The sequence below is a fragment of the Macrotis lagotis genome, chromosome 2 (genome assembly GCF_037893015.1).
Source record: "Macrotis lagotis isolate mMagLag1 chromosome 2, bilby.v1.9.chrom.fasta, whole genome shotgun sequence".
Taxonomy (NCBI): domain Eukaryota; kingdom Metazoa; phylum Chordata; class Mammalia; order Peramelemorphia; family Peramelidae; genus Macrotis; species Macrotis lagotis.
Window position 1 is genome coordinate 46,841,089 of NC_133659.1, and position 144,179 is coordinate 46,985,267.

General features: G+C 34.5%; 1 long non-coding RNA gene across 3 annotated transcripts; it reads right to left on the bottom strand.

The window, feature by feature from the left end:
- Nucleotides 1–19,955: 19,955 nt before the first annotated feature.
- Nucleotides 19,956–90,492, bottom strand: LOC141512688 (uncharacterized). Of its 3 annotated transcripts, none has more exons than XR_012475574.1 (6): nucleotides 90,386–90,492; nucleotides 74,534–74,646; nucleotides 66,771–66,895; nucleotides 38,195–38,378; nucleotides 24,928–25,017; nucleotides 19,956–21,549 (listed from the first exon to the last, which is right to left on the bottom strand). It is a non-coding gene; the product is annotated as an uncharacterized LOC141512688 (long non-coding RNA). The 3 variants fall into 3 exon arrangements; XR_012475573.1 differs by having other exon boundaries at nucleotides 66,771–66,929; XR_012475575.1 differs by lacking the exon at nucleotides 38,195–38,378 and having other exon boundaries at nucleotides 66,771–66,929.
- Between the last annotated feature and the right edge of the window lie 53,687 nt (nucleotides 90,493–144,179).

Genomic DNA, 144,179 nt, shown 5'->3' on the forward strand with positions numbered 1-144,179 from the left:
CAATCTGAAGCAGGAAATAAACAAAACTTCTATTAATTATTATTAACTGAAGGTATTGCAATACCAATTATGTATAGTCCCCTTGCCCCATCTTTGTTTGGTCAACTAATTAAACAGGGACAAAATATAACAGAGCGCAACCATCTAATTTAATATATAGAAGAAAAGAGAAGATCCATTCAGTGAGATATAAATAATATGTTATGCATTAAATGGTGACAAACATGAAAGACAACATTAAAGTAATAAGTACAGGTCATATTAATTTCAATTTCCTGTGCTCCTTTACTTTAGCTCAGTTACCAATGTTATGCTGCATGAAAGAGCTGGGCATTATTTTTAAAATAGTCTCAGGATTTCAAGAGCTCAGAAAGAATGGAGACTGGTGGGCAAAGTTAACAGTAGCAAAAACATGTTAACATGCATACATGTGCATGTACATGTGTTTGTATGTTTTGTCCTTGGAAAAAGAGGAAGACAAAAGGAGGAACATAAATACAACTTGGAATAGGTGGAACAATGATATTTTTTAAAAAAAACTATAGAAGGCAATTTCTCAATTATAATTTTTGCTACTTCTTTATGTGCTAATAAGTTTTGGACTAAGAAGAAGATGATGACTAATGAGTTGATATTCAAAGTAGATAAAGAAAGGGTCAGTTAGGCAGCATAGGTAGGTTAAAGTGCTGGGCCTTATCTTCCTGACTTCAGACATGTAATAGCTGTGTGACCTTGGACAAGTCACTTAACCCAGTTGGTCTCAGCTTTCTCATCTGTAAAATGATCTAGAGAAATAAATGCCAATTCCTTCCAAGATCATCTCCAAGAAAACCCTGATGGGATGCCAAAGAGTGGGATATGACTTAAATGAATGAACAACAATAAAATAAGGAATAAAATAATAGTGTTTGAGGAATTCAAATTTCCTGCTTCAGAAAAACAATATCCATTGATACTGGGGGAAAAAAAACAACCCAAAACCTTGTAATTCATGACTGCTGATATCTTTTCATGAAATGGGAAAGATCGTGGTAAATTGGAAAGCCACTGTAGAATTGGAGAAGGGAGAATCAATTGATTTTTAAATGAAAAATATAATATTTGCAAACTATAGACCAGTGAGCTTGCCTTTAATTCCTGATTAAATTCTAGAACTTATTATTAAAGATATTAGTAAACATTTAGAAAAGGATGCAGTGTTCTCTCTCTCTCTCCACACACACACAAAACACCCCCACACACCCACAAAACACCCACACACACCCACACACAAACACAATTCAGCATGATTTAATCAGAAGCTAATTATAATAAATTAATTTTATTTCCATCGCATGTTATTCATATGGAAAAGTTGTGAGATATGCCTTCTCCATGGAAATGATAAAAACAGTTTTTTAAATTTAGAACTCAATAAATGCTTATTAATTGAATAATTAATTGGATATAATTTAATTATTATTAATGGTTCCATGTCATGTTGCAAGTGAACATTGGAGGCATTTATCTGTGATCCTGTGCTGACACTTGTCAGCAATTTGAACAAAGAGAAATCCTTATGAAACATGTAGGTGTTACAAAGCAATCAGGATAATCAAATTCCGAAAAATTTCTCATCAAGTTAGAAAATAGGAATGGATCTAACAAATGTAAAGTGGAAAAACGTAAAGTTATACTTCGGTTCAATGAATATTCTTTCTAAGAACAAATGGGGGGGTTGCTAGACAAAAATTTGCTTATTAAAAAGGATTTTTAATGGATTACAAGTTCAACATGAGTCCATAGTGCAAAATAACCCATAAATCTGATGTCATCTTGGACTGCATGAAGAAAGCATGGCTTTCAGTAATATATTGATAGTCTTGTGTCCAGCTATTAATATAATAGTTTGGAAAAGGCAGGGATATGTTAAGAGACCTCTAGTGGATTCAATGAGTGACCTGGTATCAGAAAGGTCTGTGTTCAGTCTCAGTCTCAGACACTTAATAGCCATGTGAACTGGAGCAAATCACTTAACTTTTGTTTACCTCAGTTTCATCTATTATAAATGGGCAGGTAGTGCTCATCTTTCCAGGCTGTTGTGAGAATCAGTTGTGAAAACATTTATGAAAGGCTCAGAACAGTGCCTAGCCCTAGAAGATGATATATAAAGTTGTCTCATTGTATTTATTGTTGTTGCCGTTGTTGTTATGGTTGCTACTGCAGTTATTAGGTCCAAAGGAAGCAAATCATATGAAAAATTATTGAAGAAACTGAGGTTGTTTTAATCAATTCAAACAAAAATAATCACTGCGTGCAAATCATCAAGAAGATCTAAGTCAAAAAGGTTGGGTTCAAATCCTGCCTCTAACCCATACAAGTTTAACATCCTGGGTAAAACACTTAACTTCTCAGTTTCCTGGAAAATATTTAATTCTTGAAGAATAATACATATTTTGAAAAACAGCTGGCCGTCTTCAATGATAGGAAAAATTTCCTTATTAGGAGTATTATATACTGTGAAATCACATACCCACACTTCTTCCCTCCCACTTCCCCCTCAAAAACAGTGCCAGAGAATACTTCGTTGTTGTTGTGCCATTGGGATTTCATGAATAGGAGAAATTCTTGATTAAAATGAAAGATTCTCCTGTTCTTGATTCTCATTAGAAATTATTTTGGAATTTATAATTTTGAGAGTTTCCTTGGACAGAAACTAAATGACTTCCTCATATTTGTTATTTTTCAGTCATTTCAACTGTGCCCCACTTTAAATAACCACATTCGGAGTTTTCTTTTCTCGACTACTGGAGTAGGTTGCCATTTCCTTTTCCAGTTCATTTTGTAGATGAAGAAACTGAGACAAACAAAGTTAAGTGACTTACCCCGAGTTAGCTAATAAGTTTGGGAGGCCGGATCTAAACTTAGGGTCTTCTTGACTGCAGACTTGGCCCTCTAGCCATGCTGCCAACTGACTACTCCTTTCCCTAATACAGTCACGATGTTTCTAAAGGAGGAGGATCTGTCTGACTCTGAGGATAGCTCTCTAGTCATTACCCTGACTCTGAATCATATAACTCATATATCTCTTTATACATAGCTGTTTTCATGTTGTCTCCCTTCTTTCAGTGCCAAATATTTTATGACAAAGATCTTGTCTTAATTTTTTCTTAAAATTTAATACAATGTCTGGAAGATGGCAAATAATTGCTTGTTGATTGAATGATTAACCTTAGGAAAATTCTTTTACCTCCCTAAGTCTCAATGTCCTCATCTATAAAACAAACAAACTGTATTATTTGACTTTTAAGACCCCTGCCTACCTAGGCATTTAGGTGGCAGAGTTACAGAAATTTGAGTTCAAATCCATTATCAAAGACTTATCTACTGTGTGACCAGGGGTAAGATATTTGATCTCTCTGTCTCAATTTTATGATGAGGATAATAATAACCCTTGCAGGGTTATTGGAAAGATTAAATGGGATGATATCTATAAAAATTTTAACACAGATCCTGGTACATAATAGGTGCTTAAAAATGTGAGTTTCCTTTCAACTCTAAATCTATGATCCTATCTTATGCTGCCCCTCATATAATGAATATTTATAATTTATCTGTCAGTAGGACTTTGAATTCTCTTATCAAAAAAGTAACAATGACAAAATATTTAAAGTACCTACTGTGAACTGTTCTAAGTACTGAAGTAGACTGAAAGCTTCTTCTGTCCAGGGACCAGTTCATATTCATTTCTTCAGCACCTCATACAATATGTTATACACAGAATAAACTTGAGAACATGTTTACTGACTGAATACAATGTTTGGGTGAGTAAAATTGGGAGTCCATCTTTGATAAAAACATTTCTGGGACTTAGGAATAGCTTTGAAACCATATTTTGATTTGATAAGGAGTCGAATCAGGACAACTGAAACCTCATGCAAATGAATAAATAAGCATAAGAAAGGCTTAATACCAAGACCAGGTACTGAAAAGGCAGAAGAAAAACAAAGTTAAGAGAATTTCACTTTTATAATGTCCCTTTAATGTTTTTCAAAGTACTTTCCACAGAACAAAAATTTGAGGTAGGTAGCACTAGCATTATTTTTCTATAATTTACAGTAGCAGAAACAAGAGCAAAAGGTTAAGAGACTTGCTCAGCACGTCATGGCTAGTGAGTGGGCACTTTGACTTCAGGTTCAAAACCCTTGAAGGAGGAGGAAATGGAAGGGCAGAAAAAGGGATGAGGTCCCTATTATTGTTTTAGTAATTTTCAGTTGTATTTGACTCTTCATGATCCCATTTAGGGTTTTCTTGGCAAACATACTGGAGAAGTTTGTCATTTCCTTCTCCAGCTAATGAGGAAACTAAAGCAAACAGGTTTAAGTCACTTGCCAAGTCACACAGCTAGTTGGATTTGCACTCAGGTCTTCCTAACTCCAGGTCCAGAATTCTATCTCCTGTGTCACATAGCTACAACTAGGTCCTAGGTATATACAGATGAATTTGAGTCTATTCAAGAATTCTACAACTATTTGGAATATTCCACAAAATTAAAGGACAATGTATGGAAGATGGAAGTATGGCGCTATAATCAAGGCAGGATGTCCAGGGTTTCCTAACAGGTTGAAGAATTTTAAAGGATGCTGACATTTACATTTCAGGAAAATAGAAACAGTGGAACTTAGCAAGAATAATAAGTTAATATAAAAAGATGCTAAAGGACACATTTCCTCCCCAACAATCAAGACATATCGGTGTATCAGATACTCTTTTTTAATATTGGGGATATAAATGCATAATTTCAATAATACCTTTCCCTGAAGAGTTTACATTCTCAAGAGGAGAGAGAAGGAAGCAGACAATTCACAGGGAGGCTACCCTGAGTTGGGAAACTTTCACAGGTGTGACAATTCTAGTTATGGCTCTGTGTAAACAAAGAGGCAGATAACTCCAAAAGGACAAAAAAAAAAGGATCTGGACACTAAGACTTTTTGCTAGTTCAGATGAAGCTTCTGTTATTCCTCTTTACCCCAAATCAAGATTAACTTAAGTTGATAATAACTAAAATTAACTCAATAATCATGAGATAGTGAGGTCACTTGTTTGAGGGTTTGATTTGTCAATTCTATATACACTTTCAAAATTTAGATACAGAAGTCCTACCCTCATGAGACCTAAAATCTGGTAATGTAATGTGATAGTACAGATAATTATAATGCAAAATAAGGGTATTAAATATATAGGTCAACAAGTATTGCAGAAGGTTTGAGAGGGGAAAGTGTCAATATTGACCTGCCAATGAGTTGGACATTAGAAGCAGTGAGGTGGCTGAGTGGCTGGAGAGCTAGATTTAGAATTAGGAAGACCTGAGTTTTAATCTGATCTTAGACACTTACTAGTTATGTGACCCTAAGTAGGTCATTTAAACTGCCTTAGTTTCCTCAACTGCAAAATGGGTATGATGATGATGATGATGATGATGATGATGATGATGATGAATAATAATATCTACCACCCAGGTGTGTTGTGAGGATAAAATAAGATTATATTTGTAGAGCCCTTTTTTTACTTTGGTGTGCTAGATATCATCATCATCATCTAACTGAAAAAACCTATTGTGAGGATCAAATGAAATAGAAAATAAGAGTGTGAAGCTCAGGGTCTAGAAAATAATGTTTGTCCTTCATTCTTGAAGAAGACCACAACATCAGGGTCGGCATGACAAGCATTGTGAATTGGATTTGAGTAAGGGGTTGCTGTGCTGAGTGACCAGCCTCACTGTCTCCTCAAGAACCAATGGGATCCAATAGCCAGATATGAATCAGGATGACCGGAGATAACCCTGAATGAAAGGCAAACAGCATTAAGTGACTTGCCCAAGGTCACACAGGTAGTAAATATCTGAGGTTGGATTCAAACTCCTGTCTTCTTCCCTCCAAGGTCAGGGTTCTGTCCACAAAGCCATCTAGCTACCCCTAGGGCCGAGAAAATAGTAGGTAGTTAATAAATGTTTATTTCCTCCCCCCTTCCATTTCAAGGTTGCTGTGAGAATAAAATGAGATATTTGTAAAGTGCTTTGTAAATTTTAAAGAGCTGTAAAAATGCCAGTTTTGAAATTAAGTGATGAAGAGGAGGAGAAGGAAGAGGAAGAAGAGTAGGAAGATGGCTCTGGAAATGTGACAGAGGTAGTAGAGTGGAAAGTCATTCTGGATATAGGGGAAATCACAAGATAGAGCGGAAAAGAGGAAACAAATGCTCCACCAGGGCAGGGATGAAGAACAATTGATAAATGCAGTATGAGATAAAACCAAAAAAGCCAGACAGGCAGCATGTGACTATGGTGGGATTTGAATGCTAAGAAAACAACTAGGAACATTATTTGATGTCACCGAGAGTCAGGAAAGATTTTTGAAAAGAGAAATGGAAAGGTCAGAGTCACAAATCAGGAAGGTGAATTTGTAAATTTTGATTTGGAAGGGGAAGGCTGTGAAGGCAAGACGACCTAACAGAGAACTAGGTACATATTTTCTTAACAAATGCTTGTTCAATTGACTTTCAAAGAATTGATTTTTAAGAGGTTATTGAAATAATACAGACATACAGTAATGATGTCCTGGTCAAGCGTGTTGGCAGAGGGAATAATTTCTAGAGGTCAACATTTTCAAAGCAAATAACAGTTAAAATCTGCATGATATTGGACAAGTTCCCTAACCTGCAGTGCCTCAGTCTTCTCATCTGCAACACAAAGGGCTTGGCCTATATATTGTCTATGTGTCCTTTCAGTTCTACATTTATCACAATAATGATCTGATTATCTTAACATGTTCTTACGACTCCTCACTGACCTCTGTGGGTTTTCCTCAAAAACTGGTTACACTATGAACCTCAGATCTTTCCATTTAATGCAAATGTCACAGGAAGGGAAACAAAAACTAATCAGACTCTCCACATGCCTTTTTAATCTTGTCCTCACATTCACTCCATTTTTTTTATGCTGTTCATTTTCATATGTAAGTGGAGCTTACTGGACAAAGTCTGGAATGTATAACCCCCATTTGGAAACTATTGACTGACCTGTGAAATTCAGTGATTTAGGAAGTCTGAGACATTTCTGATTCTACCCATTTCTAGAAACCTAGAACCAAAAGTCAATTTAGAGTTTAATCCAATCATGGTGTTCTTGAATTTCAGGAAAAATAAACTAAACCAAAATCAAACCCCCAAAATAATAAATACATTCATTTTATCTCAAGATTATTGGGACTCAGGACTTCAGGAGATTTTGTAATGAGACCCAGAAAGGAGAGTAAGAGACTGCAGTATGTCAGGGAAAGGCCAAAGGATGCAAAGCGACAACGCAATAAAATGTGATGTGGTTCAGCAATGACTTGTCAAGGCTACCCAATTCAAAGAACTTAGGTTCCCCTAAAACCTTGGCTCCAGCCTGGTTTCAGTTAGTGGTATATATGGGACCTTCAGCATTTCAAAAACATTTATTAACAAAATGCTTACACTCAAGGAAATTTTCTTTTTTTTTCCTGTTTCTTTTATACAATACAAATATTTCAAAGGGAAAGGAGCCATTGGCATTGGAGAGCTTTTCAGTTCTCAAATATTAATTATGTTCCAATTAAGATGATGTTGAAAAGAGGAAGAATAGCAAGAGTATGAGACCGAAGGGGGAGAAGGAGAATAGGTTGATGTTCTCTTTATTTAAATAGCCTCTCTTGAAAAGAGATCTATGTGTTGCCAATGCTTTGAAAAATGTTCAAGGAGGCAGAGATAAAAAACAAAAAGGTTTTACATACTTTTTATCATAAACTGAATATATTTTATATGCTTAATTTATTATAAACATATATATTATAGTAAAAATTATTATAAACAATATCAAGGCAATAACATAAATGGCTTTGTAGCTCCTTGCATTACATTCCATTGCGGCTACAGTCCAAGATTCGTAAGTGAAAGGGAACTCACTGAGGCTCAGAGAGACAATATGTCTCACTCTCCTTAAGTCACTGATATGGAATCAATATTGAAATACCCAGCTCCTGATTCAGAGTTCTCTCAACTCAACGGCCATCATCTTCTCTGTCTTCTCTAGGTTTTACTGACCGTGTTTTCTCTCAGTATTCTTCCTACCTTTCTGATTTCTCCTCAGTCTCTTTTGAGCATTCATCATCGATGCCACACTCATCGACTATGCATGTTCTGCAAGTCTCTGTCCTTAAGCAATAATTAATTTTTAAAATTATGAAATAGGGTAGACATGTCCAGTTCTTTGAGTACTATCTAGAGAAGACCATGATTGGCAGCAGAAAATGGAATGACAATCATATTTTAATAACCAAAGAGGGTATGAGGACAATCAGCATAGCAAATACAGACAAGTCAAAAACTGGGAAGGGATGTAGAGGCAGATGGTGTGGGGGCAAAGGTTAGGATAGTGAAGGAATGACAGAAGAATGGGGAAGGGGTTAGGGAGGGGTAGAGGCAGAGAATATCATTCACATGACCAGGGTCTAGAGTTAGGAGCACTTTATTGCATGAACTGATGTAGCTGGCAGAGGGCCCTCAGGTCATCAACCTGAATTCTTGTTTCTATAGTTTTTTGTGGGAAACTTCTATTTGTGCTACTTGGAAATAGTTATAAGATCCAAATCTTCCCAAATCTATGAATAAACCAGTCATCAGTCCTTTTTTATATTTTGCTGATCTAGAAAAGTGGAGGTTTGAAATTTGTTTGGGATTTACCTGTCATAAAACCAAGAGCCTTGGTAGCAGTACAAATGATCACAGGATTTCTAAATATGTATAGCTGCCCTTAGCCATTCTCCTGAGTTTCAGTCCTACACTATGAAATGAACTGAATGACATATAGCATTTCAAATTCAATATGCCTAAAACAGAACTCATTTTCCCCTCCCAAATGTACACTTTTTTCTGAACTTCTTTATTTCTACAGAAGACACTATTTCTCTTTTAATCATCTGGGTTTATCAAATATATTCAACACTGAGACTTGTATCTCTCTCTGCAGAAAATCTTGGGTATGTGTCCCCTTCACCACTCACATAGCCACCATCATTGTCTTGGTCTTTATCACCTTTCTCTTAGACTGTTTTGAAGCTCCCTTACTAGATCCCCTGACCTCTAGCCTTAGGGGAGTTAGGTGGTATAACAGATAGAGAATTGGTTTGGAATCAGGAATATTCATCTTTCTGAGATTAAATCTGGACTCAGGCACTTATTAGTTGTGTGGCACTGAGTAAACCACTTAACCCTGTATGCCTCAATTCTACTGTAAAACTGGGGCAAGAAGAAAATGGCAAACCTCTCCTTTATTTTTTACTTTGAAAATATCAAAATAGGGTCACAAAGAGTTAGACCTGAATGAAATGACCAAAAAACAATAACTTCAAATCTCCCCATTCCAATCCCTCAATCATAAGGCCACCAAAGTGATTTTCCTAAAGCATAGGCCTAATCATGTTCCCAAACACACTTTGCTTAATAAACTTCTATGGCTCCTTTCCACATCTTGGATCAGACATAAACTCTTCTATTCACCATTTAAAACTCTATATAATCTGTTCTTTCCATTATTCTTACGTATGACCCTCTCCACACAATCTGTTCCAAATCTACAACCACACAACCTAAATTCATTGTTTGCACAGAATAACTATTCTGTCTGATGCATACATAGAGATAATACATACAAACATATATATAAAACACATGCACGCATTTGTTTGCAGTTGCATGCATACATATGAATGCACACACATGAACATGAACATGACCACATATGTGTTCATGTGTGTGTTTATCACAAGGCAAGGGAGAGAGCCTGTTCAGAGGCACTTAAATATTAGAGTGAATATTTGGAAAAGAGATATGACAGATAATGTGCACATATGTATGTATAAGGAATTACTTCAAAAATATTCAAAATCCCCAGTTAGAATATAAACTTCTTGATGGCAGGTAATGGTTCAATTTTGCCTTTGTATATCTAATGCTGGTTTATAGTATAGGCTCAATAAATGTTTATTGGTTGAATCATTATAATTATTTTTGCTTTCATTCCTCTTTACTTTTCCTTTTAAACGGTCATGCTTATTGTGTAGCCTTTAGTTATGCTTTTGTTTTGCATTATTTCACAAAGTTCATTCCGTATTTCATTATATTCTTCATGCTTATGGATCTTAATTAGATTATAATATTCCACTGAATTAATGTACTGCAGTTTATTTAACTGTTTATTCTATTGCTGGACATTTAGTTTATAACTAGTTCATCCTTTCCCCAATGCCATTAAAGATAATGCTTCTAAAATATTATTGACTAGATTATTCTTTTTGTAGTTTTGATAAATGATTTTGGGTTTTGTTTGCCACAGTGAAATTATTAGGTAAGCAGCAGAGTAGGTTTATCTTTGTACTTTTTATTACAGCTCTCCAGATTGCTATGCATAAAGATTCTACCAGTCCATAATTCCTTCTGCAATGCATGAGAATACATTTCTTTCCTCGACCATGGTGGTACTAGGATTTATTGATTTTAATTATTTACCAATATTTTGATTCCCATTAATTTCATTTATTTGTTTGTTTTTGTATCTGTCTTCCTATTTCACTAGCCCAAAAGTGGGGCAGCCATTCATAAGATCCCACTGCTGATTATCACAGAAGCTTCAACCTTTGATTTGGTTTCCGACTCAGATTGTGTCCTCTCTAGCTGGATAGTTATATGATATTCTGCTGCTCCACAAAGGCCACCATATTGGTCCTGGATTCAGTGTGGTTCAGATCAGCTTTATTCTTGCTAGAGGAATACTCTTAAATTCAAGCAGTCTATTGAAGCATGCTTCAACCTTCCCCAGTAACATGGATTATCGCCACGAGCCACCATAGCAGAACTCAGTATCGTTTCCATTTTCTGGTAGTCGAATTGGATAAATTGTTTATTCTCTTTTAAAGAAATATATTATTTTCTATCTCAAACATTTTTTTCACCTTTAATTGTTGTCATGACAATTATTCTCTTGAATACTACTTGTGTAATTGCTTTAGGATGGCATACCAGGTTTTCTAAAGAATGGTGAATTGATGAATGTTTTGGCTCTTTTCCATGCAATATTCACTGCTCTGTCACCATGATATTCCTTGTTCCATGATGTTTTCAAAATTGCCAAGTTGAACCCCTTGAGGTTAATGACTTGTTAATATCTGGCTGTAGAAATAAATTACTGAGGATGGATTTTATTCTGTGGGCTCTGGTGACTACAATAACTCATTAGCTGCAAGATCTTTTTCATATTAGAATTGCTTGTGTTTGAGTTTTTGTGAGCATTGTTTCCTTTTTTGATTTGCTTTAATGTGGTCCCAAAATCTGTGTTAAAGGACCACAAGAAACATGTTTCTTTGAGAAAGATGTTCTCGGCTATGAAATGTTTTGCAGATGTTGTCATAGTAAATCCTTATGATAACATTCTTTGAAAATGGCCAGAACTCAAGACTGAGCTCGTTTTAGACCTACCCCAGACAGACTTAAGTTAAGGACCAGAATTGTTCAAAATATATCTTTTCTCTTTGTCTTTATTTCCCCTACTCTTTCTAGAATAAATGTAATGATTTTATTTTGTTTTGTTTCATTTTTGCATTTACAATGATAGTATTTGAATTCTTCTGATAACCAAATTTTCTTTTGGCCAACAGCTGCCAGCAGTGTACCCAAAGCAGAATCAATTGGATTGTAAGGCTGAATTTATTTCTCTTTGTTTGTGATCCCAAAGTTTCATCTTAGTCCCCTGGAAAATCTCATGTTAGTGCTCTGGAAGTTGTTACTGGAAGAGATGGTCCTTTTTCTTTAAATGATCACTCATCAGATATCGATCTTGAAGGAAAATATGGGCAAATACTAATGAAATGCAGAGTCGTATTTAATTCATGGCAGACTTTTCTTCAGTCCATAAGAGTATTGGGTAAAAAAAAAAAGAATCACTGGATGAGAAAGTTGCTGAGATCCTATATTTCTGAATCTTTTATAACTCAAATGGAATCGCCAAACTTGGATTTGTGTTTCAAAGAGAGCACCTACTTCTTTGGTCATGTGGAAAGGGTATTAAAAAATCATGATGGCTTATTGCTTAATAAATTGATACTTTATGCCAGCTTAAAATTCAAATCCAGAGTTATCAGGCCCAAAGGCTCCCTGAAGTCCTTAAATGCAAATATGATTAGACCCTGAAGAATAAAATTGGAAGGTGAGTTTGTGCACAGGTTGTAGATAAAGCTTTGCAGAAACCGAGATTCAGAAAACTCGACCTTGTACTACTGAATCAGCAATAGGCAGGCTGTATTCTTAGGAGCAATCCTCAGTTTTGTCTTTTTTTTTCAGCTGGTAAAATAGGATATATAACAGTTGTATATTTATTTCACAGACTCATGATCAGAATCACTGAAGTGTTTGTTCCCATAACTAGAGTGAAGTGGCTGGGGCTCTCTAGAAGGTGGCAGAGAGCATTACTCCATCAGCAGGTAGCAAAAACAGATCCTGGCCTGTAGCTCATAAGAATAATTAGTCTAGTAACCCCAACTCATATCATATGATTTTCTTTTCAATTCTATATCTATGACTGTATGTGTATCTTCTCCACTGGACCTGTCCTGTTCTTATTCCTACTAATGTCAGTCAAACTTAGGGTCGTTTCCTTGGGAATCTCTCTTCCCTCAAGTCTTTATCTTCTCATGTCCTATGCTTTGCACTCTTAATTCCTTCCCTCCTTGGGAATACCTTTTCTTGGATTTCCTCATTGCTTTAATCCTCAGCCCAGATTCCACCTTCTGTAGGATGATTATTCTGCCCTTTCCCTGTCACACACTCAGGACTCCCCTGTGCCTCCCAGTTCCCCAGTCATTCAAAATGTAGACATCAATTTCATGTGATTTTGATCATTATCAAAATATATCTTGAATATAATTTTCTATGTAACTTTATGCATACACATACATATATGTGCATCTATCTATCTATAGCTATAATTTAATTGTTAACATTATTAAACCACTTATTAGATGCCAAGAATATAAGGGCCTTTTAAGGATTACCTCATTTGATTGTCAAAATAATTCTGTGAGTCATGTGTTATTATTATCCCCATTTTATAGCTGAGAAATCTGAAGGAAAGTTAAGAAAATTGTCCAGCCAAAATGTATCTGAAACTGGATTTGAAGTTGCCTTCCTGATTCTAGCTCTGACTCTCTATCTATTGTGTCACCTAACATACACACACACACACACACACACACACACACACACACTTTTCTCTATCAAAATGTCTGCTTTGTCCAGTGCTGACATGTAGAAGATCCTTCATAAATCTTGACTAATTGAGCTATTAATTAGTTCCTTTCACAAAACCAATTCTACCCTTCACACATAAACATATACATTTCATAATACATCTATCTGTATTTACATATAAACATGTATATATATTATATACATATACCCATGTAAATACACAAAATATTACATGTATGTGTGTTTCTGTACACATGCATCTTTGCAGTCTTACTCAGGTGCAAAGCTCATTAAATACTATACTTGAATGACTATGAAAAAAACACAATATGCTCTATCTATAGTATCCTCAGCTATTCATGACCATATTAACAAATTTTGTGATTCAAGATTCTGAATGCGTAGCTAAATCTTGTTTTAAAAAATGCCTTTTCAGACTTCTGAAAATCAAGAAAACTTGAAATTCTTAAATGTGTCATCATCAAATTTATATTCCTTCTTTCCTTAGTGGTAATTCTAGTTCCTTCCAGGCATTGGTCTCACTGTATATATTAGTGTTCTTATTGCCTAACACAGTGCAGGGAACTCAGTACCATCTTTTCCAACCCATAGGTAAAAGTAAATGTACCAACTAGCAAACAGCCAACAAAGTATATGGCGGGAGGGCAAGGGGACAGGGAGAGGAAGTCAGAGACAGAGACAAAGACAGAGACAGAGATACAGAAAGATAGAGAGACAGAGAGACAGAGAGAGACAAAAAGAGAGAGGGAGAGAGAGAATCTGTTACTTTTCAAGGCACCCTATCACGACACTCTGGGACAGCTCTCATTGTCTCTTTGCTCCTTCAGCTCCTAGTACTTAGTTCAGCTTCCTGGGGTAAAACAAAAGGTATCTAACTTTGCATCTATATGATGTCCTTCTACACAGTTGAAAACTGTTATCTTGCCTAACTCCACCATTATTTAAATACCCTCTCACTTCTTCTACCACTTATCATATGATATGGGCCCTAGGGATTTCTAAATTCTGGTTGCTTGCTAGCATCATTCCAGAATGTCACTGTCAATGCCAATATAGATTAAGAGCAGCCTAGAACTAAACAGAAATACAGAATGAAATGAGCAACAAAGAATATAGAGACTTCCTCAATGCATTTTTGGAATCATTCCACTCCTATTTCAACCCAAGAATGTGATTTTAACTTGTCACATTTCATATACAAAACTCCTATTGCTCTTCAGTCTGTTCAGGTCTTAAGATTTTTTTTTTAGACAAACTAGCATTGAGGCACATCTTTTTCTATTTTTATCTTATTCTTAGGAAATTAGTTTTTTGGACCTAAGTGTGCAACTTTACATTTATGCCTAATGGTTTTGATTTAACCCAGATTTCTTGACTGGCCATGTTAATTTTGGAATACTGGCTATAACATCCTAGGTAGCAGCAGTCTTTCTAACTTTTATTAAACTTCAAATTTGATAAGTAGATATTTCAATATTTTAACCAAATGATTGATTAAATATTAATGAGCAGCTATAGAAGCATATGTTCCAGTGGGAAAAGTACTGTAGTTGAAGTCAGAACATCTAGTGTTCTTGCTTTTGTCTCCTGATGAACTTGGGCAAGACATTCAAGCTCTCTGCAGTCTGTTTCTTCATCTGTCAAATGAAAACTTCAGACTAGATGAGAACTTTAAGTATCCTTCCCAATTCTAAATTTTTGTTCTTTTGACATTTTTGTTGAAATAGTCATCTGAAACCTCTAACATTTGTTGCCAATTGTTTTTCCTAGTAGAGTGTAAGCTACTTGAGGGTAATGATATATTTGTTTAGTAAACTTTGTATTCAGATGACCTAACCTGGTGTCTCATGGCAAAGGATATAGGGTCTGGAGTCAGAAAGATAAATTCAAATCTGACCACACTGGCTTTATGAGTGGGGAAGCCAGTTAAGCCTCTGCTTATTTCACTTTCCCCAACAGTAAAATGTAAATAATAATAGTACTTCTAGGGGATGTAAGGATCAAATGGAAAATGCTAGTCAAAAATACTTAGAACAGTGTTCGGTACTTGGTAGGTACAACATAAATGTTAGATATTATTGTTTCTTCTTTCTTTATATGTTTCCTAATGGTTTACATGTGTTGCATCACCAATTGTAATATGTACATCTTAATCACCAAAAACAACTCCCTGGAAAAATGTCCTTAGTCATGGAGTTTATTCCCAGAGCAGTAGCTTAGTTGGGCCTTTGAGAAATTCTCAAATACAAAACATTTGTTTACATGAGCAACAGTCTCCAAGATTCCAGTCCCAGCCCTGTCCCTCACATGTTCAATCACCTGTGAAAAGGGCCCTAATCTGTGATGGTTTGGAACAAAAATTTATCAGGGCTGGTTTGTGTCCTTCACCCTCAGATCATGGGGCCATCAGTCTCTCGCTTTCTGGCGCCCAGGCCCGCCTTGAAAAGCAGATGAAATATTTCCATTTGCATGAATGCGGAAGTCTTCCCAAGGCTTCCCTCTGGGAATGTGCATGATGATGGCAGAGCAAACACTGGCTCAAAGTCTCAGCCACTGACAGTCGCTCAGCTGCCTGGGGGAGACCGACTGAGGAGGATGCTTGCTAACCAATTCCACTGTCGACTCTCCTTCCCCTCAGTCTTTGGCATGACAAGTGGCACACGGGGGAATACAAAGTCAGCAGCCACTCTCTGTTGAGATGGTGCCTGGATCTTCGCTCCACAAGGGGTCAAAGTATGCTCCATGATTGGCCATGCATGCAGCTTGGCCGCTCAGCAGCTCCAACTAGGGGCTAGCAAGAGAAGCTTTTTTCCCCTTCCTTCTTCATTTCTCTCTCTCTCTCTCTCTCTCTCTCTCTCTCTCTCTCTCTCTCTCTTCCTCTCTATCTCTCCCTTTCTTTCTTTCTTTCTTTCTTTCTTTCTTTCTTTCTTTCTTTCTTTCTTTCTTTCTTTCTTCCTCTCTTTCCCTTTCTCTCTCTCTCTTCCTCTCTTTATATCTCTCCCTTTCTTTCTTTCTTCCTTCCTTCCTTCCTTTCTTTCTTTCTTTCTTTCTTTCTTTCTTTCTTTCTTTCTTTCTTTCTTTCTTTCTTTCTTTCTTTCTTTCTTTCTTCCTCTCTTTCCCTTTCTCTCTCTCTCTCTCTCTCTCTCTCTCTCTCTCTCTCTCTCTCTCTCTCTCTCTCCCTCTCTCTCTCTCTCTCTTTCTTCACAGGCTTAAAATAAAACTGACAAATTTAGAAAATTCCAACAGACATATAAACAAAGCAGATACTCTAAGAAGAAATCTCAACTATCATAGGAAAGATAGTATTTTTAAAATAAAGTATCGGGGCTGCAAAATGATTAGAGCTCTGGGCTTGCAATCAGAAAGATCTGCATTTCAGTACCTTAGTCACTCTCTTGTTATGTGACCCCAGGCAAGGCTTGCCTCAATTTTCTCATCTGTCAAGTAGGAATTATAATAGAATCTATGTTCCTGGATTGTTGTGAGGTTTAATAAGATATTCTTTGTAAAGATTTTTGTAAACTTTCAAGTATTATAAAATTACTAGTTGTTATTTTAAAAATTAAACATATTTACAAAACAAAATACTGAATGAAGTACTGAATATATTTGCACGTGAGCTCATATACATGCATGTCTATATCCATATATATTGGCATATGCACACGTATATCATGTATAACAAAAGAAACTGCTTTATATACATATATAAGCATATAAACATATATATATATTCATACATAAATATATGCATACACAAATGTGGATGTAGGTATATATGCATATACAAATATAAATAAATTAACTTCAGAGGCCATTCAATCCAAATTCTTCACTTTTACAGATAAGTATACTGAGGATTGGAGGAGTTAAATGACTTGTCCAAGGTCACACTGGTAGTAAATTAATAATTGCAGATAAAGAGAGATATATAGAAAGAGAGACAGAGACAGAGAGTGAGAGACAGAACAGAAATAAAGAGACAGATTCAGGAACAGAGACAGAGACAGAGACTGAGGTTGCCAAAGAGCTGAAAACCAAGGAGATGCCCATTGATTATGATCTGTGAATGGAATGAAATGTGGAACTCTAGATAGGAGAAAGGGAAGAGATGTGTTTGGAAGGAAAATGATCTAAAAACAAATGATATCATTTGTTAAAATTTAATAAGTAACTGGGATCTCACTTGTAAGTGCCCTGAAATGTTTATGCAAGAAGATCACAGACAGTAGCTCCAGTGAATTTCCCTTGTCCATCCAACACAACTGTGGGCCCTAGGTCACACGTCACTATTAACTTAGAGCACAGATAGTATTAGTTGTCTTTGAAAAAGTTCTCAAAATTTGAAAGTCAAAATAAACAATTAATGTTGGAAACTATCTTTATATGCAATTAGAAAAAAAATAAAATATTCTTTACCAAAAAACAAAACAATAACTTAAAAAGAAAGTTTTCATTTGCTGTCCTGATTACAAATATTTATGATGATTTTATACTTTATTTGATTCATCTGAGATTAGAATTTGTGAGTTCTTTTTTCCTTTTGACATATTGGTCCTTTTTCATAAATATGTTTAAAATGCATAAAAATAATTTATATAGGGTGACAAAGAAAATGCATTATATTAAAATGGAGGCTATTCAAATCTCTCTATATATTTTTTAAGTTGATGGATACCAAGTTAACAATCACTGACTAAAATCAGAAGGCAATATTCAGCAGACCTTCTTAATTAGCTTCAGAATCCTGTTGCTCAGACACCCAAGGCAGCTGGCACCTTCTTTATGATTCCTTACCACCAAAATTTTGTCTCAGATGTCAGACAAACAAGTCATGGTAAGAAAAGTCTTGTTGACATAAAGCCAAAACCTAATACCATGTCCTTTCTGATCTGCCCTCAGTTTTTAGATTTTGGGCATTGCCCTGATAAAGCCCTTTCCCTTTAATAAGAATCATCCATTTCACAGAGCTTATGTTGTACAAATTTCCCTGAGGGGGGAAAATTAGGAGGGTGTGTGGTAACTTATTCCACTTCCCCAAGAGTATCTGGAAATGCATCAGATTTAGAAACCAAGGAAATCCATGCCACATGTTTAAAAAATGAACAAAAACATAGATGTTTCTCATATGGGAAGATAATTTTCCTTTAGTCTCCACACGGAAATACCCCCTCTGAAGATGAGTTGATTTTCTTGCATTTTGTATCCATACCGTCTATCTTTAGAAACTGGTGTCCTTAAACTTGTCTGGAGTGGTGGCAGGTATTTCCTTTCAATCAAATATATTTGGTCTGGAAAACTGTTGAAAGGGTTTTAACTCTAGGTAGAACAGATGAAGAACATTGCAGATGGACTCAACCTTGTATATGTTACTCATCAGTGTAATTCATATATATATATATGATTTCCAAAGAACAGGTGCAATGTTTAAATTGAGAGTGAGATAGAGTGGGGAGAAGATTATGAAACAATAGGAAGTACAAAAAGCACTGGGTTTGAAACTCAACTCTATGATTTGTATTTTGGGCATCTTAAGGATCTTCTCTGAAGAGATTGAATCTCTTAGCTCTCCTCTGGCTTCAAATTTAGAGCAGTAACATGATTTTTAGCAGATAAATGGTAAAGGAGGAGTCAGGAAGACCTCTGTTAAAATCATAACTTTGATTCAGTCACCTTCCTAGGGGCCTCGGTTTCCTCATCTGTAAAATAGATTAAAGTAGATGATCTCTAAAGTTTCTTGTAGCTCTTAATGTATGACTATATGCTCCTATGCAAATACTATATGTAAACCCATATATAGACATGCAAATATACAACTGCATTTTATCACTATATGTGCACATATACATGTGCATATTTGCATGCACGTATGCATACATACATACATACATACATGTGGAACAAGGGGTAGAACGCTAGATTTGAAATCCAGAAGATATGAGTTCAAATGCATCTCAGATGCTCACCAGGCATGAGACCCTGGCTAAATCACTAAAACTTTTGTCTACCTCAATTTCTTCCTTTGTAAAAATGAATATAATATATTAGGATATAATTCTTAGGGTTTTCATCAGAAACATAAAATCTTAAAAGGACTAATATAAATGCTAGGAATATATGTATGTATGTATGTAAAAATGAATATGCATATAAATGCCCATTTATGTGTTCATTTCTCTGCTTATATGTGCACAAATGGCACCTAGAAAGGTATCTAGGAAGCATAATAGATAGCAGGCATAAAGTTAGTAGGATCAGGTTCAAATCTGGTGTCAGAGATTTATAATTTGTATGACCTTAGACATGTCACTGAATTTGTTTGCCTCATTTTCCTCATCTATAAAATGAATTAGAGAAGTAATTGGCAAACCAGTATTTTTGCTGAGAAAACTATAAATGGAACAAGAAGAGTCAGATAGGACTGAACTATCTGAGAAACACAGTTTCATGCAGAATCATATAGTATCAAATGGATATATAAATATCTACACATATTTACATAACTGTGTATATATTTTCACCAATTTATGTGATACTGATATATATATATATATATATACATATATTTATATTTATGGTATCAATATCATATGTGTGTGTACATATATATGATAATGAACTCTTGATTTCCTTACCACTTATCTGGACTTGAGATAGTTAAATTACTAAACTTTTCTGGACAAGAAAAAGAGAGGCAATAGACTTAGTGACTGCCATAATCTCTTCCAATACTAAATGTAATATTCAAAGATGACTTGCAATTCTAAACCCAAGATCCTTTAAACTCAGTTCAGTTCAGCACTGAGCACAGAATCAGGCACAATTTAATCATTTAATAAATGTTTGTTGAATGAATGATTGAAGCTTCATTACTTTGGAATGTTCTTCCTTTTTGGATTGGTGTTTCCTTCATCCAACACCATAAAGGAGACACTGAGCACCTTGAAGGAAAATTCCAGTATGTGATTCAAGCTATTTATGGAATTTTCTGCTTCAGAGGGCTGGCTTTTGTAGAAAACAGGACACAAAATCTGCCTGTTTGGAGTAGGTGCCTCATAGTTCCCAGAGCATTGGAATTTTAGCTACCTTTATTAAAAAAGCAAAAACAAACATAAAGTTTTATTAAACAATTCAAATCCCAGTATCTCAAAAATACTTTCCATATACAAACCTTCCCTTGTTCCTAGTATCTGTCTGCAGGAGAATTGCTGGGAAGCCCCAATGTAGGCTGTCTACTTCTCACTAATGGTTAAATTTGCTACCTCTTCTGATGCTCCCCTAAGACATTAGCTGGCTTCATTAGCTTGGGCTCACCTATTTTATCAGAGGAGTTGAGCTTTAGTAATTCAGACAATAATTAGATGTAGTGCAAAATAGCTCCCGGCAATCGAGATGTATATTTAAAAGCACTTTAGACCAAATGTGCCAGTTTGCAGGATTTTTTTCCCCTTTCTATCTTCCACTTTAGAGCAGTTTCTGGACTCAAACAATCTTATAAATGAAAGAAAATTTAATCCTGCTTTAAACATATCATCACTTGGCAACATGGATGATAAAACTACATTCTCTCTTCTTTATGGAGAAAAGAAGGTGAAGGTTTTTATTTTTATGTATTTATTTATAATTTTACATTAATGCTTTGAGTTTTCATGCAAGGTGGATGAGAAATGAAGAAATCTGTTTTCCCCCTTCCTCCTGAATCAGTATCACTTTAATATTTTGTATTTAGTTGCCTCCATTAAAATGTTCTGAGTCTGTTTGTTTCAGGAATGCTAGGAAGGAATGCTCCCAAACTTATTATGGTTATGAAGCTTCCTACCTAGCAACCACCTTTATCCACAAGGTAATGGAGACATAAGGCTGTGTACTGGGACTCTTGCCTCTTGGTTACCTCAGCCAGGACTTCTATATTCTTTGGATAATGCCTAGCACACCACCACGTGCAATTAGATACTTTAAAAAAGCATTTAGATGATGACTTCATTTAAGATACAATGCTACTATAACTGAATTACCTCTTCTAACTCAAATAAGGGATAATTGCTTGAGATTTGGACCAGAAAGCTTTCCTATTTCATCTGATGCTTTTAAGCTCATAAAATATTGGCCCAGGATGTGTCCATTTAAAGCAGGGTTTCTTAACCTTTGTTGTGTCTTGGAACTCTTTGGCAGTCTCTCTGGTGAAGCTCATGGACCCCTTCTCAGAATCGTGTTTTAAATTCATTAACAAAATGCCTAGAATTTCAAAAAGGAAACCAAATATTAGTGAAATAAAGATACATACCCTCTGATCTAGCAATGCCACTACCAGGTTTATATCCCCCCCCCTTAAAAGGATAAATCAAAATAAAGGAAAAGGACCTTTTTGTTCAAAAATATTTATGGCAGCTCTTTTCTGGCTGCAGGGAGTTAGGAATTGAAGGAATTCCCATCAAATGGGGAATGATTGAAAAAAATTGTTGCTTATGATTGCATTGGAATATTATTCTGCTAAGGGAAATGATGATCTAGATGCCCTCAGAAAAACATGGAAAGACATACATTAGCTGATACAAAGTGAAATGTAGTGTGTACAAAGTAACTATTATTGTAAGATGATTAGTTGTGATCGACAGTTATTCTCGGGAGTACAATGATCCAAGACAACTCTGAAGGACATAGGATGAAAAATGCTATCCAACCTCAGAGAAAGAACTGAGAGTGTTTGAATATAGACTGAAGCAGGCTTTTCTTCTTTATTTTTCTTGAGGTTTTTATTTCTATCTATATTTTCCTTTCATAGTATGACTATCATGGAAATGTTTTTCTTGATTACACACGTGTAATCTATATTAAATTACTCGTCTTCTTGGGGAGTGGGGAGGGAGGAAGAGAGAATTTGGAACTCAAGGTTTTAAAGATGAATGTTAAAAACTGTTTTTATATTTAACTAGGGAAATGAAAAATACTAGACAAATGAATACAAAAAAGAAAGAAAGATGGTAGAAAGGAAAGAAGGAAGGAAGCATGGAAGGAAGGAACGAAGGAACGAAGGAAGGAAGGAAGGAAGGAAGGAACAAAGGAACAAAGGAAGGGAGGGGGAGGAAGAAAGGAAGAAGGATGTCAAATTAATCAAACTATCAAGAAAACTATTTTACAGAACTAGGAAAAATAGTAACAAAATCTGGAACATCAAAAGATAAATATTAAGGGAACTGATAAAAAAATTGCAAAGGGTGGCCTGAATACCTCATGTAAAACTATATTATAAAATGGCAGTCCTCAAACTTTCCTAGTACTGATTAAGAAATGGAATAATGGATCAGTGGATTGGAATAGGTAAAAAAGAACCAGTAGTAAATGACTATAATAATCTATTATATGACAAACACAAACATATTATATTCTGTAATAGGAATTCATTATTTGATTAAAAAAACCTCCTGGGAAAACTGGAAAATAGTATGGCAATAATTAGGCATAAACCTACATTTCGCACCCTATACTAAAATAAGGTCAAAATGGGTATAAAATTTAAACATAAAGGGTGATAGCATAGACCAATTAAAAGAACAAAAATTATATCATCTTTCGAATCTATGGTGAGGGGAGTATATGACCAAACAAGAAACAGGAAATATTACAAATTTCAAAATGGATGATGTTGACTATGTTAAATTAAAAAGGGTTTGCACAAATAAAACCAAGGCAACCAAGGTTAGAAGGGATGCAGTGGGAATAGATAGGTGGTGCAATGAATAGAGCATTGGCCCTGGAGTCAGGAGTACCTGAGTTCAAATCCGGTCTCAGACACTTAACAATTACCTAGCTGTGTGACCTTGTACAAGTCACTTAATCTTACTGCCTTACAAAAAAAAAAACAAAAAAAGAAGGAATGCAGAAAACTGGAAAATAATTTTCACAACTAGTGCTTCTGGTAAAGATTTCATTTCTAAAATATATAGAAAACTGAATCAAATTCATTAGATTACAATTCCTTGTCCAATCAATAAATTATCAAAGTATATGAGCAAGAAGTCCTGAAATGAAGAAATTGAAACTATTTATTATCATATGAAAAAATGTTACAAATAATTCTTGATAAGAGTTATGAAAATTAAAGCATCTCTGACATACCATCTCATACCTATCAGATTAAGTAAGATGACAAAAAAAAGGAAAATGATCAATATTGGAGAGAATGTGAGAAAATTAGAATAGTAGTGAACTTTTGGTAGAGTTGTGAACTGATCCACCCATTAGGAAGAGCAATTTGGAACTATGCCCAAAGGGCAATAAAATTGTGCATATCGTTTGATCCAGCAATACCACTACTAGGTCTGTATCTCAAAAACAAATTGGAAAAGTCTCATATGTCCAAAAATATTTATGTCAGTTCTTTTTATAGTGACAAAGAATTGGAATTTGAGGAAATGTTCATCAATTGGGAAATGACTGAAAATACTATGGCATATGAAAGTTATGGAGTGTTATTGTTCTGTAAGAAATCATGAACAGGGGCAGCTAGGTGGTGTAGTGGATAAAGCACTGGCCTTGGAGTCAGGAGTACCTGGGTTCAAATCCGGTCTCAGACACTTAATAATTACCTAGCTGTGTGTCTTGGGCAAGCCACTTAACCCCCATTTGCCTTGCAAAAAACTTAAAAAAAAAAAGAAATCATGAACAACCAAACTTTAGAGAATCACAGAAAGATTTACATGAGTTCATGTGACTGAAGTGAGCAGAACATCATCCACATTAGCTTCAATAATGTGAGGTGATTGACTATGATGGATGCTGTTCCTCTCAACATTTCAGTGATCAAGGATAATCCTGAGAGACCTGTTAAGGAAAATTCCATTCACGAGTAGAATACAAACTGAATCTGAATGCAGAGCAAGCTGCTATATTCACTTTAAAAAAAACAAAACAAAACAAAAACCTGCATTTTATTTTTTATGGACTTTACCCCCTAATCTTATTTCCTCTTTCACAACATGACTAATATGGAATTATGTTAAACACAATTGTACATATACAACTTTTAACAGTTTGCTGCCATAGGGATGGGAAAGGGCAGAGAGAGTGGTAGAAAAAATGTGGAACTCCTAAACATACAAATGGATGAATGTTGAAAACTATCCTTGTATGTAATAGGAAAAATTAAATAAAATTTCAATAAAGGTTAAAAAAGGAGGAAAAGAAAAAATAAAGAGAAAAAATAGTTTTCTACTGATGCATTTGAGAAAGAACTAAATTATTTATTAACAACATGTTTAAATAGTTAATAAAATCTTAGAACAATATTTGATTCCAAAAGAAATAAAAACAAAATAAAGATGCATTTTTCTCCATCTGATTTTATGGAAACTCTGAACTCTATCCCTAGGACATAATCCCTAGATGTAGACTAAAGTCAATTTAAAAAAAAAACAGATAGGGATTCTGAGATAAATAAACACACATTTATTCAAAGTCTGCTCTTTTTCAAACACAATGCAAATAGTCATTAAGGACACAAAGGCAAAAATGAATCAGTGCCTTCCCTCAATGAACATATATTCTTAATTATATGGCTTCAAAATATCCATGGCGCATGAGAGTTAGTAACGATTATACAATCATAGATTATACCTGTGATGGTAGAGGTCATGTACTCAAAATCCATCCTTTAAAATCTCTTATTTTGGGCTTTTCCTGATTTCCATAGTTGTTGGATATTCCCTTTAAAATCCAAAATTGGAAAGCACTTTTGAGGCCATTAAGTTCAAAATACTCATTTTACAGATGAAGAAACAAAATTGCACAGATTCAAACCGGTAGTAAGTATTTGAAGCATAATTTGAATCCAGTTCTCCTGACTATGCAAAACCCCATGCTGGATGGAGGACAATCAAAATTTTCTAAAATCTGTTTATCTATCTATCTATCTATCATCTATCTACTATCCATGCTAGAAAGACCCAGTAATGATGAGCTGGAATCAGGAAATACTTCATTTGAAATTCCACATCTGAATTTACTAAGTCTGTGTCCCTAGATAAACTTGCTTAATGTCTCTCACCCTTGGTTTCCTAATCTGGAAAATGGGACTGGTGATTTTATGGGGCCCTTTTGTATCTATTCAATAAAATAAATATGAAAATTAAGAGAGGGAAGGTACATAATATTTTACACAAATATTTACGTAAAAGTCAAGGTACTTAAGGTACTTTGTGAAAGTCATCATCATCATCATCATTGTTGCTGTTGTTGTTCATCCAATTCTTCATGACCCCAATCAGGGTTTTCGTGACAAAGATACTCAAATGGTTTACGATTACCTCCTCCAACTCATTTTACAAAAGGGAAAACTTAGACAAATGGGTTAAAGTAACTTGCCCTGAGTCACACAACTAGTCAGTGTTTGAGGCAAGATTTAATTTCAGCAAGTTGAATCGTCCTGACTCTTGGCCCAATACTCTAACTACAATGCTATCCTTTTCATCATTCTTATCATTTCTTCTTATTGTACTTCTTAATGATGAAAGAAAAGGATAGAATATGCCCCTCAAGTCGACCAATTGAAATTGAATATGTTTAAAGCAAAACATCTTATTGTCATTCAGTCCAATTTTTTTTATGTCATGGGCAAAATATTCATAATGCTAAGTCTCAACCAATATAATATATATTTTTTAAAAATTGTGATGATATTAAGTATGGGAGGGTAGGTGTGGTAAAAACCTAAATGACATTTAGAGATCATAGAATAATCAACTTAGATTTAAAAGGAACTTTAGGAAACTGAGGCCTATAGAAATCAACTGACATAGTCCTAATTTCTCTGACTCCAAGTCAAATATTACCCTCATCACAACTTTAAAATTGTCAATACTCTTCCATTTGAACTAAACATAAAGGTGAATAACCTAGCAAAGTAGGTGGAGTGATGCACTTGTGGTTAGATAAGTGTTTGATTCTCATAAGAGACTCTTACTGGCTATCTGAAAATTGGAAAGTACTTAATGTCTCTGACCTTTGTGCTCAGACTCTCAAGACTCAATACTTATCTCAAGACTATCCTAAATTTTATATGGGTGTGGATTTGCCTTGAGAAAAAGGAACATTTGAAGCATCTAGGTAACACAGTGGATAGAGCACTGGTCCTGGAATCAGGAGAACCTGAATTAAAATCTGGCCTCAAACACTTATTACCTAGCTGTGTAACTTTGGACTAGTCACTTAACCCCATTGCCTTGCAAAACGCAAAAAAAGGAACATTCATAGACTTTGCCATAGTAGTTGGGTTAAACTACTGAAATTCTCTAAGGTGGCTAGATAATCCACAGAGTTGCAATGGAGGCAAGATGTCCCAAGATAAAATCTGACCTCTAATACATATATGTTCCTGTTTAAAGGACTTCATCTCTGTTTGACTGACTTCACTTATAAAATGGGGATGATAGTATCAAAATAAAAAACCTACATTTCAGAATTGTTGTGAAGATCAAATGAGATTTTTAAAGAAATTTACAAACTAAAGAATTATGTAAATTCTAGTCATTGTTATCACATGTCAGAAAATGGTGTAAGGTGTCTTACATACAAAACTAAGTGGATATAGCATAAGACTTGGAGTCTAGAAAACAAACATATGTTTAAATCTTACTTCAGAAACTTAACAGTCAAGTCATCTAGGCAAGCAAGTGACTTATTTTCTCAGTTTTCTTATCTGTAAAAATGGGAATAATAACAGCAGCCCCTCTGGCAATGAATTAATCAATTTAGTCAATTTATCTCACAGGGTTGCCGTGAGAAACAAACTCAAACATTATGAAATTGTCATATTTTTATTATTATCATTATTGTTATTATTATTAATCTCCCACTGATCATTACAGGACTAACATTAAGAGTTAGATTCACGGAAGACAGAACATGCAGCCATTTGACTAGAATTTTCCTGCTTACTTCTTGCCTGGAGCAGAACACATTCCTTACTGTTTAACAAAAGATTCCTCTCTATGCATTAGACTCAAGGCAGGACATCAAGCTTAGGATCATAAATTTAGAGCTTGAAGGGACTTTAGTTGTGTGTCATTGCAACTCCTTTGTTTTATTGATGAGGAAACTGAGGTCAGGAGAGTATCTTCCCTGGCATCTATATAGCTTCTCACAGCATTTCTGAGACTTAATGGAAGGCTATATTCTAATTCATTAACTGAAAAGGATGTTCTAAGCCATCATAATACATTATCATGGATAGAGGAGAGAGTTCTCTTTATTAGACATACTAAGAAATGCTTCTGCTCTCACCTTGAGCAAACTTTTTTTTTTTTCTCATGATCATGTCTGAACCCATGGACATGTTTCCCTCCTGAAATGACTCCATACCCTTTCCTGGTGAACAGAATTCGAGTTGTATTGAACTGGCACTTCTCATTTTAATTTATGCATGAGTATGTACATTGTTTTTCTCCTGCAGTTCTCAAAGAATTTTATGGGCCATTACTGAGTGACTAAAATGGGTGCAGATTTTGCAAGCCTCTGCCAGAAGATGTTTATTACCATCATCATTCTTAGGAAAATCATGTTCCAGCAGGTTCAGGCGGTGTGCAAATCGTGGCACATGTGTGAATTGGCCATTTCACATCGCTCCTACAATATTGTCAGGAATAATAAAACCAGAGGAAAGACCTTAGGGAAGGGGATCAGCCACACATTAATTTGGTCCTGAAGCTTTGATGTGTGATCTTTGTTAAGCCCAGGGATGCAAAGTGCATATTGTTTTATAAACTTCCTGCCAATGACTGACACATTTTTGTCATTATTGTCGTTGTTGTTGCTATATTGCTGGCCATTTTTTAGAAGGTTACTATTACTTGGTGACTAGTGATGGCCTAGACGCATGATGTTAGCCAATTGTCCATGCACAACATCTGCTATTAGGTAATATCTAACTCTATGCCTTTTTTTAAAAAAAAAACATGATAGGGTGTTTTGCCAATGATGCTCCTTGACATTGCATAGACATGGATGGGAACCCTTTTCAGCCTTTTTTGTATTTCACTAAATACCACTGGTTTCTTTAGTATCAGCAGCAAACTGTTCATGTCTCCCTTTACTTATCTACAAATTTTCTCTTCAGGTCAAACTAGTAAAGTAAGTAGCTTCTAGATCATGCTTTACAAGGATCAATTTATAAATGAGAGAAGAATAAGAAAAGACATGATTGATGTCTTTAAATATTTGAATGGGATTTTTTCCCAAAAGAGTGATTATGACTTATTCCATTTTGATTATTATTTGATTATTATTCCAGAGAGAATAACTGGAAGTGATAGAAGGAAGCTCTATGAAACAGTGGAAGCACATTACCATTGGAGTCTCCAGAGAATCTTGGTTCATTTATGACATGAAAGGTTTGCACTAAAGAACCTTTGAAGCCTTCAGGTGCTAGATTCTAAATTAGAAAAAAAAATTAGGCTTGAAATAAGGGAAAAAAAATTATAACTTGATTCACTCAAAAATGAGATAACTCCAGGAGTGTGGATAAAATTTTAACAGCTGGTTCTACAATACAAACAAACCAAAATGTAAGCACGATACATTTTTAGGTTTCATCTCCACTGTTAGCATTTTGTCATTACTTAAATCTAGTCATTTAACAAAATAATAAATCAAGTCCTTATGTGTAGCATTTACTGATTTGCAAAAATCAGATGTTCAGTATGAGCATCTTGCAAGTCTATACAAACGGGTTCCTGAACATTTCTGTGTATCTTCTCACTTCAGCTATTCAATCAAATATGGTTTCTGTCTGTATTTGTAGGGATTTTTATTCAGGTCCATATAGAATTATATGGCTTTTGAGGTTCTTGGTATGTTGAAGAGTGAATGATCATAAGATTCAATTCCTTCTGCTCTGTAAAATACTTCCAGATTTTCATGTTTTCCAGTGAGCTCTTTTGATGAACATAGACAAAGTTCTTGTTGTCTGTACCAAAGCCACAACTGGCTATCTCTGTACATAGAAGAAGGGCAACTATGGTGAGAGTGAAAGATGAGTCTGACCTGGGTGAGGCTGCTAAGTGGAGCAAGCCACATTTTGCATGCTAAAGACCATTATGAAGTGAAGAGAAGGAAAGGGCCCTGAAAGGACATCTTGTTCACTATTGCCATCCTGGAAGGATGATCAAGAGAAGTGTCTCATCCCTGGGAGAGGTGCTAGAAGTATTCTGGAAACTTTCCACCATGAGCCCCACTTATCATACCTTTCCAGGATCAAATTTATAAAATTCACTATGTACTTTATCACTGCCTTAGGATACATTTTTTTTTTAATTCTTTGAACATCTTTTAATCTTTAATTCTTTTGTAAGGATGCAGATTCCTTGAGAGCAAGGAACATCTTGTATTCCTTGAAGATACTCCTACCCCACTCCCAGGAGCAGTCATTGTCTTTTGCAAGTAATAGTTGTTCAATACATATTTTTCTTGGATTTTAGAAAGTGGAGGGAAAAAAGCAGATTTCTGCACACTATACATTGGCTTCTAAGATTATAACTGGTAATCTCAAATAAGCAAACCAATTACAGAATAATACATTTTGACTTAGGTAGGTTCTAGTGAAATTGCTTAATTTTAAGAGATTGAAGCCCATCTAATGTCTAACACTAGATACAGAGTGATGGTTAAAACATAGAACTTCAAATTCAGCATTCTTTTCCACTGAACCACATGAACTAAATAATCATTCTCAAAGAGAATTTTCATCTCTGTATTTCTCAAATATACTTGCTGTTTCTTCTAGCCTGCAAAGGCACATGGGAGTTTAGAAACCGAGAACAATTTTCTAGTGGGGTGGCGGTGGAGCTAATCCCTGCAATAGAGACTGCATATAAGGAAGGAAGGAAACCAGAAGCATATAGTATTATATCTATATCTATATCTATATCTATATCTATATCTATATCTATATCCATATCCATATCCATATCCATATCTATATCTATATATTATCTATCTCTATCTCTATCTCTATCTATCTCTATCTATCTATATCATCTATATCCTCTCTCTCTCTCTCTCTCTCTCTCTCTATCTATCTATCTTTTTTCTAGTCTATATTGCAACAATGTTTTAAACAATGGGAGTGTTGAAGTATTTTTTACCTGCTTATTTCCATGTATTTAATACACTCCTACCAGAATGAAAACACCATTAGGTTAGGACCATATTTTACCCAACTACTCTATGTACTTTACCAGGAAGGGAAGCTTAGAAAACTTCAACATTCAAAACAATAACATGGTAATAATGAATCTTGTCCCTAGATTCAACAAATCAACTCTACAAGAGCAATATAAATGAAACTTGTCTTGAAAACACTTCATATGATGAAATCAAGATCTTTTTCATAAATAGAAATACATTTGAATTGATAGAACTATGTAGTTAACAAAAACTTATTATCTTATGTTGCAATAATGGATGAATATGGATTAAACCCAAGGGCTTATTTTCTCAAAATTCCTAAATCTTTATTATATGGTCCATGAATTAATAGACTTCACTGATAACATTGAATGATGGAAAAGGCAAGTTATCTTTGATAATTTCCCAAAATGAACATTATAGCTAGTTATCCAGTCCTTGGTTGCACAAGTGATGGAAAGTTCAGAAAGATATAAAAGTGTATGGTAGCTTTCATTCATTAAATTCTTTTTTTAGGTTTTTACAAGGCAAACAGGGTTAAGTGGCTTGCCCAAGGCCACACAGCTAGGTAATTATTAAGTGTCTGAGACCAGATTTGAACCCAGGTACTCCTGACTCCAGAGCCGGTGCTTTATCTACTTTGCCACCTAGTCGCCCCTCATTCATTAATTTCAAATGAGGTTTTGATTCAGTGGATCAAAATACAGTTTCTAAGGGGCATCCACTAATAAAGAATCTCCCTTGTAAATTATAAAATCAAAAAGTTAGTCAAAAGAGCTAAGTTAAACACTCACCACATATATTTACTAGCTATGTGACCTCAGGTAAGTTACTTAAGTGCTTTCAGCCTCAGTTTCTTCGTCTTTCTGATGGGGTTACTTCACAGGTTGTTATAAAGATCAAATGAGATGACATATATATATACGTATATAAAGTTTTTTAAATGTTTTACAAATCTTAATGTGGTATATATTAGTTATTATTGATGTTATATATCATATATATAATATATAAATAATATAAATATATATGTAATATAAATAAAAATTATAAAATATTTAAGTTATTAAAACAGTTATTGACCTTTTAAAAGATTAATTAATGATGGAAAATAGTTTTTCTTTGATATTAAATGAGACACAAATATTTATATATATATATATATGTATGTATATTCACTAAATCCATGAGGTATGCTCTTCTTAGAATGTAAATAGAAGAAAGATTCTCATGCTTATGATGGTTTCCCCAGATGTTTCTTGGGGAAACTCTTTGATTAAATAATAAAAAATGCAAGAAATTGCTCTCATTATAAATTCTTATTAAAAATAGGTAAAACTATTGATCTCCCTTGTTATAACATGCAATCAAATGGATAATTCATTGTGTTAGTCCATCTGAGGAACAAACTCTCTCTATCCCTCTTTTTCTCTCTCTGAAGAAGAGAATAAGCTGTTCTACATTTGAAATTAATTAGTATTTTCAATTGTACTAAGTGACTCACTGCCACCAAAGATCATTGAATAACAATATTTCTTCAGTAATATTATGTGTTAATGACTTATGGAAACCCATGACCTCAGAAAAATCAAAACTACAGGTTACCTAATTGACAATGAAAATATGTAAGGCAGATGTCACTAGATTGCAACATATTATCAATGGTGAAAATTCTTACGTATTCAAAGATGGTTTAGTCCAGAGTTTGCAAGGCTCACTCAAATTCAGTATTGAAAACGTCATTTAATCCATATATGTAAATATGTGAGACTATTCCTACCATACTCACTTTAGATACATTTCCTGATACCGATGCCCTTATGGTTAACAAGATTACAGTCTAGCTACTTGTTAATTGATTTCCCCAAAGGTCCCCCTCTACTTGGTTCTTATGATTCTGCTCAGCAACATTGATCAGACATAAAATTGGAGACTTTTTGAGTTCTAGGCTCTCAGTTATAGTACCTATTTCACCATCTGCCCACACTACTGATATCTATACTTTGCCATGTACTTAAAGGGCTTAGGACCCACATGCTTCCATGTTTGTGAATAATAAACTGCCAGTATTAGGGTCCTTGGGAAGGGGTGTTTCTTCTTCTTGGTATTTTACTCATAAATATGACTATTGTTAGAAAGTAATTAATGATCAATTACAAAATGATCTCAAAAACCAGTTAAAAACAAATAAATATTTTATATAAGAAATGTGTGACTGGGAGTGATCTAATAGAATGAGAAAGAAGGGTAACAATCTCAGAGTCATATTGGACCTCTGAAATAGAAGAAATAAAACTGCTCTATAAACTGGAATATACTCTTTGGGCAATTTAAATAAATATATTATAAATCACCCAGGGTAAGAAGACATTAAAATTATATTCCTACAGGTGGAGGTACAGTTATACTAATCAACTTAGGTTAAATAAAGTTCCAAAAACTATACTTTGTTCCAACAACCCCATATTTCAGGCTATGTTCATCTTGGGGAGCCATATTTTAAGAATTACATTATTGAAATAAAGCATAGCTAAACAAAGATGATCAAAAAGGGTAAGGTACTTTAAACCATGGTTTTTTGGTGCCACCTGGAGATGATTAGTCTGGGAAAAAGATGTGTGGAGACTTATTGAGAGTATTTTCCAAGTATCTGGAAGACTATATTTGTGAGAAAGATCCAACTATGTTTATGTAAGCTTGTCAAAAAGACATGCATCAATCAAAAATAAAAAGGAGAACTATTGTAGGTAAGTTCCACAGTAAGGGAATTTCAGTTCAGTACGGGGAAGTACATTTTAACAGAGATATTGAGATATCCAAAGATTGATCGGTTTGTTTCTTATGATCATATGTAAGGGATCATAGACATTCTTCAGGCTAGACCTTTTTAGCCCAAAATGTCAAACAAGTTGTAAATAGCAGCTCCTCTGATTCCATATTTGCTATTACTGTTCCTGAACCATATTGCCTCTTAAGGTAATGAGCTCTTTGATCTTGGAAAAATTAAAGAAAAGATCAAATGACTGTGTTGGGAATGTTATAAATATTGTTCCAATTGAAGGCAGGATTGAATTAGTAGTGTATCCCATGATCTTTGTACATAAATCAGTGCATATGCTAGCACATATGTAGTATGAGGGGATTTTGACCTAGAAGCTTTGGGTTCTAATCTTTGTTCTTCCACTTACGAGCTCTGTGAACCTGGAATATACACTTGGTCTAGCTGTACCTCAATTTCCTCTTTTATGATTAAAGGAACTATATTCAATGACCTTTTAGGTCATACCTAGCCTTAAATATCTTAACATTTTTGTAAATGTGCATATACACAAATTTATACACAGAAAATGCATGCACCTAACAAATATATTATAATTTATAATATTATATATATATATGGTTGTACAAATGAATGTGATGATGAAGATATAGATATATTACTATACACATATTATATCTGTCATCTTTATGTAGATAACAAGTCTCAGATCTGATTTTACAATTCTAAACTTTTTCCTCATCTCCATCCTTGCATCTTGATTACTTAATGAACATTTCAAACTGGATGTCTTCAAGAAACCTTTTACTTTATGTACACAAAATCAAGATCATTTTACCCCCTTCCCCCCAAAAAATCACCTCATTTCAACTTGTCTTGAAAGTATCACTGTTCTCCTAGTTATTCAGGCCCACAATGTGTGTATGTATCACTTTTGATCCCTCTTTCTTTCTCAATACCCAAAAACCAATCCCTTGCCAAGATCTGTAATTTTTTTCCCCTTTCTTATCATGTCTCATCTACTTTCTCCTTTTTCTTTTGATACAACCACCATCCAGGTTCTGACCCCTAATACCACATGCATGAACTCTCATGTTAACCTTCTGATGGATCCATGTTATGTTCATTCTTTCCCAAATTCAGTCCATCATAAATTTAGAAGCAATATTAATATTTGTAAAATGTTCCTCTATTTGTCTTTTAAAACTTTTAAAAACTGGCTCCTCCTACCTTTCTAGTCATCTGTTAAACTTACTTTGTGATCCAGTGACACTAGCCTTTTTGAATTTCTGTGTATACAACACTCCTCACACCCAGTCTTTTTGATGGCTGTCCCCTAGGACAAACTTTTTTTTTAATTTATCCTCTTGGTTTCCTGATCTTCCCCTATTTTTCATGTAAAGTCCCAACTTCTAGAACTAGGCTTTTTCATTCCTTCATCTTTGTGTCCTCTCTCTGAGATGATTTCTAGTATGGGTTTTATATGTATGTGTATGCATGCATACATAAATAAATGATAGCATGTTGTTTCTTTCAGTAGACTTTGAACTCCTTGGGAATAGAGACTGTTTTTTTTTTTTAACTTTTCTTTGTAACTAATGCCTGACACAGTAGTAATGTAGCAACCAATGAATGCTTATTAGTTTGACTTAACTCTCTAAAGAAGCTCATCTGTGCATACTCATCAAATAAAACTAGGTATTTATCCTCAATTTTTTAATCTCCATTTTTAATTTTGATTATTATTTTGGGGGGAGAGATGATAACTTTGATAGGATTCTATTATTGCAGGAGATGGTGGGTAAGCATGAACTAGGTTTTACTGTTGACACAGGCTTGTCTTCTCTCTTTCCAATATTTTTCACTTATTCCCAAGCTTTTTAGGACTGTAGGAATCGCAACTATATTGATCTAAGATTCTTTAGTTATCTTACTCACACATCATCATTTACTCACCTGATGTCATTGAATGAGTCATTAGCACAATTAAAAATAGAAAATGAAGTCCCTGACTTCAACCTGTTCCCCCCCCTTTTATTCAAACTAATTTGGGAGGCAACATAAAATAATAGGAAAGGCCATGGAAAAATCTCTTCTAGAGAAATGAACCTACTCATCCATCAGGAGGACATGATCTGACAGTTTTGGTGACAGATTTACTCAACTCTATCTCACCTGATTTCCTTCAGGATCAATGTCATCCATATTACAACGAGGTGGCTGGTGATGCTACTGCTGTAATCTCAAGACTTGCAAAAAAAGGTAGAAACTTAATAAACATTGATTGAGTTGCGTTCAAGCATAGAAACATGAGGAAATGTTAACTAACCCGTTTAAAGATGACACTCCTGGTCTTGACCTCTTTAGTACTCTAAGCTAATATATAGGTCCAGGAGCATTACTGGAGTCAAGGTTAATTGTTGAATTTTCAGTTTGAGCATTTATATATTGGGAATTTGCAATCACTTCATAATTGAGTTCTTCAGAAGAACACAATCACACAGAATACCCACTTAAATTTAATGTAGACAACAATTCTCAGATCTTATTTTACAGTTCTAAACTTTTTTTTTTTCCACTTAAATTTAAATTAAGACATTCCTCAGTATTAGCTAGATGATGCAGTGGTCAGAGTGTTAGAGTTAGATTTAGGAAAATTCATCTTCCTGAGTTCAAATCTGGCCTAAGATGCTTATAGGTTTTGTGACCATGGACAAGTCACTTAACCCTTTCATCTCAGTTTCCTCATCTGTAAATTATTTTGGAAAAGGAAATCACAAACCACTACACTATCTCTGACAAGCAAGAAAAGTGTAAGTTGTGACTGTGAACTTAGTAACAACAACATAGGTGGAACAATGTCAATTATTTTTGCTTGTCTAAACTTGGGAAAGTCTTAACAATGCAGATAAAATTTAAATGTGTGTACTGATTGTCATTTTTTTTCTCTTCCTAGACCCTGGTTGTTAAATGTTTGCCAGCACATCAGCAAGCAGAGCTCAACATTTAGGGGCTTTCCTCTTACTAAATCCATAACAAAGAATGAGTATTTCTTAGTGGAATAGGAGAGCAACCTTTGGCTAAAGGAAAGGTGAGACATATGTGAAATTTTCCTTCTTAATTTATTAGCCTCTGAAACCTTTTGTTCAGATATTAAAGCAAGTAAGTGTTCATATAATGAGGAGTTTCCAAAAGAACCTGTGTTTTCCTCTCAGATGATGTTGGAGATATATCTGTCTTAATCCTTTTGGCATGTTAAGGATGGGCTTGGCGTCTTTCTGAATTCGAATGTGAATCATAATGTTCAATTTTGTCTTTAAAATCCTTTGTGATTTGAACCCTAATTACTTTAGCAATCATATAACCTCCTTGGGAATTTTGTAGTGGTAGGTGATCAGAAAACAAGTATGAATCATACAATTTGAGAGCTCAAAGAGATCACTGACTCCAACACTCTCATTTCACAGATGAAAACACTAGCAATCAGAGAGAACTTCCCAGAGGTCACACAACTAGAAAATGTCAGAGTCAGGATTAGAATATAAATTCACTGACATATCTATTATGGAATTACATGCATGTACAAAATGAAAGAGAATCTTGTGACCTTGGACAAGTCATTGAACCTTGTGATGATTCTGTTTTTTCATCTGTCAAATGAAGCAATAGAACCAGAAGGCCTCTTAGCTCCCTGTCAGCTCAAAATATTTATGATTCCAAGATTAAAAGAAAATTATCTCAAAGATGGAGCTGTCTTGCAGACTTTTAAAAGGTTTTACAATTATAATAATATTCAAATACTATATTGGAATAAAAATTAGCCTGGAATAGGAAACTTGTAGATAAAAATATTCCTTCCATAAATGATGGTGGGCACCTTCTCTGGAATTGAAATTGCTTAGGACATTGAGAGACTATGTCTTTTCCAGGAACCTTTAAGAGGTGGAGGTAAGACTTTATTCAAAGCAGACCTGGAATAGCACAGGCTCTTGGTTTCTTCTCTCAATTTTCACTTCTGCTAGCATATTGACTTTTTCAAAGAGTCGCTATTACTTATTTATTACATCATTTAGGCTTCAAAGCTGCTATGTGAGGCAGTGGATAGAATACTAGATTTGGAGTTAGGAAAATCTGAGTTCAAATCCAGCCTCAGACATTTACTATCTATATGACCCTGGAAAAATCACTTAACCCCTCGCTATCTCAGTTTCCTCAGATGTCAAATAGGAATAAAACACCAACTTTCCAGAGTAGTTGTGCATTAAATAAGATATTTGTAAAAGGCTAAGCATGTGTTTATGCATAAGGCAAATGTTCCTTCCCTTCTCTTCCCCTTTAATGGTTATCTCTGAGCGTTGGTCACATCTATTATCCTTCAAAATGCCCTATCTGGTGTGTTTTCTCCAATATAAATTGATGAATTAATATCTACCAAATCACAATGAAAATAAATTAGCTTTTTAAAAAGAAGGATCATTTCTGATAAGGTAATAAAATAATCTCTTCTTCCTTTCTCTTCCTCCCTCCCCCCACTTGAAATACAATCTCTTTCCTTCATATCTGTTTGTCCCTTGGAATGATTGAATTAAAAGTAATTGCTATGGGAAATTAGGTGTCAAGTGGCTATAGTGCCAGGTCTGGAGTCAGGAACATTTATCTCCCTGTGACCTTAGATACTTACAAGTGGTGTGACCTTGGGCAAGTCATTCAACAGGAATGGCAAACCACACCAGGATCTTTGCTAAGAAAACTCCCAAATGGGATTGTGGGAAGTTGGAAATAACTGAACAACAAATGAAATATAGCCTTCAGCTCTGAGGAGTATTTCCTGTCTCTGTGAGTCCTTTCATATACTCTTGAAGTACTCATCAATTTAATTTCTATATGTGATATATTTAATTGATGAATTTCTCCCTTGCTTACCTAGGTTTGGCAAAGAAGGTTACTCCTCAGGGCTCGCTCTACAGCAGACTTGGGTGCCATTGTCCCAAACACTAAGACTTCAGTTGATGAAAAGATTCTGGCTCCCATTTATGCTTCTCCATGCCATACTGTTTATCAGATCTCTCACAGGTCCTTTTGAACTCCATATCTCAGGTCCTGTGATCTTGAATAATTTATGAATCATTATATAATAAAGCAGAGCAAAAGTATTTGAGAGAGTTATAACAACATACTATAAATGACCTTTGAGAAAAGAATGGTGAAGACGATATCCGAGAATTTACTACAGAAAATAGAACTTAAAAATAAATCTTTAAAACTAATAGGATCTGAAAGGGTAGATACAAGGAAAGGAAAGTTCTGGCATCCTTGGTGTAGGGAATAGAATGAAATAAGTAGACTCCTCTCTCAAACTCCATATTATAGGACATAAATAATTTAATTTTGTTATAGAAATTGATTCCTTTACAATATTACCAAATTGTTGGTCCCTTTAATTACCAAATTGAAGAAAAAAGAGAACATATGTTCATGGTGGGGGTGAAAGTCAACACTAAGCTCAGATTGTGAGCAGAAAGTACTGGACATTGGGGGCTAGGATTACATCATAGTCCTTTGAAACCCTGGAGGAATACTGTATCTTCTTCAGTCTTATCTTCCTTTGTTTAAGACATCTAAACTTGAAGTGTATTTTTGTTTCCTGCCACTGAGATAGTTATTTGCCCTTTTCAAGTGATGTTTAGAAAAATCACAGCAGATACATAATGTGTCCAAGACCTGAAAAAAGTCAAATGACTTGATTTTTTTAAGCAAAGTGAATAATATGGAACCTGTGAAATAGAAGCTAGTGTCTTGACTTCAGTGCTTAGAAAAAATTCCAAGATAGTTTTTTTTTTAAAGGTGGTTAATGATTTTAGGCTGTATTAAGAGAGCTTGAATTTCCAGAACTATGTAAATAAGAGTTACATGGTAAATGTAAAAATCAGACCACTTATGATGTAATATGTTTCATCTGGGCATCACAGTTTAGAAAGGGCATCCTTAAGCTGTGGAGCATCCATAAAAGGTCAAATCCAGAATGAATAAAGGCCTTCTATTTATCTTATTATCTACCTATTCAATTGAGCCATATTTTTTTCTCCACTGATTTCTGTTTGGAACCTATGAAAGTAGATTGAAGTACCTAGGATTGTTTCCTGAAGAGAAGACTTGGGGATGACAAAGCAAGCTCGAGGTAAATAGAGACAAACTCTATGAAGTTGTCTTTGTGGGGATAACTAAGTACAGGAAGGTATAACCTTTTTTTTTCTTATTCTCAGAGGAAAGAATTAAAACTGGTAGAAACTAGTTTAAGAGGCAGATCTTGATTTAAGAAAACTTCATAATGCACACACCTATCCCATGGAAAGGTCTTCTGGAGATAATGAAGTGCTCTTCATTTTTCTAAAGTTCTTTGAGCAAAAGGTGGATCATTGTTATGCATGTTGTAACTTGCATTGTTATGTAGATAAGATAGCCACTGAAGCACATTCTGATCCTGAGATACTATGATCCTTATTATACTCAAAGATATAATTCCTGAATGATTTATAGAAGCCTTTGAATGAATCTATTTAGTCAACAAATAAAAACCTGCTCTTGAGTAAGATTGTTATTGTCTTTGAAAAAATATCTTGCCCCTGTTTTTTCTCCCTTTCTTGTTTCTCTTTATTTATTTATTCATTTACTTTTACTCTTTTGAAATTGACAAATTAAAAAAAATGAGAATTTTCATATGTGCAGAACAGAAAAAAATGATTGTACAGGATGCTAAGTTTCTCGCATAGAGCATGCACTTTTCAAAGTACAATAAATTCAACAGAGTAGTTTTAAAGTTGTCCTATTCTGGATCTCCTTCTGAAATTTCATTTATTTTTCTATAATTTTATAAATTGATAAAAAACTTTTTTTTCTTTTTAGCATCATTAACACTAATCCTCTCTCCCTTCTGCTTAAAAATGCTATCCCATAGCCCCCATCATAAAAATAAGCATAATCAAGCAAAACAAATCCATGCATTCATTATGGAGCTTGAGTTTCTCATTCCTCTGTGGAGAGTTGGGTAGTGTATTTCATTGCTCATCCCCTGTCATCATACTCATTAGATCAATGAAGTTAAGTCTTTCAAGCCTTACATTTTTCTAATAATTATATAGATTCTTTCCCTGGTTCTGGTCGCTTCACTCTACATTAACTTTTCAAAAAAGTTACAGTCTCTCTCAACTGATATTTATTCTGAATCCTTGGAGAGGCTAAGGGAGATGTGGTTGCCATCTTATTAAGTACTTTGAGATTTGAGTACTTTTACCCAAAGATCTTACAAAATATATTTAAATTCAAATTAAAGCAATATGTTTTCTTGTAGGTTGGAACTAGATTTATAAAAAAAAATCTCACATGAGCAAAAAGCTTTAAATTAAACTTCAGTGACATAGCAAACCAGGTCAGAAAAATGTGGATACCTCTAAATTCAACTACCACCCACAGGCAACAGAAACATTTCACAACCTATGTACCAGCTAGCCACTGCCAATGGGGTAGTTTAAACAACTCCTCTAGGGCCAATTTGAAAGGGTAAACATGAGAGAAGCTTTTATTAATGCTTCCCTTCATCACAAAAGCAATTTCCCACTGTCATCTGAGCTTTTTACGATGGCCCATACCAGCGGAAACCATTCCAGTTTGTGTCTGACTGTGAACCAAGTGGTATTGAGTGGAAAAGAAAACAAATCAAATGATTAAAATGGTATCTCCCCAAAATGTACATTTCAATACAGATTTAAAAACATGTGAAACATCCTCAGTTTGCTAAGAAGTCAAAGCAAAGAAACTGATTTTTCTCCCTTTTCTCAATGAACCATTAGGTATTAGGCTCAGTTTCCAGCATGTGTGTGTTCTCTCTCTCTCTCTCTCTCTCTCTCTCTCTCTCTCTCTCTCTCTCTCTCTCTCTCTCTCTCTCTCTCTCTCCCCACTAGTTTTTATCTATCCATTTCTAAGCACTCTCCTGATACCACACCAAATTGGTATATTTTCTTACTGTTTTAAAGCTAAATGATCATAGCATGGTAGTTAACTTGAGCCAGTATTATTAGTCCATTGATTGACTTTTTCTGTTTTGAATGCCACCATTTGGCAAACAATAGGGTTAATTTTTTTTCTTCCTAAGTCACTAACTACCACACCTGTCAACCATCAAGGCAGAGACTGCCAGAAACCAATGAGGATGGGCTCAGCTGGAGCAAATTAGTCTATCCTGAGGAGGTCCACTATATGAGAAGTGAGCTCTTGACTATGTTTCTATGGGGTTTTGGCAAATCCAAGAGCTCAATTGCTATAGGCAAAAGGGGGTTGTTGATACTCCAAGGACTTCAAAACCCTCTTTCCCTGAGCTATATGTGTGTCTTCATAGATAAACCCATGTAAGTGCATGGATCCTGGCCTTTGATGACAGCAAAGAAGTCTAATTTGGCCCATGTTTATGAGAAATATGAAATTATATATAAAAAATGAGAAACAATTCTGGTACCATGGAGAGCAATGATGAAAGGAGCATTTTAGCTAAGTCATTCTTAAGGTAACAGAATCATATAATTCTTGACCAAAAACATTTAATGATTTTCATCAAAGCATCTTTTTTTTTCAAAGGAGTCCCAATTTCTGACAATTTGACAATCATATGGATGGATGGTTGAGTAAGAGGATCCAACAATGAATAATTGGAGGTTGGCAGTGAATTGGACAATGGCCTTGAACATTTGCTACAATACTGCCATCTATTTCTTTAAAATAAAATTTATTTAAAATTAAATTATAAGAATTTTGACCATGATATACTTCTATCTACATCCATGTCTATAAAAGATTTCCTTGTATTTCCTTTCTATATAAGGGAAAGAGTGATGGAGTTAGGTAATAACTGTAACCCTAACCCTAACCCTCTCTTTGTATCTCCCATTCTTTTGGTATTTTTTCAACTTTTAGTTCTTTATGTAAACTGAAATTTGGAGGCAAAGAAAAGTTAGATTTTATTCTTAGAAAAATTTTTAAAAGTTGAAAGAGAAGAAGTAGAGTTATTTCAATATTAGTTTTACTTTTGGGTCTTGGTCAGTTTCCAAAATGATGCCTAGGATGACTGCTTCTGGCAAAACCAGAAGTGAAACATTTCAATGAGTACTGTTTTTTCCTTTCTTTGTACTGAGCAGAGATCCCTTATTTTAAATATCATTTGCAACTTGCCACAGTGATTCTACAGGCCAGCACGAATTCTCATTACTGAAGAAGAAAGGTAAATATACTTAATTGGTGGGAAAAGTTAGGTATGTTGACAATGGCTTAATTACAGTCTACCACCAAATGCTACATTAGTATAGAAGGGGAAAAAAAGCACATCTTCAAATGGTAAAATGAAATGACATTTTGGCTTTTCAAAAGTTCCATAGCTCTGCTGGGTCATGACTTAATGTCTCACACACACTATAAGCCTCATTAATAGTAAGGATATAATGAAATCAATTTTGGAAGCATCTTTTCTTTTCCTAGGGCTCTCTATTTAGTTATTGAGTTTCTTTGAAGGGTAAGAGGGCAATTGAAGGGATAAGCTTCGGATCTGGCCCAGCACAGTCATACAAAGCAAATAAAAAAGGCCATCTAAATTGCTATTTGAAAATCTCAGTAACTTACATCCTTAATTGATTTGGAGACTTCATCTTACATCAAGATACCCCAAGCATCTTTGCCAAGAAGTGGTTTTAATTACTGCGACTATTATCGGACATTGCAGAAGCCATTTCTCCAGGCCTGCAGAGTCTGCAAGTTCCTGCTGCGCTGGTCACTGCATTGCAATGGAGATTCCTAGCAGGGACTGTAACCGACTCAGCAAGACCGGAGTGACCGGTAGAAAAGAAATCACACATGCTGAGTCTCCCCCAATTCCAATGACCTTGCTCCATCATTGCACCCCAATAATGCCCTCCTAGAGATTCATAGGACCAGAGAATTCTAGATATGGAAGATAGTTTAGGAGTATTGAAGCATAGACATATGTTACAATATACTTGACAGATAGCCATCTAACCACTGCTAGATCTCCAATAAAAGGTAATATTACTAGCTGAGAACCTAACTCATTCACCTTTTGGAGTACTCTAATCGTTAGGAAGTTTTTCATTATTCTAAGCCTAAATAAGTCTGTGTACTATACTCCAATTTCTTTTCTCTGGAGCCAAGCAGAATGAATTTAATATTGCTTTCATATGAGCCCACTTAGATTAGTGAAGATCTTCATCATGACTGCCTTAAGTCTTCTGTATGAAGACTTGGGAAAGATGGAGCTCATTTCTTCTCAAAGGAAAGTCATTCTACTTTTTTTATCATTCTAAATGCAGATAGTCTTTCTTATCCCATTCTAAAATCAGTCTCACTGAACCTTCCATGCATTGGCACTACATTTTTTTTTTTATGTACAGCTCAGTGGCCCAGTGGACAGAAGTGCTAATCCAGCCTCAGACACTTGATACTTACTAGCTGTGTGACCTTGAGCTAGTCACTTCTCCCTGATTGCCTCACATCCAGGCTCATCTCCAGTTGTCTTGATCTATATCTGGCCACTGGACTCATATAGCTCCAGAGGAAAAAAGTGATGCTGGTGACTTAGCACTGCCTTTCCTCACTCAAATACAATTCACGCGCTTATCATGGCATCACCTCCCTGATGTCATGGTCTTCTTCAAGAAGGAAAGATAAACTTCATCATCACTATTTTTTTAATGGGCTAAAGAATAAAAGGTTAATAGCTGTTTTCATAAATGACAATTCTTCAAATGTTCAATAATGGCAGATAAACAGATCCAGGCTCTTTAAACAATCATTATATTCCATGACTTCAAGTATTATCATCATCCAAAACATCTTCCTCTACATATGTTGTAGTTTATGAGATTACTATATCAAATATGTCAGCCATGGATGTGACTGAGATCCCAAGAAAGAACGTTCTTCTTCTCAGCTGTGGCTATTGTAAGCTCCTTGGAAGATAACATAAATGAGATGAAGTCTAGTATGATGCTTTGTCCCTTTGCCAAGACTAAAGAATGTAGACTATGTACATGTGATAAATTTATATCTATTCACAATGGAAATTGTAGCTATCACATCTGCTAACCAATATCCATTGGTTAATCATTATTTTGCTTTCCTAGAAGAGATATATTAGCAACTCAGGGGAGAATTACAGATTGTTCACAGTAATTCAACTGATGTGTCTTATGCTCTTCTGTGATTATAAGATTTTTACCCTGCATATATATAAGTATGCCTAAACCTATTATTTGAATCATATTTATCTCCAAAAGGGAGAAGTAGGAATAACAGATAGAAATTATAAGGAGATAAAGTTAGGTATAAAATCCGAATAAAATTCCTAAGAACTGGAGGTATGTAAAGCTAGACTGAACCTCCCCAAAAGTAGTGATTTTCCCTTTTCCTGGAGATCTTTGAGAAGAGACTGATGACTATGTGTCTAATATGCTAGGGTGGTGATTTCTTTTTATATTTGGGTTAGAAAAGATGGTGTTTCATGTCCCTTCCTACTTATAAATGCTATGATTCTGAGGAAGGGCTGATTTAAGGATCTGGTTCTTCATTATAAGACAGGCAGAGTCATGGAAAAAAATATAACCAAGGAGTTTTAGGAAATAAAAGATTTTCAAATAAATTAAATAATTTGTGTTAAATTAATAAAATATACTATTTGATTATCTATCTGTGGTCCTAACTTGATGATCAAAGCATATTTAAGTTCTAAGTTCATTTTGTGTTACAAGAAAGAGAAGTCTACCAATACTATCTCATTGGTTATATACTATCTCCATGGAAATACAAAAGTCAGTTCTCTTCTCCCATCTTCCAGTTACTATGAAACAAAGGTGGAGACAGAATTAGAGACATAGTCTCTTTGGTTCCTAATCTGTGATTCTAAGATCTTACCAGTTAGTAAACTGGTGTATATCTGGGTGTTAGTGTACTATTGACAGTAAAACCTTGGGACTAAGTACTTTTCTCTTCAGATTATTTAAGCAAATGATCATTTTTATTTGGTTATTTCCATCATATTAAAAATAAAATTGGTTCCTTTAGAGACAAGTCATTGTATCCTAAGTGAAAGAATATTTCACAATATGATCATGCTGCAATGACACCGATTCATCTGTGGATAATAGAGAAATCTTTTTAAACCACATTGTCTTTGGTGAATTTACTTGCTTATATCTTAGTCATTTTTGATTAAAATGGGTCCACAATAACTCCTCAAATTTATGAAGTGGAGGTGACCTCATGCTCTCTAAGTCTCATAGAGTGAAGTGAATCTCTGTTCTCATACCCTATACCAGTGGCGTATGAGCCTTATTATTTCTTATCACTTGGAAATGTTTCAATTGAAATTTCAGAAAGGGGTATTCTTTCTGTGGTCTGCTTACCTGCTTATTTGCTTAGGTATGTTCAGAGATATTCCTTCCTATATTATTCTCATGGTGAGGAACTATGGGGCCCCAGTAACTCCCAAAGAATATCTACTAAACTTTAGGTACCTTTTACTTCAGTAGAAATGTTCATGATGACAAAATTCTGGATTCTTGAAGTATTGAAGGATAAGTATAATCAAATTCTAGCATTAATTATTTATATAAGGACATAATTTTAGGAGAAAATTATTTCATGGTTATTTAGATTCAGAATAAAACTTTCAAAATCCATAAAAATCACATTGGGTTGACTGGTTCTCTGAGTTTGCAAGTAGTTAACAGTCCTTCTTTTCATATGTTCAGAATAGAGGAATCAGGGACACTTATGTAAGCAGGGTAAAAATCTTAGAAGCACAGATGAGTGGTAAGAGCAATGGTACATTAAATGCATAATAAATAAGAATTTTAATTCAACTCATCATGAAAACAATAAGAGATGAGAAATGAGAGGACCGAGGCCTTGGATGCCCAGAATTATAGACTTAACTCGGATCAACACTGTCTGTCAGACTTAATGAATGTTGTTTATAAACATATTTTTTGCATATTTTAGAGTGAGATGTGTGAACAATCTATTCTATTGTTCTGCTGTTCCAGTTGTTCACGTAATATATAAGGATATTCCTCTCTGTCATACACAAGAGAACTGTGTAACGAGGGAAATGGTAGAATACACACCTTCCACAAGCCTCAGTAGAATCCCATACCTAAGAAGAAAGGATTAAGTGTGAGAGATAGAATAATTATACTTGATTCCATATGATAAAAATTCACAATGCATCTTCTCTATTTTATGAACTCCTAAACATAACAGTAGGGAAATTTAATAGTTAAAACTCATCCTCTCTGCTTCTTTTCCACCCAAGTCCATTATTTCCAGCAATGAAAAGATAAGGAAAAAGAATGGAGGCTTTGAGCAAGGAAAAATACATTATATATCTATATCTATATCTATATCTATATCTATATCTATCTATCTATCTATCTATCTATCTATCTATCTATCTATCTATCTATCTATATATGTCCCCCAAAGCCTCAGGCAGAGTGGAACAACTCCTGATGGAAATAGGAATAGAAAACCAACTGAGACCTGTCTTTTCTTAGAATTTACAAATAAAAGAGAATTGACCAATGGATCCCAATATTTCTCAGTGGGTGAATATAAGATGAATGAATAAATTAAAAGGAAACAAAAGAAAAAAAACAAAAAAACTGCAAAAAATACACAATGAAAGCAGAAAAATCACTGTTCTGACTTTTCTGGGGGTAGTGAATGTGGTTTTGAAAAACTTTATGCCAAAATTATAGCTTCTTAGAATCTGAACGCTAAGAGAGTTCTCAGTCATCAGATCCAAATCCTACCTGACTGAAGAATCCTCTAGAAATCTGAAAAATCTATGTTTCTGGAAATAGAATACCTCACCTGAATCAGGACTCCCTTTGTCTTCCAAGCAATCTTCTATTATTTCAATAACAAATTCAGGTTCTTTTTTTTGCATTGGGATCAATTTTGACCTTCCTGGAATTTCTAACCTTTCATCATCTAAGCAAAACAGGTCTCTTCTCCTTTTTACATGATAAACTCCATATATTTACAAATATCCACCCCATTCTCTTAAAATATTCAAGTTCTTTCTAATGATCCTTGCATCACATCATCTCCCAACCTTTCACCAAGCTGATTGTTCTCTAAATGATCTCCAATTTTTTCACATATTATATTATAATAAGAATTTAACAATCATATGTGGATGGAACAGAGCAAAGCTCAGTGAGAGTAGTTCATTCTACATTTGCGACCTTTCTTAATAGAGTCTAATGTATTTGAACTGCTACTTGGAACTTTTGACTCACCTTGAATTTGAGTTTCCCACAAAAAATCTCCAATTATTTTTCAAGATGAATTCTTATCTTTTTTTTTTTAACTGGACTGTGCCCTTTGATGCTTGTACCCTGATTGATAAGCTTTTGCCTTATCTTTACTGGTCAGGAAACTATCACTTACTAGTGAGCTGCCAATTCACTCCCTGAACTACTTGAATATTTTTTCCCTTCATCCCTTGGTTCTGCTGGTGTCTGTATCCTTGCCCACCCCCCAATTACCAGATTGTCTTTCCCCATTGAAAATTATTTATTGTTTGATTGTATTTGAAAAATATCTTTTGTTTGAATGTATTTGAATCCCCAAGGCATTGCCTATTGTCTGACATATAGGAAACCCTTAATAAAATGCTTTGCTATTCATTCCTTTACTGTCTAGTTATGGCTCCTCTGACTTGTGCTTTTGTAGTATTTTAAATTAAACCTTTGCTTATTTAAATTTATCCTTATTGACTTTCATTATATTAGATTTGGCTCAGTACTTTAAAATGTCAGAATCTTTTGGATTCTGGCACATTAAAAACCCTTTAGCTATCCCTTCCAGGTTTGTGTCATCTGAAAATTCAAAAAATATTTCATAGATGACTTGATCTAAGTCAGTGATAAAAATTTAAAGTATCATTGTGCTAAAGACAAATCCTAGGGGGAATAAACTAGAGACTTCCTCCAATTTCAGAATGACCCAATAGTCACTACTCTTTTTATCAGGTCATTCAAATAGTTCTAAATCCATCTAACTTGACTATAATCTAACACATATTTTTCTTCTATCTTGTCCACAAGAGAAGCATAAGAGACTGTCACTACAGTAAGAGCATTGATGGGATCTTCGAAACCAGAAGGACTTAGAAAATAGTCTCAGAAAAGTCTTGCTCCCTCAACAAAGCTTTCCGAGAAGCAGCCTTTTTGGCCAATGCAAAGGAACAATACAAAATGACCCTAAATTTCTTGGAGATCCCATCTGTTTTCCCAAGAATTTTGATGGAATAAGAGGTACATGGTTAAAGTATATGAACAGGTACCTTTAAAATGAAGATATCCAAATTATCAACAACCATATGAAAATGTTCTAAATCACTGAATAAGAGAAATGCAAATTCAAACACCTCTGTAGTTCTATCTCATACCCATCAGACTGGCAAAGATGATAAAGGAGGAAAATGAGAAATATTGGGGGGGGAACAGAAGGGAAAGAAGGCATTTTTGCTGATCTATACTATAAATTAGTCTATCCATTCATGAAAGTCTTTGGAATAATTTCCAAAAAGTTACTTAATTGTGCATATCTTTTGACCTAGCTACACCTATGCCATAAAGAAATCAAAGAAAAAGGAATAGGACCCATATTATGAAAATATATGTATATTGTAACTCTTTTTGTGGAGCTCCCAAATGGAACCTAAGGAGTAGATACCCTGATTGGGAAGTGGTTTAAAAAATTGAGGTATATGAATGTAAAGGAGTGCAATCATAAGACATGCTGAAATGAATAATTTAAGTCAAAATTTGGAAAACATCTATGAACTGGTGCAGAGCACAGTAAATAGAATGAAGATACAAATTATGCAATGATAATGTAAAGAAAAGCAGCTTTGAAAGCCTTTAGAAGCATGATCGATGTAATAATAAATCATGGGTCAAAAACTTAAGGAAAAAGAGATCTCTGTCAGAGATCAGTGATTAATTTTAAATTCAAAGAACTACCTTTTTCAAACACGACCTTTGTTTTTCAGGAATCCACGCAAAAATACCTTCATACAAAGACATATATATATATGTATATATATATATATATATTTATATATGCAGATATGCACCCAAATAATTTCATGAGACGATTTATCATTTGTCCTTGGTGTATAGCACTCATAAGCATTAGAAGCAAACATATTACAATTAAGATAATTGCTGCTTATGTAACAACATCTGTTGCAGAAGATGAAAAAGAAGAAAATTAGTAGAGAAGCATAGAAAAAGGAGACAAAGAACCAGGCACTTTCCAGTTGCTTCAATATGTAATTCTAGGCCTCACTGTCATCACTTAGCAGGGGAAGATGGTAAAGACTATATTGACAAATAACATTCAAATTCAAGAAGCAAAAGAGGATAAAAAACTTTTTTTAATCCAAGTTTCGTGCCTTATGTATAGCAGAAATACTCTTAAAATTAAAATGGTTTGTAAGTACTGATTATGACTTTCCCCAGGTATATAAGGATCGTATGTGGCTTTCTGAGGTTGTAATCAATTAGACTTAGATTGTCATTGCTTTTCAAACTCTTCCTAGTCAACCAATCAATAAACATTTATTAGTTACCTATTGGGTAGACAAAAGACATTTCTTGCTCTCAAGAACCTCATAGTTTAATGAAGAGACAACATAAGAACTATGTATAAATAAGCTATATATAAGATAAATTGTAAATAATTGAAGGAAGCAAGTACTGAAATTAGAGGGATCCTGTAGAATATGGAATACTTTTCTGGGATTTGAAGGAACCAGAATGTATGATCTTAGCTAATTCACTTTACTTCTAAGTCTCAGTTTGTTCATTTTGTAAAATGTGAAAGCTAATGACTCTAATATCTGTCTACAATCATTAAGACCAATAACTCAAAGGAACTTTCAAGGTTAACAAGTTCTATCACCTAAAAAGGTTGTTGTGAGAAAAGTATTTTGTACTAAAATGGTTTTATATATACATTAGCTATTATGATCACATCATTTCATTAGACAGCAAAGAACTGATTCCTGGCATGGCAATCATTTAAGAATTGACTATCTGCATACACTCACATCATCAATTAATTAGAGCACAAGTAAAAATCAATAAGGAATTAAGAAAATGGAGAAAAATGGGAGTACACTGGATGGAATGAATATGTCTCTAACCTAAATAGCCTTTGACTCTGAAAAAATTTAAATTAAGTAAGAAGAATGGCATTGGCTCAATTCTAAACCTTTCTTTCCATATTCAAGACACCACCAGCCTCATATCTTCTATATTTTATTCTTTTTTCTTATCTCAAACCAATAATGGAGGTTTTAACCTAGGTTCTCTCCTTGTTATGCTAATTTCTTCTCTCATCATACTTTTTTTTTATAAATTTCATGGGGCCCTTACGACTTCAACTATTAGTTCTTCACTGAAAAATATTTAATTGTACATGTCAGCCTTGATCTCTGTCCTTTCTTTATGCTCCTTTCTACCATTTCTACCCACTATCTTCTATATAAATTGTTGAAATTCACCTCATTCCTCAATATTCAAGTCATAGTCTTCATCGAGGATATGAATTCAACTCCTTTCCTTTTTCTAACAACGTGATCTTGGGGAAGTTATTTAAAATCTCTGACTTTGTTTCCTCATGTGGAAAATGGAGGGATTGAACAAAATGGACTTCAAGGTCCTTCAAGTATTAAATCTCTGTTCTATTTTCTCTTCAGTTAGAAATTATCTTTCCTTCCCTAGAGTACTCTTAGAATATAATTTGTCTTTGTCTCCCTGTCTCTCTCTCTTTCTCTGTCTCTTTGTCTCTCTCTGTGTGTCTGTCTTTCTCTTTCTCTCTCTGTCTCAGTTTTCTCTCTTTCCTTTTCTCTCTCTCTCTCTCTCTCTCTTTGTAACTCTGTCTCTCTCTGTCTGTCTTTCTGTCTCTCTCTGTCGCTCTGTCTCTGTCTCTCTCTCCCCCACCCCCTTCCCTTCTATTGTTTCTCTTGAAATTTCTTCTCAAGCAACAAATGCTTTGTAATTTATGATTGAACTCTGTTCCATTTTAGGACCCTTAAAGGATTTGTGGTTCCCTGATAATGCCACAAAGGGCAGAAGTCATGTTTAAGATAGTTATAAGGATCGAGTGAAGGTTTTATTTTTATCTTTTTTTTTTGTATTTTTATTTTTAAAGCCTGAGAAGACATGAATATCTGAGGGAAATGGAGAAGGAGTCGGTAGACAAGAGATTGAAAATAAGTAAATAATAGAGAATGGGCATTATATGGGCAGAAATCCATCAGAGGAGATTGAACAGAATAGAATCACTTGAGTAGGTAGCAGGGCTAGCCTGGTAAGGCACAAGGTTACCTTATGATGTGAAACGGGTGGAGGAGGAAAGAATAGCAGAAAGCATTTGACTGATGTGTGATAAGGAAAAGGGAAGAAGAGGGAATTCATGATGAATACTGATAATTTTGAAAATTATGAGGAAAAGTTCTCAGTTAAGAGAGTAAGGGGAGAGAGAAACAAGAACAAATTAAGGAGGGAGGAAAATGTTTGGAAGAGTCACTATGGAGAATGGGATACTTAATTGAAATAGAAGTACTGTTATCTAGGAGATACTTTGTCCTTCATTCTGAAGGAAGACCACAACATCAGCGTGGTGATGCCATGACAAGCATATGAGTTGCATTTGAGTGAGGAGGTGCTGTGCTAAGTTACCAGCCTCATGTTCTCCTCCAGAGTCATCTGGATCCAGGGATGGGATAGGATCAAGATGACTGAGATGGCCCTGGATTAAAGACAATCAGGGTTAAGTGACTTGTACAAGGTCATGTAGCTATAAGAAGCACATGTTTATAGTGGGATTCAAACTCCCATCCTCCCAAATCCAAGGCCACTTCTCTTTCCATTGCACCACCTAAACTACTCCACCTAAGGCATTAATGGCCCAAGAGTAGTAAAAGTTCTACTTCTCTGGAATATTGTGAGGATCGATTATAATGACAGGTAAAATATTTTGTAAAACTTGAAGAGCTGCATAAATATTTTCTATATATAACAATTCAAATGCCTGGGGGTTGTTTGGTTCAAAGAAAACATATATTCATTTCAGGAATCCAATAATGAAATCATAAAATGATAGAATAAGGTATATTTTTAAACCTAGAATATTATTTTGTAACTTTCGAATTGACTAACTAGGAACTGCTTAACAGTTACCTGTGTCTTAGTCTTCTAAGAGATTATAAAGAGACTATGTAGAGGGGGTCATATGTTAAACTTTTTTTTTTAATTTCCCCTTGCATTATACTCAATGCTCCACACACAACACATGCCTATTGAATGTTTACTAGATGAATGTGCAAGTCTGTCTTTTTAATTCTTTTCATTATTTTATAGTCATCCCTCCTCAAAATCAATCTACTATAGGACAGGGATTTATAAAATTAGTTTAATTCTTTTATACTCCAGTGATGTACATCAGTGGTTTAGCTGTCCCATCCAAAAGAACATAATGATCAATAGTTCAAAGATGCAGGAATGAGATTCCTAAAGCTTACTCAAAACTGTAAGATCACTTTTAAATCTAAGTCTATAATTCAATGCTCCTACCAGCACTATGCCACAATGGTCTCTCTATTCCTTTATATCTTCAGAAACAATTTGTGTTTCTTAAATTCTTATAAAGCCTTTTTATGTGACTAGGTGAAAGAGAGTTAGGACTCACTAGTGTGATTCCAAATTTGAAAATACAATTTAGGAAATGACCTGCAAGTACATATACACACAAACATTCCACACTTATTTACATACATATTCACACACGAAACAAAAAAAAAGAGTATTTAAAAACTTGTCCAATAGAAAGAAATCAAGAAAACCAAATTGTTTTGAATATCCATTGTCTATTGACCACAGTATTCAAGGAAATGAAATGTTGATATTTCCAGGGGTAACATCACTGGTAAAAATGTATCTCAGGTCTCATCTGAGATTCTTTGCTTTTAAATTAGTTTAAGAATACCAATGGCTGCTCAACATTTTTCCATTTTATCTTATTGCTCTATTTTCAAGTTTCTGTCCTGGTCTTAATTTTAGATTAATTTAAATTTCACTTGGGATTTACTTATTGACATTTAGGAGGTGAATCGATATAATTAGTAGTGTTACACTTATTACTGTTCTTTGATTTCAGCTGTTAGTGATTTGAAAATCTTAATTTCTCAGTGAATTATATAGATTGTTTTTGTTGCCTGCGTTGATATATTTTTGGTATAATTAGAATGTACTAATTTACTTTATCTTTATCTTTAATTGAGTTAATGATGTCTGCTAAAAATGCAATACCACACTATTAGCTGATTTGTGAGAATGCCAAGACAAAACTATTATTGGGCAAAATTAAAAGTATAACTACAGTTTATAAGGTCTCTTTACCTCCAAAGAGAGATAGGGGGATATAGCACAAGAAATATGGTTTCACATCTATGACGACCTGGGTTTAAGTAGGTTCTTTTGACACAGATTGGATAAACAACTCTAAGACTAACTTACCATGAAGGTGCCAATCTGATAGAGAAAAGAAGTTCCCTATCTAGGAGTTTCTAAAACTAATGAAAAAACCAAGTTCAATCTCTATTATTTTCCATCTAAAACTGACTTTTAAATGTTTTCAGTGAACATTACAAAAAGATTAGGCATTCTAGTATGGACCTCAATTTGCAATAACACCAAGAATTATAATACAAAGATCTAAATAGTGGAATTTGGCATATGATTAAAAGTTAAATGTGACGATTTCCACACATTAGAAAAGTGGTTTATAGAGCAGACATGGTCAGACATGGTTCAATATGCTGATTCATTTTGTCTAAATTTACTTCTTTGTTTCAAATGAAGGTTCTGTCTTAGAAGTAATGCCTCTCCCTGCCCCGCAAGAAAAAAAAAAATCAAAACATGTTAAAGTATTATGGGGAGAGTGAACTAAAAAAAGGCTTTATAAGAATTTAAGAAACACAAATTGTTTCTGAAGATATAAAGGAATAGAGAGGCCATTGTGGCATAGTGCTGGTAGGAGCATTGAATTATAGACTTAGATTTAAAAGTGATCTGACAGACCTTTGAATCCAATTATTCCACTTTACAAATGAGGAACCTGAAGTTTCCAGAAATTAAGGTGCTTGCTATAGGTCACAAAATCAGTAAGATAAGAGGGAACATTTGAAATCAGATCTTCCTGAGACTGTCCTCTACACTATGCTCAGAAAGTCCTAAATTACCATCCTTTCTCTATCACATCCTGGATATGTAATCATGGGTAAGCAACTTTTTCTCTTAATGCACTCAAGTTTTCTATCTGCTCTGATTAAAGGAATGTTCGTCCCACAGAATTGGGAATTGATCTAACATCCTGGAGAGCAATTTGAAACTACGCCCAAGGGCAATAAATGTGTGTACAACCTTTGATCCAATGATATTGCTATTAGGTCTTTATCCCAAAGAGATCACAAAAAAGCGGAAAAGATATCAATGTATAAAACTATTCTGGGGGGGTGTTTATTTTGGGGGGATTGGCAAAGTACTGGAAATTGAAGGAATGCTCAATTTGAAAATGTCTGAAGAAATCAAGATAATTGAATATCATGGAAAAGATGAGCAGGTAGATTTCAGAAAAATCTGGACAGAGTTAAATCAACTGATGCTGAGTGAGGAGAGAAGAACCAGGAGTTCACTGAATACCTTAATAGCAAAATTATGAAATGATCCACAAGGACAGACTTAGCTCTTTTCAGCAAACAGGGATCAAAGACAATTCCAAGAGACAGAAGATGCTATCCACTTCCAGAAAAAGAACTATGGAACCTAAATGCAGATCAAAGCATCCTATTTTCACCTTTTTTTAAATTTGTGCTTCTGTCTTTTTTTCCTCCTTGTGGTTTTTTCCCTTTTTTCTCAGGTTCTTTTTTTCACAGTGCAAGTAATATGAACTGATTCATTTTGTCTATATGTAACACAATTGTACATGAATAACCTATGTCAGACTACTTGCTCTCCTAGGTGCAGGGAGAAAAGGATAGAAAGGAGAAAATGTTACAAAAATGAATGTTGAAAATTATTTTTAAATATAATTGGAAATATAAATAATTAAAACATTAAAAGTACAAAAAAGCTCCTTGGATTTATGAAATCACCTCCAGACAAAAACAAACAACAAGAAAACAGTAAGTCAAATCATTAAAGTGTGTTTTGAAAAAATCTGTTGAAAATCAAAATGCTAAAATATATTTATTTTACTATATGATGATGATGATGATGATGATGATAATAATAATATTCTTTACCTATAAGAATATCTAGAGACCTGGGGAATTCATAGTTTACTAGTCTCTGAATGTCCCGTAGCAATCAGCCCATGCCTCCTTTCCATAGGCAAGGAAAGAATGATCAATTTTTATAGAAGTGATGGATGAAACATACTAAAGGAAGTGAAAGCTTTGAAACTTCCAACCTAAATTTCTGTACTCTTTAGTAATGATCTCACAATTTGTATTATGTTCCAGAGGACTCCACAAAGAGATTCAGATTTTGCATTCTTTAATCTGATTCAAAAAACCATTTATGAACAAGCTAGGGATTTGGTTAGATGATGATGTCACAAAAACACAAGGTTAAAGACAGATCCTGTTCTGAAGGAGTTTAAATATAATTGGCAGGGTGAAGATGAGAGCATACAAAAATAATATGATATAACCATTCAGTCAACAAACATTTATCAAATGTAAATTGTGTACCAGATACTATATTAAAAAGTGAGGATACTAAGGAAAAAAAAGAAATAATTCCTGACCTCAAGGAAGTCATGTTCAAACTAACAATTACTAAAGTTATGCTCTTAAATACCAGTCTGACTGTATTAACTTCCCTCCTCCTACCAAACTCCAGTATTACTCTACCATTGTCTGCTTATATAACTCTTCCTAATCTGACCCTTTTCTACCTTTCCATTTTTCCCCTTTTCTGGACTCTTCATAAACCACAATCCTCTACAAGCCAGTGACAGTAACCTTCTGGCTGTAACTCCCATGTGACATACCATTTCCTGACTTTCCCATATGCTATTCCTGGAATATGCTTTTCTTCTCTTCTTCCTTTTGGCTTCTTTTCAAGTCACAGTCCAAATTCCAATCTTCAGGATCTTAATGTTGGTATGACTAGCATTAGGAGGTTAGTGTCTTCTCTGTAAAATTACTTCCCATTTACACTATTCATAATGTTCATGTCTACTGTTGACAGAAGAGGATAGATGCAGATATCTATCCTTCCTCCCTTCAAGTTACATAGTCCCATCTCCATGCTCCATGTGAAGGACAACTTTCACCATGCATTTTTAATGATTTGGAGCACTCTCTTATGTGACTGTGAATACTTTGCAATTCTTCTATTGAGAACTGTTTGTTTATTGAACCTTGGTTTTATGTATGTATGTATGTATTTATTTATTTATTTGTTTGTTTGTTTGTTTTAGGTTTTTGCAAGGCAAACAGGGTTAAGTGGCTTGCCCAAGGTCACACAGCTAGGTAATTATTAAGTGTCTGAGACCAGATTTGAACCCAGGTACTCCTGACTCCAGGGCCGGTGCTTTATCCACTATGCTGCCTAGCTGCCCCTGAACCTTGGTTTTAAATGCATTTATTAATTGCTTAAATATCTTGGATGCCAAATTGTTATGAGAAAAAAATGAATTCAGAGAATGTTTCCCCCTTAAATTGTTTTATTTTTTTTCTGTGAAGAAACTTTTCAGTTTCATGTAAAGGTGCTTACTTTATCTTTTGTAATTGCATCTATCTAATTTGGTAAATAATAGATCTCCTGTGATGATATGTTTCTGTTTATGATCTGTTTCTCTTCTTATTTTTATACTGTGTATATTAAGGTCATGTATGCATTTAGAATGTATTTTGAACTAAATGTTTTCATTTATTTTGGATACACTCCTTTCTAAGATCACTTCTTGCTCTGAACTATGATTCTGTGAAATGGGTCTTTCCAAATCAACAAGGTTTATCTCCTTGGCACAGTATGTATAGCTATAACAGTTTCAAGAAGTGGATTAAAGGGTACAAGACACTCCTAAAAATAAAATTTTCACTTTTCTCCTGGAACAGAAAGCAAATGGACACTATTTTCTTTCAGATAGCCAACTACTGACTTTGCAGAGATGGGAAAATGCTCTGTGATGTTTAGAACTCAGATGACCCCCCCTAATTTCTAACTAAATCACCTGTCAAAAGACCTGACCCATCAAAGTACAAGCTAGGGACGTGTACCCTTCCACACCAGTGACTCATACCAATCAATATGAATCCAATCTTCACAGGATTCAGGCAGAGCCTATTACAAGGCATCCAAGACTGAATTTCAGTCAAAGAATTAGACATCCAGAAGACTGAAGTGTCTGAGTATGATGCACAAACAAAATCAAATAAAAGTATGGCATCTGAGTGGAAAGGGGGCATTTCTGGTTATAAACAATAAACCCAAGAATCATGTAAATGCTAGGCTTGCATGTGGAAAACTTGTCCACATCCACATATAGATCAATAATTTAAAAAATTGAAACCAAATTCACACCCCCAGGGATATCATCTGCCCTTTCAGCTTCAGCAGAAATAGATTTAATGCAATACAAACAAATAAAATACATTTTAGAGATGAGATTTGAACCTGCAATGGATTGAGCAGCAGTGAGACAAATCCATATAGAAGTCTGACTCTCAAATTCACTGCAAAAAGAGATAGGTTCTATAATGCATGGTCTCCACCACTCCCTTATTATTTTAGCACCCATGATTGAAGGTAGTCTCAATTATTATAGGACTTCAAGCAGATTTTTTTAAAAAAAGAAAAGCCAGAGATTTAAAAAGTAACAGAAAAGTTGGAGAGTAACTTCAAAGAATGGTGCTCTTTTGAGGAATGAGTATTTCTGAGGCGTTTTCAATATTCTTTCTCATAAATCTCTAGGGTCTCCATGGGAATTTATATCATGTCAAAAAAGAGAAACAAAATGGAATAGCATAATTTTTTTCCACCTCATAACTTTCATGAGTAAAACATCCATCTTGCTTGCTGAAGGAAGGAGGGAAACAGGACATTATCTTCCTAGGAGTCCTACCTATCAAATAACCTTTTCATGGTGTACCTTCTCCCAAAGAAGACTTCATATGGATATTAAAACATGCAATATTTTTTTGGTATAAAAATCTTTTGACATCTACTGGTAGGATGTATCGTTTTTTTCATTAAATAGAATGAAAGTAATTTGAGGTCAGGTACAGGTTCATTTTAGAATTCGTCTCCAGAACTTAGAACAGAATCTGATTCATAGGGAAGAGTCAATGAATACCTCTTGAGTGACTGGTTGGGTGAGAGGAATTATACTGTGGAGTTCCAACTTTGCCCTCTGAAAGTTAAATTGGAGAGGGAAAAAAAGAGATTGATGAATATCAGATTTTCCCTTGTTGGCTGGGAGTTCAAATTCCCCTTCCAAATGAAAAAAAATATTTCTTTGTGTTTTTTTGGGGGGGTAATTTTAAATAATTTTAATTGTTTTATTTTGCTTTCAACAAAACTTCCTTTTAAAAATTGTCTTTCAGCAGAAGTAAGAGAGAATGTACATAAAAACAACAACATGGTGAGTTGATCAACTTTGATGGATGCAGCTTCTCTCAGTAGTTCAGAGAGCTTAGACAACCTAGGAGGATGGCTATGAATGATCCTATCTCCAACCAGAGGAAGAATTTTTCTTATGCATCTCTTTCCTATGTCATAGTTTTTTTTTTCTTTTCCCTTACTTCTAATTTCTCATACTAAAAATGACTAATTTGTAAACATCTTAAACACAAATGTGTATGTACAATATTAGCCTAACTGCTGAGGGGAGGGGAGTGGGAAGGGAGAGTGGAAGGAAATTATGTAAATTAAAAATACGCATAGGCATATGGATGAAAATAAAAAAAAAACCCTTCATAACATTTAATTGAAAAAAATAAAATAAACTATCAATTGAAAAATTTAAAAATTTAAAAATAAAGTAAAAATAATCCTTTCTTCTTCCCCCTCCTAGCAACCATATCTTATAATTAAGAATAAAAATAAGAGGGAAAAACAGTTAACAAAACTAACTGATAAAACAACAAAGTTGATATTATGCACAGTTTTTCTATGCTAATAAAATATCCTGGTGCCTTGTAAATTAGGTGTGGTCAAAAGTCACATACCACCCGAGTGCTGAGGTACCTCATTGATATGGGAGAAGAAACCGTATTCAAAGGCCAAGGGATTTGTACAGCATCCAAACTATCACCAGAAGTCCTGTTTCCTATCAAATCAGATCATGGCACAAAATGGTTCTGGAAAAACAAGTGAGAAGAATGTCCTTGCACATCACTCTCCTCACTGCGATAAACATAATGTGCAAGTCCTATCATCATTAATTTGATTGGCATGATCTTCTTCAAAAATCAAAGGAAAAAATTATTAACTATTTTCATTATTATTATTTTATTATCACCCAAATCATCAAAGAAGATATAAGGAAGATATGTTTTGATATCTTTACTTTGGGGTCAGACTTAATTATTATAATTGTACAATATTCAATTTTAATTGCTGTTATTATTGCAGTTGTTCACATCCATTTTTGTAGACATTGCATGGATTGTTTTTGTGGTTCTACTTCATTCATTTTGCATCAATTTTTATAAATCTTCTGAAGTTTTCATTTGTTTATGATAGTCATCATTTATTGCAGTGCAGTCATTCTCAAGTCAATGGGCACTGCTTTGTTTCTAGTTTTTTGTACCCCAAAGGGTGCCATTTAAAATATTTTGGTGTATATAAGCTTTCATTTCTTGGCATTTACTTTAAGGAGTAATTGAAGTATCAACTCTCATTGAGATCTCTAGGCTAAAATGTCTGTGCATTTTTCATACTACAGTTTTTTTTTAAAACACTTACCATCATGATCTCTTGCTGTTGAGGATCAAGAGAACCAGAACATTTGAATTTGTATCAATACATATCTGTAAACTCTTATGAATAGGTTTCCATAAAACACTACTTAAATGGGCAAAATATGCCATATACCAATTGGTTTGAGTCATTGAAATACATTACACTGAGTTGGCTCCATGGTAATTATCCCAATTAGATTGGAGAACCATTTTTCAGGGTGCCAATTAAGTGGATTCTATAGTAACTAGGACTTAAAAAAAAAGAAATCTGAATTAGCCAGAGGACCCAACACCTCCTACATTTATGGGTAGTTGATCATATAGCATAGCAATAATTTAGCAGGTGTTTTTAAAATTCATTTAATGGGAAATAGGGAGGTGTGAGTACACCTTATCTGGAAATTCATAGTTGTTTTACATCATACACACTCTAATTAAGATTTTAAAAGTAAAAGTTTTGCTTTGGAAGTGACTCTTAAAGGGTGTTTAGAAACATTTTCTATGAAAGAGTTGCATACTCGCGATGCCTGAGTTTAAGGGTTAATCTATCTGATGATCCTTGGGTTGTTCCCAATATAATTATAATTGATTGGGATATGAGGTTTGTGGTGCCAAAATTATTCTGAGGATGCAGACAATAAATTAAAGTTTGGAGTTAATTGCTATTCTTCAATTACGGCTGAAAGAAACATTCTTCAGTTATAATAATGAAATTAGTTCTCAAAAAGGGTCTTTGTAACCATTCTCATAATCTGTGAGGGTTGAATAAATATCTTTCCAGAACTGTTTTCCAACATCCAATAAAAGAATAGAGCTTCAACTTATGTAATGGCTCTCAATTACTTCATAGAGAGCATAGGCATCAAATTTTCCAAGCTACTTTGTGGAACATCAATTATTATTGCTATGGGTGATCAGAAGTTTTGTGAAGTGAATTTTTTCTCATCTAACTAACTCCCTAATTTACTGTATGACTCCTATAGAATTTTAAACATTAGAATTATAATATTATGGAAATATTTTGTATATAAACAAAATATGCATTTAATGTATTTTATAAACACATTAGATATATAGAGACATAAATATATACTCATTTGCATATATATATATATATTTGTATCCATTAATACCTTCACCAAAATATTCATATTATCTACCCTAAAAGAATATGAGTTCTGGGGAAAGCTAGGTGGCGTAGTGGATAAAGCACCGGCCCTGGAGTCAGGAGTACCTGGGTTCAAATCCTGTCTCAGACACTTAATAATTACCTAGCTATATGGCCTTGGGCAAGCCACTTAACCCCATTTGCCTTGCAAAAAAAAAGAAGATGAGTTCTTTTCGAGTCATGTTGGTTTTAATTTTTTCTTTATGTCCTCGTTCTTAGAACAGAGGTTTTGGGTAAATATACTGGGTTTGTAGTCAAGTAGAACTGATTTCAACTCTGGTCTCAGAGACATGATAGTTTTATGACCCTGAACAAATCACAACCATGGACAGCTTTGGTTTCAATAATTGTATAATGCGGACAGTAACAATACCTATCTCAAAGTATTGATGTGAGGATCAAATGAGATATTATTTGTAAAGGGCTTAGCAAAATCCCTGACACCTAGATGGTGACTAATAAATGCTCATTACCTTTCCCCCTTGTCAAGTACATGCTAGAAATTTGATAAATGCTTGGTGATTCATCAATTGATATCTAAGGGTTAAAAGATTTGGGATTAAATTACAAATTATTGGGATTATGTCTAAAGATTTTAGTAAAATTTTTTAGTAAAAATAATTGTAAAAATGACAATTTCCTGTTATATGACTTTGTGAAGAGGAGCAGTAATAGGATTTAAGAAGGTGGGAAAGGTTAACTTCCTAAGTTATTGGGATGCTTAAAACATTGGTTTTTGGACTCTCTACCTTTAAGTTTATAAATTCTGCACACAAGGAATCTGTGTAATAATATTTAAGAGAATTACCTACTGTCCATATTCTTCAAGGAGATTATTATTAGGTCTTTATTCAGGTTATGAAAAGAAATGGTGGTATAGAGAGCTGTCCTTTGAAGCAAATCAATATAAGATCAATTTTCACACATTCTAGTTGTATGACCTTGGGTAAGCCACTTAACTTCTCAATACCCCGCCAGGCAAATAAGACTATAATTTGCTCAATGGTTGAATAGTTGCATTGATAGAGACAGTTTTTTCACTGGCAGGTTCTTGACACTGATGAAATCACATATTGAGACAAAAATGAAGAAATGGTATAGGAAGCAGTTTGAGATTATAGAGTCTACCACTTAGAATCAGGAAGATGGAACATTTAAATCATTAAACCACATGTCTAACAATGTGTGAGGCAAGTCATTTAATCTCTTGGATTCTAAGGCAGTTCCCTAGAACTTTACTAAAAGTTTTGATAGGAGTTGGTCCAGGAATACTTCCACATGGTAAGTTACCCACACTGAAGGCTCCATAGATCTTCTGGGTATTTGTGCATGAAGAGAACATAAGCAGGATAAAGGGAGGAGCACCACACCTTGATGACATCTAAGGACACAACTGTGCAGGATTGCTCAAAGAGAAGACAGGATTAAACAATGAGTGGAAGATGGCTTAGAAAGTATATTTTACCCTAGGAATTCAAAGAACTCAACATGAATCACATATTAATTGAAAATTTAATTTCAGAAAATGATAGTAGCATAAAATCATTTAGAAAATCAAAGTTATCACTTTGGGTCTGTCATCTATAAACTTGTAAAGATCAATACATTCAGTTCTCAATTATTCCCAAATACAAAGCAACCTCTTTTTCAAGGTCTTATTGAAGGGGAACACTTAATATGCTCAAATCCCTAGGTTTATTTTTTTTCTTTTTCTCTTACCAAGGATGCAGACTACTATGTAATCATAGGATATTCTTTAACATCCTAGTCATTTTCTGTAATCACATTTTACCAATCCTTCAAATTTAAATGCCACCTTCTCCATGAAGTCTTAAGGTTTTCCTAATCACCCTTCAGTCAGAAATTACCTTTTTAGTCCCTAAACACTTATGAAATTTTATTCTTCCTTAGGCACTCACAACATCCTATTTTACATTGCTGTTATTTTCTTAGTTCTGCACTTGTTTCCTTGTCTTTCATTGACTCCTCAATGTTGTTATTCCCATCATTTCTGTTCTTAGTCCTGTTCTTTGATGAATTCACTCACTGTGCTTTATTCATTTCTGTTTTCTTTTTTTAGGTTTTTGCAAGGCAAATGGGGTTAAGTGACTTGCCCATGGCTACACATCTAGGTAATTATTAAGTGTCTGAGGTTGGATTTGAACTCAGGTACTCCTGACTCCAGGGCTGGTGCTTTATCCACTGCTCCACCTAGCTGCCCCGTTTTATTCATTTCTTGAACTTCCTCATTGAAATGATTCCCAGATCTCTTTTTTGCCTATTCCTGACTCTCTACCAAGATCTAGACTGCTGCCTGGATCACACTATATTACTTTCAAGAGTGATGTGGATATTTTTTAAATGCAAATTTTGAAATGCATTCAGTGGTATAGTGAGCTCATCAGACTATTTTATGAAGTGTTCGGTTTTGGGTTTTATATGTGAGGAAGGAAACTGAATAAAATCAGGGTAGCCTAGACTTAGAATCAGAAGAAATGAGTTTAAATTTTGCCTCAGTCATGTAAGATCAATGTGAAATAAAAACTGAAATAAACCCTGATATCTAAAGAATTTTGGTTTTGTGTGTGTTTGATTGATTAATTACCAAAAGAAAGTACTGAAAAATCATTTTAAACCATTATTTATTTTCACATACCATTCCACTGAGAGATAATGTGTACAATTGATAGATTACTGATCTTGTGTGCTCATGATGATGTGGATCTAAGATATCCGAATATATGATGTGGGGAAATCACCTGATCTTTCAGGATTCCTACTTCCTAGGACTATACATTATCAACAATTTTATCAGTGAAAGGAATTTCTAACTTCGACATTTTGAACCTAATTTTGGACCTGAACTCTGAGTTTCAGAGTTTACTATCATCTATACCTGTTGGTTTCTACATCTTTCTCTGTAGGCAGATTATTAGAATGGTGAAATGCCCCCATTACAGAATAACTCCACCCACAGCAGGACCACTAACCCATTTGCAACAAAGCTTATTTGCATGTGCAAATCTCAACAACTGTTCAAGTATCTGCTCTCTGGAAATGAGGCAGCTGCTCCTTAAAATCAATAGTTGCAAACTCCGGTTGTGTTTGGAAAGTAAGTGCTGTCTTGTGTAGCATTTGGGGTGCTTTACAGGATATTAATGAAGTCTTTCAGCCTCCAACTGCTGTTTCCTTGTTATTTGGCATCTTCTCATCCTCAGCTGTCTCTAGAGTGACTTCATCTATTTTTTTTCTTTTCTTACTCTGCCTCTGTCAGAGACCTTTGGCTTTGAGGGGTTCAGGTTTTCTTGTCACGAATTAATTTCTGCTCTTAAAAAATTCACACCTGTGCACTCAGAGACATGGATGAAATATATGATAAACTCTGACATTCGAATACGGCATTACATATTGAGCATCTCAGAGACTTTCTAGTCCTGGGGTTCTTGACCTTTTTGGTATGTCATAGACCTTTTTAGGAGATTGGTGAAACCTTTGGAATCCCATCTTAGAATAATGTTTTTAAATGAATAAAATAAGACACATAAAACTGTCAAGGAGATCAAAGACAGTAAAATGACATAATTAGTAAAATATATTTGCAAAATATTCACAGATCCCAGGTTAAGAACCTTTGATCCAATCCTAAGCTACCATTTTATGGATGGAGACACTTAGGTTCAAGAAACTTGAATAACTTGTCCAAGGTTGGGCAGGGAATAAAAAAAGAAGCAAAAAATTATTTTCAAGACCACTAGGCCTCAATGCTCTTTTTCTCTTGGCTATACTTCTCCCTTGCATTAAGGTTAAATTCAGAAAACTATCAGCTAATTGGGTTAAATTTAAGGTTAAATTCAGAAAACTATCAGTTGACTGGGTCTTTTTTGAACCACCATTAAGACTGGCTCCCATTCAAAGGTAAAACAACCAGTTGGGAAGTGGGTCTTTGAGCTGTGTTTTTCCTTTTGGTGCTAAGTGAGATACATGAAATAGATACCAGTGTCCCATCTTGAACAATTGTTGCAAAAACTGCCCTTGTAATCTTTCCAAAGGGTCTGATTTTGTACCACATTTGGTCTTGTTGCAATGTTTTGGGGATACATTAATGCAATGGAAAAAAAAGTCAGGAAAAATATTGATTCTAATAACTTAAGATCTTTCCAAAAGCCATCCTACCAATCTACCAATCTATAAATCAATTGACTTCTAGTCATGGTGATTTAATTTATAGACATTTTTATATAATAGGATTGTTCTGATACTTAGAAAAAAGAAATATATCCATATCATTTCAATCAATTTCTAGGTATGGGGTTGCATCATTAATTTTCAAAGTTAGTCTTATTTTAATGAAAGATAGAAAAGGAAAGGAAGATTCTTCTTGTTGAGTTCAAATCTAGTCTCAGACATTCACTAGTTCTGTTTTCCTGTGCAAGTCACCTAACCCTGCTTGCATCATCTATAAAATGAACTGAAGGAACTGGCAAGTCTTTCCAGTATTTTTGCTATGAAAACCCCAAATGGGATCATGAATTGTTGTGCAGAACCGAACAAGAACAATGGTAGCTATTTCCTCCAGTTCTCACATGAAACATACATATTTACATTATTGATTAGAGAAATGCCAATTAAAACAACTCTAAGGTACCACCCCATACTTAACAGTTTGGCTAAAAGACCAAAAAAGGAAAATGATCAATGTTGGAGGGAATGTGGGGAAATTGGAACACTAATACACTGTTGGTGGAGTTAAAAATTGATATAAGCATTCAGGAGAACAATTCGGAACTATCCCAAAACTGTGCATACCCTTTAATTCAACAATACCATTGCTAGATCTGTCTCCCAGATTGGTCAAAAAAAGGAGAAAAGACTCACATGAACAAAAATATTTATAGCAGTTCTTTTTGTAGTGGCTAAGAATTTGAAATTGAGGAGATGTCCATCAATTGGAGAATGGTTGAACAAATTGTAGTATATGAATGTGATGGTGCAGTATTGTTCTATAAGAAATCATGAGTGGGGGGCGTCTAGGTGACCCAATGGATAGAGCACTGGCCCTGGAGTCAGGAGTACCTGAGTTCAAATCTGGACTCAGAAACTTAATAATTACCTAGCTGTGTGGCCTTGGGCAAGCCACTTAACCCCATTTGTCTTGCAAAAACCTAAAAAAAAGAAGAAATCATGAGTAACAGACTTCAGAAAATCTTGGAAAGACTTACCTGAAGTGATGCTGAGTTTTGTGAGCAGAACCAGGAGAACATTGTACACATGAACAGCAACACTGTGTGATGATCAACTATGATGAACTCAGTTCCTCTCAGTAGTTCAGTGATTAAGGACAATTCTAAAACATTTGCAATGGAAAATGCCATTCATATCTAGAGGAAAAAAAACTGTGGAGGTAGATCAAAGCATACATTTTCACTTTTTAAAATGTTTTATGTTTTTTTTCTTTCTCATGTCTTTTTTGTCCTTTAATTCTGATTCTTTTTTTCTATAATATAACTAATATGGAAATATGTTATACATGATTGTACATATATTACCTATTTGAGATTACTTGCTGACTTGGGGAAAGGGAGGAATGAAAGGAGTGAGGTAGAAAAATGTGGAACTAAAAAATCTTACAAAAAGATGAACATTGAAAACTATCTGCATATAGTTAGATAAAGTAAAATAAACCAATATTAAAAAAAAGAGATTTGCCAGTCAGGTTCTGGTTACAAAGAACATTAGTTCCCTAATTCATCTACTTCTCTTTGTTTCTTACATTTCCCCCTTTCTCTTTTTTCCTCATTTTAAAAGCTCTTTTTTTTGTCCACTCCTAGAGTCCTAAAATATGACTTGCCAGGTTAAGGAACTTTTATTTCATTACAGAGGAAATGGCCAGTTAACAAGAATTTATTAAGCACTAATTAGATACCAAGCACTATAATAAGCTATGGGAATACAAAGAAAGGGAAAAAAATGATCCCTGCCTCCAAGGAGTTCCTATTTGAATGTAGAAAATAATATGCAAATAACTATGAACATACAAGTTATATAACAAGGAAGCGAGAGGTAATTTTTGAGAAAAGTCTCTCTGTGTGTATGTGTGTGTGTGTGTGTGTGTGTGTGTGTGTGTGTGTGTGTGTGTAAGAGATTTGGAAAGACTTTCCCCTCATCTAGGGGACAGAATTTGATTTGAATATTAAAGAAATCTAGAAAATCTCAATGATGGAAATAAAGAAAGAACGTCTAGGATAGGGAGGGGCAGTCTGGGACTGGCACAGTCTGAAGATGGAATGATGTATATGTGATGAACAGCAGTCAGAAAACTACCTGAGATGAATTTTGGGATATAAGGAGGAAAGTCAAATCTATAAAGACTAACAAGTCCAGAAGGGGCCAGGCTGTGAAGAACTTTAAAAGCCAATCAGAACATTTCATATTTTCCAGAGGTCATAAGGAGGCACTGAAGTTTATTGACCAGGAGAATGGCATGGTCAGACTTTACTTAAGGAAATCCACTTAGGCAGCTAAATGGAACTGCATTGAATAGAGAAGAAAGTGGCAACAAAGGACTAAATCCTACCCAGGCTGGTGCCTATCAGAGTGGACAGGAGGGGCCAAGGGGAAACCTGTTGTGGAAGCAGAATATGCAGAACTGAGTAAATGAATGGGAAGAGTGAGTGATGAATAGGCAATATTAATTCTTGCTTGCTCCTCTAATTTTTTTATGCCTTTACATGTTTAGTCATGAATCCCCTTGTATTCTATAGACAGTTTTAGATGTTGGTTTATACCTACTTTCTGAAAAAAAAGCTTTCAAGTTTTCCTAAAAGTTCTTTTTTTTGCCATAGTAAATCCTTATTTCAGTAAACAAAGTCTTTAAGTTTATTAAAGATTATAGTATTTGATTGGGTATATTGTAATCCTACTCTATTTCGCTAATCAACCAGAACCAATTCATTTTGATGAGTACTGCTTTGCAGTAGTTTCTGACATCTGGTATTATTAGACCTGGGGTGGCTAGGTGGCCCAGTGTATATAAAATGCTGGGCTTGGAGTTAAAAGATTGCTATTTATGAGATTAAATGTGTCCTCAGACAAAACTCTGTGCATATCACTTTACCTTGTTTGCCTCACCTCTGCCATTTGTAAAGTGAACTGGGGGAGAAAATGGCAAACCATTCCATTCTTTGTCAAAAACAATCCCCAAAGAGATCCTGAAGAGTTGGGTACAACTGCACAATAATTTAAAAACTCTTAGAGTTGAATATTCTCTTATTATTGCCAATATAAAGAACCAAGTCAGTAAAGTTTTTGGTAGTAGTTTCGATTGGGGGTGAGAAGGAAACAGATACTTTCCTTTCCCTCCCACCTCTCCTTTATGCCACAGGAGAAATTCATCTTCAGTGACTTAGTTACAAATGCCCCTCTACTAGGCTCATCTGATACTGAAACCTAGATTTTGAACCGGCATCATGTCTTTCATCCAGGCCTCATGGGGCATGACTGATTCTCGTCAACCAATCCCCAAAGGCTTCCTAGATAGTGTCATTTCATTTCATTTAATGGCTTTTAGTTTTTCATTCCTTCTAAATTAATTGTGTTCTTTTTCACGTCTAGTTTAGGCCTTTGATTGATTCAATAGAGGTGACTAGATATTGTTCAAACTCATTTTACATCTTTTATGGATTGATTCTATAATTCAATCAAAGAGGCATGCTTACATGATCAAGATATCTGGGAGTAAGAACATCTTGTTACTTATAGCAATGGGATGGGGTAATTGACTGGTTCATTGATTCATTGATTCATTCACTGAAGAATTCCGGGGTGGGCATCTATTTCCAATTGGACTTAGAATTAATTGGATGTGTATATATATATATTCTGAATGTTAAAAGAAAGACTTGGTGAAATGCACAGTCTTAGGAAAGAAAAAAAAAAGATTCATTGTTCTCTGGAGGCCAGTATTTACAAACTGGACTGGGTTTAAGAGTGGATTAAGTTCTCTGGTTAAAAGCTTATTTATAAAAATTTTCTAATGCCTAAAATCAAAGATTTAATTTTGCGGTTCATCGAGAAAAAAATTGAAATTCATTTTCTTCTATGACAGTAGCAACAGTAGTGGGACGATAACTATAGTGGTGGGGGGAAGAAGTCCTTCAGCTATTTAACTTGTCGGCAATGCTTATATTGTAACAGACTGTTCAGAAGCAACTGTTTGAAAGTGGTCAAATTCCCTTTAAAATTGAATAAGCCATCAACAGCTATTTGATGCAATGAAATGCTAACTTAAAAGAGATCCATTTTCAGAATGTTAGCTCCTTGGAAATAGGAAAGTTTTCATTTATTTGTCCTTGTATTCTCTCTGCCATCCCATCTCCATCACCCTGACCACTATAATCCCTGGAACATTCCAGAAGCTTAATAAATGATGGCTAATTTAAATCAAATTGAGGTAAAATAGAATCAGAAGCTACCTGGAGTGGTAGGGAGAACAAATAATAATTAATCATATTAGTACACAGCAAAATATTTATGAGAATTTTCAGATTGAGAACTTGTACGTGAAATAGGAAGATAAACAAATCAGCCCTGGACTGGGAATAAGGAGATTTTTGTCTGAGTCCCATATGTGAACATCCTTAGCTTTGTAGCTAGTAGCAAGTCATAAACTGAGCCTCAGTTCCTTCAGCTATAAAAATGTAGGTAATAATAAATGTACTATCTATTTCAAAGGTGTTGTGATGATGTCATGGTGCCAACCTTATGATACTATTTAAATGAATAACTTACTCCAGAGTCATATGTGTGCCAATAAGTCTCTTTTATAATTGTTCCTCTTCCACTTTAAAGTTTTAATACATAGTTCCACTTCTAATATTTTGCTGCATAGTTCAAATTCTGCTTCTGACATAAACAGACTCTGTGACCCCCAGCAATTTACTTGGTTTCTTAATGCTCTGAATAAATCTTGTAAGAGTATCAATTTCAGAGAGGATGGTTATCTGTATTAGTAGAAGAGGTTTTATTTTTTTATCTATGAAGTTTTATTTACCAATGCAATCCAAATCCCAGGCATAGTCTCATGCATCCACATTCATCTCTCTCTCTCTCTCTCTCTCTCTCTCTCTCTCTCTCTCTCTCTCTCTCTCTCTCTCTCCCTATCCATCTATATGGTCACCCATTTGTCCATCTTGAGCTATTTACATTACTATAAATGATATCATTGCTGCATTATCATTTATGTATATTTAGCAAATAATAGAATTTGTTGTTTCCTCAAAAAAATTTATGTACATCTTTACTGTGATAATTGATGTTGCTTGGTGGAGGGTTATTGTTTTAGTCAAATGTAGAGAAAGCTTCTCTCTCTCTCTCTCTCTCTCTCTCTCTCTCTCCCTTTATATTTATATACTAGATCCTTGACTTGAGATTCATTTATGAAGTTTTCCAGTCAGTGTATTTTTCTCTATCTTTATATTCATATCTTTTAGTTGTAGCAATCTTTATATACATATGCATATTTTAACAAGCATAAATACATAAATATGCACATGAATTTATTGCTGTTATATATATATGTGTATACATGATATACATACCTTCATACATATTATATATCTATCAGCCTATATCTCTATCTCTATCATCTATCATCTATCAATCATCTATCTATCATCTTTCTATCAGTATATCTATCATCTTTCTATCAGTCTATCTATCTATCAATCATTTTTCTATCAGTCTATCTATCATCTTTCTACCAGTCTATCATCTTTCTATCAGTCTATCTATCTATCTATCTATCTATCTATCTATCTATCTATCTATCTATCTATCTGTCTATCTATATTGTGAACCAAACTCTTGACCTGAAATTCTTTCATGAAGTTGATGAGTCTGCTTTTCTAGATCTTTATATTCTATATTTATAAATTCTATGTCTTTTAGTTACAGCACATCCTTGTAAGAAATGAAACAAAGAAACCATTGTTCTATGTAGAGTAATTATATGTTATCATCAAAAGGAGTGTGGTAGCAGTCCATAGAAATATATAGAAGGAAACTGGTGGCTTTATGTTTGTTTATTTGTTTTGACCTGGGAAAAGGGGTAAAGAATTAGGAAAAGAGAAATCAAAAACCAGATCCCAGTTTGGGAGAAAACTGTGATTCTTTTATTAATCTCCACTTGTCCATCCCTGTTTTTTTGTCCTTTATGTCAAATTCACATACTTCTGTCAACTTTCATAAGCCTTTCCCTAGCCACTTGTCCCCATCTGAATCAGAATCATTAATTAAATCATTGTTTCACGCTCCCACTAGATCTACTGGGAACTGGGAAGGAAGACTTGAGCTTAACCCAGGCCTTTCTATACGAAGTAGTTTTAATCAATAATGCTGAAAACTGGCTGGAGTATTTAAACAAGGAAAAGTAATAAAATAAATAGCTAGATTTGGCTAGTGATGGAAATAGTGCAGACTAGGAGGAAGGTTTGCAAGATTTGTGGAGACGCAGTTTCATTGCTGACTCTCCAACTTACTGTGTACTTGGGCAAATGGCTTGACCACTAAGGCCTCCGTTTCTTCATCCATAAAATTGAAGGGTTAGGCTAAGTAAACTTTAAGGTTTTCCTGTCTTGACGACTACCATTCCATCAATGTTGTCAATTACCCTGGCTTTGGAATTTTAGGGAAAAAAAGAAAAAATTAGGATGCTATTCAAGGAGTTCTTAATTGGGCCACTTATCTTTGAAATCTTCTAGAATCAAGGCCCAGAAAATTACTCAATTCCATATTTTGATTCATCATTATCATTACCAGTTCTACACCCACGAAGATATTTTAAAAAGAGGAAACAAATCTATCTCTAAGATATTTAAATCAGAATGGGATGTGTGTGTGTGATTGTATGCATAATTGTCAAAATATCTTGAAAACAAAAGAGATGTCCATCATTTGAGGAATGATTGAACATATACTCTATAAAAATAATAGAATGATATTGTTGGAAACAGTCAATATGAAAGGTTCAGGGAAACATTGGGATACATGAACTGATACAAAGTGAAGTAAGCAAGAGTAGGAAACCAAGCTAAAAAAATCAGACAAATCTTACAAAGTAACTCTAATATTGTAGATTAAAATCAAATCAAATTAAATTATTTGGAATTAAAATAACCAAGTTTTGTTCTGAATAAAAAAGTGAGAAAATGTCTCCTTTCTTTCATTACATAGGTTGGTGGTGGGATAGATGACTAGGGCCAGATTTTATACAATTATATATATATATGTGTATTTTCACATGATTATAGACTCAATATCTTCATATATAATTAAATGCATAAAATTTAAATATGTAAAATCAAAATTTAAGAACATTAAAAAATAATGTAATAACCCTCCTCCAAGAAATATAAATTAACATAGTAAAGTTAAAGTATATATTTCCTTTTCATTGGGCAACACCCATATTAATATATATATATATATATATATATATATATATATATATACACCCAACATAAAGTCAGATATGGTTATTGAACTGTTTTTCTTTTTTTTGTTTCTTTTAGAATCTTTGCCATATGCTTTGACTTCCTGGGTGGGTGGTTGAAGAATTATGCTCATCTATAAAATGAATGGCTTTGACTGAGTAACCTACAAAGTCCCTTCTAGTTTAAACAATATTCCTATAAAAATAATAAAAAAAATGAAATGGAAGTAAAAAGTATCAATAAACTAAAATATTAAAAATATTTGACTTACTTTTCATCTAGTCACTCAAACTACAATTTAGAAATAAAAATGAATTCGAATAAACTATTTTCTTTATATTTTGATACATAAGACTTTACCACTTGCAGTCTTTTTCTTTATGGCCAAAACTCAATATATTGGTGCTCTAAAAATAATTTGGACTGCACAGATGCAAAAAAAAGAAAAAAGTTCACTCTCTACCATCCTCATGCATATAGTGAATAACAGAAATCACTGTCCTACTTGACTGCTTAATGCTTATACAAATTTTGACATACTTATTTTTTTGTAAATGAGCCTATTTAAGCAGGAAAGATGAGCAAAATGCCAAAGAATCACTTAATTTGGGGTAAGTAACTTTCTGGAAAGAAGCACTGAGAAGGGGAGTAAGAAAGGTAAGAAAGAAAAGGACAAGAAATTCTAAGTAGACACTTCACCATGTTGATTTTCCTTGTGGACAGTAGTCTCCTTTCTTTTTCATACTCAATCCTTTACACTTTATCACCTCAGGCAAAGAGAGAAGCATGAAATGATCGGGAAAACTTAAAAGAGAATGAAGTTCATAGGTCAGGATCAGTCCGGAACAGCTGGGACACCTTGTGAATTACTAGACTGTGAAAATGTTTCAGAAAAACAAAACAAAACAAAACAAAAACAAACCCAAGTATTTGGTGACCTAGTCATTAGGGCGCAAATCTCAGACTCCTTTTCATGAAATGTCTATGATGTTTTGTTACTGAGTAGACACAAAAAGTCTTCCTAATGATGATTTTAACAGATCAGGATATTTCCAGAATCATCACTTTGGAGCATGTTATTAAGATACTGACATACAGGTGAGGTTTGATGACTTGTGAACCATATATCAGTTATTTAAAACTGCAGGTAATTGAGTAACTATTCATTGAAACACCAGTTCGGGCACTTAACTATTTCCCCTTTGGGCTCTGTCTATACGCATAGCCATTGTGACAGAATTTACTTTTTTAAATTAATTCAGTCAAACAAAGTATTTTTTGGTTTTTTTTTAAGGTAGGGACCCTGAATTATGCCAACTAACAACTGTGATTGACTGATTCTTTTTTTTTAACATTTCAGTGAAAAACTGCTGAACAGACAAATTTAAGTTGTTGGTTAAACTACGTATGCATCTTCATGTTAAATTATATATGTATGTAAACAGATATGCATGTACATTAGTGTATCTTTTTGTATATACACATATACTCACTCAGACAATGAGGCATCTTGACATTGTATTGAGCCCTACAGACGCAAAGAAAGGCAAAAACGTATTCTCCAGGAATGAATTCATAGTCTGAGAAACACAAACCAACTTGCAACCTAGGGAAAAGAAAGAAAGTTGCCCTGGCAATCGGGTAGATTGTGCAATCTTTTAACCCCTTAATTGTCAGGGTTAGCCATTGTTGATTGGGCATTGATTTGCTTGGGCAGAGAAGGCATGTTTATCTGTAAGGATTAATATCCATATTTATATCTATGTCTGCATCTATAGCTATGTCTATGTCCAAGTGTCTATCTGCATCTATATCACCTATGCTGTTCGGTTATTCAGTCATGTCTGACTGTTATGACCCTGTGTGTCATGCTGGCTGTAGGGCTTTCTTGGGCAAGAATACTGGAGTGATTCACCATTTCCTTCTCCAGTGGTTTAGGGGAAACAGAAGTTAAATAACTTGCCTGGGGTTATTTAACGACACAAGGGCAAGGACTTCTTTTTCATTTTTTTCTTTGCATTCCCAGGATTTAGCAAAATCAAATTAATTGTAAAAATGCTATAGTAAGTGGTTGTTGACTGATTGAACATGTGTTTGACTGAGGAAGACCTATCTCCCAAACAGACTCTGATTTTTTTATGTGTATGACCCTAATAAAGTAAATTAACTTCAGATTGGTCAATATAATTGTACAATATAATCATTTTTATTATTTAAATTTATATTAGTATAACTATTGTGTATTACCCTTTGGTATTACTTACATCATCATCTTTTAATATAAACATGTTTTCTGCTTCACATTAGCATATCTGTTTCCCCTATTTTGAGACTGACTGTCAAAAACAAAAAAAATAATTATTTATGATTTAGTGAAAAAACAATTCTTTTTTATTCCATTCTTCCTTCCTTCCTTTTTTATCTTACTTTTTAAAAAATGTCTTCTCTTTTTCTATTCTCCCTTTCTTCTTATCCTCCTTCCTAACTCCTATTTGGTCCTTCCTTTTCTTTCTCTATTCCTCATTCCTCTGTTTCTTTAGTATAGCTGAATTCTAATTGATGCAAATACCCCTAAAGTGACACTATGTAATGAAACTTTCACTATTCCAAATTAGTTAGGTTAGATACGGTAATTGGTTGTAGCCTCCTTTCCTTCTCTTCCTCTCTACCTCCCTCACTTTTCTTCCTTTCTTCCTTCCCCCCTTATTTTTTCTTTTCCTATTTCTGCTGAACTGAGCCGAGGAAAGAAATAACTTCTTAGCTCTGATTCTATTAAAACATGTCTAAAACATGATCTTGAAATAGTATGATATGAAGGTAAGTCGAATTAATAGTTTTGACTCAAATGCCACATATTGAAAGCTCAGGAAGAAATAGCTATGCCTGAGTCTTCAGGAAATGCAATCTTTTCTTGGTAATGATTATGCTCTCCTTCTAAAGTCATTATTTCATCAGTGAAGAAAAAACAATGTCAACACTTATTGAATTTTCCAGCTCTAACAGTGTCTCTAGTTCTCTCAATGTACTTCTCATGTACTGTATTTCTATACCTCTGTTCACTGGAAATGGTTCAAAGAGGGACTGCCAAATCTTGTAGTTTAGTGATGATTGTAAATAAACAAGCAATTTTCAAAATTATTTTTTGCATTGCACAGTACTCATTCATCACAAATCATAGGATTTAGAGCTGGAAGGGACCAACTGCTTGTTGATTTATGGATTAACCAGGTCTACCTAAGCTAAGTAAATTAGGGAAATGAGACAACTATTTATATAAGAGCTGCACAAATACTTTGTGATATTTTGAATTTAATTTTTTTGGAGGGGATGGAAGAGTGATCAGTGTATGAAACTATGCTTTTATTGGTATGAAAAAAATTCTTGTGAAAATACTTTCCTCTGAAACAGATGAGTAATTTGTCTGTATTTTTTTAGTCTTAGACAATTTCCTAGGAACATTAGACATTAGGTGCTATTTTCAGTGCCATTTACCTCATGTGTCAGAGGAAAGATTGAACTCACCTGAATTCAAAATTTTCTGCTCTACGCATAATATGATTAAAATCATCATACTGCCCTATTTCTCCAAGTAGGAGCCCAATCAGTTTTAGTTGTTGAATAATTGCTAAAATCACAACCACTGGATTTAAAAAAACCCCTCAGAAATGGAAGAGAAACCAGAGACATGTTTTATTTATTCGAGTTGTTATTGTATGGTTTCAGTTGTGTCTGACTCTTTATGACTCGATTTGGGATTTTCTTGACAAAAGTAATGTGGGCATGGCTTCCCACTTCCTTCTTCGGTTAATTTAATAGATGAGGAAATTGAAGCAAATAGGGATAAGTGATGTGCCAAGGATGACAGAGACCAGATTTGAATTCAGGATGATATTTTTTGATTCCTATCTACTCTATCCACTATGTCACCCAGTTGCCCCTCATAAAAGAGTACAAAATACTATAATCAATTGAATCAATTTTTTTCCCATTTTATAGAAGAGAAAACTGAGACTGAGAAAGGTTAAGTGACTTGCCAGGATCACACAACTAAATAAATATTTGAAGAAGGCTATAAAGTGATATCTTCATAATGCTTCTGTCCAGTTCCCAAGTCCTATTGCTTCTTAGACATCCCAAACATATTTCAACCTTGATATGTGTTTCTGTTGAAGACATCACTATTTTCTAAACTCTTAGCTTTTTCAATATTCTTGTCTAAAGAGAAGTGGCCAATTCAAACCTGGGACTGATGATGTGGAATGGAGGAGACCTTTAAAGGACAAGTTTTCTGTAAATTTTTCCCATCCACTCTCTATGTGATAAAGAAAAGCCTTTTGAGGGTGGATAAAGCACCAGTCTTGGAGTCAGGAGAATCTGAGTTCAAATTCAATTTCAGACACTTAATAATTACCTAGTTGTATGAACTTGGGCAAGCTACCTAAAACCATTGACATGCAATAACCAAAAAAAAAAAATCTTTTGGATGACTACTGAGACAGAATGGAGAGCACTTGCAAGAGCCATTAGCTGGCCAAATGGCGGCTATTGTGGCAAGGATTTCTGTAAGTTCCTACATGGGTTGAAAGAGAGGGCATTAGATCTTCTAATACTGATCCACACAACAGAATCAACTTGTGGTCCTGACTATGACCTGATTGTTTTTTTATTTCCTTGTATCTTCCTCATCTATACATTCTTCCTTTTAGCTGAAGGAGCATTGAAAATGATTATGGACTTCTGGCCAGAGTGGTGAAGAGAAGCCAGGTATTGTTTTATGATCTTCTGGTTTTCCCTTGGAACTAACGTGAACCAAGCCTTTTAACAGATTTTTGGATCAACAGGTCTATCTTAGGGGAGTGTGGGTGAGCCAGGGAGAGAGACTAGAGACCCAGCACAGGGGCAGCAGGGTGAGACTAATGAGCACAGGGGCACCAGGGACTGACCTGAGTATAGCCATGGAAGCATTTGCTGTATTCATGGTATGGTGGGTGGGAAAGCTCCAGCTAGGAGGCCCAGACATCTCTCCTGTCAGTTCTGCTGTTCTGGAAGTACTCATGAGCCCCCATGGTTCTAGATGAATCCCCTCCCCTTCATTCCTGTGGAATAGCATGGTAACTTTCTCCAGAAGAAACAGCATCCCCCTGGTGTTTACAACTTGCCCTGAGGCTCATGTGTGGGCTGCAGATATCCCCAAGCACTGATAGGGATTAAATCCATTAAATTTCTAGTTGAGGGTCCAGTCCACATTGTTTGAGGACAGCCCAGATCCTGCCAAGCAGACCCCCTTCCCCATTCCTTCCAGGACTAGAGAGTGGACCACTAATCAATATTACAGACAATCCAGAGAAAACTTCTGGCATCCCCAACAGGTGGACTAACTGAGTAACCCCCTGAAGTAGGCAAGGCCTCTAGGGATTTCAATGCCTAAGGTCTGTGAACCAGCCCCTCCATCAGCACAAGATCCTAGAGAAAGGACCCAAAATGAAGAAAGGACAGTGGAAAGTGGCTTGCATTGAATGTTACCTTGAAGACAAGGACTCTAACTCCGAGACAACTAGAACTACAGAGGAGAATATGAATTGGTGTCCAGCCCAGAAAGACTTCTTAGAAGAGATTAAGAAGGAGTTTGAAAATCAAATAGAAATGCAAGAGAAAATTAACATCTTACAACAAAAAACAAATCCTTTGATAATACAATTGAACAAGTGAAAAAAAAAAGAAAATAATTCACTCAGAAACACAACTGGGAAAATGGAAAACTCCTTCACAAATAGAATTGACCAATTAGAAAAGGAGATGCAAAGATAAAGAAAACTCTTCTCTAAAAAAATGGAATCTGTGGAAGCTAATGACTTCATGAGACAGAAAAAAAATCTGTTAAACAACCCCAAATATATGAAAACATGGAAGAAAATATAAAATACCTCATTGGCAAAATAACAGACCTGGAAAATAGATCAAGGAGAGACAGTTAAAGAATCATAGAACTTCATGAACACTTGAAGAGAAAAAATCTGGACTCCATAATTTAGGATATAGTGAAAGAATATTGCCTTGATATCCTGAAATCAAAGGGCAAAAATGTCATTGAAGGAATACACCAATCCTTTCTTAAAAGGGATCCTAAAATGAAAACACCATGGAATATCGTGGCTAAACTCTAGAACTATCAGATCAAGGAACAAATTCTGAAAATAGACATAAGGAAGCAATTCAAAAATGAGGAGCCACAGTCAGGATTACACAGAACCTGCTGCATCAACATTAAAGGATCAAAGGGCCTGGAATATGATATTACAGAGAGCAAGGGAGCTTGGAATGCAGTCAAGCATTCACTATCCAGCAAAACTGAGTCTTCTCTTCCAAGGAAAAAAGATGGACAATTAAGAAAATAGGAGAATTTCAACATTTTTCTCATGAAAAGAAGAACTAAATAGAAAAATTAGTCTTCAAACAGGAGGCTCAAGAGATATATGAAAAGGTACGGGGGTGGCGGTGAAACTGTTATCCAATAAGATAAAACTGGCTATATCCCCACCTGGGAGAAAGATTCACATAACTCTTAAGAATTGTAATCCTATTAGAGGTACTATAGATAGCCAGAAGTAATGGACACACATGACTTGTCTGTGACTCTGATAGAGTGATTTAAAAATAATAATTTCTTATAAAGGGAAGGGGTCAGTAAAGAATTGAAGGGATGGAGGAGATTGAATGGGGTAAGATACATCAGATGAAGAGATACACAGGACCTAATGCAATAGAGGGGAAGAGGGAAGAGGAGAGGAGGTGAGAACCGCATGAATCTTACAATCATCATATTTGGGGATGAGGTATTAACACACACATACACACTCAGTTGAGTTTGGAAACATCTTTTCTTTCAAGAGAGAAAAGGGAGGGAGGGGAGGAAAAGAGGAAATGGCACAACAAAGGGAAGGAAGAAGTGTCAAAGAGAAAGGGGAAAGAAAAGGGTAGGGGATTAGATAGAAGGAAGGAAAGGCATTCAGAAGCAAAATATTGGACAATAGGGATAAGATGAAAAAAAGGAAAAATAAAAATGGAGGGAAGATAGCATGGTGGGCAATTAAGAGTTTGTAATTATAACTTTGAATGTGAGTTACAAATTATAACTTTGAATGTGAATGGATGAGCTCTCCCATAAAATGGAAGTAGATAGCAGAGTGGATTAAAAAGCAGAATCCCACAACTTGCTGCTTACAAGGAATTCATTTGAAGCAGAGAGATACATACTGAGTAAAGTTAAAAGGCTAATATATTTCAGCTGAAGTGAAAAAGGCAAGGGTAACAATCCTTATCTCAGACAAAGCAACTGCAAAATTGAATCTCATTAAAAGAGATGAAGAAGAAAACTATATCCTCCATAGACAATGAAACAAATTCAGTACTAAATATGAACGCACCAAGTGGTATAGCATACAAATTCTTAGAGGAGAAGCTGAATGAGTTACAGGAAGACAGGCAGCAAAATTCTACTGGTGGGAAAACACAACCTCCTTCTCTCAGAGTTAGATAAATCTAGCCATAAAATAAACAAGAAGGAAGTAAAAGAGGTAAATAGAAAGTTAGAAAACTTGTACATGATAGACCTTTGAAGAAAACTGAATGGGGATAGAAAGGAACATGCCTTTTTTCCTGTGGTACATGGCACCTACACAAAAATTGGCCATTTACTAATAACCAAATCCAGAAAGGCAGAAATATTGAATGCATCCTTTTCTGTTCATGATGCAATAAAAAACATTTGTTATCCTGAGTCATAGAGAGATAAACCTAAAACTAATTGGAAACTAAATAAATTCATTTTAAAGAATGAGTGGATTAAACAATAAATTATAGAAAAAATAGTAATTTCATCCGAAATAATGACAATAACAGGACAACATACAAAAATTTAAGGGATACAGTCAAAGCAGTCAATAGTGAATATATTATATCTCTAAATGTTTACATGAATAACATAGAGAAAGAGGAAATCAATGAACTAAGCATACAACTGAAAAAGTTAGAGAAAAACAAATTAAAAACACCCAATTAAATACCAAATTAGAATATCTAATATTTAAAGAAGAAATTAATAAAATTAAAATCAAGAAAACAATTGAATAAAGAAACCCAAGATATTGTTTTGTGAAAAAAACAATAAAAATAGATAAACCTTTGGTTAATTTTATTAAAAAAGAAAGAAGAAAACCAAATGACTATCATCAAAAATGAAAAAGATGAACTTACCACCAATGAGGAGGAAATTAAAGTAATAATTTGGAACTATTTTGTCCAACTGTATGCCAATAAATTTGATAATCTAAATTAAATGGATGAATATTTACAAAAACATAAGTTGCCCAGGTAAATGAAGAGGAAATTAAATACCCAAATAACCCTATCTCAGAAAAAGAAATTCAACAAGACATCAGTGAACTTCCTAAGAAAATATCTCCAGGGCCAGATAGATTCACAAATGAATTCTATCAAACATATAAGGAATAATTGGTTCAAATTCTATATAGACTATATGGAAAAATAGGTGAAGACAGAACTCTGTCTAATTTCTCCTATGAGACCAATATGGTGCCAATACCTAAACCAAGAAGAGTCAAAACAGAGAAAGAAAATTATACATCAATTCCTCTAATAATTATGGATACAAAAATCTTAAATAAAATATTAGCCAAGCTGTTACAACAAATTTTCACTAGGATAATCCATTATGACCAGGCAGAATGTATTCCAGGAATGCAGTATTGATTCAATGTTAGGAAAACTGTCAGTATAATTGATTATATCAATAACAAACCTAACAGAAATCATATGATTATCTCAATCGATGCTGAAAAAGCCTTTGACAAAATACAGCACCTATTCCTAGTAAAAACACTAGAGAATATAGAAATAAATGTATTATTCCTTGAAATGATAAGCAGTGTCTATCTGAAACTATCAACAGACATTATATGCAATGGGGATAAGCTAGAAACATTCCCAATAAGATCAGGAGTGAAATAATATTGTATTAGAAATGTTAGCTTTAGGGGCAGCTAGGTGGCTCAGTGGATAGAGCACCTGCCCTGGAATCAGGAGGACCTGAGTTCAAATCCTGTCTCAGACACTTAATATTTGCCTGTGTGACCTTGGGCAAGTCACTTAAATCCCATTACCTTAAATAAAAAAACAAATTTAAAAGAAAAAGAAAAGTTTACTTTAGCAATAAGAGAAGAAAAAGAAATTGAAGGAATTAGAATTTGGAAGGAAGAAGCAAAACTCTCATTCTTTGAAGATGACATAATGTTATATCAGGAGAATTATAAAAAATCATCCAAGAAACTACTAGAAACAATTAGCAACTTTAGTAATGTAGCAGGATATAAAATGAAACCACACAAATCCTCAGCATTTCTATATATTACCAACAGGATACAACAACAGCAAGAGTTAGAAAGAGAAATTTAATTTATTTGATGTTAATTTTTAAAATAATATCAGACAACACAAAATACTTGGGAGTGTACAAGGCAAACTCAAAAACTCTATGAAAACAGCTATGAATAAATAAATAAATGAATTAATGAATGAATGAATGAATAAAAAATTAGATCTTAATAACTGGGCAAATAGCCATTTTACATGGATAGGTCAAGCTAATATAGTAAAAAATGACAATTCTACCTAAGTTAAACAACTTATTTAATTGCCATATGAATCAAACTCCCAAAAACTCACTTTAGTGAGCTAGAAAAAATTGTAACTAAATTTATGGGGAGAAACAAAAAGTCAAGAATATCAAGGGATTTAATGAAAAAAATGCAAAAGAAGGCAGCTTTTCCTTACCAAATCTAAAATTATATTGTAAAGCATAAGTCATAAAAATTGCCTGATATTGGCTAAGAAATAGAGTGGCGGATCAGTGGAATAGGTTAGGTCAAAAGAGACAGCAGGAAATGATTATAGTAATCTGCTTTTTGATAAACACAAAGAGTCCAGCTTCTGGCATATGAACTTACTCTGATAAAAACTGCTGGGAAGGGAATGGCTAGGTGGTGCAGTGGATAGAGCACCAGCCCTGGAGTCAGGAGTACCTGATTTCAAATCAAGCCTCAGACACTTAATAATTACCTAGGTGTGTGGCCTTGGGCAAGCCACATAACCCCAATTGCCTTGCAAAACAAACAAACAAAAAAACAAAACCTGCCAGGAAAACTGGAAGATCTTATGGCAGAAACTAGGATTAGACCAGCATCTCACATCCTATGCTAAAATAAAATCAAAATAGGTACAGGATTTAGACAAAAAAGACAATATTACAAGCAAATTAGGAGATCAAAGAATGGTTTACCTGTCAGATCTATGGAAAGGGGAGCAGTTTAAGACCAAGGAATAGATAGAGAACATTATAAAAAAGAAACTGAATAATTTTAATAGATTAAATTAAAAGCTTTTGCACAAACCAAACCACTCTAACCAAGATCAAAAGAAAGGTCGTATATTGGGGAACAATTTTTACAATGAGTATTTCTGACAAAGGACTCATTTCTAAAATATATAGAGAATTGAATTAAATTTATATAAAAAAGCCATTCCCCAACTGACAAATGATCAAAGGATGTGCAAAGGCAATCTGCAGATGAGGAAATCAAAGCTATCTATAGTCATTTGAAAAATTACTCTAAATCATTACTGATTAGAGAAATGGAAATTAAAGCATAACTCAGGTACCACCTCACACTTATCAGATTGGCCAAAGGGACCTAAAAGGATTATGATCAATGTCTGAGGGGATGTGGGAATTCTAGGATACTAATGCATTGTTGGAGCTGCAAACTGATCAACCACTCTGGAAAGCAGTTTGGAATTATGCCCAAAGGGCAATAAAAGTTGGCATTGCTTTTGATCCAGAAACCCCAATGCTAGGTCTATACCCTTAAGAGATCGTGAAAAAGGGTAAAAACATCGCTTGTACAAGAATATTCATAGAAGCCCTATTTGTATTGGCAAGGAAATCAAGGAGATACCCATCAATTAGAGAATGGCTGAACAAATTGAGATATATGAATGTGATGGAACATTGTTGTTTTATTTGAAATCAGGAGGGATGGGATTTCAGGAAAACCTGTAAAAACTTGCATTAATAGCAGAACTAGAAGAACACTGTACACCCTAATAACAACATGGGGATGATGATTAACTTTGATGGACTTGCTCACTCCATCAGTGTAATAATTAAGGATAATTTGGGGAGATCCATGATAGAGAATAACAGAAGGAACTGTGGTATTTAAATAAAACCAAAGTATTATCTTCAATTTTTAAAGAGTCATTTTAGGTATTACATAATTTTGCTATCTCTAATATTTTCTTCTTAAGGATAAGTTTTTTTTTCTATCAACACATTTAATTTTGATATATGCATATCATGGAAACAAATGTAAAGACTATCAGATTACCTTCTGTTGGGGAGGGAGGGGAGAGGGAAGGGAGGGAAAGGAAAAATTGTAAAATTCAAAATCTTGCAAAGAATGATTGGTAGAAACTACTATTGCATATAATTGGAAAGCAAATAAAATATTTATATAGAAAAAATAAAATGCTTATGAATTTTTAGGTTCCAAAAGATGAGGCAATTGAGCTGCCAGAGGTCTAATAAGAGTATAGTTTCCCAATGGTCAAGCCAAGTGAGTCTTCACCAAAAACCTGAGCAGTAAACTATAGTGTTCTAGCCTTATAATGAAATGACCCTATGGTTAAGATCCCAAGCTCTGCAGGCAAAACAGAGACTCCACTCCACATCACTTTGAAGTGAATTTCTTAGGGTGAGCCCCAGAGATTTAAATGATAGAAAACATAGTGTGTCCTTAGTTCCATGATGGTAGTCATCGCACTACTTTTCTTGCCACATGCTCTCTATTAATCTTCCTTTGCAAAGATAATTTAAAGCTAACATTAAATTACTAGTGATTAACTTATAATTGAGTGAATCGATGACATAGAAGAAGAGATACTCACTGCAACTGGAGAGAAATATTGCAGAGACAAACGCATCAGAATGAGGGCTTAAGGCAATAGGAGAAGAGCCACATCCTCATCCCAGGTATCTCTAGGACTCGAAGGGTGAAATTTAACCTTTACTCTGGGGATCCAGTTTCTCAGACTTAGTGACAATTGGAATGAGGACCCAAGAGTTTAACAAGATTACAGTTGATCATGCACAGGTCATCATACTACCTTTCCAATGGCAAAGTCTTGCCATTTCTGCTTCAATATCTTTATTTTTCTATTCTTTACAAACACAATCACCACTGTAATTCAGGCCCTCACTGTTTCTCACCTATATTGCTGAAATGACTTCTTAATTCTTTTCCCAACCCTTTTCCCATTCTAGTTCATCTGAAATACTATTGCCTAAATGATTTCTTTTAGGCATAAAGCCAACTATGTTGCTCCCTTACTTGATATATTCCAGGAGTCAACTCCTTATTGCCTCTAGGATCAACACAAATTCTTTCATTTAGTTTTTAAAGCCCTTCAGAACCTAAACCCAAACAATAGTCCCTTTCTTTTTGATTATTACCACTGCTACCCTGAAACTAATCTTTCTCCATTCTTCTTACTTGACTCACCACCTCTCATTTGTATCTCCTTGCAACTGTTTTTCCTAATAAATAATATGTATTCCTCCTTTCTACTTCAATGATTCTTTCTCTTCTCTCAATATGCTCCTCTGTTGCATTCTTTTCAGATTCCCATGATACACACACATACACACACATAAACACACACACACACACAGACACACACACATAGGAATACCTACTCTTTAAAGGGCATAAAAACTGTGAGCCCACCAGGATGATGAGGGGTCTTTTATCTAAGAGAGATGGTTGAATGACCCCCCTTTTATTGATAGACATGCTGGACTTATTAATAAAATGATTAAATTACCCAGGAGCTTTGTTTCTCAGAACTTTTTTTTTAAGTTCCAGGAATTGTTAGTTTTCTTCAAAGCTCATCTTTGGTATTACTTACTCTGTGAGATCTTTCCCCATCCCCCTAACCTATACTTAAACCAGTTATTAGTGATTTTATCTTCCAAGTACTAATATGCATTTTATAGCTGTTTGCTTATTCATATGTAAGGAAAATATAATCTCCCTGATATCAGAGATTTTATCATTTTTTTTTAATCCAAGTGTGGATAGAGCCTTGGACTAGAAGACAGGAAGTCCTGGGTTCAAATCCTCAAAAACATTCTATATGTGTGACTCTGGTCAATTCACTTAACTTCTCTTTACTTCAGTTTCTTTACCTGTAAAATGCGAGATCTGGTCACCTCAGCCAGTTTCTTTCAAACCCTAAATCTATGACCTTATGATCCAAAATATCCAACATTCAGTAAAGTGACTTCCATATAGTAGGTGCTCTCCTTGTCCTTTTGTATGTATGTATTTACTGGAATATTGATGAGAAAGAAAAAAAATCAGTTAGTAAAACTTCATCTAGCTTTATCTATATGGAAGGAGGAATTATTGATGAACCACTGTGCTATAGTGGGAAGTGAGCAAATCAAAGGTTATAGTGAGGTAGAGGAAAGGAGGCCAATCACTTAACCTCACTGGACTTCAGTTTTCCCTCCTATGAAATGAAGAGGTAGCATTGGGTGGCCCGACCGTCACATTCCAGATCCATGATCCTAGAACCAAAGCACCATACCTCACTCCCACATCCTAGGTATTCCCCACTTTAGACATTCCCACACACAGACTGACCTTTCAGGACTGCAAATACCGCCTGTATAAAGTTGGCAGAATTAGGTCCACACCGACACTAGAGCAGAGAGGAAACATGTAGGGAAGGTCTGGAATTCATTAATAAAATCGAGTTGTAGCCCATGTGTCCCCCTTTACCAACAACTCCTAGAAATCCTTGAGATCGGCTCTGCCTGAGTATTCCATCTCCATCTGGATGAGCTCCAGATCCTCCCAACTTCTTGAGTAGTATTTTATGTCTAATATTTCTTAAATGGTTTTCTTAGAACATTTCTGCCAATAAGGGCGTATATAAATTGCCGCAGCCTGAAGTGATGCAGTGTTAACATCTCATCTGAAACCCTCATGAAAGTCCATAAAACAGGGAGGTTTATGTGACTGCCAACTGCACCCTGGGAGTCGGTCCTCCGTTGTTCTCAAGGATGAAAATCAGACAGTTCTGGACAGTTGGAAACAATGCATTCATCTTCATCTCTGACTCTCAGCTCAGTTTGTTGTTGCCTAGTCATTACTGGGATGAGTGGAACATATTTTATGAACAGAAACAATAACTTGCATTAGAACTCAAAGGGAAAATTTATTTTATTTGTTTGAGAATGATCATAGAATAATTTATATCCACCCATATATATGGTTTAGACATACATGTGCATACACATATATGTATCAATCGAGAGTCTGCATTTATTATGTGCTTACTAGGATATGTTTGTTGAGTGTTTTTTAAATATAATCTCATTTTATCCTGCAATAATCCTGGGAGATAGGTGCTATCATCATCCTCATTTTACATTTGAGGCAAATAAAACTTAGGTCACTTGATCAGGTTTAAATCTGAAGTCAGATTTAGACTTCTATCTCCACTTCCAGAGCTCTCTGAATTGTGCAGCTTCTGAAGAATGGGAGGGGAGAGAGAAAAAGGGAGAGGGAGAGAGAGAGAGAGAGAGAGAGAGAGAGAGAGAGAGAGAGAGAGAGAGAGAGAATCTCCTTGTCCATGTCTATCTCTGTCTCTATCAGTCCATTCCTTATCATTCACTATGCTTGAGATGATCTTGTTACTATGCAGTTGCTTATCATGAAAGTATTTACTGGAATATTGATGAGAAAGAAAAAAAATCAGTTAGTAAAACTTCATCTAGCTTTATCTATATGGAAGGAGGAATTATTGACGAACCACTGTGCTATAGTGGGAAGTGAGCAAATCAAAGGTTATAGTGAGGTAGAGGAAGGGAGGCCAATCACTTAACCTCACCGGACTTCAGTTTTCCCTCCTATGAAATAAAGAGGTAGCATTGGGTGGCCCGACCGTCACATTCCAGATCCATGATCCTAGAACCAAAGCACCACACCTCACTCCCACATCCTAGGTATTCCCCACTTTAGACATTCCCACACACAGACTGACCTTTCAGGACTTATAAAATACTTATAAAATACAAATAGAGACAATTATTTTCCTGTTAGTTTCATCTACATTTGAGGGACACTCTAGTTGTAGAAAATTCTTGTAACCCCACTCCTCCAGTTTTTATGGTATTTAAGACCACAGATTTAGAATAAGAAGGGGCTTTAGGGATAACCATATCCAACCTCTTTATTATACAGATGAGAAAGATGAGATTCCTACCAGTTAAGTGAGGTGGCCTGGGTAAGCCAAGTCACAAATTGCATGATACAAGGTTCAGACATGAATCTTGTCAACTCCAAGACCAGAACACCAATCAATACGCCAGATTACAATTTTACTCCAAACCCTATCTGGTCATTTCTTTTGAAAACATGAATTATAATGAAAGGAAATCAGAGGAGCAAGAAATACAACCTTCACTATTAATATATAGCATAAACATATTATTTCAATTTTTTTTAAAAAAATATTTCTTCTGGATTTAGAGTTTCTACTATAAAACTAGGCAAACCATTTAAATTTTTTTACCATAAGTAATATTAGTAACACAGACATATGCATTTCACACTTTCCTTGATGGAAGCAACTTTAACATATCTGTTTTTCTTCCTAAGACTGAAATGTAGAAATGTTATCCCAAATGAAAGAAATAGTGAAGGCCATTTTTAAACATATTATAAAATGTGATATTCTTTCCCATTATTAACACTGCTGTGAAATACCATCTAGCAGAGTGTTTCAGAGTTACTATCCTTTTTAGAGAGCCTCTTTAAATAATATGTGTGTGTGTGTGTGTGTGTGTGTGTGTGTGTGTGTGTGTGTGTATTTTCTGCTTAATTTCTCAAAACAGGGGAAAAATCAATTTTTTTCCCAAGGAAAAAACTTTCCTTTATGCCCTTTACCCAAGTTATCTTCAAATATTTTAATTAATAAAGGAAGCATTTCATAAGTAAACCATCTGGGTGATGCTTTTGCTTTATTTATGGTGACTCAGGAATGAGACAATGGATCAGGAATCTAAGGTGTCAATAGGGTACAATCTGATGCACTGGAAGAATTCAGTGACATTTATTCCTCATTTGAAGGATGGAAGTTTTTATTTGGCAAATGAAGAATCCTTTTGAAATATTCTCCCTTGTTGTTTGCTTCATTTTTTTTTTTTGAGGAACTGGGGTTAAGTGACCGAACTTCCCCAAGATCACACAGCTAGGTAATTATTAAGTGTCTGAGGTTGAACTCAGGTCCTCCTGACTCCAGGGCCAGTGCTCTATCCACTGGGTCAAATAGCTGCCCTGCTTCATTTTTTTAAAGAAAGTATTTTTCCTGAGAAATATTCTGTTGCAAAAAAGTGTCAGTTATTTTATTATTTATTAGAAATTCCCACTATACTTAGTGACCACTGCCCTGTGCTGCTATTGGAGAGGTAGAGCTTGGTGGATCTCTTGGTCTCAGAAGCTACACTTGAGTCTGTACCCACCCTAAATATGGCACCAATATGAAGTCCCAAGGAAGACTGTAAGTTCAATGTTCACTCATAACTTGATTCTTCCCTATTCCCTTTCTGTTCCTCCTCACCTTACACAGTTGGATTAGACCAGTGAAGGCCTGAAATAAGAAAGACCTGAGTTCAAATCAGACCTCAGATACTTCTGACAAGTGACTTAACCTTTTATAGCCTTGGTTTCCTTATCTGTAAAATGGGTATGATCATAGCACCCACTTTTCAGTTTTGTTATCTGGGCCAAATGAGAGAATAATTGTAAAGAGTTAAGACAGTTCTTTGTCGAGGTCAACAGTTTGGGATCTCTCATTACTCTGACTAGAATCTGAATTTATTGCTCTGGTCAACCTATAGCAAAGTCTCCCAGAGGGACCAAGCTTAAGGGCTTGGCAGTCATATGCTTGGGGTCATCTCATTGCTCTGAGGTCCAAGCTGATGCTGATCTCATATCTTCCTTCTAACATCTTCCCTCCAGGCTGGTAGCTCATGGGAATGTATGTGTTTTGGGATATATTATCAAGCCAAGGTCCCAGAAATCCAAACAGTCAGGAATACCACAATTAGCCAGAATAGATCTCTGCAAAAATAACTCAACTTATGCCGGGTTTTTATTTACAACGCCGGCTTCTTTATGCTAGTCCGTCCTCTTACTCACCAGTCCAACACGTGATGAGTCTTCGGGGTACCTCCGGCCCCCACTCTTTGATGGGGGAAGAACCAGACAGAGCGCCTGAGGTGGATAATGAGTCTTTATTCTTCTGTGATCACATTCCCCCTCTCCCCAACCTCTGAGCAGACACTTTTATCCCCTCTGTCCTCCCTCCCATGAACTCTTACTCAATGAGGGGCCGAGTTCTGTAACATTCCCTTATAAGGTGATTATGTTTCCCCCTCTAAGCGACCGCCAAGCCTCTTCCCCCCGCCCCCAACAAACTTATCTAAAGGAAAAAAAAAATAAAGCACTATTTATGAATCACTTTATCCCTTAGACACAAACTGAGAAGAGAACAATTTCAAAAAGTTTCAAAAAAACACAGTTTGCTCCTAAGATTAAATGGTATTACTAGAATAAATGTTGCAAGAATTAATTTTTAAAATTATATTACAAATGAAATGAGAATAATGAGGAAATGTTTGTAAAAAGAAATGAGTGCTATAGAGATTTGCAAAAGTAATTAAAAGATTGGCATAATAGATACAAAATCTTATAAAAATATCAGACCTCCTGAAAATTAGAATGCAGCAAATAAGTTAAAGAGTGTGTGAGACATCAAGAAATATTCAAGCAAAGTTGAAAATTGAAAAAAATAGAATAAGATAGAAGGTATTTAATAGGAAAACCAACTAACCCATGAAAAAAGATCATGTAGAGATAGTTTCACAATCATTGAACTAAGTGAGAACCATGATCCTAAAATAGCCTAGGCATTAGTTTATAAGAAAGCATAAAAGAAATTTGCCAAGACTTTTTAGAACTGGAGAACAAAGTGAAAGAAAAAGTTATCCAACAATCAATATGTATTTAATGATGATGTGATGATGATGGCTAAAATTTATATAATAGTTATTATTAAAGCATTTGATTATCACAGCAACCCTGGGAAAGAGGCTGCTATTATCTCTATTTTACAGATGAGGAAAATGAGACAACAGAGGTTAAGTGACTTATCTAGGGTTACAGAGCTGGCCTGAGGATAGGCATAGTGCTAAGCACTAGAAATGCTAACAAAAGCCAAAAGAGGCTGCAGTCTAATGAAGAAGAAAACATGTAAGCTAGCATGATGTATAGATAGACATACACATACACACCCCTGCATAACTACATAAATACACAGTGTCTATCTCTACATATACCTACATATTATATGTAAAAACATCCACTGTGTTTGTATATAGTTGTGCATATGCACACATATGTATATGTAGGTGTGTGAATATCTACATATACAAGAATATACATTTATACTTATATATCATCACAATATCATAAATGTGTATACATGTATATTAAATAAACTACACACATGCCTATAGGCATACATATGTCTGTTCATAGATGCATAGTAAATAGAGATGGTGATACAAGCATCCATGAGATCTCTGATGTCAACAGAGGTTATAGAGTAAGTCCAATAAAAGGAAGACCTGAGAGTGATTTTGATTTCATTTTTTGTTGAATTCAAAAGTTGAAAGAAAAAGATGGTGGGTTCACAGTAAGTAAGAGGCAGGTAGGTGGTATAATAGATGGTTCTAAAGTCAGGAAGAATCATCTTCCTGAGTTCAAATCTGTTGTCAGACATTTACTAGTTAGGAGGTCCAGAGCAAGTCACTTGAACGTATTTGGTTCAGTTTCCAACCCTGCAAGTTATTTAACCCTAATTGTCTCAATTTCTCTTCTGTAAAATGAGCTGGGAAGGAAATGGCAAATCATTCCAGTATCTTTACCAAGGGGTCACAACTACTTGGGCACAACTGAAAGACAAGAAAATATATACATCAAGTGAAAAAATAGGGAGGAAAAATGTGGAGGCAGTTTATTAAATAGAATAGGGATACAAGAAGAAGTCTATATGTATGACAAATTTATAGGGGAGTAAATGTCTTTTAAAACTAATTTTGAACTCATTCATTGTGAAGTGAGTAGGAGTAAAATGATTTCTACTCTGAGAACAACATTGTAAAAATAGTTTTGAAAGTCTTAAGAATTCTGAGCCCTATGATGATCAATCAACCATGGTTTTATGGGATCAATGATTCAAAATGGTAACTGTTGATTGATAGAGAATAGGTGCACTAGATATGAAGAACCATATATGCATTTTTGGACATAGAAAATGTGAGAATTTGCTTGATTATATGCATTTGCTGGAAGGGTCTTGTTTTTGTTTTGGCTTGCCCCATCCCAGTTTGGGGAGAGCAATCAGATACAGTGTGAGGCAGAGAAAGTGTACATTAATGCTTGTTAATGATATAAAACAAATCAATTTGAATTTAAAAATCAAATGGGACACTGAGTAATGGTGGCAGGGAAGTAGAAGCAATTGTTCAGAGTATTGTTTCTAGAGTTAGGAAGACCTGAATGCAAATTTTGTCTCTGAAGCTTCCTAGCTCTATCACACTGAGCACATCACTTCATCCAACAAATATTAATTAAAGGTTTCCCATGAGCTAAATGCTCATGATGCAAATGAAGGATGACAGCTTTTTGGAACCTCAGTTTTATCAGTTGTAAAATGGAGTTAATATCTGCATTACCTACCTTACAGACTGAGGTTTTTTTAATATCTAAAATGCTTTCCAATTCTAAAAGCACTATATAAATGGGAGCTTTCATTAAGTACACTGGCATAATTTCTACTGCCATTTCCCCCTCCCATTTTTGTTCAAAACTGACATTAGACTAGGTGAACTGTTTTTGCATAAGAGGATGTTTTGTTTGTTTGTTTTTAACAGATGAGATTATCTATGATTGTGCCCCAATGACATGTGGTTTCAGCATAGAATTAAGAGGGCAAAAAACACAGGAGGTATCAGGTTGGAAAAAAGAAAGTCTATATTTGATGAAAGGAGGGTAAGGAATCTTTTTATCATGTCTCAGAGAAATCTTGAGTTGAAAAAAATCGGGAACCATTAATAAAACCTCTCTGAGGGAATTATAGAAAGGGCAAAGAAAATTGAACGTCATGTCTTAGCTCTAAATAGTTTTGACCCAATTTTTAAATTTTTTTACAACTTCCTATATAATATTTTTTTTATTTTATTGCCTACTCATTATAGGACTGATCAAATCAGCTAAAGGACAATAAAGCACTATACCTAAAAGAGATTGAATCTCCATGGTGGCTGGGGGGGGGGGGCAGGAAAGATTGTCATCTTTAAATTACTAATGGCTACTAAGTAAAGTATAGTTAAATTTTAAATTCCTTGATTAACTATATTTACATTCTCCCTCTAAAGGAATAGGGATAATAATTGGAACAGTCATTTAAGGTTCATTTCTATCTTTAGGGATTCATCTTTTCCCAGGAATATCATCACCCTGCCAGATCTCTTCAGCCTTTGAATCTCTTTATCATTAAGCCTCAATAACCCTCCCTCCATCTGATGGGTGAATATGTCCTTCCAAGAGCCCCTTTCAGATACTTCTTTTAAGGAGGGGGCCCAGCTAGTCATCCCATCATTTTCCATCCAGCTTCATCTTCCCTCTCCTAGGGATTTTTACTGCTTCCTCTTCTTCCTGTTCTCCTCCTCCCTTCTCTTCCTCCTCTTTTCTCTCCTCCTCCTCCTCCTCATCTTCCTCTTTCTCTTCCTCTTCATCCTTCTCCACCTCCTCTTCCTTCTTCTCCTCCCTTTCTTCTTTCTTTTTGCTTCTGTAATCTTGCTGCATTAGATTGTGTCCTCTATAAGGACAAGAATTCTCTGTAGTCTTTCTTCGTATCCCCATGGCTTAACACATGTGCTGGCACATAATTAGGATTTAATAAATGTTTACTCATTGATTAACTCTCCCTAGAACCTTCATTTAAGGAGAACCCCCCAGACTAGCCATGTCTTCATTTCCCGAGAGGTTGGACTCCACTGGGCTTCTCTATCACTATCCCAGGAACCTGCCCTACCTTTCCAGTTTTCTTTTGAGCATTGTTTTGTACTCATTCGATTCTAAGTAACTTTAAGATAGCTTCTTTTTCCCTTTCTCCCTCTCTCCTTTCTTCCTTCCTTTCTTCCTCCCTTCCCTACCTTTTCTTTCTCTTCCTTTCCTCCTTCTTTCCTTCTTCCTTCACTCCTTCTTTCTTTCTTTTCTCCTTCCTTATTCATCCCCTCCATTCCTTCTTCTCTTCTTCCTTTCTTTTTTCTCCCTTCCTTCCTTCCTTCCTTCCTTCCTTCCTTCCTTCCTTCCTTCCTTCCTTCTTTCTTTCATCTTTCACTCCTTCTTCCCTTCCTTCTTTCTTTCCTCTCTGTCTCTCTTTCTCTCTTTCTTATTTTCTTTCTTTTATTCTCTCTCTCTCTTTCAATTTCCCCAGTACTTTACAATTTAAGAAGTGTTTATTGGTTGACTGGTATGGGGAGCTCCCAAGTGAGAAAACTACTAGAAGCAATGTAGCTTACTGTTTTAGAGACTTACGTACTTCTCTGAGAGGCTAAATGATTTGCCCAGAGCCCCACAGTCCATGTGAGTCAAGTTGAGACTTTGACTCATGTCTTTCTGGCCACCTTTCTATTCACTACAGCAGGCTGCTTCCCCTTTTCTCCCTATATTCTGTTTCAATGACTGTGAAAAATGATAGTTCTAAACTCCAAGAATACAAGTGGAAGTTATGAATTGTGTGTTTGATTTAGGTGTGTCCTCCATACATGCAATTCCAGGTAGAATGGAGAGATGGAAATTCTTTCTTGTTTCCAATCATGAAGGGATGTGCTAATAAAGCACCAAGTATGAATTTCCCAATGATGTTTAGGTAGGCACTTTGGGCAGCCATGAGGCATGGGTCCTTGCTCTAGCCCCACCACCACTTAGCTATGATTCAGGTCTTATAAATTATAAAGCAAATTATAAGTGTGAACTGCTTGTGCTCCAAGGATTGCTGATTTGGAGTAACCTGTAATTCCTTTAATGATGGGAGCAAACAGTATGGAAAATCCTTCTACCAGTGTGGGATAAAACTCATCTTTAAATTAGAAGAAAATTCCTGTAAAGTCTCTAGTCTCTCTCTCTCTCTCTCTCTCTCTCTCTCTATCTCTCTCTCTCTATATATATATATATATATATATATATATATATACATATATGTATATACATATGTGTGTGTATACACACACACACACATATGTATATATACCCAGTGACTTGTCAAGGTATAAGAAATAGATTTTGAATTCAAGTCTTTCCAATTCCAAACCCATTGTTCTGTCTGCTACGCTAGGTTGATCTTTAAACTCATATTCATCAAGGTTTTATTCCCAGAGAATATGTCACACAAAAAGATCACATCCTTCCCCAAGCCTGTGAATGAACCTAAGTGACTGAATGCTGATATCACTGACACTAATAACATTGGGAGGATGCTGAAGATGGAGGAACAAAGAAAGGAGAGCATTTTATTTGTGATTCAAAGATCATTGGGAAGCTTGAAGAGAATAATTCCAGCTAAATGTTGAGGTCAAAAGTTGCCTCATCTGCCTCTTCTTATTGTCACCGGCCGCCCCTATGCCTAGGAACTATTCTTTTGCATCTCTGTCTTCAACTTTCCCTTGTTTCCTTCAGGAATTCTTTCCTAGCCCACCTTAACTATCGATCCTTCTCACTGTTGTTTACCTGTAGTATCTGGTAAATAACCTGATAATATATGTGCTTGGATCTTTTCCCTCCATTAGACTGTAAGTATTTCTTATCTTTTTTTTTAGCTTTTTTGCAAGGCAATGGGGTTAAGTGGCTTGCCCAAGGCCACACAGCTAGGGAATTATTAAGTGTCTGAGGTCAGATTTGAACTCAGGTACTCCTGACTCCAGGGCTGGTGCTCTATCCAATGAGCCACCTAACTGCCCCAACTGTGAATTTTTCAAGGACAGCAATTGGTTTCTGCCTTACTATGTATCTCTGGTACCTTCTACATGCTAGACTTTTAATTATTGCTAATTGAGTAATTGACTGACTTACTAAAACGAAAAGGATAGGAGGTGATGGCTTAAAAGAGAGAGAGAGAACGATGTATCCTTAGGGGTCATTATATTAGGCTCCTAATCTGATGAAGCAAAACCAAAGACCCATGTTTAATGTAATTCTGCCCATGCAAGTATAGCTTCGAAACATGAATGGCTCATTATTTTGTCTCCAGATAGAAAAAAAAAAAACTCATTAACAAGCATAGGGAGTTGGAATGCCAGTCCTGTGCTGAAAAGGTCACTCTTTCCTGTGTGACTCTGGCCTTTATCTTGAGGCCATAGAACAATGGGACATAGGAAAATGAAAAGAAGGTTCATCACTGGTAAGAAATAACATTAGATGTCAGATACAGTCCTTAGCAAGATTATAGCAGAATATAAGACTACCTCTCCCTAGAAATGATGCTTGCTAGCGCCAACTAAAATAAGGCAAGAAGAGGATGAGAATCCCAAGTTTCTCTAGTTCTTTCCTGCTTCTCTCACTCCTTAGCACTTCAGTCTTCAACCATGGGAGAGTGCAAATGAAATTTAAAAAAAAAATCTTTTTACCATTCTGTTGCTACTTTAGCAATCTCACCACCACTGCTAATCTTCCCAGAATGTTCTTTCACGCGACTCCGAGAACACATCATCAAACTCTTTTCTGAGTGTGTTCTTTCTCTGCTCTCTCCTATAGTATCAAACAACAAATAAAAGGAAACTCTGTTCTATGCAGAAATTTTATCCTTTCATTCTTTTCCTGAGCTGGGAAGAAATATAATTCCTAAGATTAAGTGACTTAGACATCTCTTGAGGATGCTGGTCCAAGGTTTGCCAGAAGGGCTAATACATAAGAATTTTAGCTGAGAAAGAGAAAAGAAGTAGGATGCTAACCAGCAGGAATTATAGGATCAGTAGAGGTAAGAGAAAGTTTCCTTTTTTTCTTTTGTTCTTCGACTTAATTTGCCTTTTTTGATGAAGAAATCTTGAGTGTCTGTAGGAAGCAGAGAAGGAATCCCAAATTAGCGATAAATTGAACATTACAGAGGAAGAATAATCATAGTTATGTTCTATTAAAGAAAATGCAAGAGCGGACTTTGAGGAGATGTCCTTGGTGAAGATAGAGGCTATCTCTGAATTAGAAAAATGGAAGGAGAAAATAGCAAAAGGAATAGGTTGCAGTATCCATGAATATAAACAGACATTTAAAATTTTCTCTACAAGATGCGGTATCCTTAAATTAAAGAAAAGAGAGAATTTTTCAGTGTATAGAGATCTAGCTTCAGAGTATTTTCTTCTGACACATACTATCTGTTCAATTTTTGTAAGTCGATTAAAAAGTGTGCTAGTCGACTAAGAATTCATGTTTCGAAACAGTTGCCCAGATGCCTTGATAGAGGGAGTTTTCTCAAATAAAATGGGATGCAAATGACATAAAAAATATATAGTATAAAAATGAAGGACAATATTTTTCCATAGGTTTTGCAGTTTATGCTGAGTAAAATATCATATAAATGTAAACCGTTATTCTTTTGAGGTCCTGTGCTCAAGAGCTGTTTCTTCAGAATCAGGATGATTAACTGTGTGACCCTTTACAAATTATTTGAATTCTCAGTCATCATTTTATCACCAGTCAAGGGGTGGTGATCATAACTGTGATGTTTGCCTTCCGATGACAACAATGAATTCTAAACCTTATGATTACATAGAAATGCGGGTTGTTATTGCTTGGACATCATTGGTTCAAGCATCTTCCATTTTGCCAACATGGTGATTTGATCTGTCAATACAGATCAGCCTTGTTCTTACTTAGAGTATGCTCTTTGAGCTATTCTATGGATTAGAACTCCAACCTCCACTCCCACCTCACCCCCAGGCTCCTTTTCTCCACAACCCCTAAAAGATTCAAAATTCTTATGAGATTTAAATCACCTATTATTTATAAAGAACTTCACAGACTTTAAAATACTCCTTTAGCTATGGCAATATCTTTGATTCAAAACTTATCAGTGTGTCTCTTTTAGAATGTAAACTCCCAGAAGGCAAGAATCTCCTTTTTTTCCCTCTTGGAATAGTACTTAGAGGGTCAGACACAGTTGGAACCTTTAAAAATGATTTGGGAAATGATCTACCCAATGTAGGTGACATTAGTAAGTTAATGTACATAAATCCTCTGGAATAAAGGTACTTTATCAGCATTTATTGTACCTGCACTTAGCAATTTCCCCTGAATTATCCATATAATGTAGCTGCCTGGACCTAGAAGAAGGATATTACAGAATCCAATTATAGTCCCTCCTTTCACTCTTAATTCTACTCTCTCATTCTTAGGAGACAGCCTTATAGCTTTGGACTGCCTCTTCTGAGGCCATTATTCACCTTACTTTCAAGATGTGAAGATTAACCTTTTAATCCTACTCTACTATTCTTACTCTCAGATCAAAAGCAGTGTCAGAATGTTGAGGGTGGAGATAACTTCCCCGTTGGAGTGTTCATTTCTATCATCTCTCTCCCTGATTTTTTTTCCCTTCCTCACCCCTATTCACAATGGGACCCAATATCCTCCTTTCCCATAATTCTTCCGACTTCATCTCATCTTTTCTCCCTTCAATGCCTTTGTACTATTTTCCCCTCACTCCCCAAAGCAATATGTGTGCATTTAATTGTTAATCAAATACATACAAATTTTCAGTCTTGGAAATAAATTATGAAAAATTATATTTATTTTTTTCCAAGTTACTTACTTAGAGACCAAGTGACATGTGGCCACTTGAACAGGACAGATCCATTTAACAAGTGACTGCCCACACTTCAATGAGCATGGATCCCTACCTCTAGAGGCCAGAGCTCTGAGTTTTACCAAATTGGTTTTAAATTTCTTACTATATTTCTTGAGTTTTTTTCTTTTTAAATTCTAGACGCATACTTACTAAGAGATGCATCTTAATTTGTACAATGCTATTTACATAAGACTAAATTATCTGTTGGATGATAAAGTTTAAATCTTTATCTTGTCAATTAAGATCTTCTGTAATCTGATTCCATTTAACTATGACTTAAGCCCCCAATATAAATTCTACTTTAATCAAGTTATTAATTTTCCTCTTGATGAACTATATTCGTGTCTCTATCCCCAGTTTCTTGAAAGGATCCTCAAATTCTATGACCTCTTCACTATCCTGATCTCCTTCTATTAGTGAACCACTTCTAACATCTAAGAATTTCTGATCAGTATTATTTTAAAATCACCATATCCTCACATGCAGATTCTGTTCATGTAAGTATGAAGCCTCTATCAATCTCCTTATTCTGGACAACCTTCTTTCCCTATATTTTTCAGGCATCTATTGTTTTTTTATCCTTCTCCCTTATAGGGAGACTAAAAATATTTTTCATCCCAAAATACTCTCTTCTGCTATAATAAAAACCTCATCTCAATATGTTTGGCTCACATAAGAAATGCATCTTCTAAACTTAAAAATATCTATAGAATATTAGCTTCCAATGCAGTTTTCTTTTGTTCAAAATTTGAATTAATGACTCACAAAATTAGCAAGATGTTTCTCTGTTCCCCCATTATTGATATTCAGCTATTATACTAAGATATGGACTTTGATGAGGAGATAAATGAAAAATTTTAAATGGAAGCCATGCAAGAAACTGAAGAATCTATATGAGTTTATGGGTTTTTTTTTTTTTGCTAGTAACATCCATATCCATTTTTCTTAACTTACAAGTTTAAAAAAAATCCTAATTGCTAATGCTGCAAAATTTATAATCTAAAAGTCCAGCTGTGTTCTCCTTGCTTCCATATCCCCCCCAGTAATAAAGTTTCTGCAATTAGTACTTAACTGACAGTTCAGTTGATGATGCATGAGGCCGGGTGAAAACCAGCTCAGTCTACCATAGCTGGAATCCCTCTGCAATGCTAAAGGAAGTGTAAATTTTGAAAGTGAAGCCAGAGGATATGTCTGTAAGACACCCAGGGAGCTAATATGCTGAATAAGAAGGTGACATTTTTACATATTTAACTTTTCTGCATACAACCAAACCATAACTTTAACATGTACTTATCAGCATTTTATTTCTAGTAAGCATAACTTCCAACTAGTGGGTTCCAATGACTATTGAATCATTCATGTTGAAATGTGTGGTTGTGGATTACCCCTAACTTTCTGAAACGTTACAATTTTTATCAAGTTATTTTTGTACCACTGTAGACATGATTGAACTTTGCTCTGATTACATCTTTTTTGCAATTAAAATTGAATATGACCAGTGAGTTTGCTTCTGTCTTGATTCATGTCTCTGCCTAGAAAGAACATCCATGTCACTAGGAAAGAATCATAAGCTTTGTAGTTGATGTCAACAGTAATAACATATTTACTCATATAATATTCACATTCAGTGAATCACTTTACAAAGATGATCTCATTTGATTCTCACAACAACTCTGGGAAGTAGGGAGCTAGTCTTATGTCCCTTTTATAGATGAGGAAACTGAGGTTTAGAGTTTGAAGCCTAATATCCAATGCCCTGGGACGGCTAGGTGGCACATTGGATAGAGCATCAGCTCTGGAGTCAGGAGTACCTGAGTTCAAATCCAGACTCAGACACTTAATAATTACCTAGCTGTGTGACCTTGAAGCCATTGCCCTATCCCTGTACGAATAAACTGCTTCCTATTCAAATAAGACTATAATATGAGATATCTTGACGTTTATGCTAAAAACCTCTGTGCAAAAAAGTGATATATATTTTGAAAATAGTGTGTCAACCTAATTTTTCTCATCATTTTATACTCTGTGTCCAGTATCTGTAATGTAGATTATGTATGCATATAAAAGTTGACTATACTTGACAGAAGATGGTGGTTAATAAAGGCAGAGACTCTCCTGAGCTCTTCCAAATTCCCCTCCAAACAACTTCAAAATAATTTTTAAAAGGAATTCTTGAACAGTAAAACCAATAAAAGAATAGGATGAAGTAACTTTCCATTCCAAGACAACATAGGAGATTGATAGGAAAGAGTTACCTGATTGGGGGGGGGGGGGGTTTGATAATGGAATAAAATTCACACAGGGTACCCCTCATCAAATCAGCATCAGGAAGAACCTTGGAAAGTCATAAGCAGAAACCTCTACAAGAAACCAACTTCAGGACATGGCAAGTTCTCCATCCAAAGCAGGTAAAGGGGTCAGACAGCTGGTCAGAAGGAGATTCCAAGGGACTCTTGGCTGGCACTGGATGAAGGACACTTTTGTGTATGTAGATCCAAGAATCAGGCCCAGGTCATAGTTGTAATGAGAGAAAGAACACTATTATACTAGAGTTTTCAGCTAAAGAGGAGCAGAGATCTGGTCACAGATCCAGGAAAGAAAAGAGAACTTCAGTAGGCCCACAGATGTAACGTATACCAAGAGCACCCCTCCTTAGATCATACCATCTTGGAAGAACTGAAAACTTACAGACTTTTCAAAACTATCTCTGAAAATAGCAGTATAAGATATCTGAAACTTGGAACAATGCCCACTCCACCCCAGGTATCATGAAAAAAGGAATTAATAATTTGGTAAAGAAAGCACAAAAAATGAAAAAAATATTAAAGAATTCACTGAAAAAAACAGATCCTTAAAAGTAGAATTGATCAAAAGAAAAAGGAGGCACAAAACCTTAGAGAAGAAAATTATTCCTTAAAATTTAGAATTAAGCAAATGGAAGCTAAAGACTGCATGTGGAATCAGGAAACATAAAACAAAATGAAAAGAAAGAAAAAATATGAAATACTTAATTGGAAAAACAATTGATCTGAAAAATAGATCAAAGAGAGATAATTTAAGAATTATTGAACTACTTGAAAACCATGATCACAAAAGAGCCTAGACAGCATATTTCAAGAAATTATTAAGGAAACTACCTTGATATCTTAACCAGAAGGTAAAATAAAAATTGAAGGAATCCAGCAATCACCTTTTCAAATAAATCTCAGAATGAAAACTCCAAGGAATATTATATCCAAATTCCAAGGCTCCCAAGTCAAAGATCCAAGAGAGTTCCAAAGATTTATGATGAATTATGCTATTCCCCCTCCAGAGAATGAAATGATGGGATGTGAATACAAATTGAAGCACACACTCTTTTTTCCTCAAATTTTTCATGGTGTGTTTTTTTTTGGGGGGGGGAGGATCTATGTTTTCTTTCACAATATAACTAATGGGATTTTTTTTGCCTGACTGCACATGTACAATCTACAGCAAAATGCTTGCCATTTTAGGAAGGAGAATGTTGTTGGAGGGAGGAAGACAATTTTGAACTGAAACTTTTAAAAATAAATGCATGTGAAATTGTTTTTACATGGAATTGAAAAAAATACCAAAAAAAAGAGAAAAAATAAATACTAAGCCAGTATAAGCTCCAACCCTTGTAGATTCCCCCAAGATGTACGAGCTTTGATCAAATGACGATCTTGTGATGAAATATGATTTAATGGCATTCATCATCTACATTTCAGCCTCGTTAGGGTCTATGTTATGTTATGTCTCTAATTGTAGAGTGGTGATTTTCCCCCCCACAGCACTTCTCCTGAATCATTCTAAAATTATTAAATCTATTAAATCTAGTTGTGGAGGGAGTCCCTCAAAGCAGCACTCAAAGATCCTACACACACACACACACACACACACACACACACACACATATATATGTCTATTCCAATAAAGTTCTATGCAAAACTCCATGAGTGTTTGTTTTAAAGCATATAAATGGTTTGAAAAAAACCTCAGGACTTATTTCTATTTCTTGGAATGGAATTTTAAACAAGTGAAAACAGCAACTTAAATATCCCTAAAACTTTACTGTAAACAAAGGTACTCATGTTTTATCCTTAAAACATATAAATAAATAAATAAATAAAAATTTTGTCCACGTAAATAAATTGTAAAAATTTATAAAATCATGGCAATTTCAAGAATTCTTTTGAGCATTAACAATTAGATTAAAAGGGTTGGATCAGAAACAGTTCATTATAAGATATGACAGTTGGAATGAACTTTGAGTCAATTACCAAGCATTTATTAAGGGCTTTCTATTCTGAGCTATGTACTTGAGATATGAAGAACATACCTCTGACTTTAGTTACTCTGACTTTCAAAGAGTTCACATTTATTATGTGGGAAAAGCATACATATGCATGCAAATAGATATATGCATGTACAAAATAATTTTTTTAAAAATAAAAGATTTTTATCTGTGTGCTTGTTTTGGAGGTGGGGAAGAAATATTAGGAGCTTGAGGAATCACCTAAGATTTCATTTAGAGCAAGGATTCTTAGGTTGCTAGATGGAGTGCTGAATGCTGAATGAAGAAAAATCTACATTCAAATCTTACATCAAACAATTCTATGACCTGGGGCAGGTCATTAAATCTCTATCTGTCTCAATTTTCCAATTTGTAAAATGGGGAAAATAATGGCATTTACTTCACAACATTGTTCTGAAAATAAAATTAAATACTTATTTTGTGTGGTACAAAATGCAAAGCTCTATATAAATACTTTTGTAGTTGCTATTGCTACTACTGTTGTTATTTGATCCTGGAAACCCAGATCTTTGAAAAGGGAAATCACATGGTCAAATCTTGTTTTTTGCAATATAAATTTGATGACTGAATATGAGATTAGCAAGGTAAGACAAGACTAATTTGGAGGTTAATATCAAAGCTCAAGTGAAATATAATAAAGTCCTGAATGGAGGTAAAAATTGGATGATTGGTGGAAAAGGTATATAAATGCTGAGTGTTGTGATACAAACTAAATTAATGAGACTTGATATGATAGGATGTAGAGGTTTGAGGGAGAGGGAAGTTTGGGGCATGACTCTAAGGCTGGGAATAATGGTAGTTGGAAAGGTGTTATTCCTCTCATTGGAAACAGGGAAGCTTGGAGTTGCTCAAAAATCAGAATCTACCACCACAAACCAATAACCTGGAAAGGACCTCCTTCAATGGCCAAAACGGCACTGCAGTGATGGAAGATACTTTTTATGAAGCACTTAGAAAACCTCATATATATTATCTCATTTTATCCAACACAAGTTTATATTTGGAATGGATTAAGATTTCTACCCTTGTTTTTATTTATATCAGTGGAGAATATTTAAATTTTTTTCATAAGAAAGTAAGAAAATCTGTCTGTGAGTAAATGACATACTTATGTATGCACAAGAATTTATACATAATAATTGACACTGATTGTTCAACTACAGATATCTCCCTACTTATGGAATAGATGTCCTACAATAAATTGTTCTTTAATGCAAATATTTGCAAGATAAATAAAGGATTAAAAGCATTTCCCCAGAAATTCATAAATATGTTCCTATGGCAGGAGTATAGGGAGAGATTCCCATGACTGATTTGAGAAATTCTGGCAAATAATTTCATAGGATGGTAAGCCAAGAACTTAAAATAGTGAGTGTCATTGTAGCAGGAGGCCTTTGGCAGCTTCCTCTGCATATTTCAACACTTTTCGTATCCTGAGTTTTCTCCTTTATTGATGTCTGGCTCAGCTTCCTCTGAACTTCTTACTTGAAATGAGAACTGAGTAACAAGTTGCTAAAAAGTTAATAATAAATTATTCAAAGGAATAAATATATCCTGCAAGGGATAGATAGTCTGACTCTCCATTCATGGCTCCCAGAACTTAGTATCCATCCTTCTCTGTCAAACTGCTTAAAATGTCTAATACAGTTAGGCTAGAATACTACACATTACCAACAGATGCCAATTCTGACACGTTCCATATAGAAAATTTCTTAAATTTGAAGCTTCCCTGTTTGGGAAAAGAATTAGGTCCTTTCTCCATCCATCCCATATGTTTAAAATAATGTAAGGAGAATCACTTTATTTTATATATGTCAACTTTGCTCTTTGCTGGTCTCCAAGTAAATTATGCTTTCTAAGACATTTCTGAGTTTTAAATGTACCTTTCAATCGTAATAAGCTACTGTTTTAAGTTTAGAAATATTTTACTTTATTTGTATCTAATAGTTCTTTGTATTTTATTATAAGTTGTTTTATAAATTCTGATTTTCACAATGAAGTCTTTACCCCATTATCCAGCATTGTACTTAGTTAAGAATGACTTGAGATGGAGATCGAAGGAATTTGAAACCAAAGAATAAGTAACATAGCAGTCATTTTTCTATGTTATGAATTTGTCATAACCTTAGAATAGCATTGCAGAATGGCTGGAATATTAATCATTAACAATATATACTTTGTGCACCATTCAATTACATTATGATGGCTGGTTTATGTACCAATCTTTCTAGTATCCACATATTAAGTAATAAAGCTGCTATCATTTTGTTATGAGCAAAGTACATCTGACTGATTAATGTATTACTCACACCTTTCCCATGTGACTTTAAAGGTCATACAATTATATTTTTTTCTTCTTCCCAGAGTATTTCACCTTAAGGGTTTATTTGAAAGACTTTTGTTTTGTTCTGTTTTTCATTTTATCTTCTCAATATATCAGTAGCATGCTAATGCATTACATTTCTGACATTTTTGATTTTGATACAAAGTAAAATGGATCAATGAGATTAATGGCCATTCACTACAAATGACCAATTTAGGAATTTTCTAGAATCAGTTTGAGCCAATCTTTACCTCCTCCCACCAAAATATGTAAATGATAGAAATTTAAAAATTTCTGATTTACATATAAAAACAGGAACAGCTCAAGTATGCATTTCTTTAGGAAAGTAGGCATTGCCAACAATTTTCACATCAGATAAGGAACTGTAAGGTAAGACTTGGCATGAGATAGAAATGTACTTATATTTTCATTGGGGTAGAAAACCCATCTATGAGGGAATCTCCTACCCATATTCATTTGCTCTACAATTTATATTCTCATAGAGTTTCTAAGTCAATGGAAAGGTTTAAACTAAGGTCATATAAGCTGCTAAGTGTCAGAAGCAAATTCTGAATAAGTCTTCCTGTCACAAGACATGGTCCTCCTTCAACAAACCACATATACTCTTTTATGGTAATAATTATCGGTGTCAAAAGGTATATCTTCTTTCAAAATCACAAAATTCTTAACTATTACTATCCTCCTAAAGTTACTGTCAAATAATATTTTCATGAGAATTTTCTATTATCATTATTATAAGCACACAAAAGATTTGTAGTTGCTATTATTGTTATCATTGTTGGTCCATTCCTCCTTTTTCATCCCCTTCTTCATCTCATCTACCTTCTTCTCCTCCTCTGCTTTCTCCTCCCCTGGAAATGAAATGCATATTGTTGAGCACATGAACATTTCCACAACTCACACAATCACTTTTATTAAGTTGGGAGGTTGCTCAAGTTTCTAGTTGGACCTTTAGTCTGAAATTAGAATTTACTGCAAACTTCTAACTTTAATATTTAATCATGTTGAAAGTATCTAAATCCTCCCTAGGTTTAATGCTGTCATCAATGTAGATGTCGTCTTCTTCAATAGTGCAGATCTCAGACAAACAGACCTACCAATCCAATGTCATTTTATTTATTTTCCAGGTCTTCACATATTCTTTATAGGACCCCTACCCAAAGTCGGCAGGATCTTGCTTCTTTTCATTTAATATTCACAGGACACCAGTGCAACACATGGACCATTGATTGACTAGACATTGTTCTTTCTTTTTATCTTGCCTATCTTCTCATTCACCCTTAAAGATCAAGGATAGGTAACTTCCATCCCTTAGGCTTATTGGTCTGGCATTGCTGTCAACTGCAGGTGGAACTAGAAATTCAATAAATTTAGGAGATTTTTAGGGGTGAATTAACTCTTTGACCAAATATAGACTGAGAATGATGTTATGAATATACAAATACCCTTGGGAAAAAAAAAGATTCTCCACCCCTGTTCTAGATGGTAGAATCCTGTTTAGTACTTCATCATATTTACTTATTCTGTGATTCTGCCTCTTTAAATCTATCATATGCCTTTTCTTTGTCCTCCATATTTTATTAATTCCAGCCAAACAAAAATACAGATAGGGTCAAATACTAGTACATTACTATCGTAAAAAAAATGTTCTGCTTTGTTGAATGTAATATTGCACTAAATCATTGGCTTATTGTTTTAGAGCTAGAAGGGTTCTTAAAGAAGAGAACTTCTATTCAAATACCTTCATTTGATAAATTAGGCCACTGAGGCCAAGGGAAATTAAAGGACTTGCTTCCAAGATCATAGGGATAGTAAATAGCATAGAGATAAAATCAATCAAGTAGACAAAGAGATTAGATGTAATCTTATAGAACTGGAATAGTAATGCAACAAAAATGGGAAAAAAAAACAAAACCTTTTTTTGGTCAATTTAACTTTTTTTTCCCTATTTCAACACCTTAAACTGATTTTGAACTATGATTGTGAATTCTCCTGATGATTAGCACAGTGCAATGAATGTGTACTAAATTAATCACCAAATGATACAGGATCCAATTTCAATCTTCATACTTGCTACCAGTGTGACTTTGAAACTTTTTTGAGATTCAATTGACTCCTCTGTGTAATGTGGGAGGTAAATGAAATAATCTCCAAAGTTCATTCCATCTCTAAATGAATGAATTCTAGATTGAACAATGCTGAACTAATAATTGAACTAGATCATGATAAGAGAGGGGAATAATAGTGTGAAGAAAACTCATTTTTCAAAATCTATCTTTCATTTTTCTTTAAAAAAATTATTGTTCAGTTGTCTCAATCATGTTTGATTCTTCACGATTTCATTTGGGGTTTTCTTGGCAAAGATAGTAAAATAGTTTTCAATTTCCTTCTCCAGCTCATTTGAAAGATGAGAAAATTGAGGCAAACAGGGATAGTGATTGTCCAGGATGACACAGCTATTAAATATCTGAGGTGGGACTTGGCATACTATCACCCAGAATTGCCGAATTGCAGATTCTAAAAGTCATCTATACAACCCGGTAACGGAAAAGAATTCCTATTATAATGTTTTTGAAAAGGGTCATCTACCCTCTGCTAGAAGACATTCCATGAGGGGATGATGCTATTTCCTATGGCAGCCTGAACAGTTGTAATTATTAGGAATGCATTCTTTCAAGGCTAAATTTGCCACTTTGCGATAACATTCCATTTCTCCTAACCCCCAACACAAAACAAATCTAGGTTTTTAAATAAGCCCTTCAAATAATTGAACACAACTCTCATGTCCCCCTCCCTTTAATCTCTTTGTCCGCAGGTTAAACATGCTCAGTTTCTTCATTTCACCTTCTCTTGGCAGTTTTATAAAGCTGATCTTTTCCTGAATGATTTCAAGTTTTCGATATCCCTTTTTAATATATGTATCTAGAAATGAACGTAAGCTATTATCAGACTAGGGCCGAGAAAAGTGAGTTTATGATGTTCCTATTCCCAAAATCCTCTCTCAATGTAGTTGGAGTTCTATTACTTACTATTTGTCCTTGAAAAGAGGCATTTCTCCACTCCAGACCGCTTTTCTTATATGGAAAATAAATAGTTTGTACTCAGTAGTCTCTAAGGTCTCTTCTAGCTCTAAATGTATTATCCAATGATAGTTGTTCTTAGGGATAATGGCGTACATTCTCTCTGTCCTCTCTTTCTTTAGTAAGACTGAAGGGATAACTTTTTCCTCATTTGGATGTGATGGTCATAGAGCCAGTAGGGACCTTGGGAACCATCTAGGTCAAAACTTTCATTGTGAGATAATGAAACAAAAGATGGAGTAAATTAAATGATTCTCTTAGGTCAGAGAATGAGTCAGTGGTACAGGGAAGACAGGAATCTTTTATTGTACTTACTTTTTGAAATGTTTCCCAAAGGGGCTTAGGTTCTTTTATGCCCTTTGTGGCTTTACTCTTTGAAAAAAAAAAACTGCCTACACTTATGATGTCTCTCCTTTTTTTTCCCCTTCACTCTTTTCTTAATCCTTTACATGCTGGCTTCAACCATTATCACTGATGATAAGAGATCACCAATCATCTCTTAATTGCCAAATTCAGTGGCCTTTCCTCAATCCTCCTTCTTCTAAAACTCTATCTTTTTGACTACTGATTTCCCTCAGTCTTCATTGTTGGATCCTTATCTATAGCATATCCCCAAACTCTTGGTGCTCCTCAGGGTTCTGTCCAGGGCCATCTTCTCATTTCCCTCTAACAAGTTCACTATCCGATCTCATAAGCTTCTATGGATTGAATTGTAATTTCTCTTCTTATGCTTCCCAAATCTACCCCTCCTGTTCTAACCTTCATGCTGAACTCTAATCCTACATCTTTAACTGTCTTTCAAACATCTTTAATTCGTTATTAAGTAGATATTTTAAACTCAATGTGTCCAAAATGGAACTTATGACCCAAAAAGGTTTCCCTATCCACACAATTTTCCTATCACTGTAGAGGGTAAGATCATCTTTCTAGTCCTTTAGACTCATAAACTAGGAGTCATATTCTACTTTTCACTTATAACTGTCCCTATCCAATTTGTTGCCATGATTTCAGCTTTGGGATATTTTTCAAAAATGCCTCTTCTTTCCTCTAATACTGCTATTTCTCAAGCACTGACCCTCATCATCGCAGACCCTTGATTATTGCCTTAGCCTACTTCAAGTCTCTCCACACTTTTGTCTGTCTTCTATTCAGGTGTCAGAATGATTTTCCTAAAGTCAAGGTCTTAAGATCTCACCATTAACACACTCAATAAATTCCAGTTTTTCCCTAATACCTCCAGCATCAAAAAAAAAAAATCCTAATATATAAAGTCCTTTATAACCCAGTTATTTTTTACCTGTCCTTTATTCTAACATTTACTCCCTGATGGACACACTATGCCAGTGACACTGATCTCCTAATTCTTCCATGAACAAGACACTTCAGCTCTTAGGTCTATACATTTCCATGCCTGGAACTCTCCTTCCTAACTTCTCTGATTTTCTTTAAGTCTCACCTAAAAACCTATCTTTTGAAGTATTCCATAATCTCTCTTAATTTTAGAGCATTTTCTCTTTTAATTATTTCTTGTTTTTCTTTATTATATCTTATTTATTTGGAATATACTTTTTTGTTGTCTCCTCTATTAGACTGAGTTCCTTGGGGTCAGGGACTGTCTTTTTCCTCCCTTTGTATTTTCAGCATTTAGCAGAATGCCTCTCCTCTGATCTCTAACAAAAACTAGATGATATCATGAGATACTTATTCAGATCTGTGTTCTTGGAGACTCATTCCAATTTTGAGATACTGTGAAGAAACTTCAATAAATTGCAGGAGATTTTATAATAGGTATGTTATTAAAAATTAGATTTTCTCATGAGAATTAAAAATGTGGATGTTCCATAATAAATTATCAAGAGTTCAAAAATGAAATCAATAGGTATAATTTAGGAGGCAACACACACAGATGCAGCCATACCTACATACTTATATGTTATATATAACATATATGAATATATGTTGTATTTATGGGTACATATAAGCATAAGTATTGTGAATCTGTACATGTGTTTATGTGTAATATATAAATAAATATCTATGCATATAGATATTTGCATGTATATATGCAAGTATTCATGAGTATATATATATATATATATGATCATATACATTTATATGTCAAGCTCAAAGATCTTGATCTGAGAATTTAGATTAAAGGGTTTTTTAAATTTTTCTATAGTTATTTTATTTTTCCAAATATATGTTATGAAAGTTTATCAACATTCATGCATATATATGTATATTTTTAAGTTATAAAATTTCCTTCCACCCCCCTTTCCCATCCTCCTCCTCTTAGCAAACAGTCAGGTTAATATTGTGCATGCACCTTTGTGTTAAATATGTTTACAAAGTAGTCTTTTTTGGTATGAGGAATTAGTATTAAGGGAAAGAAAGACATAATAGATTTTTTTTAAAAAAAGGGAATGTGGTGTTCATAAGATTCTGAAGGGTTGTGTTCTGTTTTGTTTTTGTTTTGTTTTGTTTTTCTTCCTCTGGGTGGGGATAGCATTGTCCTTAGCCAATCTCATAGGGTTGTCCTAGCTCTCTGAACTGCTGAGAGATGCTGCTTCCTTCAAGGTTGATCATCTCACAATGTTGTTGTTAATGTGTACATTGTTCTCATGTTTCTGCCCCATTCACTCAGCATCAAAACCTGCAAGTCATTCCATGCTTCTCTAGAATCCAACCATTTATGGCTTCTTATAGAAAAATAGTATTTCATAACATTCACATTCTATGACTTGTTTAGCCATTCTCCAATTTACAGGGATCCCATCAATTTCCAATACTTTGCCACTACCAAAAGGAACCCCCTATGAAAATTTTGAATCATGTGAGACTTTTCCCCATTTTTTTATGATTTTGACTGGATATAGTCCTATTGCTGGAATTTCTGGGTCAAAGGGTATGAATAATTTTATTGCTTTCAGGAAATAGTTCCACATTGCTCTGCAGAATTATTGAATCAATTCATAACTCCATCAGCAATGCATAAATGTTCCCATACACTCACAAGCTCTCCAACATTGATCATTTTCCCTTTTTATCATCTTAGACAGTCTGATTGGTATGAGTTGATATTTCATATTTATTTTAATAGGCATTTCTCTAATCAATAATGATTTGGAGCATTTTTTCTTAAGATTATATAAAGCTTTAATTTCTTCATTTTAAAACTGTCCATTCTTATCATTTGGATATATAGTGTGAAGTGAAATTATATAGTAGATAAAGAAGTTAGGGACTTGGAAAGGAGAGGGAGGTTACTGTAGATTCTGGGACATGCAAGTTGAAGGAAGAGATGGATCATATAAAGCAAAAAGAACTATACATAAATACATAGTGCTAGATACATCCAGCGAATTTGAAACAGAGCATAACTAGTGCAAAGGCATGAAAGTGGCAGAAAAATGATAAGAATAGCTAACATTTTTATGAGTCTCCAAGCTTTGCCAATCTTTTAACATATATTTTCTCAGTTGATCCTTACATACATTGTATATCTCTATATATCTATATCTATATCTATCTATATATACATATGTGTGTGTATTTGAGGCAGGATCTGAACTCAGATCTTCTTGACTCCATCTCCAATGGTCTATATATCACCTAATGACCTTCCTAAGGTTCTAGTGTAAGAAATAAAAAGGAGACTCACTCAGCTGTGTCACAGAGTAAAGGAGGGTTATTAATATATAAAGATATCAAAAGATAGGATTAGAACCAAATTATGAAAAACTTTTCAAGTTAAACAGAAATTTATAACTGATTGTGGAGGAATGAAAATGATGTTTCACTGGAATTATGTGAGTTGGGGAATGCCATGGTCACATCTTAGTTTAAGAGGATAGACTTGTAGAGAATTGTCTGAAATGAGAATGTTTTGAGTCAGGGAAACAATTAAGAAATTCGAGGTAATAAATAATGACAATTTGAACTGAGGTGATGACTGGCTGAACAGATAAATAGAAAAATAGGAGGTCAAGTGAAAGACATGATCTGGAAGTTGAAATGTTCAATTTAAGTCTCAAGTTTAACTGATTTGATATATTGGTTGAGCCAAGTCTGAGAATTCAAGGATGACATCAAAGAGAACATCTGGGAGATTAGAGCAATCATGATGTCATTGATATAGGAAAGTTTGAAAGAGGGAAGTAATGGGAGGAAAGGGATAATGAGTTCAGTTTTGAATAGATAGAAGTTATGATACCTTCAGCATATTCATTTTGAAAGGTGCAATCAACAAATGGTGATTTGGTCCTTTAACTCAAGGGAGACACTAGGTCCAGATGTTTTGCTTGATGAGTCACCGACATAGAGTTAATAATTAACCCACAAAATCAAATTAATTACTAAAGAGAGTTCATAGAGAGAGAGAAGAGGGTCTAGGATGGAACCTTGAGAATGGGAGCGTGGTAGAGATGAAGACCGATGAATAATAGTCAGATATGTTGGAGGAGAACCAGAAGACACACACACGTCATGAAAATCCACAAGAAGGTAATGACCAATAAAGTTAGATGAAGAAAAGAGGGTGAGAAAGAGTAAAACTCAGAATAAAACATCACAGCTGGAAATTAAGAAATGTTAGCAATTTTGGAGACAGCAGTTTCAGTTGAATGAAACAGTTGGAGGCCAGTTCATGGTGGTTTGAAAAATGATTGTGAGGAGAGGTAATAGAAGCAAGAAGTATAGATATCTTTTTTTCCTCTCAGGAGTTTGTCTAAGAAAGGAGAACATGATATAGAACACTATCTTGAAAGGTTAGTAGGACCTACTACTCCATTTTTGACAGAAATGTCAAACTTCCATGCAAGGGCCCTAGGAAATAGACTCAAATATAATTGGGAAATATTTAACAGAATAAGTAAAAATATAATACAAAATTGAAAATATTAATTTGTAGTTTTTATATATCATGATGTGACCTTGCAGGGATCCAGTTCCATGAATTTGAAACATTGATTATAGGTAATCAAAGCATGTTTGAAGGCAATAGGAATTTCCCTATTTTCCAATAGTCAAAGAGAGGTTGAAAATTTTGGGGAGGGAGGAAATGATTGAGAGGGCAATTTATTGGGGGAAGAAGGGACGGTATGAGATCAAGGGTAAATTTAGAGGAGTTGCATTAGTAAGGAGAATAGTCACTTCATTAGAAAAGATTTTGGACAGGAAGGATAAACTAATATAAAGGTGTTTTAAGATGAAGAAAAGGGAAAAAAGAGAGAATTCATGATAAATGGCTTTCATTTTCTTAGTAAAGTGGGATGTGGGATCCTAAGAGGGTGAGAGGTAGCAAAATAGGAAAAGAGTTGAGGAAGAAAAGAAGATTCTGGATAGATTTTTATGAGGCTAATGTAGGGAAACAATTCTAGAAGAATATAAGGCCCGTATTCCTTTGGTGAGGATCCATTTTTCTTGGGCTACCTGAATTTGTATCTTAACCCAGTCAACACATTTGTGAGACTTTCTCCAGTGTATTCACTTTCATGTGAGAAGGGACAGAGGTTGATGATGGAAGTAAATCAAAGAAAATCTCAAAATCTTACTCCATTAGTAACTTAGCACACTTGATTTTTCTGCCTAAATATACATGTTTTACATTGCTGAATATAGATTAACATGAGAAAATTGGAATTTGTTATTTTTTAGGAATCTGAAAAATTCTTTTGTGTAACTTAGAATCTCAGTCATCTTCATTTCTTTGAAGTCGAAAAATGTTGGTAAGAACTTGAACCAGTTTCTTGGCAATGAATTCCTAAAGATGGGCTGAAAAAAAGTGAAGACCATTGTCACAAATTATAGTGTCTGGATAACGCTCTTGTAAGTAATTGACACAGAGCTACAATCTTTCCAGCTAAGACCTGGGATGCAATTTGAACACTTTTAGCCATTTGGAGGCTAGATCAATGAAATAGGTCTACTCTTGGAATAGTCATTGAAAATCTTTATAAATCCTTGATCAGCTTTTGTTGGTTGTTTCTAATGGAAAAGAATATCTCTTTGGCATAGGTATGTTCTATATTTTCTAGGACATTCAATATGAAATGAAATTAAAAGATTTTTATTTGAAAATCAGTATGATTTCATTGAGAAATAGGAAATGAAAAAGAGTAGATAGTTGTGCCATAGACCTATCAGTTGCAGAGATTGAATAATGACAGGACAATATTTGCTTCTAAATGTCAAAACATGAGTCTTTAAGTAAAAAGTTTTCTTTAAAATATTAGAGAAGATGATTTTTAATCAATATTTATAAATAAAAGGTGAAAGTAAACTAGGAAGATAATACAACTGGTTTTTAAATGTTAGAATTATATTTTCTTCTCTTAATAGGTTGTTTAATTTCTATTTATTCTGCTTATTCACAATAATTACCATTTTTATAAAAAGCTAAAGAGTAAATCAGTAAAAATTGGCAGTGAAATCTGAAAAAAAATGGTGATTTTTTTTGGAGGTGATATTCTTATTTTTTTCAGTATTTTATTTATTTATTTTTCCAACCACATACAATGGTAGTTCTCAACAATCATTTTTCTGCAAGGTTTTAAGTTTCACATTCTTTCTACCCCCACCTTCCCTCTAACAGAAAGCAATCTAATATGAGTCATACAAGTAAAACTATGCTAAACATAAATATTATATGGTGATTTTAATGGACATTAAGATGAATTAGTTAACTGTAAGATAAGGCACTTGTACTGGGGAATGACAGTGTTGCTGAACTCCCAGGCTGGCAACTTCCCAGATTCTAAATCTGCTAGGTCCATCTTCCATGTCAGACCTTCCTATTCTGCGATGGTTCTCCCAGCGGTGCCTTGCACTTTTAGAATTTGATTGTTCTTTCAGTTTGTCCAGCTACTTCTAGTTTCATCAGATCTCTAAGAGGTTTCTACTCATATATGGACCATATAGACACAATCACTTTCCTTATTCCTTTCTCTTTCTTACTAATTTAATGGGAAATCAGAGATGCTAAGGTCTCATTTCATGGTAGGCTATGTACCACTAAGCATTACTTGTGTCAACCCTAAAAAGGTGGACATAAACCATGCCAGTGATACTTCTTAAGCTTTGCTAATCACCATATATTACTTTCAGTTATCTTCCTATTACCTTTCAGTTCCCTCCTTATAAATGGCACCAGCCTCATTCTTTTTTACATTTTTCCCAGTGTTCATAGGCACCCATGAAAATTGTACCACAAGTGAATCTCTAAACGACATCAGTTTTAATGATAAATATTTATTGATAATAATGATAAAGAATGATAATAATGATAAATATTTATTATGTTCAGACACCATACTAAGTTTATATGATAGAAAGAAAGGGGAAAAACTGGCTCTCATGGATCTCAAATTATAAAGAGAGAGGACACATTTAAAATATTATACATTAAAGATATATATATATATACATATATATATATATGTATATATATATATATACCATATGGATAGAATACTACTTTAGAGAAAAGGCACTAACATTAGGAGTTGGGGAAGAAGAGACATTAAAGATAAAGGGTCCTTGCAGTAGGTTGGATTTGAGTTGAATCATGAAGGAAACAGAGAGAGGGAGAGAAGGAGAGAAGGAGAGAGGGAGAGAGGGAGAGAGGGAGAGAGAGAGAGAGAGAGAGATAGAGAGAGAGAGAGAGAGAGAGAGAGAGAGAGAGAGAGAGCGAGCATTCCTAGTATGGAGAATGGTCAGTGAAATGGCACAAAGTGGGAAGATGGAAGAGAAATGTGTAGGAGAAATGGCAAGGAAACCAATATTAGATTTTAGGGTAGGGGGAGAGAAGCAACAGGAAGAAGTCATATTGTGAAAGCTGTTAAATGACAAAGTATTTCTACATTAGACCCTGGAGGTAAAAAAGGAGGTCACAGAGTTTATTAAGGGGAGAAAAAGTGGCATGATTTTAGTAAATATCATTTTGGCATCTGAGTAGAGAAAAGACTAGATTGAGAAGAGTTCTGAGTCATATTGGCCAAGCAGAAAGCTATTATGGTAAGAGTCTTGATGTAAGGTGTTTGAGGGCTTGTACCAGAATGGCAGAAGCATTTGAATAGAGAGGATTTATATGAGAAAATCTGTGGAGGTAGAAATGACAAAATTTAGCTACGTGTGTAATAGGAGAAAAAAAATTCAAAATGATTGCCTCAGATTACTTATTCTCTGTGATGGGGAACTTCAAGAAAGAGAGTTAATTCCATAGCTCACAGTGTAATTGAATTGACAGCATCCGCTGGTGTTGGATGTTCATGCCTCACCAAACAGTTCAAGCGTGGCTTCATTACAGGATAACATGCATCATACCCTATGTTATTGCTAGCTTAACAAACTTTACTTCATCTGATGGATTAACCAAGATAAACTAGTTAAATATTGGCTGAGATTTCCTATGTCTGTCTTTGTCAGCCCAAAGTAGAAAAGTACAAAGTGGATCAGCAGGGTATGAGTAGTTTTATAGCCCTAGGTGGTGGAAAGAAATCTAGACTTGATGTTAGGCAGATCTGGGGACAGGTTGGATTTCTGAAAATGCTAGCTGCGGGACCATCAGCAAGTTGCTTAACCCTTCAGTTGTCTTTCTATGTCAACATCTTAGATAAGATGCTGACATGCATTGGTGCAAGACATGCAAGAGTTTCTACAGCTGGTGTTTTCTATTCTGATAACATCAGTTTGAATTTATCTCCCTAAATAAAGCACATTCCCCAAATCTTGAGTGTGGGTGCATAATTATCATGTATATACATATATATATATATATATATATATATATATTCCTTGCCCTATGTGTATATTGCGTTCATGGGTATGATCTATGTCTCAGAGAGATGAATATAGGCAGATTTTCCTTATTCTGAGTTTTAGACAAAAACTGGTGTCAAATTATGTAATTCTTAGCAATTATTTTTGAGTTATGGAATAAAGAGAAATGGCAGAGAAGTGGATCCCCGATAAGGATAGTTGACATAAATACAACAGCTGTAGCCAAAACATTGTAAAATGAAGAGTCCTCAAAAGCGGTGGTGTCACTGGTTGGAAGGATTCTTTGGAGCAATATTGTAGTTCCTTCCAGAGAAGAATTCTTCTGCCTACTTGGCAGAAGTAGCACCAAAAGTCAGAAAATGGTTAAAAATCCCTCCCTCCTCTACTGTTTCCTGGAAAAGATGCACCTAAAAAATAGCTGCACTAAGCTTTCACAGAGCAATGCCTTGCTGGGCTCCTGCAAAGCCCAAAGAGTATTCCACTTCTCCCACCAGTCATTTGCAGATTGCGGTAAGTGATAACAAAATGCTTTTCAGAAAAAACAAATTAGGTGGAATGCTTTAATTTTTTGACTCAATATATGCTTCCATCATACTACAAAACTACTACACAAACTATAGCTATACATACAAACTAGTATATATATATATATATATATATATATATATATATATGCATATATATTTCACCCAATGAATAGTGATTTCAATTTTGAAGTAGGTACTAACAACTGGATAAATTAAGAAGGATCTTTTGAAGGATGTTGCACTTGAGGTGAGCCTCAAAGGGAATGATGAATTTCCATAGTTAAAAAGAGGAGGATGCCATTCCTCTCTTGGGGCAGGGAGTCCAGAGATGGGATCATCTTATAATGGCATGAAAGAAAGAAAAAAGTGTTATTTATTCAGATCATCAAGGAGGTTAGTATTGGTAGAGTTTAATGTGTAAAGAGAGAATAATGCCTAATTAGACTGAAAATATACCTTGGAATCAGATTATGAATGGTAATGAATGCTTAATAGAAGTCTTTATCTGTTATTCCAAAGATAACATCATGGTTTTGAGGTTTATTGAACAAAAAGGTGACATAGTCAGATCTAGGCCCTAGATCAACTTGGATGATGTGAGGAAGATGGATTGGGGGAGAAACTGGAGGTAAGGAGACTCATTAGGAAGCAAGTGAAATAGCATAGGCAAGAGATAATGTGGATCTAACTGGGTTGATTGTAGATTCAGTGATGATGATGAAGAGTTAGAATTGACCAAACTATAGGGGCATCTAGGTGGCACAGTGGATAGAGCATCGGCCTTGAAGTCAAGAGTACTTGAGTTCAAATCTGGTTTCAGACACTTCATAATTACCCATCTGTGTGGCCTTGGGCAAGCCACTTAACCCCATTGCCTTGCAAAATACCTAAAAATAAAAAAAAACAAACTAGAGATAACATTAAATATCTAGGAATCTACCTCCTGAGTCTGAACCCAGAAGCTATATGAGCACAATTATAAAGCATTTCTTACCCAAATAAAGTCAGATCTAAATAACTGGAAAAATGTCAAATGCTCATAGTTTGGTCAAGCTAATATGGTAAAAATGACAGTTCTATCCAAATTAAATCACTTATTCAGTGCCATAGCAATCAAACCACCAAATAACTAATGAGCTAGAAAAAAATAATCACAAAATTCATCTGGAGCAACTAAATGGCAAGAATAGCAAGGGAACTGGTGAGAAAAAATGGTAAAGGAAGGTCACTTAGCTCTACCAGATCTAAAACCATATTATAAACTTGCAGTCATCAAAACTGCCTGGCATTGGTTAAGAAATAGAGAAAATGGATCAGTGTATTAGGAAAGGTTCAAAAGAAACTGCAGTAAATGGTTACAGCAATCTATTATTTGACAAACCCAAAGACATCAGCTTCCTGGATTAAAAACTCACTATTTGACAAAAATTGATGAGAAAATTGGAAAATAGTTTGGAAAAAATCTAGGCATAGATCCACATCTCACACCCTATATCAAAATAAGGTCAAAATGGGTACAAGATTTAGGCATAAAGAGCAATACCATAGATATAAATTAATAGACCAAAAAAATGCTCTATCAGATCTATGGAAAGGGGATACATTTATGACCAAACAAGAATTAGAGTACATTATAAACTGCAAAATGGATGATTCTGTCTATATTAAATTGAAAAAAGTGTTTGCACTAATAAAATCAATGCTGCCAAAATTAGAAGGAAAATAGAAAGCTGGGAAATAATCCTTATAACTAGGAGTTCTGCTAACTCAGTTCTAAAATATACAGAGAATTGCATCAAATTTATAAGGTCACAAGTCATTCCCCAATTGATAAATGGTCAAAGGATAGAAAGAGATAATTTTCAAATGGAGAAATTAAAGCTATATAATCATATGAAAAAATCTCCAAATCACTATTGATTAGAGAAATGCAAATTAAAAAGAATAAGGCATCATCTTCCAGCTATCAAATTGGCCAAGATGAGAAAAAAGGAAAATCATTAATGTTGGAGAGGTTGTGGGAAGACTAAGATAAGAGATGGAAAAAGGGTAGTCATATATATATATATACATATATGTGTGTGTTTATATATATGTATATATACATATGTGTGTATATATATGTGTGTGTTTATATATGTATATATACATATGTGTATATATATGTGTGTATATATATATACATATATATGTGTATATATATATAGAGAGAGAGAGAGATATATATATGAAAGGAACAAGATTGTGAAAACCCAAGGAAAAAGATAGAATCCAAAGAATGGAACAGTCATAGGACTTCATAGGTCAGTAAGAATGAAGACTTAGAAATGTCATTGAATAGAGTAGTTACGTCTCATGGGCTATTTTGGAGAGAAGTGTTTCAATCAAATACTAGGATCAGAAGAGAGACTAGAAGGTATTGAAAAAATGAGTGAGACTTGTGAAAGTGGAGAGAATAAGTATAGATAGATTTTCCTAAAAGTTTAACTGTAAAAGGAAGGAATCAGAATCCATGCTATTTTCCCACCAGCATAAAAATGCTTTCCCCCTACATTTCAATAAAAAATTTTTAGTTGTATGTCACAAAGAAAATGGAAAACCAGAAAACACTTGGGAGATCAGTTGCATAGTAATCCCTCTTTACCCCAACTTTCCAGGAAGGAGAGAACAGATTTCTTAAGAAATGTTTTGAGACCTCTAGTAATGTCATACATCAGGTCATTAAATATGCTTCATTTTTAGAGCTGAACACTCTTAATCATTTCTTGAATGACTGTGATGCTGGTGCCAACCAAAACATAGGTAATTTAAGAATGACATTTTGTGTACAAATTAACTTTTTTTCTGAAAATGGTCTTCTGTAACAAAAATGTAAGAGGAAAACTATGAGAGTATCTGTATTATTAGAGAAATACCAATTTTAACATGTATAAAACACTTCTCTTTCATTAGCTGTCTTATGTTCAGATTATTTTTGTTGAGTTTTGCACACTTGTCCAGGAATGGTGATCATTTATGCCAGATATGTTGGTTTTATTTGCCTTGGATATTTATGTATTACCTGGAGAAAATAATTGTTGTCTGGTCATTGTTTTGTGCTGCTCTTCAGTGTTAACTATCTAGAAAGAAAGCCAGACTATTTTTATTATCGCTTATTTGATTACTATCTTTAACAGTCTTCCAATAAAGAGTGCAGTTTTAACAGGACCAACTGCCCCTCTTGCATCAGAGAAATTGAAGAAAAAGAATTTCTGTTCACAAAACCTTCATCATAACACTGGCATCAAGTTCCATGAATTTCCTGTAGAGTACAGTATTGCGCAAACAGGTTAGGATGGTGGCCCTGCCATAGCAATAGTGTTTAAACTTGATCAAGAAATATATCAATCACTTTCCTTCTTGTGTAGAGTTATCATCATTATTAGACTCCAGGCAATCACCTACACATTTGGAGAGATTATTCTAGAGTCATATCTTCCTGTACCTGAATTCCTGATACTATCTTTCTGGTATACTGCTATATCACACTGTAGGAGAATAAATAGATTGGTTGAATACCTACGATCTGTTTCTTATCCTCCTGGATCTTCACCAATACTGAGATGGCTTACTTCTGCATTATTTTCTTTGACTATCATCAAACCTTTGATGTTGCTTTCACACTTGAATAATCTCATTTGTGGTTTTACCAGAATTTTCACTAAAAGAATTAATGGTGTCTATCTTAAGTATTCATGGACTCAAAATAATCGATATAAAAGTGACCAGAATGATCAGAAGAATGAAAATGGATGAGATAGAAAGTTCCTCAGATATTGTGCCCCAGATCCTGTGCCCCAGGTATTGACTCATTGCTTGGAATGTTTAAACCTTTGTCAAATAAAGCTATGATACCACCAAAAAAATTTTTTTTTAGGTGCACTACAGTAGGAAGTGGAAGTCAATATTCTGGGCTATGAGATAAAATGCGATTCCTAAATTCTAAAAGACAATGGTGGGAAGAAAGGCAGATTATTTGAGTCAAGAGAAATAGCATTTCCCCCTACAAAGTTACTCTACTCCATACATATCATAACAGTCTGTGAAACAAATGTTGTATATTCAAGAATAGAACTTTTGTTTTTTTCTTTGTTCAATTAAAAAAAGCTATGGGATTTTTTCTTCAAGTTCCCTAAATGAAAAGAGTAAGCAAAACAAAACCTTTGAAATAAATATTTATAGTGAAGCAAAAAAAAATCCATGTTGACCATGTCAAAGGAATATATGTTTCAATCTGCACCATGAATCTGTAATCTCTTTGGAAATCATGTGCCCATTTGGAGCTTTGTGTGATATTGTTCAATTCCTAGTTTCTCTCAAATTATTCTCTATTTCCCCCTAGATATTTTTTTTTTATGAAATAATGTGCTTTTAGGCCAGTAGCTGGTGTCTTTAGGGTAAGGTCATACTTGCTAAGATCTTCTGTGCTTTATGCCAAACCTATTTCATTGATCAACTTAGAGATTTTTACCTAATATCAAATTGCTTCAATGATTAACGTCCTGCAGTATACTTTGAAACTTTATAATGCTAGGCTCCTTTCCTTCCAAATTATCTTTTTTCATTATTTTTCTTGAGATTCTTGACTTTGTTGTGCTAAGATAAATATCATTCTAATATAAAGTAATAGTTTTAGGGGAGAGGGGAGAGAGGACGAGAATAAGCATTTATTCCAAATGCCGAGCCATGTTAAAGACTTTATCAATACCATCTCTTTGGGTTATTTAATTCGCATGGCACAAAAAATATAAATTAATTTCTATGATATTATTATTTTATTAAATTGTGTTGACTGAGTCATGAGATGTGAAAGTTTCCTCAACTAATTATGTGTCTTTTGCATAATAAATGTAAATGCATGTAAGTTCTATGTATGTCTTGGCAGGTACTATACATTATACATTATGGCAGGGTCTATCAAGTTATTTTGTGCACATTTTATTTTTAAAGCAGTTTTTTTTTCCTTTTAAACTAATTACAAACAAAAATGGCTTTCAAAATTCATTTTCTTGAAGCTTTTGAGTTCCACATTTTTCTACCTCCCTCCCTTTTACTATGGCAGCAAATAGTCTGATATAAGTTGTACCTATACCATCTTGTTTAACATGTTTCCATATTAGTCATGATGTTGGAGAATTAGAACTGAGTGGGAAAAATTACATGGTAGAGAGAGAAACAACATAAAAGAAGTTTTAAAAAGTGAACTTAGTATGCTATGCTCAGCATTCAGATGCATAGTGTTTCTTCTGTTTCTGTTCATCTGTTTCTACTCACTTTACTCAGCATAAGTTCATGCAAGACTTTCCAGGTTTTTCTAAAGTATGGTCACTCATGATTTCTTTGAGAATATTAATATTCCATAGATGGTCTTCCCATCAATTTCAATCTTGGCCAAAACAAAAAGATCTGCTTTAAATATGTTTGTATATGTGGGTCTTTTCCAATTTTTTACAATCTCTTTGGGATATAGATCAAGAGTGGCATTGCTGGACCAAAGGGTATGCACAGTTTTATTACTCTTTGGGCATAATTCTAATTGCACTCTGCCATCAATACATTAGTGCCCCAGTTTCCCCAATCCTCTTTTATACTGATCATTTTTCTTTTATGTCATTTTTAGTCAGTCTGATAGTTGTGAGATGGTACCTCTGAATTGTTTTAATTTGCGTTTCTCTGATCACTAATGATTTGAAGCATTTTTATATGACAATAAATAGCTTTAATTTCTTCATCCAAAAATCTATTCATATCCTTTGACCATTGATCATTTAGGGAATGACTTGTATCTATAAATTCTACTCAGTTCTCCATACAGTTTAGAAGTGAGTTCTTTTCCAGAAACACTGGCTGTGAAAACATTTACCCAGTTTTTGGCATTTCTTCTAATCTTGGTTACATTGGTTTAATTTGTGCAAAAACTTTTCCCCCCTCCATTCTATCTTTCTTCTATTTATATTTTCTTTCTCCTTTCCCCTTATCTTGCTTCACTAATATGTTCCTTCTGATTGCTACCTTTGCTGCCTGTCTCACACTGTCCTTTCCCCTTTTCATTCCTACTTCCCTGAAGGGTAGGGTAAATTTCTAAACCTGATTGGGAATGTATATAATTTCCTTTTTTGAGCCAAATCTGTTGAGAATAAGATTTCCTTAGTGTTTCCACTCTCCTCCCCACCCCCAACTACTATAATAAAATTTTTAAGTAGAATTGTCATTTTTATTATATTAATTTGGCCTACCTAAGAGCAACTGGCATTTTTCCAATTGTTTAGCTCTGATTATATTTGTGTGGAAAGTGTTGTATAATTGATTTATATATTTTCTGAGTTTATCTTGGCAGGTAGACTCCCAGGTATTTTATATTGTCTAGTTATTTTAAATGGAGTTTTTCTTTCTATCTCTTGCTGATGATTTAAGTGGATTTATTTGCTATGCTGTGATTTTAAGTTGATAATTGTTTCAAGTATATTTTAGTTTATTTTCTAGGATTTTCTAAGCATACCACCAAATAATCTGCAAAATAACTGAATTATTATTTTAATTTCCTTCTCATTGGTGGCGAATTCATCCATTTCATTTTTGATACTGGTAATTTGATTTCTTCTTTTTTTAAAATCAAAGTAACCAAAGGTTTATCTATTTGATTGTTTTTTTAAAAAAATATTGTTTCCTTATTTTTGATTTATTAATCTCTCCTTTGATTTTTAGAATTTGGTATTCAATTGAGGATTTTAATTTGTTCTTTTCTAACTATTTTATTTGCATGTCCAATTCATTGATCTCTTCTTTCTCTATTTTATTCATGAAATTTTCCTTAGTGTTGTTTTGGCTGTATCCTACATGTTTTAGCACATGGTCTCATTATTTTTTTTAGTTTTTTTTTTTTTAATTTTTGCAAGGCAATGGGGTTAAGTGGTTTGCCCAAGCCACACAGCTAGGTAATTATTAGGTGTCTGAGGTTGGATTTGAACTCAGGTACTGCTGACTCCAGGGCTGATGCTCTATCCACTGCACCACCTAGCCGCCCCATGTTGTCTCATTATTGTCATTGCCTTGGGTGAAATTATACATTTATTATTATAATTTGTTATTTGATTCATTCATTCTTTAAAATTAGGCTATTTAGTATACAATTAATTTAAGTCTATATTTCTGTGGCCTTTTATTATATGTGATTTTGTTGCATTGTGATCTGATAATGTTGCATTTAATATTTCTGTCTTTCTGCATTTGATTATGAGTTTTTTTTTGCCCTAATATGCAGTCAATTTTGGTATAGGTGCCATGTACTGCTGGGAAAAAAAACATATATATTCCTTTTTCCTTCAGTGATCTATTATAGTTTACTTATCTAATAATATATTCACCTTCTTGACTTCCTGCATGCTTATTTTTTTATTTGTCTAATTCTGAGAGAGGGGGTTGAGGTCCATGATCAGAATAGTTTTGATGTCTATGTCTTCATGTAACTCATTTAGTTTCTTCTCTACATATTTGGATGCTTTACCACATGGTGTATATTTGCTAATATTGACATTACTTCACTATCTATGGTATCTTTTAGGAAGATTCAGTTTCCTTCCTTATCCCTTTTAATGAAATCTATTTTTGCTTTTGCTTTGTCTTGAAAAACGATTGTTACTCTATTTTTCACTTCCGGTAAAGCATAATATATTCTGAAGCAGAATATATTATGCTTTACCTGAAGTGAAATATAGGGTAGCAATCATTTTATCATTACTCTGTTGATCTCTCTGCTTCAAATGCATGTTTTCTTTAAACCAACATATTGTATGATTCTGGATTTTAATCCACTCTGTTACCCACTTTTGTTTAATGAGAGAATTCATCCCATTCACATTCACAGTTATACTTAGTAACTCTTTGTTATTTTCCATTCTATCTCCCCTCCATTTGTACTTTTCTTTCTCCTTTCATCTTATCCTTCTTTATCCAAGTTTTGCTTCTGAATAAAACCTCACTCAATTTGCCCACATTATCCCCTTCCCTTTTCTTTCCCCTTTCTCTATTTTTCTCCTCCTTCTTTCTCTGTACTCTTATCATCCCACCTCCCCTTCCTTGCTTTTCCCTTTCTAATGCCTGAAGGCTTAGATAAATTTCCAAACACAACTGAATGTATATGTTATTCCTTTTTTGAATGAAATCTGATGAAAGATTCAAACAATTCTCACCCTCACATCTTTCCCTCTCCTGTGAGTATTCCTTTATACCTCTACACGTGATATAATTTCTCCATTCTGCCTCTCTCTTCCTCCCATCTCATTACAATCCCTTTATTAATATCTTAATTTTTAAAAAATTATCTCATCAAAATCAATTATTATCATACATTCAGCCTAAATATACTCCCTCTAATAGAATTACGATTCTCAAGAGTTATGAGTAACTTCTTTCCATGTAAGGAATATAACCATTTTAATCATATTGAACAACAATCTATTCATTTTCCCCTATTTACATTTTATATTTCTCTTGAGTCTCTTGTCTGAAAATCAAGTTTTCTGTTCAGCTTTGGTTTTTTCATCAGGAAAATTTGAAAGTCGCCTAGTTCACTAAATGTTCATCTTTTCCCCTGAAAGAGTATGATCAATTTTATGGCACAGTTGATTCTTGATTTTAATCCAAGATTCCTTGTCCTCTGATTCTTTGATCCTTTCATATCAAGTCCTATGCAATCCTTACTGCGGTTCCTTGGTATTTGAATTGCTTCCTTCTGGTTGACTAAAGGATGTTCTCCTTGATCTGATAATTCTTGAATCTGGCTATATTATTCTTGTAATTTTCATTTTGGTATCCCATTCAGGAAATGGTTAGTAAGTTCTTTGAATGACTATTTTGCCTTCTGGTTCTGGGATATCAGTGCAGTTTTTCTTATGATCTCTTGAAAGCTATTGTCATGACTCTGTTTTTGATCATGATTTTTAGGAAGGTGAATAATTTTAAATTATATACTGGATCTATTATCCAGGTCAGTTGTTTTTCCAATATAGTATTTTATGTTTTCTTGTATTTTTTTTTCATTTTTTAAATTTGCTTGACTGATTCTTGATGTCTCATGAAGTCCTAAAGGAATTATTTTCATCAGTTGGCTTTTGCATTTCCTTTTTCATTTGGTCAATTCTATGTTTAAAGTAGTTATTTTTTCATTTCTTTGCATTTGCCCAATTGAATTTTTTAAGGACTTGTTTTCTTCAGTCAATTTTTATGCTTTCTTTTCTAAGATGTTGAATTTATTTTCTAAGATGTTGAATTTCTCTTGCATTTCTCTTCTCATTTTTTCTACTTAATTTTTAAAATCCTCATTGCGAACTTCTAAGAAGTCTTTTGGGCTGCAGACCAGTTCATATTCTGCATCTTCACATGTAGTGTTTTCTCTGCCATCCTTTCCTGAGATGGTGTCTTATCTGATCTTATCTCCAGGGTAACCATCTATAGTTCTGACTTTTTTCTGATTTTTCTTAAACATTCTAAGTTTTCTTACTGGGTGCTGTCCCAAGTTTCTTTTGTTGGGGGAGAGGCCCAACACACTGAAAATCCTAGAGGTTTGCTCATTTGACCAAGAACTTCCAGGTTGGGAACCCTAGTGGCTTGCTCTCTGGCCTGGATAGTCCAGCCTAGTTGCACTGACTGAATGGATCTGGAATACCTATGCTGGAGCTTACCCGCTGTTGCTGTGCTAATTTTCCCCCAAATTAGACCTGTTGAGGCTGGACTCAAGGGGCTTCTGATTCCATGGTCTATCCTGTAGCTGAGAACCTCTGGCAGGTACTCACCATGCCCTGCTACCCCTGCACTGGGTTTCAGTTCCTCACCCCAAGCATTCTCTTTCTTCACCTGATACAGACCTTAATGGAAAATTCTCCATTATCTACTTTTGTGGTTCTGTCGATTCAGAATCCATTTGGGGATTTATTACTGTTGTTTCTGAGGGAAACCTGGGAGACCTTAAGAAAATCATTGACTTCTCTCTGCCATCTTGGCTTTATTCCCAGTTAATTTTACTTTTATAAGACTTGGGGTTTTTTTTTTTTGCTATTTGGTCAATTTTACTTTCAGAGTTAGTGTTTTCATCTGTAAATTTTTTGTAATTCTCTAGCATGACTCTCATTCCTTTTCACTACTTTCTAGTTCTTCACTTCTTTCCTTTTTAACATGCTTTTTGAGCTCTTCCAAGAGGTCTTTTTGATCTTGAGATCAATTTAAAAATCTCTTTGAGACTTTTGTCACTGTTTTTCTCTTCTGAGATTGCATTTTACTGTCTCTATCAGAAGAGTAGTTTTTTATGGTTAGTACTTTTGTTATTTCTTTTTCTCATTTTCGTAATTGAACTCTGTTTCTGGGGCAAGGGGACAAAATTACAAGTTTTTTGTTCTGGGGCCAAGAGTTTGGTTCCTGACTTGCCAGTTGTCTGTGATGTTTCAGTTATTAGCAGTTTGTTGCCTTCATTAGGGTATCCCAACTTAGTTCCACCTGTTGCACCAGTGTTCTCAGGGCTCAAGCTTAGTCTTCTGAGTTGGGGTTGGGATACTCATGGTTTTCTACATCACTGACTTGCTGATCACAGACCTGCAATGTGTTGATGAGCTGTGGCTAAGAGCCTCCCATTAGCTCTCCAGTTTTTCCATCTATGCTAGGCTTACAGTTCCCTTTTACCCATGTGAAACAGAACTTGTCTGAGATTCTTCCGTGATATCTTGAATTGATAACTTATTTCACCCTTTTTTGTGTGTGTGAATTCTGTTGCTAGAGGGTCTGTTTAGAGGCTTCATTAAAAGTTATTCAGGGAAGAAATCTGGGAGCTTCCTAGCTTCATGCTGCCATCTTGGCTCTGCCCCAAGAAGACTGGAACTCTGAAGCTATTTTTGATGTGATTTCTCTATTTCTTTCTGATGGCTTCTGTTGCTAATATGTTCAAAAATATTGATGTTTTATGTAGGTTTTAGTTTATCTTTTTCAACTTTGCTGAAGTTATTGATTCTTAAATTTTATTTTGGAAGATTCTCCAAAGTCATTATCAAATGCAAAAGTGATTATTTCTTTCTTTTTTGCCTATGTTTATTCCTTCAATTTCCTTCTTGACTGGCCTTCACTTTCTTTAACAGCTTTGGAAGAGAAGCATATTACATAGGAAGCTGTCCTTGGAATTAGTAAGACCTGAGTTCAAGTATTGCCTCTGACATACATTTTCTGTTTGCCCTTGGACGAGTCACTAAATTCTTAGTACCTCACACAATGCTTCAAATTGAAAATCATTTCAATATGTTCACTTTATATAGGAGTTTTCCTCACCAGGAACACCCTATACCAATGAAAACACAGGTCAGGCAAAAAAAAAATCAAATTATTTGGATATTTATGAATTTTTCCCCAAAATTAGACAAGCAGATTAATTGAAATGTTTCATTTATAAGAAAAAGAAACTTTCGTCTGCTATTGTTTAATTTCTTTTAGTATTTGCTTATTGAATATAAAATAAGTTATACTTTAGATTAGTAAAGTCAATTCTACATTAGCAATGGAAGCTCAGGCTAAATTTTATTACTTTTTGGTCAATTATAGAATTATCTTTAGGGTAACTTATTGAGTTAGAATGTGTTAGATTTAAATATGTATATATATATGTGTGTGTGTGTGTATGTGTAAATACACATTATTTCAATAATTTAATGGCAAAATGCAATGTAGAATTATAGTCATAGCTGAATAATTCTGGTTTCTGAAACTTATTTTTAAAGAATTTTTTTTTAAATCAAAGGTTATTTCAGGGAGGCAGAGAATTACTGAATTTTCCTAACATTTTGTCTGTGTTGTCCATGGTCACTAGATAATTGCATATCCAATTTTGACAAATCCATGGAAAGATAAACCTCATTTACTAAAAGCAGCTTTTAAAATTTGAGTTCTCTGAAATCCAAATATGTGGTATCTTTATTTTGAAACTCATGTATATCTTAAGAGAAATTTAATTTGTATGTTTCTGATTTTTATACTTAACTCATCAAATATTATTTTGCAAAAATCTCTTTGATGTATTGAAAACCTTATGGGTTTTCCCACAAAATATTTCTGGGTTCCCCACCCCCGGCAAAATGGAAATTGCATTCTGAATAAACATTTGGATTCTCATTGTTGAAATGGCTTCTCTGTTCTTTCTAGTTCTCCTTTCCTAATTTTCATTTTTCTGACCCCCTCCAGGAGTTGCTGTGACAAAACACAAATGTAGCAATGCAATCCAACACACAAAACATGTCTAGCACAAGAGTGAGGATGCTTATAAGACCATTTTGTGTGTGTATGTGAGCTGAATCCCAGAGCACAGCCGGTATCTTGGAATGGCAAATATGTGGATCCAGGAAGTTCATCATAGATGATCTTGAGAAGTTATGTTTACACTGAAATTTATCTGCCTCCTAGGTTTGCCACTATAATTTAGCAGTATATAAACTGTGTGTTATATGATTTCAGTTAACTTTTAATATTTCGCATGTTATCTCTCTAAATGGAATGTAAGCTTTCTTTGCACAGGGGCAAGCTATTTACCTTTGTGGTACCTCTCACCTAAGGATGCTAGAGTTCATTAAAATATATAAATTTGCACATACTAAAATCTGTGAAAAAATGAAATATTTTGGGTAGAAAAATGATAAATTTGTGTGAAGCAGCCAGTGTTATGGTGAATAGAGTGTTGGGTCTGCAATCAGGAAGTTCTTAATTCAACAGTAGCCTCAGGCTGCTATCTACTAACTGTGCAACTTTGGGCAAGTCACTTAGCCTCTATTTACTTCAGTTTCCTAAAATGTAAAATTAGAATAATAAAGCACCTCCTTCCCAAGGTTCTATGCCTGTCACATAATAGATACTTTATAAATAATTAATCTCTTCTTTCCCTTTTTTAGAGATCAGAGATATTTTAGCAAAATATTACAAATCCTCTAGTCCAATTGTCTTATTTTGAAGATGAGAAAATTGAGGACCAGAGAAATTTAATGATTTGCATGAACTTGGAAAGATATTACAATGCAGAGTGAAATCAGCATGCAGATTTTCAGGCTTTATAAACATAGTTCTTTCCATTGGGCAATGCTACTTCCCAGGTGAAGGTTTAGATCCTTCCATTAATATTCATTTTTGGAGGGGGCGGCTTAGGTTGCACAGTGGATAGAGCAGCAACCCTGGAGTCAGGAGTACCTGAGTTCAAATCTGGCCTCAGACACTTAATAATTGCCTAGTTGTGTGGCCTTGTACAAGTCACTTAACCCCATTTGTCTTGAAAAAACCTAAAAAAGAAATATTCATTTTTGGAACATGAATAGATGACTTAATCATTACGTCTGAGGATCAAAAAACTTATTGGAATCCTGATAAATGCAGGCTGATCTAATTACAGAAAATCAAAACCCTAGTCAGTTGGCTACTTGGTTAACTTTTTTGGGGGGGGGGAGGTGCTATGGAAATATATAAAACAATGAAGAATAAGAGAATAGCTATCAGTTCTATGCTCCCTCTTTTTATTTCTTCCATAATGATAGTAGAGAAGCCAGGAATATGACAAATTGTTCCAAAAATTACAAAGCTTTTAGAAAGTCATTATTAGAATCTTGACTTTTTATGGGTTTTTGTTTTTTTGTTTTGTTTTGTTTCTGTTTTGCTTGTTTTGGAGGCAATCTGGAGATAGAGTGCTGACTGAGAGAAATGGGCATTAAATTTGGAGTCAGGGAGCCTGGATCTGAAGTCCAGGTCTTCCACTTAATAGCAGGTGACTTTAGGGGAATCAAACTCCCTGGACCTAAGTTTTCTCATCTTTAAAATGAGCAGGTTCAACCAGATGAATTAGAATAGTCCCTTCTAGCTATAAATCATGTAAGAATGCTAAGGCATTGCTGCTACCACAGCCCTAGAGAGATGGAGAAACAAGCAGAGCAGCTGTGATAAACAATCATTTACTAATAATCTATGATTTGCCAAGCACCATGCTGGGGATACACATACAAAAATTATTTTCATTAGGACCAACCTGTATGCTTGCTATTCCATCTATGCAAAATGTTTATTAGAATCATCAGTACATGACTTGGGGGGAATCCTCAATGAGAATCTTAGTAGGGAGCAAGAAGTCTTAGCTAAGTAATTTTTAACAATAGACTACATTGGTACTATCTCATAATTAATTGAAAAGTGCAGATAATAGAAGTTATCGTGCTTATTTTTTATTAAGGAAAATTTAATTCAGTTAAAAAACACATTCTTTTAAGCTCTTTTATAGCAAGATGATTTTCATCTATAAAGAATAATCATTCAGGATTCCTTGGACAATACCAACATAAATAGCCCTCTTCAATGAACCCCTGCTGATTAGCATCAGGTGAGGTATAAACAGGGAGATGCATACTCATCAAAAATATTTGGCACAGTAATGAAGGCAATCTAATATTCAGTTCACATCAAGGAGGGATTCCCTATGGAGGATGAAGTCCTCCAGTAGTTCCTGCCAACAAGATAAAATTTTACCGATTGCATAAGGCACTAGAACATAGCAGAGTCTTCTGGAATAGATCTGCCATCACTCAAAGGAGTTTAGACTGTCTACTTCTGAAAGACCAGATGGTTAAAGAATGTAAATTATCCAGATTCTAACATGCATTTGAATAAATGTAGGAGAAAATCACATATTAAACTTTTACTATTGGTCAGCCACTGTGTTAGGCACTGGGGAAACCAAAACATGTATTATGGCTAAGGAGAAGCAATTTGGATAGGAAAAACCAAGAGAATGATGAGTGAAGCCATAGGCAAATTACTGACTTGTCCTTTTCAGGAATAATATTAATTTGATTACTTTACCCAAAGCTAGTGTTGGGAAAAGGTATGGAAAAGGAGGTTTTTAATGTGAAAAGATATGACCAGGAAGTGACATGATAGATTTAAGATCATGATGAGATAAAATACTTTCCTATCAGAGTAAGATTAAGGTCCAAGTTTGAAAACAAGAGTAAAGTGGATAAATGATGAGAATTTGTTAAACTCTTTCATGGACTCAAATTTTTATGAAAACAAGTGCATACCTTTTCAATGATAACATTGTCCTTTTGTTGTTACTACAGAACAAGATTCTGAATATCCTTAACATTAATTTGCTAGGGATGAGTATCCCATAGAGGAAAATGGAGAGGCACATTGCATATGTGAGCCAGTTGTAGCACATAATTAACCATGAACTTCTAAGAATAGAAACAGATATTATCAGTGGATTGTAGAAGACAGTCTGATCAGAAGGCAAGAATAAATGAAGACAACCATAAGTGCTCCTCCACTGTCCTCACATAAGAATAATTTGAGAACAGTCTCTAACCTTACATTCATGTCAAACTTAGGGAAGAATGAAAGCAAGAGTCTCCCAAGAAGAACAAAAATGATCGGAATGTGATACGAATCATTGGAGAGATTTCCTGAATTAAAGAGATCATATAGTCACCTCTACATTGGAGTAGAGTGATGTCAGTTTTATGTTCTCCACGTGGAGGGTTTTAAATTACTTCTGTTCTTCAAAAGAAATTGTTTTATTATAGTGTAAAGAATACTGGTTCTAGTAGCTGAGGAATTGGGTTCAAATCCCACCTTGGATATCTGTTAGTTGTGGGACTGAATAAGCTGTTCAGTTTGACTTGGACTCAGTTTCTTATCTGTAAAATGAGTAGATTGGACTAGAGGATAGCCACATCCTCTTCCAGCTCTAGAGTTATGAGATCTCTGATCTCATCAACATTGTTATTTCATCTAACAAGAAAAAGTGTGACATCTTATTGTCTTGAAATCCATGAGATTCATCAATCTTAGTGCAATTTGAAGAATTAGTAGCTTAGACTTTTGAGACATCTTATATGCTTATTCCTATAATACTCAGTAGGATCCCATACACTTATGAAATTTCAATATTACATAGTAGTACTACGACATAGTAATAATTTTACATAGCTAATAGAACTTCAATTCTCCCTTATACCCATTGACAAATTCACAGCATTTTCTCGTCAAATATTTTCTAGATGGGATAGAATCAAGATGATAAATATCCAAATTCTACATACAAATAATTATTATGTTTGCAAGATTCTGTAGCCTATTCTTGTTTACTATTCATGGTAATTTGAACTTTCATTCATTGGGGCTCCTAATGTTCTCTAGTATGTAGCCATATTGATATTGTCTGAAGAATATCAGTCTTAAAAAATGTTTCACAATTCAATCCAGTTGTATCTTCTACAAAGTGGAATCTAGGGCTTCCATCACTATCAATATCTATAAACTCAAAATGCTGTCTTTTCACCTGTTTGCAGTAATGGGAGTAGAGGAATTTTTCATATGCTTTTGTTTTTGTTTTTTGAATTTTTTTCCCCCAGATAGATTGTTAGGTTTCATTTTGGGGAGTGAATTGGAATCTGGAACATACTTCAGTGCCAAGCAGCAAGGTTACATGGATAGTTAGGTAGCCAGGCAGACCTAGTGCTGGTTCTGGAGTAAGAAAGAATCATCTTTTTTGAGTTCAAATCTGAATTCAGACACTTGCTGTGTGACCCAGAGTAAATCACTTAACCCCCTTTTGCTTCAGTTTTCTCATTTGTATAATGACTAGGAGATTGAAATGGTAAACTATTTCTATATCATTGCCAAGAAAATGCCAAATGAAGTCACAAAGAATCATACACATTTAAACAACATAGTGCTTGACACATAATAGGCACTTAATTCTCATTGATCTAACTTAGGAGGCTGATAATTTAAAAAAAATTGGAGTATTCTAAAATACATAAAGAATTCCTTTGCTAATTGGACTCAGTTGTATTCTTCATGAACATTTGATCAAACATCTATGAGGGATATTTACTCTTGAGCAAACATTCTTGAAGAACATATTTCTCCCACTTCTGTGCTTTTTTAAGCAGAAGATATCGTTAAGGAAAGGATCATTAAGTATACCTCAGAATCTTGTTTGATTTCAACTTAGGTATGGAAGTATTTTCTTGAATCATGAAAATTATTTCTTAACCTTCTCTATATAAGAAACCCTTTTATAGCTTGTTAGAGGCTACAGACTACTCAGAATAATGTTTTTAAATGAATAAAATAAAATATGACGGAAACTAATTATGTTGAAACATGGTTATCCAAAACAAATTTTAAAAAGAATCTTACAGATCCAAATTTAGAACCCTTGCTCAAACGTTTGAGCTTGTCCTACTGAATAAAAGGTATTTTTATAATTAATACTCCATAAGCTAGGTAGTATCTTTTATTCTCTTTGGCTTTCAGTTAATTATATGATTATGAAAATGTAGTCCATTATAGAGTCTTATTTCTTCAGGGTTTCTGACTTTCCTTCTCCTATTTCCAGCATATATTTTTGAAAGTGTATATATATCATTGTAAAGATTCCATAGTGGTTTTGAAACATGTTTCAAACATGACTTAAACATTTTTTAAAAGAAAATGTTAGAGATAAATTAATCTCCCACATAAATGTGTCTTCAACTTTCTTTCCAGTCCATAGGCAATGTCTTCCTATCATAAGTTAATTTGTCTTTCTTCTACTTCTTCTATGGTCTCTGGATGAAAGACAACCTTCTCTGTAATTTGTTAACATTTGAAGCATTTTCATTTCTATATTGTTTTCTTAAAATACTCAATTAAACCCCCTCTTATAAGGGCTACATAGTACTAATGAAGGAAAGGGTTTTTTTGGTTTATTTTTTTTTTACCAATCATCTTGATAGTTTCTATGATAAAGGATGATCCAGAGTTTGTTGGAAAGATGCTGACCAAACCTTGGCTTCAAGGTCAGCTGCATGACCTTAGAGCCTTGGGATCCTGATCTTCAAAATGAGAGGGATGAATTAATTATATCACTTTTAGCTCTTTAATATTATGATTGGTAATCCAATCTTGTTCACAAATTGTTTTAGTATGGAAAGTTGTACATTACAAGGAATTAAGATGAAAGATTTCTTTAAGTCTGTATAGTTAAAATTAAGAAAAGCAATTAGAGTATAACTAGTGGCTAACTTATGTTTATCAAATTGTCAAAAATAGAAAAATAGCAATTCCTATAATAAATAAAATATGTTTTTCTCAGTGCTTTTAAACACACTCATGCTATTAAAAATAAAATCAACTAATTAAGGTCTTAGTAAATAATACAAATAAAAAATAAATGTTTGCTATTTCATGTTAAATTTTATATATATATATATATATATATATATATGGAGAGAGAGAGAGAGAGCTATTTTTTTATTAGAGAAATTTGAAAAGGACAAGTCTATTCTAATATGAATGCTTAAGTTGAATTGAAAGAAAGGAAAATTAGGTTTCCCCCCTCCCTATTTATATTTTTTTTTGTTTAATAAGAGTGCTAGGAAATCTCGATTACACTTTAAAAATAAGGAAGAAAAAGGCAAATTTCAGATTGCCCAGGACTGCCTTCTATATATTGAATCAAGTAATTAAGTATTAATTGAGCATATATGTGTTTGATAGAAAAAAAATTTACTCCCAACTCATCCATTTCCATCATCTTGAACTCTCAAATTCTATTTTCTGAATGCAAACCTCTAGTCATATCTTTCATCTTCTGTTTTAATCCTCCTAGCCTTATTCTTTATCTTCAATAAGAAATCTAGTCTTTACAACCTCATCTATTTTTATCCCCTGTCCTGGTTTGACCAAACTTTATTCTCTGTCTTCATCCCTTGGTTATTCCAACCAGCTTTATTCTATTTTCCTATGCCTTAGCTGCTGAATTCAGTCCAAGTAGTCATATAATCATATTGTGATGCTCCATATAAGTTAATTTCACTTAATATTAACTGGACCCTCAGTGTTGCATGCCATTCCTTTTTTTCATCTATAATTGATTCTCTCCTATATCTCTCCATAGCAGCTATTAAAAGTTTTTCTTCCTTCAAGCTCCTCAAACCTCAGCAACTATGCCTTCTTGGCAGATTATTCTATTTAACTTGGCTGAAAGAAACAAAATTATCCATCTTGATTTTACCTAGATGACACACAAGAAATCTTCTGTACAGCCTCACCCATATGTGCTCTAATCAAAGAATGATGTGGCCAACATGATAAGGCAAGCCACTGTAATTATTTCTTTGATCCCCTCATTCCTCCTAGAATTTGTCCTATTTATCATTTTTCCTAGTTTTCAGTTACATGTTATCTAATGGTTTTCTCCATTTTGCATATCATTATCCTTCTCTGCCTATTACTATACTTTATTCTTCAAAATCATCCCTTACTTAATTGTGATATTCCCTCAAACTATCATTCCTTTTCCTTCCTTGCTCTTATTGACAAACCCCAGGAAAGAATGCTCTACATTCTCTGCTTCCAGTATAACTTCAATAATGGAGAAATGCATATTAAAACAATTCTGAAGATATAACTCACATCATCATCATCAGATTGACAAAGCTAACAAAATAAACAAAAATGACAACAGTTACAAGACCTACAGGAAAAGAGTCAAATCGACGCAGTGTGAACAAGGTATTCTTTAAATCTTGATGGAACTATGAATTGAGTCAACCATTCTTGAAAATATTTGAAATTCTACTCCAAAAGTTACTAAACAATAGGTATCCTTTGACCCAGTGATATCATCGATCTGCCTATACTATAAAAACGATCAAATAAAGAGGAAAAACTCATATGCACAAATAGTTATAAATGCTTTTTTTCTTCCTCTTTGAAAAAGGCAACAAAAATGGTACCCACTAACTGGGGAATAACTGAAGAAACCATGATATATTAATGTAACCAAACACTATTGTATCATAAGAAATGAAGAAAATTGAAGAAAGACATTTCTGAAGATTTGCATAACTCATGCAGAGTGAAATGAGCAGAATCAGGAGTACAAAGGGGGAAAGAAAGAAGAAAGAAAGAAAGAAAGAAAGAAAGAAAGAAAAGAAAGAAAGAAAGAAAGAAAGAAAGGAAGAAGAAGGAAGGAAGGAAGGAAGGAAGGAAGGAAGGAAGGAAGGAAGGAAGGAAGGAAGGAAGAAAGAAAGAAAGAAAGAAAGAAAGAAAGAAAGAAAGAAAGAAAGAAAGAAAGAAAGAAAGAAAGAAATATTCTAAAAAACTAACAGTCCAGGATACTCCTGGCCAAGATGTCTGGGGGAATCCAAAGGTCCAGCCTCAGCTGTAGAGACTTTGGTGAGGGGGGGTGCTACATCCAACTTTAGCTGCTGAGTTTTTGGCCAGGGGGAGAGGAGCTACAGGAGGGTGAGTTCAACAACAGAACCTCAGAGCAGGCCTGAAGAGCAGCCAACTGGGCCAGGGACCTGAGTTCCACACTTTCAGCAGAGCCCTTTGCTCAGAACAAAGGATAAACCACCCCCCACCCCCTCAGGGCAACAGAGTTCACTCAACTGAAAGGGTTAACTCCCTTCCCCCAGGTCCAGCCCAGTGTTCAAGGTCAACTCAGACTCTGCTACTGAGGACCTCAAACACTCCAGAGAAAGCAACCAGCGCCACCTACTGTCTGGTCCTTGGAATTACTAAGCCAAGTGAACAAAGCCTCTAGGATCTTCAAAAGCAAACCTCTGTGAGCCAGCCCCCCCAACACAAGATGATAAAAAGCCAGAGAAAAGGGGGACCCATGGATAAATACTAGAAGAGACAGATTCTAACACAGAGAGATCTAGCACAGCTGAGGAAAATATGAATTGGTCTCTAGCCCAGAGAGATTTCCTTGAAGAAATCAGGAAGTTTAAAAATCAATTGGAAAAATTGTGGAAAAGAAACTCAAGAAAAAATTAACATCTCACAACAAGAAAACAAAGCCTTGGAAAATACGATTGGACAAATACAAAATGAGAATAACTCTTAGATCTTCAGTTGGGCAAATGCAAAAAGAAAATAATTCTCTCAAAACGACACTTGGGCAAATGGAAAACTTAAAAAATAGATTGGCCAACTGGAAAAGGAGTTGCAAAAGATAAATGAAGAAAATCTTCTCTAAAAAAAAAGAGAGAATGGAATCTATTGGAACCAATGACTTCATGAGACAATAAGTTTCTGCTAAACAAAATAAAAAGATAGAAAAAATAGAAGAAAATGTAAAATACCTCATCATCGTAAACACTGACCTTGAGAACAGATCAAGAAGAGACAACCTGGGAATTACAGGCCTTCCTGAAAACACTGAAGAGAAAAAAAAAAAAGCCTGGACTTAATATTACAGGATTTAGTGATGGAAAATTGCCCTGATATTGTGGAACCAGAGGACAAAACAGTTATTGAAAGAATACATTGACCTTCTCCAGAAAGAGATCCTAAAATGAAAACAGCAAGGAATGTTGTGGCCAAATTGCAGAACTATCAGAAAAAAGAACATCCTGCAAGCAGCTAGAAAGAAACAATTTAAATACCAAAGAGCCACAATAACAATTATGTGGGACCTGGTGACATCCACAGTAAGGGATCAAAGGTCCTGGAATGAGATATTCCAAAGAGCAACAGAGCCTGAAATGCAGCCAAGAATCCACTAACCAGCAAAGCTGAGTCTTCTCTTCCAGGTGAAAAAGATGGACATTTAATGAAATGGGAGACTTCCAATATTTCCTGATGAAAAGACCAGAACTAAATAGAAAATTTGGACATCAAACAGCAGGCTCAAGATTCACATGATGAGGTAAAAAAAAAAGGATAGAGAAAAAAACTGCTATCCAATAAGATGAAACTGGCTATAAACCCACTTGGGAGAAAAAAGTCTAACTCTTGAGAATTGTAACTCTATTAGAGAGAATATAGTTAGCCAGAAGTGATGGAAACTCAACTTTTCTGTGACTCAGATAGAAAAATTTCAAAACAATACCTCGTTAAAAAGAGGGATAGTAAGGAGATGGGAGGACAGAGGACACTGAATGGGGTAAATCATCAAGAGGTACAAAAACCCCATTGTAATGGAGGGGAAGAAGGGAGGAGGTGAGAACCACCTAAATCTTCATCTCATCTGACTTGGTTTAAAGTTAACTTAGACACACTCAGTTAAATTTAAGAAACTAATCTTACATTTCAAGCATTAAAAGGGGGAAAGGGGAGGTGAGGACAGGAAGGGGGAGAAAAAGGGAAACTAACAGCAGGAAGGGAAGAAGGGGAAAAGGGAAAGGGGAAAGAAAGGGAAGGGGTGTTAATATAGGAGGGCAAACACACTGAAGGTGGTGGTATTTAGAAACAAAACACTGGGGAATATGGATAAAGGGAAAAGGGGGGGAAATACAAACAGAAGGAAGATAGCATGGAGGGCAATAAAGAGTTAGCAATTATAACTGAATGTGAATGGAATGAACTCTTCCTTAAAACGTAAGTGAATAGCAGAGTGGATTAAAAACCAGAATCCTACAATATACTGCTTACAAGAAACTCATTTGATGCAGGGAGATACATATAGAGTAAAGGCAAAAGGTTGGTGCAAAATATATTTTGCCTCAGCTGAAGTGAAAAAAAACAGGGTAGCAATCCTTATCTCAGACAAAGCAACTGAAAAAATAGATAGCATTACAGGAGATAAGGAAGGAGACTATATCCTCCTAAAAGGTAACATAGACAATAAAGTAATTTCAATACTAAATATGTATGCACCCAATGCACCCAAATTCTTAGAGGAGAAGTTGAAAGAAGACATAGACAGCAAAACTCTACTAGTGTGAGATCACAACCTCCTACACCCAGATTTAGATAAATCTAAACATAAAATGAACAAGAAGGAAATAAAGGAAGTAAATAGATTGTTAGAAAACCTAGATATGATAGACCTATGGAGGAAATTGAATGGGGATAGAAAGGAATATGCTTTTTTCTCTGCAGTACATGCCACTTAGACAAACATTGACCATGTACTAGGTCATGAAATCCTAATGATCTACTGCAGAAAGGCAGAAATAGTGAATACATCTTTCTCAGATCATAATGCAATAAAAATTATACACAATATTGTTCCAGGGGGATACAGACCCAGAACTAATTGGAAATTAAATAACCTCATTTTAAAGAATGAGTGAGCCAAGCAACAAATTATAGAAAAAATTAATTATTTCATCCTAGATAATGATAATAATGAAACAAAATACCAAAACCTATAGGATACACTCAAGGTAGTTGTCATGGGATATAGTATATGTTTAAATGCTTACATGAATAAATTAGAGAAAGAAGAAATCAATTAACTAAATATGCAACTAAAAATTAGAGAAAGAACAAATTGAAAAAAATCCTCAATTAAATACCAAATTGGAAATTCTAAAAATTAAAGGAGAAATTAATAAAATCAAAAGCAAGAAAGCTATTGGACTAATAAATAAAACAAAGAGCTGGTTTTATGAAAAAACCAGTAAAATTGATTAACCTCTGATCAATCTGATAAAATAAAAAGAAAACCAAATTGCTAGTATCATAAATGAAAAAGGTGAACTCACCACCAATGAGGATGAAATTAAAGTAATAATTTGAATTATTTTGCCTAACTCTATTCCAATGAATTTGACAATCTAAGTGAAATGGAGCAATATTTACAAAAATATAAATTGCCCAGATTAAATGAAGAGGAAATTAAAAATCTAAATAACCCTATCTCAGAAAAGAACAAATTTGACAAGCCATTATTGAACTAACTCCCTAAGAAAAAATTTCCAGGTCCAGATGGATTGACAAATGAATTATATCAAACATTTAATGAACAATTGGTTCCAATTCCAACTTTGGAAAAATAAATGAAGACAGAACTCTGCCTAACTCTTTATATGACACCAATATAATGCAGATATCTGAAACAGGAAGAGTTAAAACAGAGAAAGAGAATTATGGACCTGTCTCCCTGATGAATATAGATGCAAAAATCTTAAGCAAAATCTTAGCAAAATGATTATAACAAGTTATCACTAGGTTAATACATTATGATCAAGTAGAATTTATCCCAAGAATGTAAGATTGGTTCAATATTAGGAAAACTGTTAAAATAATTAATTATATAAAAATCAAACCTATCAGAAATCAAATGATTATATATCAATAAATGCTGAAAAAGCTTTTGACAAAATACAGCACCCATTCCTACTAAAAACACTAGAGAGAGTGCAAGAATAAATGTATTGTCCCTCAGAATAATAAGCACTATCTGAAAACATTAACAAGCATTATATGCAATGGGGATAGACTAGAGGCATTCCCAATAAGATCAGTGGTGAAACAAGGATGCCCGTTATCACCACTACTATTCAATATCATATTAGAAATGCTAGCTTCAGCAATAAGAGAAGAAAAGAAATTGAAGGATTTAGAATTGGGAAGGAAGAGACAAAAGTCTCACTCTTTGCAGATGACATGATGGTATACCCAGAGAATCCCAAAAAAATCATCTAAAAAACTACTGGAAACAATTAGCAATTTTAGCAAATTTGCAGGTTATAAAATAAACCCTCATAAATCCTCAACTTTTCTATATATGTCTAGCAAGATAGAGCAGAAAGACCTAGAAAGAGAAATCCCATTTAAAGTAAGGTCAGACAACATAAAATACCTGGGGCTCCATCTGCCAAGGCAGACTCAAAAACTTTTTTGAAAACAATTACAAAACACTCCTCATGCAAATAAAATCAGATTTAAATACCTGGGCAAACATCAACTGTCCATGGATAGGTCGAGCTATTATAATAAAAATGACAATTCCTTTGGGTTTTTTTTAGGTTATTTTGTTAGGCAATGGGGTTAAGTGGCTTGCTTAAGGCCATACAGCTAGGTAATTATTAAGTTTCTGCGATCAGATTTGAACTCAGGTCCTCCTGAATCCAAGGCTATCCACTATACCACCTAGCTGTTCCTAAAAATGACAATTCTACCAAAACTAAACTTCTTGTTTAGTGCCCTACCCAATCAAAATTCCAAAAAATCACTTTAATGAGTTAGAAAAAGTTGTAAGTAAATTCATATGGAGAAATAAGTCAAGAATTTCCAGGAATTCAATGAAACAAGTGTTAAAAGATGGTGCCTTAGCCTTTCCAGATCTAAAATTATGTTATAAAAACATCAGTTATCAAAACTGTCTGGTATTGGCTAAAAAATAGAGTGGTGGACCAGTGGAATAGACTGGGAGCAATAGCAGGAAATGGTTATAGTAATCTGCTGTTTGATAAACCCAAAGAATCCAGTTATTGGGAAAAAAACCCCTCTCTTTAATAAAAATTGTTGGGAAAATTGGAAGTTAATATAGAAGAAACTTAGATTAGACCAAAACCTCACAACCTTTATCAAGATAAGATCCAAATGGATACAGGATTTAGAAATAAAAAACAATATTATACGCAAAATGGAAGATCAAGGAGAAGTTTACCTGTCAAATCTATGGAAAGGGGAGCAGTTTATGACCAAAGAAGAGATAGAGAACATCATTAAAAATAAACTAGACAATTTTGATTACATTAAATTAAAAAAAAACTTTTTCACAGACAAAAACCACTGTAAACAAGAACAAAAGAAATGTAGTAAATTGGGAAACAATTTGTACAATGAGTATTTCTGACAAAGGACTCATTTCTAAAATATAGGGAACTGAGTGAAATTTTCAAAAACACAAGCCATTCCCCTATTGACAAATGGTCAAAGGATATGCAAAGGCAATTTACAGATGAGGAGTCAAAGTGATCCACAGTCATATGAAAAATTGCTCTAAATAATTAATCATTAGAGAAATGCAAACTAAAGCATCTCTGAGGTACCACCTCACACCTCTCAGACTGATCAATATGACCAACAAGGACAATGGTCAATGTTGGAAGGAATGTGAGAAATCTGGAACACTAATACATTGTTGGTGGAGCTGTGAACGTATCCAACCTTTCTGGAGAGGAATTTGGAATTATGCCCAAAGGG